This window comes from Python bivittatus, unplaced genomic scaffold (genome assembly GCF_059951505.1).
Source record: "Python bivittatus isolate LINGU-HERP-01145 unplaced genomic scaffold, Pbiv_v1 ctg000070_np1212, whole genome shotgun sequence".
Lineage (NCBI taxonomy): Eukaryota > Metazoa > Chordata > Lepidosauria > Squamata > Pythonidae > Python > Python bivittatus.
Genome location: NW_028277034.1, coordinates 39022300 through 39166478, shown reverse-complemented (window position 1 = coordinate 39166478; position 144179 = coordinate 39022300). Strand labels below are relative to the sequence as shown.

The 144179-nt window shown below is 38.8% G+C and overlaps 1 protein-coding gene across 3 annotated transcripts; it reads right to left on the bottom strand.

Moving 5' to 3' along the window:
* Positions 1 to 56139: 56139 nt before the first annotated feature.
* CXXC4 (CXXC finger protein 4) lies at positions 56140 to 113143 on the bottom strand. 3 transcript variants are annotated; one of them, XM_088133014.1, is made up of 3 exons: positions 112588 to 113143; positions 108418 to 109852; positions 56140 to 61859 (listed from the first exon to the last, which is right to left on the bottom strand). In XM_088133014.1, the coding sequence occupies exons 2-3, from the start codon at positions 109546 to 109548 to the stop codon at positions 61815 to 61817; spliced, it is 1176 nt and encodes a 391-aa protein (XP_087989140.1). In that variant the 5' UTR covers positions 109549 to 109852; positions 112588 to 113143; the 3' UTR covers positions 56140 to 61814. The 3 variants fall into 3 exon arrangements, with proteins under 3 accessions (XP_087989140.1, XP_087989138.1, XP_087989139.1); XM_088133012.1 differs by lacking the exon at positions 56140 to 61859 and having other exon boundaries at positions 106666 to 109852; XM_088133013.1 differs by lacking the exon at positions 56140 to 61859 and having other exon boundaries at positions 106666 to 109852; positions 112869 to 113143.
* Positions 113144 to 144179: the final 31036 nt, after the last annotated feature.

Genomic DNA, 144179 nt, shown 5'->3' with positions numbered 1-144179 from the left:
AAATTTCAGTCCAGAGTTCTTCAGAAATTATTAATCTAATCCATTAAGTCTATTCTTTACTATTGCTGCATAATCATGTGGGATATAGTTCAGGTCATATCAGTTAGTTCTGATGATTTTTTTTTCTGTTTGTTTTCTTTAAATTGTAATTTTACAAAAAGGAATTAATAAGCCTGGAAAAAATTGCTGCTGCTTTAAGAATTTTTTTAATGATTCTTCAGAGCAGAGGCATGTTTCTTCAAGCTTGTGTGGAATCTGGAAAAATGATGTGGCTGCTTTAATGAGTAGCAGAGAGAGGAGTGCTTGATTGAGGTCCAAAACACTTCTGAATCATTTTTAAATGTGCTCAGCCCTAATGATTCCTTTTATCAGTTTTGAGTGGGCTACTCTTTGGGAATCTATTTCAGAAGAGCTTTAATTAAAATGTGGTGAACTTTGATACCAGTAACAGCACTAGGTTAGATATGCCCACGGGCACCTGCATAGACGGGCAAGGGATGTCACATGCATCACGATATCATTGCACAACTGGTGTGGAATATGAAAAATGATATAAATTACTTTTGTAACTTTGGTAAAATTAAGTAAAATTATATAGCATAGCATAGAGTTTATTATAGTCACAGGCCAGAGTTAAAAATAAAACATAAATACAATATATTTGTGTCCTAATTTGTCTTATTTGCATAGTGTGTTTTATGTTGTACTGGACATCCATGGATATGCCTCTACATTGCATTATATAAAGCAGTGTTTCTCAACCTTGTCAACTTTAAGATGCGTGGACTTCTACTCCCAAAATTCTGGGAGCTGAAGTCCACACATCTTAAAGTTGACAAGGTTGAAAAACACTGGTATAAAATATCTTCTAAGACTGGATTAGGAATGCTACTAATAGTGCAGTTTTATAAATATCTGGTCAGATTGAAGGTCTGTTAATTTTAGTCTTAGTCTTTCTCACTATGATGAGACAAATTGTGTTTCTGTTAACCTGTAATCATTATTTCCAGTGTTATCTTTTCTCCTCCTTTTAAGTGCAACACTTCCTTTTTTTGTTTTTTGTTTTGTTTTTGATGATGTACAAGTGGCCCCTAAGAATGTCAGAGAAATCTGTCATGGATTTCCTTTCAAATGAAATGGGGTAATCTGCCAAAACAGCATCTGCTATGGCACAAATAGGCATGTCATTCATCAGAGTTCTGTAATGTTCATCTCAAAATATTTTCAGCTCACATAACACATTGAAAAATATGTATATCTGGAGAAAATGCATACACAAATGGATATATTTTTTAAAAAGGTTAACATAAAAATGCATATATTAAGGAAAATGTACACAAGATATAAAATGCACATGTTTAGGGAATACTATATATAAAAACAAACCCAGATTGCCTTTTTTCTTTTCTTTCTACTTTGTTATCAGAATGGTGAAGAACTTTCACAGAACATATTAATGGCTGAATACAAAAGTATATACCTTAAGCATAATGATGTGAAATAATATGATGCAACAGAGACTCCCCATTTAGAATAGTGAGCTCCATATTAAGATCTTTAACCATCTTTCTTATTGCATAATCTTTGAAAAAAATGTTCATTATCTAACCTAGTTATAGGGTTGTTACAAGGTGAAAATAAGAAATGTACATATGTGTGCCTCTTGTCTGGGAGAAACAAAAAGTTGCTACATTAGTTCTATTTCCATGCCACTGTCATCTTAACAGAAGAGGTAATTCCATTATTTGCAAGCCTTCTTGAAAACCATCACCACTTACATCTGTGCAGCTGGATGATAAATCCAGAAAATAAACAACTGTCTTACAGGCCAAAAAAGCCAAATTCTGTAAGGAAGGAAAAAAAGGCAGACCAGGGGCAGGCTTAGCAGGAGCGATCTGCAAAATACAGATGCTGTTTATCACATCATCATAACCACCAGCAAGTTAATGTTTAGCTCGGATCATCCATCCATCTCAGGAGCTGCACAAATATCTTTCCCAACAATGTTCCCATTTCTTGTCAACCCAGTATTCCACATTCAGCTTGGCTGGAGCCAGCAACGTTAGTATGAAATTGAACAGAATATAATAGAGAGCTGTGGCCTTAATAAAAGGCTGCATTCATGTGGAAGAAATTGAATACCCTGTCATCCTGTACCGAGAGCAAAGGTGGTTTGTGGAAGGCTGCTAATGTGAAAGCCAGGGGAGTAACAAAACAGGTGTGAAAGCCAGGGGAAGAAGGGGGTACAAGCAGCTGTGGGAAAAGATGAAAGAAGTGTATTTAAATTAAGTCCAGAAGCAAGAGACAGAGAGAGACATCTACTGGTCTATTTATTGCTTCTTCTAGTAGCCTCTTCCCAGTAATTAACGCCAACATTTTCTCTCTTTTTTTTCCCCCACTGACAGCTAAGAGCATAATTAGAGCTTAATAAAACATTGAGAAGCCAGCAGTGTGAAAAAGGGAGAACGGAATAAACAATAAACAATGTGGCACCGGGGAAGGGCAGCGAGGGAAGAGGACGCAGAAGCATGATGGCTGAGTAATGCCTTCGATAAACTGTGGGCACGCCGGCGCTGTCACGCTCTCAGCAGCCCCAAGTGTGCCAGTAGCGTGGCGCAGACAGACAGCTCGAATTAATCCCAAGAGGAGCGCATGACAGGCGAGTGAAGCAGACAATTAGAACGAGGGAGGAAATTGGAAATGGCAAAGGTGTGAACATATGTCAAATTACAACTAAATGATAAATTACAATTCTGTCATTGAAAGAAGAAGTAATTAAGAAAGATTCTAGCTATCTTTTCCTCCTTTTTTGCAGGAAAGGGGATAAAAAGGAAGAGAAGGAAGGTTCTTCTTCTCTTCCTCCACCCCCACCCCCACCCCCAACTTACTCATTCAGTTATTCTTTCCCCAGGAGAGTTTGGCTTTGAATTTATTTGGTGAATTGTTTCTGTCTGTCTCACGTGTCACGTCCAGTTCATCCACCTCGCTCCTTGAGGGCTGCATTATTTGTGTGCATTAGAGATAATACCTTCCTTTCCTCTTCCCCTCTCTTCAAGCCTTGCTCCTGGTCCCCTAGCCTGGCAGAATGATGGTGTCAGAAATGAACAGGAAACCGATGGTGCCTGATAAAGAATCTGTACTGTGGAAGTTATTTTATTTTATTTTTTAGAGCTTGCTGAAGCTGCTGCACTCTAATTATTTTCAGCAGGCATAGTGCAGTCCAGCTGACAATTAGGAAGTCGTTCCTCCATTGCTTGCGGGATTCAGACACTACCTTATAATCATAATCACGTCTTTTTCATTTAGGGAAAAACACAGGTAGGTGGGGTTCCATGGCAGCCAGCTGGAAGCCTCTTAACTACCATTTGAAAAAAAAAAAGGGGGGGGGGTAATTACAGCAACTTGTTGAATGACACCAGCCAATCATAGCTTGGCATCCCAAAAGCCTGTATTGTTAACAGGCTGCAATTTTGGTGACTGCTTGAACGCCTCAGTTGTGGTTTGGTCATCAGGTTTTATACTGGTTGCAGACCTACAGCACCTTCAGGGGGAGTTTCCTGCTTGTTTGGGGGAAATCCCTTTGGGATGCTTCACACTGTGAGAATCTGTTTCCTACTATAGCATGGGAAAGGCAGGATTGCATTTAATATTTTAGGAGGCATATCAGACTACGGTGAATGAAGGCAATGATGAAAAATGACTTTCATTGCACAGATGTAATGTAAGTCCCAAATCCCCCCTGAAATTCTTGCCCAGTTCATGCCCTTTTCCAAGCAAATTTATCTTTACAAGTAGGGCAGCAACAGGAGATGCTTCATTAACTCCTGAGCACATTTTGCCTACAGCTATCTTGGCAAGGAAGAAGGCAACCAGATCTGTTTTTAGAGATTTGGTTTTATGGATTCTGTGTGGTTTTACGGAGTATGATTGGGGAAATTGTTGGTTGTCTGGGAAATGCTAGATGCTCAAATGTCTTTTTCATTATTTGCACGAAAGCCATCATCTCCCCCTCTCCCCACTCCTATTACTTGTTCCGACCTGCTAAATTATGATTTGCTTAACAATGCTCCATGGAATAACCACAGTTGGTTGGGTTCATACAACAAGCTTAGTCCTAAATGGAGGGTGCAAAAAAGGATGGCCCAGAGGCCATGTGGCATACATTTTATGCTCCTCAGAGGGCATAGAAGCAGAACTGTGGGCAAACGTTCATATGCTGGGCTGCTTTAGGGAGGTCCAATAAACAAAATGGGAGCCATTAAGCCTTGCAGATGGTTTGTAGTATAACATTTAACATGCCATGGAAAGTCTGGTGCAGTCTTTGAGCTGATGGAGGTTGTACATCCTGCCATAAACAATGCCTGGATCCAGAGAACACCCTAAGGTCTGCTTTTATTTGACTCAGGTTTCATCCTTGAACAGGAAGCCAGTATTTCTGTAAATTTTATACATTCTGACCAAAAAAAAAAAGAGAGAGAAATATGTTGTTTCCAGTGATGAGAAGCACAAATATTTGGATTGGAGAGCCTCTGAATTGGCTTCAAGCAATTATGGCTATTTTCTGAATCACCAAATCTGAATCATATAGTTGGTACCCATCTTCAGAATATCATACTCAGATTTTGGGTATAACTCAACTAAATTGGGTTCTGTTGATTTCTGTTGGCAGAGTTAACATTCTGGCTCAACACATTGTTAGCCTTGGTGTGGTTTTTAAAAAAACATAAAGAGGAAATAGATTGCTCGAAACTTTAATCTGTTGACCCACCATTATGATACTTTTCTTTATATTTACAACAAGGAAGTACATTGGTACAATGTTTGTAAGCAGTAGAAATATCCTATTAGTACCAGTAAGATCTTGCCTTCTGTTGTGAACTTCAAACATGAAGGTTAAAGTCTGCCCCCAACCCATGTCATGGTCTGGATCTGACTTCCCCTCTAAAGCTACAACCTCACTGATTTATGTTCTAAAAAATTATGATCAAGCATGGTGCACAGAGAGCTAATTAAGTCCCTAATATCAGATCCCCTTGGGCCTTTTCACATTTTGAACTGATATTGGATATTATTCTAAAATTTAAGATCTAGAGAAATGTTGAGCAGCAAGAGACTCCTTCAAGTTCTCATAAATTTGGTAATTATCTAATAGGAAAAGGAAGAGATGTGATTCTTCCAAGTGCAAGAAGCATGTTTCTTTCCTCTCTGAGTAAGATACATGACTTTATATGCCAGGTAACAGAATGGATGAGGGAGACACCACTGGTATCACTATGAAATAAATCATTTTGGAGCTGTTCTGGTCAGATGCTAAAGTTAAGAGTCTGAACAGCTTAATTAGGAGGCATGTTAAAAGCAAAGGGTGAAAGTTGCATTAATTACAGGAGACATCTCTCTCAGCCAGCCAGGTAGCAACTGTACCGTGCTGCTAAGGTAACATTATGCCACCCTCTTCATTAATCAAGGGCATTCTTCTGTCGTTGAGCTTGCTGGTTTGATATACTTCTGCATCTGGTATCATAGCCTAGTTTGACTGTATGTTTCAGGTTGATCATTTTGATTTAATTGGAGTTAATTATTGCCATATAACTAAATTAGCAGAGAAGAACATCAGCACACAATGTTTAGTGCGCATTCCTCTAGGCCTTCTCATGCTGAGGCAGATGGATCTTAGCCCGAGAGTGTGATGTAATGTGTGATGAACAAGTCTGTGGTGTCATCATCACTTTTTTCTTCATGGGAGATCAGAGGCAATTTCTCCTTTCCAGATGTTTTATATAGGAAAGTTTGAGAAGGGGTGGGTTAATAAACACACAATTAAGTGAAATCTTAAACAGTGATTTTCCCCTTGGCTCAGTTGTGGCACTTCCATGTGCGGGCTTTGTATCAGCTCAGAATCAGCTCCAGAACTGTCTGATCAGAAGATGTTCATTCACTTGAGAGTTGGTTTTTTTTTTTCTTTTCTGACTCTGCCTTAGTTTATCTGAAATCAAACACAGGAATTAGTGGGCAGTCCATTTTCTAACTGATAAACATGTTTGCCTTTTCCCACCTCCTTAGCTCAAGCGAGTCATTCCAAGGCAGTTCCTCAATCCCCAAGCAACAACCTGATACCTTGAAGGCAGGTGGGTTCCTTGCCAAAGAAAAGAGGAACAAAAAGCATTGGTCTGCTCCACCCTGCTCATTCCACCCATGCTGTTGGGTGCACTGAAAGTCTTGCAAGAAGTGGTCTCAGTCTGAAGCTGCATTTTAAAGTAGAACTCCTGGAGCTTGTTTGCATCTGAGAGACATCTTTTCGCTCAAACATTCAAACCACTATGGAAGCATGCAACCATGGTTAGATATACTGGAAATTGCACTGGGCTGGTTCCAAAACTGCCAATATGGCATTAATACACCTTCAGATGCCTTTACATGCAAGGTACTGATAGTGCAAACCATTACAGCAACATTGGGTGCATATGTGGGGGAGGGGAAGGTAAGAATTAATTGTATAATTCTTTCTCATGGAGTGCAGGGAGAAGAGATTTTTGTTTCATCAGGACCTGTAAGAGCTCAATGGGAGGGGCACCAATTAATGCTGGGTTTTGCACTCTCTTACTGGAGTAGCCAGAGGGGTTACTGACTAGCTCTTGGTGAAGTCAACATGTTTCTGCATTTCAAGGCCAACTGCAGGGAAGACAATTGCAGGTCAGTTTGTGAGGAAATGTGCTTACTTTCACTTCCATAATCCCACCTGAATAAAATTCCATTCAAATGCAACTTATTGATTTGAGCTCCCCAGATCCTACCTACTCCTGAAGATGTGAACTATGTTTCTATTTATTATTCAGCTGCTTATCCTTCTTCTCTACTTTCTGGAGACTATCATGACAGTTTATAGAGTTTAAACCACACAAGATAATACAGTTTTAAAGAGTAAATGAACATCCAACATCTCCTCCCAGCAGAAACTTACATCAAAGCAGACCTCAAAGTTTCCAGCCTTCACTGTCCATTCAAAGGTGATGGCCTGAAATCAGATCAAATGTACCTTCTTTGAATGTGCATTCCCAGTGTTGTTTGGCCACAATGAAGCATACTCTATATTATGCCTACCAGTCCTGTATTTGAGGATGAGGGACTTGAAACAAAACTTGAGTTGACATGTAAACATATGAGGAATAGGGCTGAACTTCAAGTCCCCAGATTGCTCCTTAACTACTTAAGGGTTCAAATCTGGTGCATTTCATATATATTGGACTTCAGTATCCCCATAGTGGCTGAAAATTTGGAATTTGAAGTCTTACACTTATAGTGTAAAAATTTGAAGTCTAACACTTCAATAAAGGCTGGTTTAGGCAAGTGCTACCAACTTCATTAGGTATTAGGAAGTCCAATTCATTATTTATCTAGATAGTTAAGGCCAAGGACATACCACATTTGCAAACATTATGAATTGGATGTACTTTGGGGTTTGAAAAGGTGCTTTCTGAGCCCTGGAATATATGCATTTTTTTTTCCCTCCTCAAATATATATGCCCTTTTTGTCCAGGGTAGAGATTTAGCTTTTTGGAGTTTTCACACAACCTCTGTCATTTAGGTTAAGCTTTACTGGCAAGAGATGCCAATAACTGATAGATGACTGCAGCCGCCAAGAATGCATCAAGCCCCTAACAGTCAGCTACGATGACAAAATGTCACTGAGAAATGCCTGTAGTAATTTAAAATGTCTTTAGGGTGAATCTCTGCCTGATTTGTATCCTTCCCACCTTTTAATGGAAAAAAAACAAGGAAGATTATTTTCCCTGTCCTTTCTTTTGCTTATTTTCTTTCCCCATATCCTTTTTTAAAGCTTATAATGTAGTTGCAGTGCTGCAAACAATAGCAAATTATTCTGAAAGCAGCTTTAAGATCTCAAGGACAGAGTCCTTTGATCAGAACCTCTCTTCTTCAGAATCAATATAAGTGAAAATTTACAGAAGTGTAAAATAGGATGGGCTGGATTCAAATTAGGTGCACACAAATGTGTTGGTAGAAGTAGATTTATCCACCTTACCTGTGGCTCCAGATGTCCTTCCCAGATCTGAGCAGAGCAGAGCAGTAATGGTATCATTTCAAGTGCACAACATGTACCCAATAAATGATGTTCTTGTCCGTGGTGAATAATGATGCATTCTTCTTAAGAAAGCAGCAACAATGGAAAACTGGGTCCCAGGCTGTCTACTTTCTGATGGCAACTTAAGACCTGGCACTTTCTCTTGCACTTATGCAGGATAACCATGACCCTAGGACTGAACTGTCTTTAAGAATAATGTCGGTTACTATAGTTTAATTTTGAGAAATGTTTTTAAGGGATAATCCAGATAAATGTTTGCTTTACCATGTTCTACTATTTTATTGTAGATTTTTCAAAACTATGGAGCTCACTGGGCTTCTTTGAAAGGCAGAGTAGCATACAAAAAAGTATTGTATTCATCATCATCATCATGTTGTCTTTGTTATTGTGCCATAAGCTTCTGTCATTTTGCCGTGGCATCTGGTAGGATACTGGGACTGCTAAGGCCTTTCGCTCAGCATGCTTCCAAAGTCGCCCTCCCCTCTCACATGTATTAGGCCACACACATAGCTAACTCAATCTCTCTTTCCCACAGCAACAGAATGTCAGGGAAGGTTATGGAATGAGGAAAATGGAGGTGCAGGAAGAAAGGAGAGTGCCTGAAGATTGACAAGAGATGCCTTCTCAGCACATAATGAAGAGTTAAGCAAGTATGAGCAAATGCCCTCATTTTATCTGATTGCTCTGTGGTTTCACTTTTCATAAAGGGGTAAAATAGTCTCTCTCCAGTCTGCCTCATTTTTACATGAGTTTACAGTTAAAAGTAGTGTATTTTCTTTCAATGTGTACATTTCAAATATATTTATTTCAAAATTAAATTAAAACTCTGAATTAATTTTTATGATGATGATGGTCATCATAAAATTGTGCTGCAACTTTTGGAGAAGAAAGAACAAAAATCCAAGTGGTAACTGTGTTCTGGATCACACTTAATCCACAAGATACAGGCTTAATTCATATCAGAATTCATAAAGATGACATAATTTATGTAGGGTTATTATTTTTTGGTATTTCTCATTCAACAATTTCTAAATTTAATTACAATCAATATATCCCTGGACTGCTATATTTTTTGCTTTGCATCATTTTGTTTCTTACAGATAGCATTGGCACACACTGGCACGCATGGATATTGATTCAACCACAGCATACAAGGAATCTTGATTTGGTTGCATGATTTCTTTGTATGCAATTTTTTGATCTCCATGTACATGCACAGTGTACATCAATTGCCTGCAAGAAAGAAAAATAAGATTCAAACTAAAATTTAAACTAATTCTGTGTGCTCAGTGACTTGAACAAAACCCTGAAATCAATACATGGGGGAAAAAAAGGCTAGCATGTTGATGATACTCCAAAATCACAATCTAGTAATTCAGAGCCCTAACTTTCAGAGGAAAAATAAATGAAAGAGAATATTATGATCACCAGTATGATCTTCAGACCTTACATGGACCTTGATATTATTTCTGTCCATTTCCCCAGAACTTTGGAATTCTACAGAATTGAGACAAAATGTCTCCCCCAACAAACCTTTTTTTTTTTTTTTGACATCCTTCCTAAAAATGCAGCCATGCTTATGGAATAATCAAGAAAAATTGGTTTGTTCTTCTATAATGTCTGTAATGTCCACCTGAACTTCAGTATAAGAGCCGAAATTTATTGTTACATGGAAATAAATTTAAGATCTGGTAAAGCTGCAAAAGTTAAAAAATATTTACACAATAAAAAACAACTACTGAAGATATCTTACAACCATGAAAGCAAGAAATAAAAATATCAGGGGTCAGTAATATCAGTTCAATTTTATAACTGAATACAAATTAAAAATTAATATCTTGCATGTATAGACCCTCAGAAACATGCAGTCACTTTAAAGAGTTGCAGAGAGGTGCTATGCTTGCATTTACATACAGTCTGAAACTGAAGTCAAATCTAATTTTGCCCAGCCCTTTCTAGTGTGTGCGCTTGTGTGCATGCTTGTGTGTGTGCACGTGCATGTGCACAGGAGATTTTCTACTACATCCCAATATTTACCAGCTCACGCTAGCAAGGACAGAAAGTGTGTGCTATGTTATTTCACTGGATTTTTCAGCTCAGCAACTCATTGTCTACTTTAGCCACTTCCACCAATAGAAAATATTAGAAGAATTATCTACATCAGAGTCCCCAGTTGGTTAGTGGCCCCACTTGGAATTTTGAGAAGATCTTGAACACTCTAACAAATATACCAGAAGGCAAACTGAAAAGATGCCCCCCTCACCACCCTGTAGCCTCTCAGAATGCAGCCCTGGCCCATTTTATTTTCTAAGAAGTCCTCTGGTATTTTTGCAGAGCTCAGAAATACCACTGGAAATATAAATAACACATGAGAATTGGACCTACAGCAGCCAGAGTGGCGGAGCTGATGGCCTAGATTGGTTGGGCCTTAAGGAAATGAAACAACTCTGCATCCAGAGATGCCCAAGACAGCTTGTTCTCATTCCTGCCCTTCCCATGGAACAATTTGTTTCAGGACCTAACCTGAAACACCACTGGGTGGGAACACTCCCAGGAATAGTTTTCAGTTCAGTATATAACTAAGCAGGCAAAGTGAAGGCTTCTGCAGATATTCCAACTAACCACTTCACCAAGCAACATCAGGTAGGTGGAATTGCACCGTAAATCATTGTGCAACTTTCAAAATCTCCTGCCTTGCTGTTACTATCACTTAGTAGAGTCCTCAAGTTTAATCAGTGGTTTCCAGCATTTTAAAAGCTTCTTCCCAACAGATCAAGCTAAGCTAAAGAGGCAGGTTAAAAACATGATGATTATACAGTACTGCTATAAGGTACGCGAAACTGATGCTTCATTTTTCTAAAGAAAGATGCCTTTTGAAGAGCACACTGGTGCTGTGAGAAGTACGGTGTGATGGGTTTCATGCCACTGTACTAATGTGGTTTTTCTTCTGGAATTAATATCTGGGGAAAATGAGACAGCTGATCAGTCAATACAGAAAGAGTATCTATGAGCTCTTGCATAAGCTCTTAATTAATTCAGTACCATTTACTGTTTGCACTTCAATTTCAGACTCAAATTTATATTTAAACCAAAGTGAAAGTTATTTTACGGCATGAAACAGAAATAGAGCAGCCATTTCCCTAATTCACAAACTGACGAATTCTAACATGTTATTTGGCAATCTTAATTCTGTTATCTCCCTAAATTTGTACTCTAGCTTCTGAACATATCAGTGGACAGAAAAGATAAATCTAGATATGCACAACATACCCACCCATCTAAAAGAATGTATGCTTGTATGTGCATATGTATATGTATATGCATGTGTGTGTGTGTGTACAGTATGTTCCTTTTCCTGGGCTCATGTTGATAATGTGGAATACATATAGATTTCAGACTTAGGTACAAATAATTGATTGTATGCCAGTATATTCTAGTTTGTCCAAACTCTCAATCCTCAAAATAGTCCCAGTTAAGAAGAAAAGAGCTAAGTGCCCTGCACCACCAAAAATTTGAATTCTGTGATCCCACATTTATTCTGTAATGTTCAGCTCCTCTCACCCACACCCAACATGGCCAATGGTTGGTTGGAATTGTAAACAACAATTGAGGTGAATCCTAAGGTCTCTGACCCCTTCTATTACCTTATATAGATTACCTTCTAAGGTAATCTATGAGAAAGAGGTGATTCGCTTTCAATTACTTTGTATAATGGAGTTACAGCACTTTAATGTTAAAATGGCTGAAGAATGTATATTTCACTGTCTGTCTCTTTTTTTTTTTAATATATTTTTTTTATTTTTTACAACAAACACATACAAACAATAACATAAAAAACATTAAAAAAAACCATCTTCCATTTTAAACCGTGTGTCAGCCAGTTACCAATCATTTGTGCCATCCTTTCATAGTCTTCACTCATCATTTATATAAAATCTCATGTCATCTATCTAACATATATTTATATATTTATCAATTATCAATTATTATTCATTGTCTGTCTCTTGAGTGACCTGCAGTCTCCTTAGTTTACCTCTCTTCTACTATATTCCAGGGTAGGACATCCTCTTATGAGGTTCTTTTCAAACTGGGAGATACGGGTAGGAAGGCTGCAGGGTAACTGAGGGATGAGTAACAGAAGAATATTCTCCACCACTAAGCAAAAGAAAATAGGTTAAATGATATTGGAAAGAAATATTAAAGCACCTTTTTTTGGGAGATTCTTAAAACAAAATAATTTCAGTTTCAAATATGGAGAACGCTCAGTGGAGGGAGGAGGTTGAAAATGTTCTCTGATATTGATATCAGCAATCAGCCAAGGAAATACATCACCTTTTTTAACTGTATGCCTACCAGAGACTTTCTGGGTGACAATTTTTCAAGTTCTCAGCTTCTTTAACGTGGGCAGCTGTAAACCCTAATTTTGCTCTCTCTTGTGCCCATGGAATGTTGCCCTTCCATGCTGATCCTGCCAGTAAAAGTGGGAGTTCAACTCAGCTTTGGAATATGGACTCGAAGCTGATCTTAGATTGACATTCTGCACAAGGCTTTTGATAATAAGTGAACTAGATCCTGGATTAACTCTTACTGTAGAGGTACTGGCCCAAACGTTTACTACTTTAAAAATAGGGTTGGGATAGCCAAGTTACAATGCCACTTTCTCCTTGCCAACTTCTTTCCCTGTGGCATCGTATCTCATTATACTATCCTGCTTCTGTTATTATTCTGTTGTGTTATCCTAGCTAATACAGAGTATTGCTAGCATGTCACTATCCTTATACAACTAATTCCTGCCAATGATGAGGGACTAGAAGCAACCAAAGGGATTTTCTCAGAGGAATCAACTCTCACCTGCCACCTATTCCAACCCTTCTTGCACTCCAGAAAACTCAGTAATCAAACACAACAAAACTATACCACTTCAAAAGGACAAATCAGTTCCCCTTCTTCTGAATCCTGTTTAGAAAAGATTAAGTTTTCCCAGTATGTCCTACATATCTCGGTACATTTCTGAGATTAGTAATAAGGGGATCCTCTCCAGAAGGGTCAACTTGTCCATCAGTCCTGCTGGCACCCAGAAAACCAGTGATCAGAGACAACAAAGCATAAACCTATGGTACCCTAGAAAAACAAATGGAAAGATTGTTTAATACAGCTTTTGAAAGCTTGTATTTTAAAATAAGAATGGAACACTTTCTTCATCATTTCAGCCCATTTTTCAATGGGTTGTTGCTAGAGGGTTTGGAGGCTGTTGTGCTGCTTGTTCCTCATCTCTGCCCTAAGAGAGTTACAAGGCAAATATTTTTAAAATGTATTATAATTAATATCTTGAACATATCCAACTGAAACTTGGAAGGGCTGAAGTTCTCCATAGGTTCTACCATCTCTGCTATTTCATCCCTCTGTTTCAAAAATGAAGCAACTTCAGTGTGTTGAACTTACTTCATTTGGCCTGTGGTTGAATATATTTTCAAATTGAATCTTGAATCAGCTTGAATAAACTGGGTTGTCACTGAATCCTGCATCACAAATTTGAATTGAATCAGGCCTTCTTTGAATCTTGAATTTCCAATTTGACTTAGATCAGGGCTGATTTGTACAGTTCTAGAAATTCTGTTTAGGTGTCATAATGAATAGCCATAAATGGGACCAGTCATGAATTTGTTTTCCTCTTTCCAAGTCATCTAAGCTACTAGTTATCATCACATTTTATGGCTGGAATTCCCTTATGCTTAGTTTTAATTTTGTGTGAAGTATTGTCTGCACGTTTGTTAAGTCTTAGAGGTATAGAAATCAGTATATACCCTGCTTATCAATTTCATATGGACAATTCACTCACAGATTCATTTCTTCCCATTTTAGCATTATTCTGAAATTTTAAAATATGCATGAAAAATCACTCTTAATTTTGTTCTTTCCACAACATAAACAATTTGTATTTGTATTTCTCTTACCTACAGATATTCTGCATGCAACCTTCCCAATATATGCATTCTTATAAAAGTCTTTGAACAGAGAACTGCTTCATAAAATACTAAGAAATGAGCCGTATTCCATTCTAGATACCAACCTGGGAAGTGTAATTAAAGCTGGTCTGGTTAAAAATGAAGACCAAAATTTTTTTTACAAACTCAAATTGGGATAAGTCTACTTTTCCCACACCACTAGAATTCATGAAAAATCACCCTTAGTTTTGTTCTTTCCACAACATACACAGTTTATAGTCCATGTATACAAACTGCTGAGCACATCTATTTAGTTACAGGTCCCATTAAAGTCTGTGGGATTAATTCCTTTTGGACCTTGTTCCCTCCCCACTCTTTTTGTAGGCCACTTTTTTGAAGAAAGGAACACAGCCACAATGAGACTAAAATCTATGTGATCCACATCCTGTACTTAATTCCTTGATGACTCAATTGTTGAATAAATGCAGAAAGAATCACCTGGAAGACACCTGATCAGTTCATTCAAGGTCAGTTTGTATTTCCCTCCTTGGAAGCTATACTGCCCTTCCCCATAAATCCCCATAAATTTGGGGAAATTTAGGAAGATTAAAGAACATCTCTGGTAAAGTGGTCTGTCTTTCTGTAAACATGCAACCTAGGCCTTGATTCTCATGTGTTTAGGTTAGGGTTTATTAACTGTCATAAATCATATGAGTGTTGGAAGCATAGTCAGTTTTGAAATATACATCAAAAGGGGGTCGGTTCTCCTCATAAGATTGCAGGTTCAGATTTCTTTCACACTCCCAGACAAATATATATAGGTTAATCTTACATGATAATTGGGCAGAATCTGGTTCTGGTTCAACCAGCAAAGCTAATTGAGTCACATCTTACATTGAGCTGTTTTCTCAACCTCTGGGAAAGCAAGGCTACAGAAAAATGAAATAAGTTACCAAAGAGATACAACCTCTAACTTAATACAATTTTATGGTGGCATTGTACACAAATATATTCTATGCATAGGTGTACAGGTAGAAGTCTGCAGTCCTTTCATTAAGTACAAATCAAAAAATCATATCCACTGATCAGTTTAATTGACCTAATCCATCCTTCTATTGTCAAGTGTTTCCTGGGAGATGCAGTCCTCAATCTTAACCTACAGCTATCATGACAAATTCAGATTTGAATCTTTTTTGGAAAATGGAGCCAGTTTTCCTAGTACAAGGGGAAGACTTCCAGTGCTATGCTGGTCTCAGACAAGTGTTATAACATGCTGCTGTTATAGGAACATTATTCATCATTGATGAATGCCTACCTTTTTTAGTGAAATGCATGCATTCCAGAAATAATGCATAGATCATTTGCAGGAGCACATTCATTATGGCAAAATGTGTACCTCATCTAATGAAACCAATACATCATCTTGTAAAATAATTATTTATATACTGTAGATACACTCCACTAGGTGGTTCTTGGGTTTTTTAAAATAAGCAGCAAACCCAGCTACACTAGATACTGCAATATGTTCGAAAGGAGGCAGAACCAGGCACTCTTTTTTGCTAAAGATGAGGCAACATCTTTTGGCTGCAACTGGAGGGCATAAACAAATGACATTGCCCTCTATTAATCCCCTATTCACTGTCAAAGTGATCTGAGCCGAGGCTGAAACCTTCAGTCACACAGGTGAATGAAAGAATAATGAAACAGTGAACCAAGGAACTTAAAAAAAAAAAAAGCACAGGATAAAGTAAGAAGCTAAGGAAAAGAGAAATAGTAATGTAAAATTAAAATGTTTCTGCCATGTTTTGGACTAGCAGCCTTCTATTTACAAGGCAAAAGTTATAGCCATTGTATTACAGTACTTATTGTTAAGGGTAGCTCTAAAAGGCATTAGAAAGATGCAGAGCGGAAAGGATTTTAAGATAAAAGCCTGCATATATGGACATTTGGATGCTTTAACATTGCATATATAAATACGATTGGACTTTGTGCGTGTATGTGTATACATGTGGCCTATCTATCTAATTGATTAATTATGGCCATCAAGTCATTTTCTACTTCTAGTGATACATGGATAGATTTCCTCCGTGACGATCTATCCCTAACCTGGTCTTTCAGGTCTTTCAGTGGTGACCCATTGCTACCGTAACTGAGTCCATCCATCTGGCTGCTAATCATCCTCTTCTCTTTCCTTCCACCTTTCCTAGCATTAGAGACTTTTCCAGAGAACTGGATCTTTGAATAATGTGTCTGAAGTAGGATCATTTGAGCCTGGTCATTTGTGCCTCAAGTCAGAGCTCTGGACTGATTTGTTTGATGATCCATTTGTTTGTTTTCTTGGCTTTCCATGGTATTCTAAGTGGAAAGCTGACTGTCTGTCTGTCTATCATCCATCCATCCATCCATCCATCCATCCAACTATCATCTACAAATATAATATGCATATACATATACATGTCCAGAAAGACGCACCCATAGGAAGGAAATTGAGTGGCAACTGCTTTCCTGGACAGACAGCAGCTGGGGAATTGTCCAATGAGCAAATATGGTAGCTTGCAGTCTATCCTGAATATCTGGCAAACTGTTGCTAGGAGCAGCTTAAACAGCAAGTGCAGCTATACCCTAAGTATGCAGTTTATAGATATGGGTTTGTTTGCAGTGTGTAACTGCAATGTAAGAGCCAGTTTGGTGTAATGGTTAAGGCACCGGGCTAGGAACCGGGGGACTGTGAATTCTAGTCCTGCCTTAGGCATGAAGCCAGCTGGGTGACCTTGGGCCAGTCCCTCTCTCTCAGCCCTAGGAAGCAGGCAAGGGCAAACCACTTCTGAAATCATACCAAGAAAGCTGCAGGGACTTGTCCAGTCAGTCGCTTCATTTTGAAGGCACCAAAATGAAAAAGAATGTGCATCATTACCCTTTGGGGACTTTTTCCTTTTTCCTTTTGTTTTAGGGATACTCTTTAACATTTAACTACTGCTCCTCAAGAATGAGAAACTTATGTGACAGGATCAGGCAAAGGGCAGAGTAGACATTCTTCTAATTTGCACAGTATACAAACTGAGGTTGGTATGTCTTGTTGGATAAAGGAAAGAAAGGGATTGTATACTTTGTTTATAACTAAAGACTTCCTGATTCACCAAGCAAAATCCATGATATTACCAAGCATGTATGTGCATTTAAAGTGTGAATTTTAACATCAACATAATTCATGCCTACAGGCATCCAGGAAGAAATAAATTTATAGTGCACGTCATTTGACTTTGACCGATTATACTGAGAACTCAGGTCAGTTTTAGATTATTGAAAGTTTGGGTATTGCTGTATATAGATTTTCACAATGGCCCCAAAGATTTACAAGATTTATTATTTACAATAATATTTTCTTTTATTCATATTGTAGTAGTGAATTTGTTAGTAAACCAGTCACTATTGATAAGTATAAAATATAGGGTAGAGTTTCTTCTGTATTTTTTTTCCTTTCTTAGTTTGCATTTTAGTTTGTTTTTAATTTTTTAAAAAATATTTAAGATTAAAGATGTTTTGTCAGTTGGGTATGCATAAAATAAATAAATAATTTTATTTTTAAAAAGATGCAGGTCCAACAATGTGCTGCCCACACACAAGAGACCATTGAGATCAGGAAGCATCAACACCATCTTTCACTGCGCTAAGTGTAATCCAATCCAACTTCACCGATCAGGGAAAAGGAAATTGAGCGAAGTTTATGAAATGACCAGGAATGCTTCTGAAATTCTTGGTTCAACTTTTGGGCTTTGATTTATAATTCTTTAATACTAGAGGGAGAGATCTAGTCTTAAGAATTATGCAGCAGTCATTAATACCGTTTTCAGTACAAAATGATATGGACATGCTTCCATGCTTTCTCACATTCTATCTAGCTATGCCTCCTCCTCCTATTCCTTCTTAAATTTCTATTCTGCCAAATCCTCCCAGATTCATGACTTTTTCATTCTGGCTCTCGTCTCTAATCTCTCCTCGTCACTGATATTTTAAAATACCAATTCAACCTTACTTTGAATCCCTGAATTATCTGTCACTTGTCTTCAGGATCTTATAACTTCCAGTATCTTTTTAACTTCTCCAGATACAGAGTCATATCCTAAGAAATAACTGCAGTGAATAATGGGGGATGAGAAAGGAGTTTGTACAAACCATAGCACTGCATCAGTATGTCTTCCTAGATCTTCAGCAGCTCCCAGATATTATATGAGGACAACCTCAAGGATTCAAAGCCCTCCATTGGTGCCACCACTGCACAGAAAAGGGGTCCTTAACTTTTTTCAGCAAGTGGGCTCATTTGGAATGTGGAGACCATATAGTGGATCCTCTCACAAAGTGGATGCTGAGGAGAAATTGCCCATTCACAAAATGGCTCCCTTGGGGAGAATTAACTGTAATAAAGTATTGATTTATGAGAGTGCCATTTGTCATCTCTTCTAGCCTCCTGTTCTTCCACAAAATTCTCCATATTACACCAATTAATTATGTTATTTGGGTAAGTGGATACATTTCCAGACTTAACACTGCACTGCAGTACTTATTTGTATATTATACAGTAGTATCCCTTTGCTGCCCATAGGAATTCTTGGAAATAAAAATTATACTGGAGGTGGCTTTTGTTTTTATTTCCAAATTAAAAGCATATGTTTTAAATATAAAAAGAGAGAAGGGGCAGGGAACCTGGTGCTCATTGAAGTGGGTGTTGAATGACTCATACATAGTCTCATATGCCACACTGGGAATCCCAGTTATATGTTAACAAACGATGGTAAATTGTAAAAGGAAGAAAAACCTGAAGAGAATTCTGAGCATCTTCTCAGCTGTGATAGGAAAACAAGAAAAACACACACTTCTCAGCCTAATCTTGATGGGAAAGTAAAATGGTAAATCAAAGGTGTTGCTCTTTAGACGAAGAAAGTTCTGATGGAAAAAAGTAACTACAATTAGAAATTAACCACTATAATTAATATTTCTCTTTAATGCTGCTGCTGCTGCTCCCCCTCCTCCTCCTTCTCCCCCTCAGAGATTTAAATTCTTATTGTTAAAAAAAATTAATGTACTTAAATATAATTTAATGTTCTTGTGGCTAATTTCTAATCAAGAATATACAGAGTACTAACTCTGCAATCTTAGTAATTCCTTTACCCACTTATAGATATTATATTTCTGTACCAATTAATTGCTACAATTGCTTGCTTCACTCTTCTTTTTAAAAAATGATTAATAAATACGTTTCTTAAAAAGAAATTAATCATTGTGTTAGGAAATAGAAATTTTTGTGACTCAGATAGCAAGCTTCCCAGACGTAGACCTTCAGAGCAACTGAAATCCTATGAATCAACTACACGTGTTACCTAATCTACTACAGAGATGGATTAATAAATCTAGATAAAGATAAATCTACCCACTTTATTTTTACTCAGTTTTCAATTTTTCCAGCCTTAAATTCATTTCATCCCATTTCTGTATCAGTGCACTAGTTTTCTTTAAAGAAGCCAATTGAAAATGTATAAGCAATTTTCTGCACCTCTTTTAATGTACATTATTGTATCAGTGTTTCCTAATCCCCATATTTAGTGCAAATATTTTCCCTGATTTAGCACATTTTTGTATATTATTTTCACAAATATTCTTTCTTCTAACATATGCCTAGTTGCTGAATCTGTTCTTGTTTTTAACTGAGAGAATTGCATCACAAACCTCTACCAGTGTGAATACTGAATTACATTTCAGTTTGCCTGCTGGTTTGAAAAGCGAGCATTTGGTGATGTGAACCTAACAAACTATCTCCTATCCCTAATCCCAGCTGCCTAACTAGAAGCCATTGTACCATCTCTTGTGTGCAGTATTAGTGATGCTTGAGTACGCCTGAAAACAGGCCAGCAATTCCTTTTTCTAATAAGCTGCCCCAATGATGCAGAGAGTAAAGCATCTGGGCCTGGTAGCTGGAAAACATAAGGACTTTTGAGAATAGCATGTACTTCCCTATAGCAGTTTCCCCCCAAACTGTCCTGAGGAGGACAGTTCCTCATCAGGCAGTTGAGGAAACTTCAACTCCCTCTGCAAAATTTCTCAAACCATGTCCATACTCCAAGTTGAAGACCAAACATCTGGAAAGTATTCAGATTGAGGAAGGTTGCCTCACAGCATGGGAAGATGTACAAGTCTTGTCCACATCCTCTTCCTCACCTGCAAAGGACTTTTCAGTTAGTAAGGGGAATAGCTCTTTATCTCAGTCCACACACACTGACTGGATCCTTAATAAATTTTGAGAGAATGTATGTAATTACCTCCAGCCTCATCCTTTCTTTCTGAAGGTTGTGTTGCAATACCTTTGGATTTCACAGAAATGTAGCCCTTTCCTTTTACGGAAGCTCATTTCATTATTCAGTGAACCTTTTGTTGACCCTTGGATCCCACTATATAATTTATGTTTCCTGAGATAATTCAACAACATCAGCTTCTGATTTATGTGCTTCATTTCTAAATTTGAGCATTTGGTTATAAATGCATGTTTTTCCCCCATGTGATTTATGTACTTTCACCCAAAATGTACATTCTCTGCTGCAATATGTGCATTCATATTATGCCTCTGATGACACCTTTCCTGGGAAGAAGGTGAGAGAACCCAGCCTGGGGCCAAGTCCTGAGGTTAATTGCAATCAATTCACCTTCCATGCAATTACACTTTCATCTGCACTGCCTGTGAAGTGAGCATGCTTAACATGCTATCAGCAGGGAAGCAAATGTGCCTCTTTCTTCTCCCCTCCCTTTGAGCCAATAAAGCCAGCTGAGGTATACGATTACATGGGGAGGGAGAGGGAGGTTTTGACTCCCTCCTTTTTAACACGTTCATTAAAAAGGCACTGAGAATAATTAATTACATCCCCATCAGGCCATTTAGCACCAGGCTGATTACTGCACAATTTTGGAACAATATCGAAAATAACTGGTAAATAAATACAAAAGGAGAGGGGACGGAACCATATGACTAAAATGAACAGCTTGTAGTGAAATAGCAGACATGGGAAAGATCTGCTGGGGTTTTATATGGGAGAACTTGGGGGAAATGCTCCAGTATCTTTTTCCCCACACCACTGATCTATTGTGCTTTTTCCTACTCATCTTTTCTTTCTTCCTTATAGTTAATAGCATCCATATTTTTAAAAAATGTTCAGGTTCTATTGATCTTGTGTTTTCTGTGCAGCTGGAAGTAGAAATTTGAAATTGCTGGTTGAGCAAATCCTTATTTTCCCCAAACCTGGGCAAGAAATCAGATGTAGTGCAGTGAGCAAACAGCCCACCAAAATTCTCCATCAAGCTTGCAGACAAAGAATTTCACCACATTTCACCACAGAGTTGCTTGGGGGTTGGACTTATTATTATTAGCTCAAATATGATTAGTGCAACATCTGTCAAGCACTGGATGAAATGGATGCTTTGAATGAAATGATTATGAATATCTCATTTTTGCAAAAAATAAAAATAAAAAACCTGTTCTGTTCTGTTTTGGAATTAAAAATCCCATGTAAACGTTCTCAAGAGGAGGAGGAGGAGGACAAATATCTCTAATATAGATGATTGCCCAATTTTTGTTTCTTGCAACTATCATTACAACCTTATTGATGTGATGTAGCCTTATAGAATGGACTGAAATATTTCAACATCCTTTTTGGTCTACTGGAAACTTCCATGAGAAAGCTTTTTCAGTGATATTTCTGAAAAAGAATTTTTTAACATATATTTTGAAATATGCCAGAATAGATCAATAAATATATTTATTAAAACAATAAATATTTTCTCTGTATCTATTTGGGACCCTTAGTCATCCATTTACCTGGACCAAAAAAACCCTTGTCTATGATTTGTTGATGAATGGTTAATGTATAATTAATTCCTGAATCTCAATTAGTTAAGAATTAATCATTTGCATCCAGGAAACATTGCATGGTTCAGTCCACTGGAGCCATTTACTAAAATCCCATGTTGATGAATGTCTTAGCATTTGATAAAATTCAAACCATTAGCACATAAGAGGTAGAGAATCTGTAGCCCTCCAGATGTTGTTGACCTACAACTCTAAGCAGCCTCAAACACAAATATGTTTTCTTTAATTTGTTTACAATGAAAAGAAATTAAAATTAAATTCATTCAATGTAGTTAATATCATTGTTTCACATACATTTTTCCTTTTAAATAAAAAATTGGAATATAGTGATAGCTTCTGTAGGGACTACAGGGGCCAAATCCAAGGCATTCTAGGCTGACCTGATACCTGAGCCTCGGGTTTACAACCCTGCTTCAGTACATGGGCCTAGGCCTGGGCCATCAAGTTTCCACTTTCAAACTTCTTCTTATATTCTTTTAAAGCATTGGACCAATGTGTTTGCCTTAGGAGCTGCAGCCATATGAACAGTCACATAAATATGTTAAAAGATCTCACGCAGATCTGATGGTATACCCCCCCTTTAGAGATTAAAAAATATCAGAACAACATTTCTCAGTAATAATTGAACCATCTGAATTTCACCTTATTTTTTCCTGTCCTTATTTTCATTTTTTCTATCCTATTCATTCCCTCCCTCCCTCCCTCCCTCCCTCCCCATAACTCTACACAAATAATTAAATGAGGACCAAACTTTATGCCATGCTGGGAAATCAGTGACTATCTTCCAAAGCTTGTTTGTTTGTTTGAATGAAAAGCAATTATGGAACTAGACATAGCTACTTCATTCAAGAGTGCAGAAGATCTTTATTCACATTACTTGTTAGTCTAGATTTTGCCCAACACTGCATGACTTGGGCACCTATATTTTGCATCCCAAGAAAAAAATAGCAGATGGAGTGGGTATCAGGGAGTCTAGGAACAGTTCATTTTAAATAGGGAGCAATGGTTTGGGGGAAAGAGTTAAAAGACTTCTACTTTTCAACCTTTCCCCATGCAAATCAGCAGCCTTTAACAATGGCTGCAGTGCATTTAGAGTCTGGAGAATAATCAGAAATAACCTAGAATAACATGCCATTTGAATCTGAGGAGAAGAGGTAGAAAATTGAACTCTAAGAGATATTTATTGATGATATACAAATCCACAAGATCAAAGATAAGAAGTTCCTTAGGGTTCATTTTTTAACTCTACTAAAAACAAGGGAAATACATGGCCTCTATCAGCAGGTTCCTTCATACAATAAAAATTCAAAAGCTGTTTTACTAGTTTGCTGTCTTTACTTGTCAACACCAGGATACACACAGAGGACAATCCCAAGGTATCTCAGTCCCTGATCTTTGTTAGACATTTAGTGCTTTTAATGGGTTGTCTTTTTTCTAAACAACTGCACAATATCCATTAAAGATGATTGGAGACTGTCTGCACAATCAACTTTACTGGAATAATAGAGGCCATAAGCTTACCTTAGATTATTGGCTCTTCCCCAGTTTGTTCTAATCACTGAGATCCTCTGAGATTGTAAAAAACATATAGGAAGTTTCTGTGTTGTTAGGTGGAGTGCCTTTTATCACAGAATGCAACAAGAGAGGAATGTACAGGTGGTTTCTCATTCAGCTTCTGAGCAGCTCAGACCTGCTTAGTTTCAACAAGGTGAATCATATATGCTCAGACCATGCCCAGACTGAAAGGTGAAGCAAACTCCTCCAGAATGTTTACCCATCCCACAGCATCTGATTGTGCCAACAAGCCCAGTTGCAATAACAATGAATAACTTTTACATGAAGCTTTGCGGATGATCATCCTACCAAAAGAAATAATATTAATTATATCAAATTCAGTAGTAAATAAACTAGCTGTAGACGTCAGCAAAAAGGCATATGGATCAGAAATCCTTTTGTGTTCTTCATTCAATGGAAAGTAAATCCTCTTCCTGGCTTCTTCTTCTGAGTATGGGCGTTCAGTCCATTTACCTGACTCTCTTCTATAAAACCTATAATAATTAGCATGCTCTACTCAGGTTCATGAAATAATTCTTAGAATATAGTCCAGAGGCCGAATTCTAAGACAAATGGGAACTCCAACGGACAGAGGTAAGAAATAAAGCAGTTTTCCCATCTCATCACTAGGAATTCTCGGAACTATAATCCTTATATATCTAGAGGGCAAGAGATTGGGGGAGACTAATCTAACACAAACTCCTAATCTTATCTACAAAGTCATCATATATTCTAGTCCATCCACACCTGTAATTTTAATTTCCTTAACTCCACCACACAGCATCATATGGCTGCCCCTTAAACTTTGAATTGTTTCCTGAAATATTTGTATGATATCGCCAGTCTTCTTCAAATTCTTCCTCAAACCCAGCTTTCCCACTTTGCTTCAGTTTCTCAAGGTTTCCAGTGCCCTATTGTAATTCATCTAGAACTTCATCTAAATACATGTGAAAGTCAAACTAAACTAAGGATTCCACTGGCATCAATGAAGGCAGGGGGGAGGCATTAAAATCGTTCACCTGCCTGATTTAAAACGCACGCATGCACAAAAGCAGAGGGAAGTACTCAACTTTGGCCACTTGAAGTTGTGTGGACTTCAACTCCCAGAATTCCCCAGCCAACCAGTGAGAAACACTGGCCTATAGCATTGTGCAGAGTAGCCCAAAATTGGACTGGGCTACCATGTTCTAACAATTAAGTACAGAAACTAACAAAATGTAGCTGTATGACATGCAATTTGTGTATTGTTAATTAAATGATCTCACATTCCTTCCTTGTACCCCCTATCCCTTTTTGTTAGCCCTTTGAGGTAGTACAGACAAGAAGCACAACAATGAATACTAACTCTACCTTTATTGTAAGGTTGCAGTAACAGAATCTTGCAAGACTGAAAGTATTTCTCCCATTTTACTCTCTAAAAAACTAGGGAGGGTCCCTTCTGAAACGCTTTCCACTCCCTCCCTCCTTTTATGGACTGAGATACTTTTTACATGCTGGCTGTCCAGTCTGCGGCTCTTCCTCCTGTCTCCCAAGGTCATTCCCACATACCATTACACTTTTTTGCTTCCCTTCCTTTGTGTTGAATTTCAGATTGTAAGCTCCTTGGACTGGAGTCTGTCTTCTTGCACTTTGCAAAGCACTGTGCGCCCTGAAGCAAGATATAAATAATGAATCCAGATAGAAACAACCAAAGTCTGAGATCTAGTTGGCAGCAATTCTCAAGATAGCTCTTTCTGAGGAACTAGCTGCAGACTCAATGGAGGATCTGTTTGCCATCCCCCGTCCCTCCTCCTCTCACTAGCATATCCTAATTGTCCTTTGTGTCTCCAGAAAATGATTTTCACATCCTGTTGCCTATATGATCATCCACATCACAGCCACTGTAAAGTCCAACTCCTTCTCATCTTCCTTTCCTCCACGATATCCTGAAACAGGTGGGGTTGCCTGGATGTTTGAGCAAAGGCCATACTGCCACAGGGAACCCCAAATCTTGCCAGGCCTGAGATCAGCCTCCTTTTACACTTGTAGATGGATTTGAAGCTCCCTTCACTTCCACATATCAGAAGGATTTAGTGGCATTTATTTTGTCCCCAGTGCCTTCCATCCCCCTTCTTCTGCTACCAACCCTCCCCTTTCTCTTCTGTCTGCCTGGCAAACTTGAATGAATGAATGAATGAATGAATGAATGAATGAATATAGAGCCTTGTCAAGGAAACACCAAGAGGGGAAAGGGAGGGGGCCATTCTCCAAAAGGCCCAAGCAAACAAACTGTTAATGCCATAAGCATCTCTCTGCTCAGCCCTGCTCTCTTTACACGAAGCTTGGGAGGTATTTTTCTGAACTGCCTGCAAAAAGGGCCATGTAAAGCCAAGGGATTGAGGGAGTTGGACTCCAGGAAGGCACAAGATTGTTGTGCTTCCCAGAAAGGTTGAGCTGTACTCCCCCACCTGCTTTAATGAGAACGCATTAAGCCTTTTCTTAACAGCCCTGATGCTTTTTTTCTTCCTGCAAAAAAGCCACTGAGCTGCAACTTGCGATGCAGAGTGGTGATTTGGAGTGTGAGATATATTTATGTATAATAGGAGGGAGAGATGCCTTTTTAGGCTCTCCCTCCTGCTCAGCAGGAACTGAAGTGGGTCTACTTCTACTGAAAGCAAATGCATGTGTGTTGGGCTGTTTCCCCCGCCCCCAGCCTTCCCCACCAGCACAATTTCCCCTTCCTTGCTTTTCTTTACAAAAGCACCTCTATAGTCTTTTGGCAGTAGACACTGGCAGCCTCTGGATCTGCAGACCACACACATAACATGCAAATATAAATGTCGACACAGTTGTTTATGCTCTTGCATTTTATTTGCAGAAACGCTGAACTCTATAGCATCGTAAGAAGAGAAGTAATAGTAGCAATGATAGTATTAGAAATCATAATATGCTATGCAAATTAAACTCTTTATGCAGCTATCTAAAGATGCAATATTAAATGGGCATACTGGATTATCTCTCCTCACCCCACCCCCCATGAGATGGAGATTTTGTGTGACTTCTTATTAAGCAGTCAGGCCTATTCCTTCATTTTATCCATAAAAGATATTCAAGACTGCTGTGAACACAGGAGTCCTCCTTGGTGGCCAAGCTCAAAAAAAAATGTGGGTCTTTTTGTACCATCAGTGCATAATGGTCTTTAGTTTTATTTCTCTACTATCCTGAATTGGAGATTTATCAAAGCTGGTTGGTATTTTGTTTTGTTTACCAAAGGTTAATCTGACCTTACCAGTCACTAAACAAATGGAGGCCATTATAAAGACCTGTGTCTTCTGTTGTCCAGAGGACTACAAGTTCAAATCCTATCCAGACAAGGTTTGCTTATTCTTTAATGTTTGTGTGCTGCTAAAGATGTTCTGGGCCAGAGATAGGCAACTTTCAGGCTTATGGGACTTTTTTTTAACAACAACAATGATAGCTTTATGGAAAAGACAATGAAGTGAAGGCTTGTGAGCCCACTAAATAATTGTGAGACTGGAGCTAAACGATGCTTCCAATTCTTTCCATCACAAAAATCTAATGTAGTTTACCTCAATTTTTCTATCCCTAAGTAAATATTTGTTGCTTTTGTTAAACTTCTGCTAGATGCAAATCCTTGCTATTTACAGCAAACCGACTACAGTATTGTTTTTAGATTTTTCTCCTGACTTTTGATCTAAATAGAGGAAGTATTCTGAGAGCCCATTTTAATTTCTAGAATAGAGTTGACAACTGTCCAGGAAAAGGATAGACAGATTTTCTTTGGACTCCTTCATAAACTTGAGGTGCCAAGGGTGGCATTTTGGCTCTTAATCCCAATAAAACAGAAAAAGGAAACATTCCCCCAAGTCCAGCCACTTTGGCTCAATTGATGTCACATTAAACATCCCGCTCCAGCCCCCAGGCAGGGCTCAAAAAAAAAAAAAAAAGGAAAAGGAAAAAGCACAGGTCTCAGTCTGAAAAATGTTGCCCATTTCTGACATATATATATACTTGACAGAATCAATACAAGATTTTATGCCACTTAAAGTGAGCCTTCCACCACTGCCTCTTCTATCACCTCCTTGTCTTCTTCTCCTCCATCTCAATTATATTTTTATTTTGTTGCCCCCTCCTCCACTTGGCTTGTCTCTGATGTGTTTGTTGGCTCATTTTTTGACTTTTCAACTAGCCTTAGTATCAGCAGGGAGACAGTCTCTAGCTTTCCATGACTATTTTCCCCCTCAAAATGAGCGCCATGGCCTGCACGATGACTATTTTGCTCCAACAATGGCAAAGATTGGTTAAAACATAAGCTACATTTTAAGTTACTTTAAGTCATGTTTCAAACGTTTATTTGCTGCATTGCAGCAAAGTCAGGCACAAGCACACTTGGAGCCCGTGACACCCACCAAGCCTTGATAGTTGCACAGATAGAGAGAGAGAAATGGAGGTAAGCATTTTGGAGATTCAACTAGTAACATCCAAGGACGCTTTCTTACAACAGCAAATACTACTTAACATTAAAGATTTATGGTTGCACCAACAAAAACAGCAGTGGCAGCAGCTGTAGGGATTTAGACACTGTCATGGCAGTATGATATTGGTGAGATGGACTACCAGAGACACAAACTCATCATAGGGGTGGCCTTGTCAAAAGGTAGATGCTGTCAAATTGCAGTTCTTCATTGTATGATTGGCAAAGACATATTTCACATCCACACTGATTTATGTGTACTTTTGGAATAATGTGATAATCAGCCAAAAGCAAGATCAGACTTTGGCAATAATGGTGGGTATGCATCTAAATAGTAGAGAGAGTAAGACAAAGACCAAGAACAATGGAATTAAAAGTTATGAGGAGAAGTAGCTGTATTCATTTATGCAAGCTTTTTAAAGAAGACCTTCATAATCAGATGGCAGCTTGCAAGATGGCCTTGTTAGTTATGGTGACCTTGTTTATTGAAGTTCCTCCCCATAGTAAACTATCTTTTCTACTCCAAAAACATTATTTATTCTCCTAAACTTTAGAATTTTTTTTAGTTCCTTTTCAAAATATAGAAATTATCATAGAATCATCATCATCATCATCATCATCATCATCATCATCATCATCATCATCATCATCTTAATTAACTAAATACAAAGCAAATCACAGAATTATTCTGAGATTTCATGTGAGATCGAAACAGAAAATGGGAACTATTTAAAAAAGGCTGTAGTTATATCAAAATGGGCATCTACATCAAAACAATACAATACAAAACAATCTTATTTCTCCATCCCTAACCTCTAAAAGGATCTTGTGTTTTTTTATAAATCAAAGTACACTTTTGCAATTGAAATACTCTGTGGAATTAAGTAGCGACTCAGTCATTACTATAAAGATTTGCTGCAGATTTTATTGTTATTAATAGTTCCCCCCTAGGAATTTAGTTTTCCCCACCCGCCCTTTTTAACAGAGCAATGGCATCAACTCTCTTCTCTTTTACCTGCCTCCCAACTTTTCATATACAGTATTAATATTTCTTTCTAAGAGGTAGGAACAAGTAATTTTTCCTGATATTCTGTTATTTCTTATTGCAGTTTATGACAGTAGTAACAATGGGATGCAGCTTCCCTCCTTCATATATTTTGAGATAGATGATAGATGATAGATAGATAGATAGATAGATAGATAGATAGATAGATAGATAGATAGATAGATAGATAGATAGAGGTTCCCTACTTTTGTTATTGTTGTTGTTAATTCTTCCTAATTACTTCCTCCTAAGAAGTGATCTTCTCAGATATTCTATCATTTAGGACATGTTGTTGTATCTTTTTGCAGATGAACACACCATGAGAAATAATTTAAAAAATCAATATATCAAAATCCATACCTGTCTCCTTCTTGTCTCCATGTAGCCACTTCATCCATGAATTAAATGTCAGATGTTTGGAATTACTGAAAGCAGATTTTTTTCCTCTCTAACTCTGAAATGCAAAGCTCCTTCTTGCACTTTCCCCAGGAAGAGATATCTCTGAAAATACAATGTCTGACATTCCTAATGCATGGAAAGTGAAGACCTCCAGACTCAAACTGAATATTTTAATTGACAGAAATAAATAGGAACTGGAGGGAGGGGGAGGGAGGGAGTTGTTTATAAGGCTTAAATGGGATTTCTTTTCTTGAAAATCATATAGTTCTTTTTTTATTTTGTTCATTAATTTAGCCTGTTAAATTTAACCTCTCCAAGGACAAGTTCTTAGAATGTGTGTGTGTCCAACTTAAATGCAGAGAGTTTGTGTGAATGTATTCTCTCTCTCTCTCTCTCTCTCTCTGAAAAAAAGCAGAACCTGCACATGAAGGAAAAATGCTAGGAAATTTTTAAAAAGCCCTCTCACCTGTATGGGTGATATGTGTCTTCCTCAACCTCGGGTCCTCTACCAGAGGCCTGGGGGTTTGAAGGTTCTGCACAGTATCTTAGCCGTTCCTAGCACTGCACTCTTCTGGACAGAGAGCTCGGATGTTGTTCCTGGGATCTGTTGGAGGCACTCTCCCAGCTTAGGAGTTGCAGCCCCGAGTGCTCCTACCACCACTGGGACCATGTTGGCCTTTACTTTCCACATCCTCTCTAGTTCCTCCTTCAGGCCCTGGTACTTCTCCAGTTTCAGCAATATGTATATAGTTCTAAGAAGACAGTTTATGTGTGTCTGTTTAGAAAAAGGTTAATTCCCTTTGTTGCCTGACTATATTTCACTCTTACATTAAAATGTGTCCATCCAAACCTTTCCTTTTGCAGTACCAGCATTTCCCAGTCTCTAAAAGTATCTTTGACACTTCTGGCTGATAGAGTCACAACAATTCTTTGTATAATAAGATAGTTATTAGAAAAAAACAAGTCTGAGAGGTAATTAAAAATCATTTGTTTGGTATTTCTCTCGTTTTTCTCTATATTCACTGTGCAATTCTGGCTACATTAAAGCTTTGAGAAATCTGAAAGCCTTGTGGTTTGAGGGTGGGAACAGGGCCAAACAAAGTAAATGGGATTTGAATTTCTAAGCATTAACTAGATTGGTGCATTTTCTCTCTACCCGTCCCTGTCATCTTAATCTCTCCAATGCCAGGAAATCTTTTGGCTAGAATATCTTCATTTCAGATGAACCCCCCCCCCCCCACTCCCCTTCTATTTAAAAAGAAGAAAAAGAGCTCCTCTTGAGGTGACTTTCCTTGCTTTAGAACAAGCTTCCCCATCAGCATTTGCACATTGAGATGAGGAGTTAAAAGCAAAGGGGAGGGAAGATGCGCTGGTAGCTGAGAGAGAACTCTTCCTTCTGCCACCCAGAGAAGGGAGAACTAAAAGGATTATAAAAGTTTAGATTAAAATGATATAAAATCTACCATTTGGCTCCAACACTAGTGCCTTGGTCCTCTGTAGCTAATCTGTATGCACCCTGTGACCTTCTCGCAGCGAACCCTGCTAAATATATTATTCCCATGGGGGCTTTCACTGCTGCTTGGTGTCAGAAATCAATATGTATGAGGCGCGTGGATGGGAATTTCTAATAGATCTGCCTGGCCCTGCGCTGCTTTTCAATATCTGCCTTGCACTATTAGTGCCGGCTCGGTGCCTGTGAAATAACCGAGATAATCTTTTAAGGTGCGCTGTTAAGGTGGAACCTAAATGTAGCTGTTTCAATTATCTCTCCCTCTCTCTCAGGCACCCGTAGACAGGCAGAGCAGCCCCTCAGCAATTATAAAGACGGCTTGCCTGGGATGGGTCATCTTGGGGGCAGCTCGGATTATTAATCTCCAATCAATCAATACATTAATCAATCGATTGATGGTTTTAAAAGCTATTTGGGTTAAAACATATTAAGGGCAGCAGCACTGTAGGATTTGGCTTCCGGAATAGTTTTTTTTTTCTCTCTCTCTCTTTGCCCCACCCCCAACTGAGGGAGCTGTGTTGTGGGGTGCTTGGGGAGGACAAATTCGTGTTTTCATGAAGGAGGAAACGTCATAAAAGGGAATGTTAAACTTTGGTGTCAACGAGTGTGGGAAAAAGATGGGGGAAGGTATCCCAGTCTCTGGGTGTCAGGCCGGCCACATGGAACTGGAGAATCCATCCATCCGACCTGTGGGAGTGTCCTTTTGAGAGACGGTTCCTTTATTACTATTGTTTAAATGTCTCATTCATGCCATTAAAATGATGGCACGGATGATACCTGCCACCCCGTTCCTGGTCTGGAATATGGAGGGGGGGGGCTGGAGAGCCATCCAAATTAATTTATTTTTTGTCATTATGATACGGTTATTTCCGCTCATCACTTATAACCTCTTATCTGCCTGGGTTTGCTGTAACAAAACCAGAATCATCAATAATTCTCCAACTACCCCCCGCCCCAGAACGTATACACACACACAGGAGAATCCAATTCTTGCTCCCCCCCCCCCCCCGCCTTTAAGCCTGGAACTATCTGAGGCCTGAAAGGTTGGAGGGGGAAGAGGGAGCGGTGCTGGGTGCTCTTTTCTTCTCCCGCCGGCTGGCTCCCTTCTCCTCCCTCTTTCTTTTCAGTTCAACACGTAAAGGAAGCTGTTCCGGTTGAATGCACAGAGGTGCGGCATATAAAAGCAATAACTTGGAGGCAGAGAATCTCTCTCCCTACCCCCGTTATGGGGAGGGAAGGAGGGAGGCAATCGCTAATCCATGCATACTTTTATCTGGCTTTTGATAAGCAGCAACTCAGCAGCTGAGTTGAAAATCCTTGCTAGAGATGACAGGGCGAGAGACAGAGAGAGAGAGAGAGAGAGAGAGAGAGATGGCGCCCCGCTTCAGAATGACTTTTCACTCAGTCACGTTTGGCTTGCGTGTCCTTGTGAGGCTCTCACCCGACCAGAGGTTGATTGGCACCCCGCCCTACAGATTTCCTCTTCCCTCCTTCCTTTCCCCTCCCTCCCCATCTCTTCTCTCTACACACTCCACTTAGCACATCACAATCCACCTGACAACTCTCAGAAAATCCCCTGCCTATTTGTCTGGCCTTATTTAGTCTCGGTGTGCACACCCTATTAGCCAGGATGTGACAAGCTAAGGACAAAAGGGCTTGAGGTGAGGAAGAGCTGAACATATATAGAATGAAACAAATTGGAAAGTTTTAGAAACAGAAGGCCTGGCCCTTCAGATTCCAGGCTCATCAAAGTGATGTTTGTTAGCTTTGAGGCACCTTTCGTATTTCACTTCTCAATTCCAGATATCTTCCCTTGGGAAATAAGATCCATCCACTTCCCTAAACTCACTATTCCAGAATAAGTGAGCGTAGATCACTTATTTTCTCATGATTCCAGAGTAGGGTGTTGCTGCTTGGCTACCCACCACCTGATTAAGACCAGGGATGTCCAAGTTTATGCTTCTCTCCCTATTTCCCTTGTTTTGAAGGCCAGTTTTCATTTCATGGCTGCTTTTCATTTAGAATGCTGTCAACATTAGAACTGATTATATATATTTATATATGATATTTAAATTCCTTCTGAACTCCTCCCATTGTGTGGGTAGATATATGAAAAACAGCAATACATGTTAACCAAACGTCTGTGAGAGGAGATAGAGTTAGTCAGCCGTGGTCCATCAAGGGATGTAGACTTAAACTTGCATTTTAGATTACTTTTGTCAACCATGAACTGCTCTGAACCCTATGCTATAATCTGTATATCTTCCTCGGGTGCTCCAGAGAACTGCACACATTTGTACGTAAGTTTTCTATTTTGGTTCCTGCTGATGATTAAACTGTGAACCTGGTTCTAATTCCTAATTTATCTTCTAATACCTTGCTATCTGCACACAGACTTTTCATCTAGTTTACCACCTAGCTTTCAAGAATTCTGGATAAACTGACCAAGTCAGATAAAACCTGTTCTTGTTTCACCAGTATACGTTGCTAATTTTCACTTGAAATTAGCAAGGTTGGAAGAAGAATCTCAAGGTGATGCAGAACTGGGAAAAACTGAGTTTAAGACTGGAAAAATGAGAAATCAAGACAAACTAAAATCCATTCTTACTACTCACTGTGTCTGAAAAATAGGTATCTTAACTCTATAATTATCTGATTTGGAATACAATTTTTTCCAGTTCACAACACCTGGCTGAATTACAAAGCAAGAATAATTAAAGTTCTTTTCTGGTTCAGAATGTAAAATAGATTTCTGCCTATCCAGATAGTTGTAAATGCATCCATGAAAGTTCCTTAGTATAGCCCCTTATTCTCATGAACTCACAACTAAAAAATATAATAAATCCAGCATTCATGGGGAGTCAGATGGTCCAAGTTTGGTTTAAAGATAAAGTTTTTTTAAGTACCAGGGTTTTGAAACTGTCCTTCAAGACCTAATATCTAGACAACAAACTAAGCAGGAATAGGCTCATTTGATCAGAGTATCCCTACTATAAAAAGTGTGTCTACTGAAATTATAGGAGTTTTATCAAATTATTTACTTAAATATATTAGCATACACAAAATTTATGCTAATCTGTGTCCTTTTTTGTCCTTTTCCTGGGTGTTGAATTTCCTCTGGGGAGATGGGGGGGAAAATGTCATCCATAACCAGCCTACGGGGTGATGAGAAATTAGGTTTCCTAGGATCTCAGTATCCTGTATAGAAGCAAACAACTTTGTCTCTAATGCCATACCTCCTTCTAAAAGGTTCCCCTTTTCTTCTCCCTAGGATTAAAAAAGTGGTTTCCTTTTCAGCCACTAGAAGTATTTTTTCTATAAGAGTCCATTGACCAGATTTGTCAATTTTTCCTCCCTCCCTCATGTTTCAACCCAGTTCTTCACTGGTGAAAAAGCTGTGCCTGAGGAGGATTTGGAAGTAGACACTTGCTTGCTAAGTTCCTGAAAAAGAAATCTGAGCCTGGTGAAAGCCGAGACAGATAGACAATAATCTCTTAGCCTAGTAGCAAATAAGCAGAGAAATAGGAGAAGATGAAAGATAGTTGAGCCTGTTGAGGTAATAAACCGGACATAAACCTTCCTCACATCCAGCACAGACCAAGAGGACTTCATCCATCTTATGTTCTTGTGTTTCTATAAAACAGATATTTTCCTTAGTTCTTTTCTCCATTTCTATGGTTGGAACTAAGCAGAAATGCACTCAGTGCCTGGTGATATTGTTACAGCAAATTCTTAAATCATGTGAAGTTCATACAGTTTGCATACAACTGAATAATCATCCATAGATTCATTTAGAACTGGAATTAGAAGTCTCAGGCCAAAGGCAAAGGCAATTAGGCCTTCTGAACATCCATTCCCAAGATTCTTTTCAAATAATTGAGACACAAGTCACTAGTTAGTTCATTTAGAAACTGTCATAGCCTTGACTGTGTGGAACCAACTTGGATTCTGCTTTGAGATAACTAAGGAAAAACAATGTTACTTTATTGCTGTGCTCAAGGGCAATACAATAATGTGAGAGCAATCCATTTCATCATCAAAAGATGCTGAGGTGACAGGAGGCTGGCTTTTGAATCCTCAACTTCTGCACAAATGTTTGGCCATTTTAAATGATTGCAGTGAGGTTTTGCATGGTTGCCATGTTATATCCTAAGCATAAGATGTGCAATGTTAAAGTCAGTTAAGATCTCTCAACACACCAATCTCTTGGTGAAAAGAATCTTGGAAATGAGTGTTCAGATGGCCTTTACCTTTGACCTGGGACTTCTTGAATTCCAGTTCTAAATGAATCTATGAATGATTATTCAGTAGTATGCAAACCATATGATCTTCACATGATTTAAGAAATTGTTTTCTTAGAAATTGAAAATAATGTTAAAAGCAACAAAAAGAGTGTTTAAGAAGCTCCAGTTTTGTAGGGCTGCTGTAGGTTTCTGTCTCTGTATATAGTTAACTGGAGCAGAGCGGTTTTATCCAAAATAAATCTGTGACTATTTTGGAGTAAAACTGGCCTTTTCTTGACTTTACTGGCTGGGATTTCATGCTTCTATGACACATAGCTTCTCCTTTGACGTATTTATGAAAGCCATGTGAACAGAACCTATCCTTTGAATCTTTTGTTAATCCAAAAGGTATTATTTAATCCAAATGGGAGAGATGCAAAATGGCATTATCTCTCTCCTGTATTAAAAGTAAATGAGTTCTTGTCTCACAAGATACCATACTGTAATCACAGCAACTTCATAATGGGGATGGCCTGGTAGCTGCAATATTCTTTGTAGAGTGCCCTTTTCACCAAATATTGTGAAGTATTGGCCTCCACTATTCCCTTTGAGGTTCTGTAAATAAAAGGTCAAATTTTCACTTCCATAACTACAGTCGGGACCAGAAATATTGGAACAAGGATAACTGTTTTGGCATTTGGCTTCTGTACACCACCACATTGAAGTTGAAAGGAAACACACCCAGATGGGAGCTAAGTCAGGACTTTCAGCTGTAATTCAAGGGGTTTGACAAAAGTGGGGCACTAACCAGGAGAGACATCACCTTGCCGACAAAGATCCGCATAGTCAAAGCTATGCTTTTTCCAGTAGTAATGTATGGCTGTGAATGCTGGACCATAAAGATGCTGAGCACCGAAGAATTGATGCCTTTGAAATGTGGTGCTGGAGAAGACTCTTAAGAGTCCCCTGGACTGCTAGGAGGTCAAACCAGTCAATCTTAAAGGAAATCAACCCTGATTGCTCATTGGAAGGATTGATAATGAAGCTCAAGCTCAGATACTTTGGTCATCTAGTGCAAAGAGAGGACTCTTTGGAAAAGACCCTGATGCTGGGAAAGACTGAAGGCAAAAGGAGAACAGGACGGCAGAGGATGAGATGGTTAGATAGCATCACTGAAGCAATAAGCATGAAACTGAGCAAACTCAGGGAGGCAGTGAAGGCAGGAAGGCCTGGCGCAATATGGTTCATGGGGTCACAAAGAGTCAGACACAACTTAATGCCTGAACAACAACAACAAACCATTCAGGAAGTACAGCCAATGGCATACACACACACCCATCGTTGGTAGCTCATAAGTAATGGAACAAACCAACATCATGACAAACATAAGGATTGCCTTTAATACCTGGATGAAAATCCTTTGCAGTCAATGACTGACTGAAGTCTGGAACCCATGGACATCACCAAATGCCGAGTTTCTTCCCTTGAGATCCTTTGCCAGGCCTTTACTGCAGCTGCCTTCAGCTGCTGCTTGTTTGTGGGTCTTTCTGCCTTCAGCCTTGCCTTCAGTAAGTGAATAGCATGCTCTCTTGGGCTGAAATCAGGTGATTGACTTGGCCATTGAAGAACATCCCACTTCTTTGCCTTGAGAAACTCTTGGGTAGCTTTTGCTGTATGTTTTGGGTAATTATCCATCTGCAATATGAAGCGGTGTCCTACCAGTTTGGCAGCATTTGGCTGAATCTGAGCAGAAAGTATAGCCCTATACACTTCAGAATTCATCCTGCTGCTTCTATCAGCAGTCAGGTCATCAATAAACACCAGTGACCCAGTTCCATTGGCAGCCATATATGCCCATGCCATAACACTGCTTCCACCATGTTTGACAGATGATGTGGTATGCTTTGGATCATGAGCTGTTCCTTTCCTTCTCCATACTTTTCTCTTCCCATCATTCTGGTGCAAGCTAATCTTGGTTTCATCAGTCCAAAGAATCTTATTCCAGAACTGGGCAGGCTTTTTTAGGTGTTTGCTGGCAAAGTCTAATCTGGCCTTTCTGTTCTTGAGTGTTACCAGTGGTTTGCACCTTGTTGTGAACCCTCTGTATTTACATTCATAAAGCCGTCTCTTGACTGTAGATGTTGACAATGACATGCCTACCTCCTCAAGAGTGTTCTTGACCTGGCTAGATGTTGTGAAAGGGTTCCTCTTCACCATGAGCAGAATTCTGCAGTCATCCACTTTAGTTGTCTTCTGTGGTCTTCTGGGCCTTTTGCTGTTGCTGAGCTTGCCAGTTAATTCCTTCTTTTTCAGGGTGTTTCAAACTGTTGTATTGGCCACTCTCAATGTTTTTGCTATCTCTTTGATGGGTTTATTTTGTTTTCTCAGCCTAATGATGGCCTCCTTCACTCGCATGGACACCTCTTTGGACCTCATGTTGAGAGTTCCAGTGAACAGCTGCCAAATGCAAATGTAACACTCAGAACCACCTCCAGGCCTCTTATCTGCTTGATTGGTCATGGGGTACCCAGAAACAGGCCACACCTGGCCATGCAGCTGTTTGTCAGCCATTTGTTTCATTACTTATGAGCCACCAATGATGGGTGTGTGTGTATGCCACTGGCTGTACTTCCTGAATGGTTAGTGCCCCACTTTTGTCAAACCCCTTGAATTACAGCTGAAAGTTGTGACTTCGCTCCCATCTAGGTGTGTTTCCTTTCAACTTCAATGTGGTGGTATACAGAGGCCAAATGCCAAAACAGTTATCTTTGTTCCAATATTTCTGGTCCTGACTGTAAATAGTGGTGAGCATCTACGTTATGAAGTTGGATGGGGGGAAACAACTACTGGTATATCATAGGTTGCTGTATGACAACTCCCAGTATCCCTCACCACTGATCATATTTCATAGAATGTAGGAAGTTGTAGTTCAGCACCTCTGACCCGTTTCCTATATCTGTCTTGACTTTCTGGGTGTTGTCATCAACTGTTTGTTCATTTAATGTACAGTATGTTCATTATTGTTTGACCTAAACAATTCTCAACCAAAATTAATAAACCATATGAATCTATAAAAAACAGGGAAGAAAGACACCTAATAGCAATTAATCTAGGGGCTTTCTTGAGTCATTTTGCTGTCTGAAATAAACAGGAAGATGTCTTTCCCTCATTCCTCAGGTAGAAACTAGCTAGACTATCAGTTGAATCCCCTTCTTTCCTTCCCCTTATAGACCGCTTCATTTCCATAGATGTTAAGTGGTTTATAAATAACAACATAACGTTAAAACACAGAAAATCAATAACATGAACATAATAACAAGAATTCCCTCATGTGTCATCATTCAGACAGCAGAATTTTCAAGCATCAGCAGATTCTTATTTTAACAGTGGTGATGAAATGGCATCCTCCATCATCCCTGAGAGCAGAAGCTAGTCTAGATGCAGGGCAAGCTATATGGGCACAACACAGGGAGACCTATGGAGCAGTATACAACTCAGTTGAACATAAATTGGTCAATTTATAAATTGATTTGCAGATGACATTCTTTTGTTCATTTCTAAACCTCATATTACTATTCTAGTGTTGATGCAAACAATAGATGCCTTTAGTAAAATAGCAGGATACTCTATTAACTGGTCCAAATCAGAATTGATGCCAATAGGTGAAAACTTGGTTACCCATTCATTTAAGGAATATCAATTCCGTATTTGTACCAAATCTATTAAATATTTAGGTATGTCTATACCAAAGGATATAACTCAGTTAGCTACATGTAATATAGATAAAATATATAGAGAGGTTTCTTCAGATATCAATAGATGGGAGTCATTAAACCTCACCCTTTGGGGAAAGGTGAACACTCTCAAAATGCATATTATTCCCAGATTCATTTATATTCTGCAAGAAATTCCAGTTTTTATATCTGGAAAATATTTTTAGAAAATAAATTCTTTGTTTAGAAAATTTCTATGGGGTTCTTCAATTCCAAGAATACCTTTACAGAAAATGCAATTGCCAATTAATGAGGGAGGATTTGGTCTTCCAGATCTGGAGCTATATCATCATGTTTATTTATTGTCAAGAGTTAAATACTGGAAGCCAACAAGTGGTGTTGATTTTCTGATTTGGGCAATTTTGGAATATACATATATAACACCTTTGCTCAGATGGACAGTATTAGGATCAAAATACACTAAAACTCTAATATCTCTAGAAACACTTTCGTTAGTTAGAAAGCTATGGAACATAATGTCTAATAAAAAAAGATTTGACCCTTTTCCCCATGCCCAGCTGACTTTATGAGGAAACCCAACTTTAAAAATTGGGAAAAAGATGGTGATATGGAAAAATTGGAGGGAAGTGGGGATACTGACATTGGACAATATCCAATTGTTGAAGAAGATGATGAAGATGCATTTTTAATAGATGATGAAGATGCATTTTTAATGTATGCTGTGTTAACAGATAAATATCATGTATCAGATGTAACCCAATGGCAATATTTACAGTTACAACATAAGTTTGGACCAGCAGCATTTTCAGGTTCTGAGATATTAGAACAACTTGTTAAATCCTTTAAAACTAAAAAACCTATTAGTTTGTATAGATATTTGTTATCAATAAATCAATTTGATATGCAGATGCTAAGGGATGAGTGGAATAAAGAATTAGAGATTTCTATATTGCCTAGACGATGGGAGAGTGTCTTAACTTCTATAGCAAGAGTGTCAATGAATCTTAAACTACGACTTATACAACAAAAAATAATATTTAGAATTTATTGGATTCCACTACATCTGTATAGAAAAAGATTGCCAAAAACAGCATTTTGTTGGAGATGTAGGACAATGCCTCTTTAAAACATGTTCTTACAATGTCCTATACTTACTAAGTTTTGGGAGAAAGTAGTGGACTATATAAATATGATGGTGCAACAAAAGCTAAACTTTTCAGAGGATAATATTCTTTTGAACTATATACCTAGTAAATGGAATTTAACAACCGGACAACATCAGTGGATTCTCCAGACCCTTACTTTGGCCAAAAGACTGATATTGCAACATTGGAAAGATAAATGTATGGCCCCATTTAGTCAATGGATTGAAGACCTGATCACACTTGCCACTTATGAGAGGATTGCCTATAGACATAGACTTTGTATGGACAAGTATAATGAAATATGGGACTCATTTATACAAAATACACTGGGTTAAAACAAAACAAAACAGGATAGTCATATAATTCTATTAGAAATATATATGGACTTGAATAATATTTGTTTAGATAATGTTTGTATTAGATAAGGATATATAGAATTGTAATTGTGTACAATTATAATTATTTACTTTGATGTTATATTCACTTATGTTAAAGCACTTTTTTCCTTTTTTTGTAATTAATAAAAAATTACAAAAATTAATTAAAAAAAGGGCAGGCTATATGGGCTTCATAACTCTGTTCTGCAACAAAGCGAAATAATTGGGGCCTTATGAAGAATGGCCAAAGCATTGCCATTGCAACTCCATAACATTTTGCTTCCTGGTAAGACCTTCCCTTGTAAATGCCATTGGCCTAGGCTCTGCTGTCCTTTCTTTCCCTCTGATGCTGCCAAGTGCAATGGTTGCAATGAACCCTGTTTTTGAAGAAAGACAGCCCCTGGCTCTTGGTCCCAGCAAAGCCAATGGGGAGTGAGCAGAGACTTCATATTATTATTGTACATGACCTGAGCTTTATGATATGGACCCCAGCATAAAGTTCCAGTTCTGAAGCAACTTACTGGAAAATGTGCAATCTCTACTGAGTTCAGCTTTGCAAGTGGATGCCAAGATATATTCTCTTGCGTGCTTTGTTAAAGTGTGCATGGTTTGCATGCATGGCTTATATTCTGGGTCATCATAAACAGCCACGTCATCTGCCTTTCCATGTGGGGAGAAAGATAATGTATCCAGGCTAGATTCCTCCAGTCCTGGAGGTGCTCTTGTTATTACCAGGTTTCAAACCCTATCAGAGAAAAAGAATAATCATTTATCTTCTCGGTCCCCCTATCCAAAAGTTTGCAAAAGGCTTAACATATCTCATATGTGCTCTAGACAGAATGAAATGAATGTAGAAATCAAAGTTTTAAGTTCTGTAAGGTGAACTTTCTGAAAGTACTCCTAGAAGAAACTGCAGATAGTTACAGACTTCTGACCTGATCCAGTTGACATTAGCTCTCATTGCCAATTGAACATTACGTGCATTTAGTCTGAATATATTCCCTTAGCTGCAGAAATCACAAAAATAATGAACAGAATCTTAAAGCTGGAAGTGACCCAAAGATCATTTAATGTAATACCTGGTCTCTGCTTCTAAACATATTTAAAAAGGGTCACCTTCTCAGGAAAAGGAGGGATATGTTATCAATATACATATCCTGTGATTTCATTCTGTAACTTTCTAGATGAATCTAAAGTTTTAAAAATCATCTATTACACTTGCTTTAGGCTAATAGTCTCAGTTATACAAGCTTGATGCAAGTGAAAAAATACTATTCTAGAATTAAGAATCTAAGGGCTTTTGTATTTATATGAAATGGAAATCTAGCACTTGTGTTTCTTAGACTCAGTTGCTGCCTTGAAGAGATTGTTTATATTAGGATATCATATATTAATCATTAGCCACAGACATACAACTAAAATTTGCAACTAAGCGGCATCTTTGATTTGTATCATGTTTACTATGGCAATTGAGACACTCTTAGCTCTCACTAGTTCAATGTTTAATAGGATCTGTCTCACTTACAAGTGGGCACTCTTTTTCAGACTCAGAAACCTTGCACAACAATGGTCCAATTAACCACTCCCCCTAACAGATAATAACAGAATCTTGAGAGTCTGACTGTTTTCTTACCTCCTCCTCCTTTTTATGGTTCAGGAAATTAGAGGGGCATCTGCCTCAGCCATTTCTGAATGTTAACTTTTGTGGACTTAAAGAATGCTTCGGCCTAGGCAACAGATCCTGCATCTCTCTGTCAAGATCATCTTCCTTACTCCCTACAAAGGCCTTCTGGAACACCATCAGAGTGAGAGCCATCTGGATTTCAGGGGGGACGTCATTCCAGAGGGCAAGTGCTGCTACAGAGAAAGTGTGCTTCCTGGGGTCCTGAAAAATAACATGGTTTGATCGAGGGAACCCAGAGTGTGCCCACTCTGTAGGCTCTTACCTACAGGAGACAGGTGGTGCCTCAAGTAACCAGCCCTCAAGCCATGTGCAGCTTTATAGATGATAGCCAGCCTTGAATCACACCTACAAATATACTGGCAACCCGTGCAGCCCACAAAGCAGGGGTGTCACATGGGCATGCTGAGGCATGCCCACCCCTGCTTTGCTGCTACATTCTGGACCAGTTGAAGCTTCTGAGTGGTTTTCAAGAGCAGCGACATGTAGAACACATTGCAATAGTCAAGCCATAGGTGACAAGGACTTGAGTGACTAAGGACCATCCAATCCAGGAAGAGGCACAATTGGAACACCAGATGGAGCTGTGCAAAGGCCCCCTTAGCCATAGCTATCACCTGCTCTTTGAGAAGTAGCTGTGAATCCAAGAGGACCCCCAGATTGTACACTACTCCTGAATGGGGAAGTATAACTCCATCCAGGAGTAAAGATGGAAGATCTCTGAACCTAGGCAGTCCCAATAACAACATTGACTTGGTCTTGGTAGGATTAACTTGGAGATAGTTCCTCCCCATCCAGACCCTAATCACAGAACTCTCAATTGAATTTTTTCAAACAGTCCCCTAATGATATTGATATAGATCAATAATTTTATATGAATCCCTTTTTAGATTAAGCAGTAATCTTAGATGTCCTATAATCAAACAATGGAAAGTAAAAAGAATAAAGCAAAAGAACAAATCCTGCAGATCTAACCTGCTCCATGCATTTTATCATTTTCAGATATATACTTTGTTCAGTGGCTATGGGCATTCTCAGTTCAAATCCATTGCCTGATCACTGGATGACAAAGAACTATCCCCCATGTATGACTGAAGCTGGCATCTTGACATTTTTTTTGACCCTCAAACCCCCTGAACACCACACTTTGTGGTGGGGGCGGGAGTAGGAATTAAACAGGTTTCTGCCTTCCTTTCTGCATAAATGCCCTTTTTAATATTTTTGTTCCAACTTTCATTCAATGAACCCAAAGTCCTATATTCAATACTATCCTATTTTTTTCTCCAATATCCCCATATTTAAGCTCTTTGAAGAGAAATGATCTTGCTAAATGGCAGAGTACATTCCCTACCATTTAATAGTTCTTCTCAATTAAATCCTTGGCATCTCCAGTAGATGGTCAAATTAGCAAATTATAGCATAGACACCAACTTGACAACCTAATTGCCAGGAAGAACAGAACAGGCCTGAGCAGTGTTTTGATGGCTGGGAACCACAACATGTTTTGGGGAAACCAAGGACCTCAGTGTTTGGGGCATTATGTAAATGTGATCGGTTTTGTTCTCTAGTTTGTGTGGGGGAATTTATGTGGATTTCTTTGTTTAAATGAATAGAGACTATTTTAGGGCTTCCTGATCAGTTTTCAGTTTTTGAGGTATGTTACCTCAAAATGTTTTTTTGGGGGGGAGGTCAGTTGTGGATGGAAAGGGCATGGTAGGTCTTTCAAAAGTGATCAAAGGACCATGTGCAGCCCTGAGGTTGTATGTGCTTGGAGTAGACAAGGCTGGATTAGATAGAGAACTGTAGTGATCCATCATCAGGCAACTTCTGTGTTCATTGAATTAGCTTCTCATTGTATGTATGAATTTAGTTAGTAGGAATGTGCAAGTCAGGCAGGATCTGATTCAAATTTGTGATTCAACTCAAGTTTGAAATTCATTTTAAAAGAGCTAAGTCAATTCAAATTGATTCAGGGGTTCAGTTCAATGATATGATTCAATTCAAAGTGTTTATCTGATTCAATAAGCGTATGCCTGTATGTGCAAAAATCCATCCAATCTTTGAAAATACTTGAAAGCTCCAGATCCATTGTGAAGCCTCAAACTGATTCAGTGATATAATTAGAAAATTCATCCTAAAGGAATGATTTGTTTGACACAGTTTCAGATTGAATCTTTGCACAGTCCTAGCAGCTAGAACGCCACAGCAGTTGCAACACCTAGCTAGCCTTGGTTGATTGAAAAAACCAAGCTTGACCTGATTAATGCTGAGATGGGAGACTTGCAGGACATTCCAGACTGTAGGCTAGATTGGGAAGTCCAAAAACATTCCAGAAGGCAATGGCAAACCACTTCTATATTATGCTATGAAAACTTCATGGAAGTGTCCATACAGTTGATTCACCTTCACCTGAGCCTTACTTTTACATATCCATCACATTATTCCCTTTCAAGATAAATAACTTTATGCAAATTGTAGGAAAAGTGAGAATTAGGGGGCAAAATAAATTAAAGGCCAGCAAGAGATTTTTTTTTAAGCTAACTAAATCTAATTTACACAAGTACCATTTGCCATCTCCATAACTTTCTACTTTGCAAATGATCTTTGCTTCTCGTCCTTGAGATGTCAAGTTCACTTGACTTCAAAATGAGGAAAGCCAGCCCTGTTTTGTTTAAGGGTTCTTTCTGCTGTTCATTTCCATTGAGCAGGTCCTTGGTATCTTCCCTAAAGTTGTAACCTGATCGCACTGCTGTGTATGCATAGAAAAACTGACAGATCATCCCTCATAGCAACCTATGTGTGGTTTTTATGTTTTTTCCAATATGGATTTTCTTTTTCAAAGTAGGTTGTTCTGGCTTGCTTTCTAATTTATCATTTTCCAGGACTGTATAGGTGCATCTGGTGGTAAAGGATGATCAACCTAGAACACTCATAAGGATTACTGTTAGCTGGTTTGGTTAAAGAGCAGAGCTCCCAGGCTTGTAAAGAAATTATTTTTGTCTTCATTCATTGTAAAATGTTTCTAATAGCAGAGCAGTTGTGTGTCCTCCTGTTGCCATTTCTGGGAGAGGAGTGTTTAATAAGATGACTAAAACTGGCTTTCAAGGAAAAGGGGTGGAAAAAAGAGTGGGGGGAGAAGAGCATAGAAGCCAAAATTCTCTTCTCCTTTGAATGTTTATATTTCACAAGCTAAACCAAGCAGGCCCAGACTGAATAATTAATCGTAGCTCTGTTTAACCTCACACATCTGCACAGTTTTACAGTGAAATTGTTTGAAATTCCATTCTAGTGAAAGATCCTTGACTTTTGAGAAGCTGAGCAAATTTGAAAATAAAAATAATAAAATAAAATAAAATAAAATAAAATAAAATGTGGGACTGGCTGTTTAGTAGGCGTATGGCCTGCATTTTGAGGAAATGGAGGCAGATTGAAGAAGATGGCTGGTCACTCTTTTAAGTAAAAATGGAAAAGAAAGTTGCTTTTGAATTTATTGTTGTTTGACATATCAGGACAAAGAATACCATATTTCTAAAACTATGAAACTATTTTAGGAATGTTAACTTGATCCTGGAAGCTTTCCACAGGTTTCTTGATGTCCCCAATATCACACATTGAACAGCATTAATATTTTTCACAGAGAGGCTAAAAGAAACATAATATCTGTTCAAAGTACAGTGCTTGATGGTCCAGTATCAAATATATTTACCACATGTGTGCCAGCTGGAGGACAGGAAAATCAAAACACTAGGAAAGTTGTATGATTTTGGTGTGAAGATTCACAGATTACCTTGACAGTCTAGTGTATATTATAGGATTGTGATGAGGCTCATGATGCCTTGTATAGAAATCTAGCTGGCTTGGAGAACATATCCCCATGAAAAAGAGACTAGTGCATGCCATCAGAACTGCCACAGAAATCACATTTTACCTGAAGAATTGGTATAGAATAGTAGCCCCAACAGCAAGGGGAAAGCACCATTGGACTAATTTTCAAGCAAGCATGCAAAGGACTGAGTACTCACATCCTCTGTTATTAAGGCCAGAGTTTCTCACTTCACCCCCATTCTGTCATCTGTTATCCTATTTGTACAATAGTTGTGAGTATAACTAAATTGTGAGTATAATTGAATTCACATCTCAAGAACCAAAATGCATTGTTTTATATGTACCAAACATTGTCATACAGATATAGTTCAGCAACTATGAAAAAAAGCATGTCTACAATGGCATGTGTAAGGACTGTCAACAGTGCAAATATGTACATCATCCTTTCTCGAAGGATTGCTTCATTCTAGTGCCACATCTTTGTAATGTATATTAGGTGGAATGATAATGACTAATCTCAAACTGCCCACTGATTCCATAATACATGGAAATTTGATTTCTCTTATCTAAATCTAGCACTTCAGCCACTCCATTTTTACCACGTCCTTCAGCATCCTTCAATTTATATCCTGTTGTGTTCCATGCATATACATTCAAGATGGATATGCCCCATTAGTTCTCTAAGAGTGCATTCATTTTCATTTTATCCTTTGTAAACACAATGGAAAGTCATATTGATTGACAGCAAATACGTAATGCGTGATATGCAGGAACAGAACCACATATAGAAAGTAGCTCATGAAAATGTGTATAATTATGTTCCTTCCCATTCTTCTCCCCAGCTAGCTATATATAGATGTCAGGCATCACAATGGTACACAGTAAAAATCTTACTGTTTTGATTCCAGTAAGAAATATGTTTTATTATTATAGTCACAGGGACTAAGAATGTGTTGGTAACTTTTCCAAAATATCCCTAAATCTTCATGCACTGCTCCTTTGATTGTGTTAGCATTCATTGGGAAAGGCAAGAAGCACTGCTTACTTCTTATGACATGGGAGTTTGTGCAAAGTTCCCCTGTTTTGACCCTGTGACTTGAATTGGAATAGCCCTGTTGCTTAGAATAAAGCAGCAGCACCAGAAGCATAATCTAAAGCTTGGATTAATATATGAAAGATTAACTCCATGGTGGCAAAGACAATGTTCTATAGCACTATTACCATCTTACAGCACTACTTGTATAGCTAAGAAATGAAACCAGGACTCATACTGTTATTTTTCTTTCTCACAGATGGACAGATTCAGTGAATTTAGTACCCAAGATCCCAAGTTTTTGTGAATATTCATTAATCCAATAGAAGAGAATATCTGTAGCTCAGGGTTGAACTATGGAGTCTTTGGTGCTCTCTGAGCTTGGTTGTTTGCTTGCAGATGTTTATTACTTGACTAGGTAACAACTGATCATGTTACCTAGTCGGGTAATAAAATGTCTGCAAGCAAACAACCAAAGTCAGAGAGCACCAAGGACTCCATATTAATTAATTGTTGATGATTTAGGAGCTCAACATTTTGTAGAATTATATTAACAGTTGCTAATGAGTTCCACATGAGCTCTGAATATTCTGTTATGGATTGAAATCTGCCAATAAGATCTACCATAATATAAACCAGACTCAGTAACCAGTTTTAATAACTGCCACAGAGAGCCATGTTTTTTCAACATCAGTCTGCAATACTAGGATATCAATATTGGTTTATCCTATATGGAGTGTCTTACAGAGTCCTTGTAGCAAAAGGACCTATAAATTTGCATAGCTGTGTTGCTAAGGACATCTTATGAACGCACAATCACCTGCATGTAACATATAATGTTCTGTTTTGCAGGATTATTATGCCTGCAAGTGAAGTCATTATGAAGTAAGTCGGTTCAATCATTGACAAGTATCACTGAAAGAGTTGGATGATCTGGACTGCTTCTCTGGGTGTTTCCAGATGAAACTCCTATTATGCAATTGTTCTGTCCTTGTCTTTTCTTATCACACACATAAACATGCACACTCATACCTGTTTACGTTCAAACAATGGAATGTTCATGAAACATCTTTTAATTGATAGGATTAAAAGACTATCAACTGAAAGTTATCACCTGGTAGCATATCCCTCCTTCCAAATACTGTTTATCTTTCCTTTCCTTTCCTTTCCTTTCCTTTCCTTTCCTTTCCTTTCCTTTCCTTTCCTTTCCTTTCCTTTCCTTTCCTTTCCTTTCCTTTCCTTTCCTTTCCTTTCCTTTCCTTTCCTCTCCTAACAGGATTTTTATCACATGGATGACCTCCATTGGGCCCAATTTTCCTAGGGTTCTTTCCAGCCCTTCCTTCCTCCTTATCCAAATAATTATACTAATAATTGTCTTTTAAGGAAGAGTTATGCATCTAATTAGAACTTGATTAGTTTCCAAGTGAGAATTTAATGATGATCACTATCTCTGAGCAAGCATGTGGAACTGTGCAGGATCATGCCATTAATAATTGCTGAGAAGTTCCTTGGAGAAATGCTTCTTAGAAGAAACTGGCTACTAGTTAAATAACATTGCAGCAGCTCAGGTTTTTTTTAATAGTAAATCTGGCTGGGCAGCCACACTGAGTCTGTGTGAATCCACTGAGTTTTTCCTGATGTGCAGCTCAAGAATGATATTCCCTTTCTGAGAAAACATGAGATTAAGCTGATAGCCAATCTGGTCTGATGAATAGCATGTAGCACTCAGGGGACATTAGTTCAAATCGCAGTGAAGCTACTTGGGTGGCCTTGAGCAATTCACCATCTGGCTATCCCAATTTCCCTTCTGTTGAATGGGAATAAAGCAGATCTACCCATACAGTTATAGAGAAAGCCTCACACAAAGGTTACAGAGGACTCAGCACACCAGAGCTAAGAAAGCCTTCTAAACTATAGATAACAGACAAAACTCTATACAGTTAAAATTGTGCCCCCAAATCAGTGTTTCTCAACCTTGGCAACTTCAAGATGTCTGGACTTCATCTCCTGGAATTCAGACTGGCTGAGGAATTCCGAGAGTTGAAGTCCACACCTTAAAGTTGCCAAGGTTGAGAAGCACTGCCCTAGAGAACATTGGAGCTTTTGGTTCTTGAAAAAGAGCTCTACCGGTCCAAACAGTGAATGACTTTTCAAAGTGAGGAGCCATACTCTCTTATGGATATTATGGCAAATAGGATGGCTCAGGAGGAAATATGAACATGATTGTATCTTCAGGGTGAAAACATTTTCTGATGTTCAATAATGGTATATTTCCAAAGAATCTTTGCTACACAGAGGTCCTATTGTCAATGGCATCATTTTCCCATGTGTAAGTTAGAGCACCTTCTTTTCAGATGTGTTGGGGCTGCAGGTCCCAGAATTTGCAGACAGCATGGGCAACAGTAATATTGGCTAGGAGTAGCAGTCTACACACATTGGGAGGGTTTTGGGAAGCATATTATGTGTAACACTTGTTTGAATTTTGCCAACAGTGCCCAGTTGTTTAGCACATGCTAAAACTGGTTAGCCAAAAAATTGAACAACCATCCCTCATTCCATTCTGTTCTGGTAACCCCTGTCATCTTAAAACTATTTTAGGAGTTGAACCATAGATTCACACTGGTGAATGGATGTATCATTAGGATAGTGAATTGAAGGCAGCCATTTTGGTCCAGACGCCTGGTTATGCTTCACATGTCTTTCTTGTTTCTGTTGGTATTCAGTCATCCTTCCAGTATTAACAGAGGCAATGAAGTTTCCCATTGGTCTACTAGACAGTGCCTAAAGGGCAGATGCCAGGAGTGACAAACCATGAACCTCTGTGGAGTTCAGCCTCCTTGGATTTTTCCGCCTTGTAGGATGCAGTTTCAGTCATGTTGTACACATAGCGCTGCTTTTACATGACATATGGGGAGTGCCTGCCTTGTTACTTCTATAGGTGATGGGTCACAAACTTTGGGAGAGATGGTGCTTTTTGTTGTAGACGTGGTAGGAGAGGAACGCTGTTAGTCTATGGTGGCAATAAATCAGGAGTCTGGTAGCACCTCTTCTGACTAACAAATTTTATTAAAATGCATACGGTTTCATGAACTGTAATTCACTTCATCGGATACACAGAGTGGCTAGATTAATGTAGGATTTAAATTGGGGTGAGCCTAGGGGCAGTGGATTCTCACTCAACCAGAAGCAGATTCTCAGAAACAACAAGAAACATCAGGACAATTATGTTTGTATGGGAACCAGTCCCTACAACCAACCCAGATGTCTCCTTTGCCCTGACATCTATGCCAACAGCACCATCACAGGGCCCATCAAGTACACATGCAAGATTAGAGGCACATTCACATGCTCTTCCTCTAATGTGATGTATGGCATCGTCTGCCAGCAATGTCCCTCTGGATTTATGTAGGACAAAGGAGACAAACTTTGTGCAAAAGAATTAATGAACACAAGTTTGACATAAGGACCCAAAACAAGGACAAAGTAATATCAGAGCATTTCATCCTCCAAAGACACTCTATGGCAGATCTCAAAGTGACTGCTTTGGAAAAAATGGGACTTTAACAGAACCGTTGAATGAGAGATTGATGAACTCACATACATCAAAAGATTTCAGGTAATCCCAGAAGGTCTCAAACACTTAACAGATTACACTTAATTGATCAGGTATCTGTAAACTATTTCACATGTCACCCGCATCTGCATAACCAACCTATCTTCCCTTCCCCCACACCTCACCCCAATTTAAATTCTACATCAGTGTAGCCATTTTATGCATCTGATGAAGTGAGCCGCAGCTCATGAAAGCTTATGCCTTTTAACAACATTTGTTAGTTGAAAAAGATGCTGCCAGAGTCCTTCTGATTACAGTACTCTGACACAGTAATCCACAGTTAGTTCTCCAGCACAAAACCTCAACAGGACTAAAGATATGCAGGACTACAGGAAGCACTCAGACATTTAGACCTTGAAAGGAAGTGGGAGGTCCTGGCATCCCAGTGCCCCTGAGAATGACTCCTCCTTGGTAACCAAACAGCATTGCTGCCATGATGAGGAATCGAGAAGTTGGCATCAAGATCCTCATGAACGGTAGGCATTGGTAATTCAAACAAAAATAATTGGGGGACATACAGCTCGATAGGAGGAAGAGAAATGGAGAGTATAAAGGAAAGGTATCAAAATGAAGTCAAGGGATTATCCGAATACTGTAGAGGTCAGAGCATTATGTATCTAAATGAAGTCATTAGCTCAGGAACTACTTCTAAGTGGTTGTGTCCTTGCGTAACAGCTGGAAAGATGGCCAAGGATGAAAAATTGGAAGCTTTTGTGTAATGACCAAGCCTGAGCTATTTCTCTGGGCATAGCTACAGTGGGGCAAAAAAGTATTTAGTCAGCCACCAATTGTGCAAGTACTCCCACTTAAAAAGATGAGAGAGGCCTGTAATTTTCATCATAGGTATACCTCAACTATGAGAGACAAAATGGGGGGGGGAAATCCAGAAAATCACATTGTCTGATTTTTAAAGAATTTATTTGCAAATCATGGTGGAAAATAAGTATTTGGTCAATATCAAAAGTTCATCTCAATACTTTGTTATATATCCTTTGTTGGCAATGACAGAGGTCAAACGTTTTCTGTAAGTCTTCACAAGGTTTTCACACACTGTTGCTGATATTTTGGCCCATTCTGCCATGCAGATCTCCTCTAGAGCAGTGATGTTTTGGGGCTGTCACTGGGCAACACAGACTTTCAACTCCCTCCAAAGGTTTTCCATGGGGTTGAGATCTGGAGACTGGCTAGGCCACTCCAGGACCTTGAAATGCTTCTTACGAAGCCACTCCTTCGTTGCCCGGGCGGTGTGTTTGGAATCATTGTCATGCTGAAAGACCCAGCCATGTTTCATCTTCATTGCCCTTGCTGATGGAAGGAGGTGTTCACTCCAAATCTCACGATACATGGCCCCATTCATTCTTTCCTTTACACAGATCAGTCGTCCTGGTCCCTTTGCAGAAAAACAGCCCCAAAGCATGATGTTTCCACCCCCATGCTTCACAGTAGGGATGGTGTTCTTTGGATGGAACTCAGCATTCTCTCTCCTCCAAACACGACGAGTTGAGTTTAGACCAAAACATTCTACTTTGGTTTCATCTGACCATATGACATTCTCCCTATCCTCTTCTGGATCATCCAAATGCTCTCTAGCAAACTTCAGACGGGCCCAGACATGCACTGGCTTAAGCAGGGGGACACGTCTGGCACTGCAGGATTTGAGTCCCTGGTGGCGTAGTGTGTTACTGATGGTAGCCTTTGTTACTTTGGTCCCAGCTCTCTGCAGGTCATTCACTAGGTCCCCCCGTGTGGTTCTGGGATTTTTGCTCACCGCTCTTGTGATCATTTTGACCCCACGGGGTGAGATCTTGCGTGGAGCCCCAGATCGAGGGAGATTATCAGTGGTCTTGTATGTCTTCCATTTTCTAATTATTGCTCCCACAGTTGATTTCTTCACACCAAGCTGCTTGCCTATTGCAGATTCAGTCTTCCCAGCCTGGTGCAGGTCTACAATTTTGTTTCTGGTGTCCTTCAACAGCTCTTTGGTCTTGGCCATAGCGGAGTTTGGAGTGTGACTGTTTGAGGTTGTGGACAGGTGTCTTTTATACTGATAACAAGGTCAAACAGGGGCCATTACTACAGGTAACGAGTGGAGGACAGAGGAGCCTCTTAAAGAAGTAGTTACAGGTCTGTGAGAGCCAGATATCTTGCTTGTTTGTAGGTGACCAAATACTTATTTTCCACGATTTGCAAATAAATTCTTTAAAAATCAGACAATGTGATTTTCTGGATTTTTTCCCCCATTTTGTCTCTCATAGTTGAGGTATACCTATGATGAAAATTACAGGCCTCTCTCATCTTTTTAAGTGGGAGAACTTGCACAATTGGTGGCTGACTAAATACTTTTTTGCCCCACTGTACATGCAATGGCACTCTCGTAAAGCAGAGTTTCTTTAGTGTCCTGCAGGCAGGAAAGGGAAGCAAAGCTGAAGGAACGTTTCATGGGTTGAATTCCAGGGCGTTTACAACGATCTAGCTGTTTGTTCCCATAAAAGCGTTATTAACATGCAACATAAAGCAGAAGAATTGAGTTTCATTGTTCTGTCCTCCCCACTGTTCAAACATATGCATGCCTACCATTTTAGTAGGTAAATTTTGCCCTTCCTGTGGTAACCTCAGTATCAACAGCCACCTTCTATTTCTCATTGCAGCGTTTTTTCCCCACCAAGTTCCAGGGGACTCCTACAGCCAGTCCCAATAGATTTCTGGGCTTATTTTCTTCTGTTGTTATCCATTAATGCCAGTCATTGGGAACCTCCTGGTAGAGGTCTGTGTGGCAGCTCTGCTTTCCTGGCATGTCTTGAACTTCTTGTGGGTGCTTAATGTATTCTTAGCCTCTTTGGTCTGTGGAGCTGATTTGTTAAGGTCACAGTCCTCCCTTCTTTCTTTGGTTATTTTTTTTAAAAAACTGAAATTAGCTACCAGATTATATGTTGCGTGTTGTAAATCTATGTGGCAACTGAGACAGGCAATGCCTTGTAGACATTTGGCGATCTGTATGTATTATCTATATTTTTCATGCACAAATACAGTGAGAACACCTGCAGAAGACAGGGCTGTTATCATTAGTAAATGTTGCAGACTTGCCAGAGGTTCTGTGGGTAGGTCTTCTGGCATTGCTAGTTACATTGGATGTTATTTCTACTGTTGTGTAGCTGACTACGCAAAAAATCAAACCTACTTCACCCTAAAGTAGCTTGGGTAGGCAACCAGCAGCCCTCTGGCAGTCTCCTGCAGCAACCCCTTTGTGATCTGCACTACACCGTGGGAACAGATGGGGCAAAATTCGTTCCGCCTCTTTTGCGTTTGCAATACAGCTAGGGCAGTGGTTCCCAATGTTTTCTATGCCCCACACCCCCAGGAAATGTTTGATTAATGTTCACACCCCTTACAAGTAATATCACATTTGAAGATGAAGTGTAATTTCTAATGCAGGTGAACACATTGAAGTTAAAAATATAAGCTTTTATCAGTGCATAAAATTGTCGCACCCCCTGAAATTCCATCTCACACTCTGTGGGGGTGCAGGCACCCCAGGTTGGGAACTCCTGAGCTGGGGGAATATTTAAGGTGCAAACAGGAGGATTCTAAGAAGCCTGGCTAATGCTTAAGGTGTCTACTTCACCCTTTACCCCTGCAGATTTGGGATATTTTGAGGGGATTTAAGATGCAAAATGGCTGTTTTAACTCAAACCCCCCACTCCGTCCCCTGCTCCAAGGTCAACTTTGGCTGGTGACATCTTTAACCACACTTCTGCAGTTGCTACAAGGTAAAAAAAAAAAAAAAAAGTGTGATCCCTCACCACAAGAAAGTTGTCCATCCTCCATGTAAGGCATGGCAGAGCAAGTATTTAGCATATTTGGGAACCCAGATTCATTTTAAGGGATATTACTTGTGGTAGCTGCTCCAGAGTAACTTTGGGGTCAGTAGGTTTTAGGTATATTGGTTTAGGTAGATCCTTGCATTTGGCATTGTGTCCCTCTCCCGTAACATGAAATGAAGACTCTTTGTTAGCACTGACATTTTCTGAAACAGGAAGAATGTAAAGCATTGGTGTAAAGCAATGTTCCTGCCTCACATTAACCTCTGCAATCAAAACAAGACTCTTAAAACCATCCATACTTCAAGCATCCCAGAGTTTTCTTAACATAGTCTCAACCAACTTGGTATCTTTTAGACATGTTGGAACTGGACCACATGGCTGGAGAGATTATAGGAGCTGAAAATGAATACATCTAGAAAACAGTAGATTCCAGAAGGCTGTATTAAGGTTTTTAAAATTAATGCCAGACCCCTTCTTAATTACAAAATCCACCAAATCATTGATCCCGAAGACCAAAGAATTAAAATTGGGAGATCCTGTGAGGTGAGCCCAGCATTTGTGTTTTTGAGAGGAAATGTTATGGCATTAGGTGGTATGTAAGGGTTTTTAACCTTGTGTTTTTTATTATTTGTGTTCCTAATTGTTAGCTGCCTATGATTATTTTATACAATATGGGTGGCCATACAACACTTTCAAAAAAATAAATATGCCTTAATCTTTAATGAACATTTTTAAAAACTCTTATGTTCAATTCAAAGTTGTTGTGGATTGAAGAAAAAAAATACAATCATGTCATCTTCTTTTAAAACTTTAACAACAAGCAGTTACTGCTTTTATTCAGTTATTGCTTGATGGGATCCTAATTTAAATTAAAACAAGAGAGCCAGTTTGGTGTAGTGGTTAAGGCACCAGGCTAGAACCTGGGAGACTGTGAGTTCTAGTCCTGCCTTAGGCATAGAGCCAGCTGGGTGACCTTGGGCCAGTCCCTCTCTCTCAGCCCTAGGAAGGAGGCAATGGCAAACCACTTCCGAAAAACTTTGCCAAGAAAACTGCAGGGACTTTGCAGGGAGTCAAAAACTGTCTGAAGGCACATAAAACAAACACTAACAAAAAACAAACCTTGCTGCCATGGGAGGTCAGCAGCCTCAATGATATACCTAGTATGACATCAAGGACTGTGTGGTTGAAAACCTAAGCCATCTGAAGTTGTTCCATGTGTTGGTAATAACCACACTATGGATTTATGAGGGGAAGAACCTGTTTTTTCTACTTCTTGAAGTTTACAAGCCAGCAGGTGAATAGGACTTTGTACTAGGAAGCAGTAAGACAGATGCAAAGTACTACCACTGTTGTTGAAATGGTGTCATCATTAACCAAAAGTATTTAACAGAATAAATGCCTCCTTTTTTGTCTCAATAGCATTAAATAAATAAATAAATAAATAAATAAATAAATAAATAAATCAAAACCAATTCTCTGCATATATATTGTGTGATTAATTATATGCCACTTATTTCTATCCTCATGATTCCGGATCAATAAATTCATTCTAATTCAAAGATTTATTAAAAACTTTATGCAGTCTTTATAAATAAATAAATAAATGAATGAATAAATGAATAAATAAATCTTTTGATGATGCAAACATGCACCCAAGGCCAATAAAGAGCAAAAACATTACACAAATATTGTATCACAGCTTTCTTTCATTTATTAAATATGAACCTTTTTGGTTATTTTATTGCGATGGTCCTCAAAAAATATAAACTTGATTATTTAAAATCCTTGAAACAAAATCTGTCCAGTGAAAAAGAGAGCATTTTAGAGTACTAAATTCCTTTATTTAACAACACAGAAATATCACAAAAACAAGTTTACTGGGCAAATTGAATGTTTTTATACAGTTTTGTACATGCCCCATAAGTGATTTGAAATAAATACACCATTTTTCAAAACTGCTTTTTCATAATTGCACAAGCATACATACACTTTACACAAGATCTATTAGAAAATTTAATAGATTACTGCACAGTTCAGAAATAGGAGAACAGTGTGAAAGGTGAACATTTTTGTAGTCTATGTTTCTGCAAGAGAGAGAGAAAAAAAGTAAATCTATTTCCCTGTAACTGTGAATATGGAATAGTTTCTCACATTTGAGGTATCTCTTATTCACCAGGAATCAACAGATCTCAGTGTGAAACGGCCAAATTTAATAAAAACAAAATCTGAAACATTTAGCTGTTACACATAACCAACCATTTGATTATCACTATGCATCCAGCTATGATCAAAGACCCACTGTTGGTTTTGCTGGATGTATTTCACCCTGGATAGTATGTTCATTTAATTATTTTTCTTATTATTATTATTTCATTAGAGACATAGCCAGTTGAAAGATACCTTTTTTTATAGTTAATTTTATGATGTACCTAAAGGGGTGGAGTGGAGGGAACACAAAAAGAAATATTTTATTTCTCTTATAGAACTGATTATAATTCATTCCTGTAATGTCCATGTATAATTGTACAGGTTTATCTGGGCTATGGTAAAATTACTGCATTCAATTTGGCATAACTGATACTCAGGTATATTCTGCTGACTTCATCCTGAGCATATCAGTATTGTGAGGCAGACACAGAACTCCTGCACAAGGTATGTTATGCTTCTCTTCTCACTTCAGGAGAGCAAAGATCTTGGCAATTCCATCACTGGTTCATGCAGAGCTGTCCCTTTTTCAAAAGTAAAGGAGTACTCTTGCAAAAAATATGAAATTTATTTATTATTTAAAATATTTTACCCTGCTTTTCTACCACAAGGTACTGCAGTTCATATCATATATTTTTTTAAAATTATTTACAGCATAATCCTATCAAGATCTACTTAGAAGTTCCATTGATTTCAATACATTTTACCATCAAGTAATTGTGTTCAGGATTGCAGCCTTAAGGACATTGTGTGGTAAACACAAATAAGATTCAAAACTTTAACCATAATCAACATTGCAAATAATTTGATACTACACAGAGAAGAGGAAAAACCTGAAAACTTATTTCCTTCTTCAAAACACTTGCAACCAAAATACTTTAATGTACAATGTCATACAAATGGTGTTTCAGTGAAATGAAAAAAAATATTAATAACGGTGTAGAATTCTACAATTAAATGAAATTTGTGGGAATCAAAGTAAATATATTCATCTTTTTATGCAATTAGCAGGTTTGATATTTTTAACAATTCAGATTTGACATGTAAAACATCACAATTACAATATACAAATTCATCAGCTTTTTAAAAATCAAACTGAAAAAATCCAGAAAAGAATACACTGACACATGCAACAACATCTGGGTATTAGACAGTAAGTACATTGCTATGAATCATTGTACACTGAAAGGAGCCTAAACTGAATTTTTTTGTCCCTCTCTTTCTTAACAGCTGTCATAAAAGTCATTCCAAACAAGGCAAGTTTAACATCGAGGTGGGCAAATAAGGCTTCCAGCATTTACTATCTTGATATTTAGTTTTGTTATTTACTTATTGGAATGGGGAAAAATGGCCCATATAATTCTATTGCTCAATAATTAGAAACCTCAAATGACTTACAAAAAAGGAAAGGCAAACATCATGTTGATTCAACCTCTCTATAGACTATTTGAAGCCATGAGGTTGCACAGTGAAGGTATTATCCTATGTAAAAAAACTCATTCAGGATGATCTACAGCTAAGAGAATGGAAGGTCCCCAAGGAAGGGAACTCTTTTTTCCCAAAGGGACATCCCCATGAGTATCTTAGAAAGCCTACCTACCGCACAGGATATTCTGTATTGACCTCATGTTAACTACAAACACGGGGAAGCAGATGCTACATGCAGTCCAAGAGCCACTGCTGTGCCAAAAGTAAAAGATGCTGGAGCACACCTCTTGGTTCATGTGCTGCAGCCAATCTGAAGAGCCAAATCTTGTCTCCTGAAATATATGCATGGGTCAAAATAACCCTCAGATGCAAATTCTGGAGATCAAGAGCTTCTAAGCTGTACCTTAAAGCTTTCTGAAGAGTGATGGCCAGAACATATAAAAGAAAATAACATCAGGAATAAAACAATCATATGATTCACTATCTCATAGTAAAAAATGGATTATTTTCTGCAGTTATGGACGTACATACGATTAGAACTATCTATCACCTAAAAGGATTTGCAAACTATCATCCCTTCTATATCACTCAAGCTTGGTTCAGTTTTTATTCTGCTAATAATCCCTGCCTCCTTGTTTAACAGTTCTTGGTCATTCCCCCAATCTTTCACAAATCAGTGTGTACAAATGTATGAGCATGTGTGTGCTTGTAAAAAAAAAAAAAACAAGGTAAAGCCCTTCTGAAAGTTAGATACTTCCACTGAGAACGTTCTCCGAACCAATTTCCTTGCATTATAAATAACCCTTTCTTTTACATAGTTACAGCTCTTCACAGAAATGCCGTATTCCTTCATTCAAACAATAGAAACACACAGCTGTTGTTCCAAAAAGTGTAAAAAGTAGAGAAATGAAAAGAATATGGAACTGCACAGTCTTCGTCTACATAAAGTTAAGACTATGTGTCTCATAAAAATCTGTGCATTTGAAGAGCATATTTTGAATATCTAAATTCTGCAATTTCAGTGGGATTTCAACAGGTGTCACTTTCTCAGAATTATACATCATGTGCTTGCTGTATGGTGGGAAAGAATCAGTTATTCTCTTGGTGTTACATCACAAATATTTCGGTCTGAAGTTAAACAGTTATAAAAAATGATACAAAAGCTTATTTGTTGAAAACAAGTCAGAGAGGGGAAAATGATTCATAGTAATGGCCTTTTCTGCTCCTTTTAAATCATAACACTTTGCTACTGTCCGAAGCACCTAATATTCAAGCTTGTGCGTTTGCTCTATGACAAAATAAAATGAAAAGTAACAAATTGCTGAAAGAGAAATGCTATGTAGATATTTCATCTTATTATGCCTCTGTACATTAGAATTATGCACTGAAAATTTCATATTCTGTGACAAGATATTCCACAATTGGAATATATTATGCAAAACACTAAACTGTGCATACATTTGAATCATGTATTTTTCTAATGGAAAATGTTGGAATATATTTTCTGTTTTAAAGGAAGAGGAGGAGTCAGTCAAATAAGGAAAACTGCACAAAGAGAGAATAGATGTCCAAAATCACACTGCTGTCTAATGAATGTAAAATTATTGGCCAAGAGAAGATTGACCATTCTCTGTTTCTGTACTTACAACTACAAGATTAAAAAGAAATCTTCACCCACAAATTATGTGTTGCAAGGGAGAAAAATCTACATTTGTAAGTATGAGAGGGCAATTATGAGCAAATGGAATAGCCAAAAGTACAGTAGGGAGTTGTTTTTTTATTTCTTAGATGCATCCTTGAAAGTTAATGTCAGTGCCAAAGAATATAAAAATTGTAAATGTGTATTCTCAGCAAGTTCTGTGCTCTAAATCTCTGTTAAACTGCCAGTCTGTTTTCAACCCACCTTCCAGGCAATCAGGAAGGCTACACAGCCTTAAAAAAAAAAAAAAATCTAAACACAAATATTTGCCTGCAAATTGCAGATCCTGAAAAAGCTCTCTCTATCTTCACAAAATCCATTTTAGATCAATTGAAGCCATGCATCTCCCTAAACACTGCTCTCCTCCTGTCCTTTTTTTTCTGCCAATCAACTACTCTACACAGCTTTGCAAGTCTAAATTTTGACAAGATGGCTATAACCATGAAGTGATCCAGATAGAGGAGTTTTTTTTAACTGTCCCACATTCCTGTGTTATTTCTGAATAGTGTAATGATAAATGAAATGTCTGATTAGGGTAAAGGGAAAAAAATCACAATCAGTTTTCAACTTTCAGTTCTATTAAAAGTGCTAACATTTGAGAACACCTTAAAAGACATTCTGGGTTTCATGTCCTGCAGAGTGAAGAAAAGACGTAACCCCATCTACATTTACAAACTAATCTAAGAGCTAAATACTGTAAACTGAGAAAAAAATAATAATTTCAGATATCTTTTTCCCCCCATTAAAAGATCTATAAAGCAATCTCTAGAGGAAAGTAAATACATTAACTGAGAGATTCCCTGTCCCTCTCAACACATGATCCTCTTTTCATTTTGTGTAACAAACCATTTTGCTATAGCTCTGCAACACTGATACTGCATGTCTGCCTATATTTTAAAACCTATTTTATGGACAGCGCAGCTCACTGACTACATGCTTTTGTTAAACTTTTCTGAATCTAGGGAAGAGCATAATTGCTCCTGTAAGATAGTGCTTATGAAGACTGACTTTTACAGTCGATATATCTTTCCTGTCATACAATACTACGTCCTGAAAGTATCTGAAAGAGACCTTGTTATATCTTCTTTTTAACAACTTTGCTCCAGGTACTAATAGCAGGATGCATGGTAAGAACACTACTGTTGCTGATGATGATACTGGACAGCTGGCAAAAAAAAAAAAAAAAAGAAAAGAAAAAAGTGGTGGGATAGAAGAGGAAGATACTGAATGCTTGAATTTATTGCTCCAGATTTAATTTGCAGAACCACACTGTTGTGAACAAATGGTTAATCTCCATAGTTGGTCAGATGTGATTGTCTCCTCGTGTCTAAACACACAGAATACAAGCGGCTATCTGTACAGTTTACAGTACCAAAACACATATTATTGGAAAAATGAAGTAGAGATATGGTACTTTGTCAAGATACATTATTTCATAGCAGGGGTTTACCCAAACTTATATTTTTGTTTTTAACAGCCACTTTAAAAATAGACAACAAGTTCACTAGTTATAGCTAAATTACATCAACAAAAGAATTGGTGTACGGAATGTGAGCAAACTGGCCAATTCTCCAGGGTCCCAGGTATGGTGGTCTCCGGATAAGAGAGTAGCCCTCAAAAGCTGGTTAATGCTCTCTTATATGGAGTGTTGTCTTACTCAGAGGGCCTTTCAAGAGGAAACTGAGTGACATTTAAGACTGGAGGAACTATTGCACAGAATGCAGCTGCTATGAAATGGCAGAAGCGTCGCCTAAACAAGATGAAAACACAAGACGGTGAGCTGTGATGCAGAGAGGGCATGCTGTCAGATGGTGAACATGATGGGACAGAAATTAAAACAGTACTATCTTATGTTCAGGCATTTCAGTGGGGGACGTTCTGCTATATCAGAGACCGCCTCTCCAAATGTACCTTCCTCCCTCTTACCTGGAGACCACTCTGTGTCATGATTTTTTGGATATATATTTTTTTTTTGAGGAAACCCCTATACATAAATGAAAATAATATTCTTCAGTGGTAGACTAAGCGATTTCTTAAAACAAGACTTTAGCTTGCCTTTCACTTCAGGCTGCCTTGAAAATAAGATATGCTACTGCTTAAAAGAACCATCGGAATGCTTCAGCGCTGGGAACAGGTGTTCTCTACAAAAAAAAGCAAGAAAACAAGTTAAGCTTTCTTTCCATTGCATTGTAAAATGTGCTCTTCTGTTTTTATTAATCTGTTTTGTTTTTGGTCTTCCTTTACATGTCAATTGTGCTTCTAATTATCTCAGTTGTATGCAGCACTTAATGGTGATTAATAATTTAAAGAAACAGCCATTTTAGCAATATATGACTTTCTTGTATTTAAAAAAAAGCAATTTGTTGAAGTACTGGCAATTATAGCAAGGTCCACTTATGGAACCAACCTATCATCTGAGTGGTAAATGTGCATGGAGCAGTGTTATATGTTTTAGCTGTAAATCCAAAGTTTACCAACTGGAGGCTGCCAATGACATGATGGCTCAAGTGGTGCACCAATTATTTACAGCAATCCATGAGTGACAGGCTAGGCTGACCTGAATATTCAGGCACAAATCTACATCAGAATGAGGTAAGAGTTTTGAACACAAAAAGAAAATGGCACAAATACCTTGCCAACAGTAAACAATGAATAATATTTTTTTACAGCTGAAGAACATAAAAAGTTACGACAGAAAGCAATTAACACAAGACCACCCTTGAAAGGTGTGTTTTCCCCAAACTTGTAGTTTTAATTATTATTATTAAAGCACTGAAAATTCACTTTTTGCCAGTCCATAGAAAATCATCCAAATATCTACCAATTATCTCCAGTCCATTTTCCTTCTGGCTTGGTTTGAAAGAAAAATGAGGCAAAGCTCAAGCCATGATCTTCCCTCCCAAAAGTTCATTTCTGAGGCACACAAAACTAACTTTTCCCCATTAATCTGCAGCACCCTCTCCAAACAGGTATGTTGGTGTTAAATTCCCAGTCAGTTGAGAGCCATAGTGATAGCATTTTGGGGATATATTACTGTCCCAACACATCTTGAAGGTGCCAGGTGGGGGGGCAGCTGGTTTACAGCAAAAATTCTAACTTATTTATTTGCTGGGTTTACATCTTTCTTAACTTTCTTCCAATCCTTCCCCACAACAACCAATAATGAGAGCCAGTTTGATCTAGTGGTTAAGGCACCAGGCTAGAAAGCAGGAGACTGGGAGTTCTAGGCCCGCCTTAGGCATGAAAGCCGGCTGGGTGACTTTGGGCCAGTCACTCTCTCTCAGCCCACTCATCTCACAGGGTTGTTGTTGTAGGGAAAATAGGAGGAGAAAGGAGTATTAGATATGTTTGCTGCCTTGAGTTATTTATAAAAACAATTAAGATGGGATAAAATATTTAAAGAAAAAAATGTAGGTTGCGCTGAGAAAGAGCACCTGGCTCCAAGTCTGGGGCTGAGGGTGCTCCTGGATGTCCCTAGTCCAGTATTGTCCAAACTTGGCCCCTTTAAGATGAGGAATTCTGGGAGTTGAAGTCCACTCATCTTAAAGGGGCCAAGTTTGCACAACATTGCCCTAGTCCAACACCTTGACCACTATACCATTCTGTCTTTCGTCTAATTTGAACTAAGCTGTGATATGGCTGCCTGAACTTGTATTGAATCCAAAGAAAGATAGGAGGTGGGGGCTTTGGGGTTGTTTTTAAGATTCCATTAAATCCAGCTTGTTGAAAATTGATAGGACTATCCTTAGCCTGGACTAATTTTGTATGGGACTGTAGGTATCTTCCTGATGTGAATGATGGGGTGTAACTTGGCTCCATCTTTGTCCTTTACCTTCTCTATCTGGAAAGGTGGGACATATCCCTCTGTCCTCTCTGACCTCTTTGTTGGCAGCACATGGAATCAGCTAGCAAAATGTGGCTTCAGTTGCCAGAAAGAGAGTTCAGCTGGCAGAAGTGACTTTTGCCTCATGCTAACTCCCTCCAAACAGCATCCCTTTGCTTAGCTCTGTACCCTTTGTTTACCAGATAAACCCTTTCCAAATGCCTTTCTTTTTCTCCTACCAGTTGCCAAGTGTGAGAGGCCATCACTTGCTGATAACTATGTACAGCTTTGTTTCCTCTTGATTGGCTTAACTGTCAATATTGCCTTGTACAACCGGATAACTGCTATGTGAAGAGATAACTGCAAAGTAGTCTGTAGAAGAGTCTTCCTGTTAATCTAAACTATTTTTTCAATACTTACCAGGAAAGAATGCAGAGATGATAATTTCTAGCTAAAATTTATAGTAAAAATATTTCTGCCTTGTTATTGGACATATATTTGCTGGGTCCATACACAATACAGTGCACGAATTGTGAGTGTGCTGGACATAGTAGAGCAATCAACAGCATCAAAGTGGCAGGTGTGAGTGGGCGATGGAAGCCCTGCCCATTTTTAACATGCATCGCATGCACTGCATGATATGAAAGGGGCAGAACTTTGATCATCCTGCATCCTGCTATTTTGACACTGTTGACCACCCCTGTGAATGTTCCTGTAGGGTGAGATTATATAGTTTGTTAGCCCCAGGGCCCATCTTGGCCATGTTCCAGCCCTAAGAATATAGCTATTTTTTCACTATAAACTGTGAAGGTATAAGGATAATAAATAGGACACTCTACATACAGAAGACATGTTCTCTTTCATGTCTGCAAGACTCAGAATAGATTCCTTTCTGAAACCCTGAGCACAGACCAATGTCCCCCAGTATTTTTCAGAAACGTTGGAGTACAGCCTCCAGAATTCCCCCCTAGAAAGGGGGTGGGCAATAGAATGTCAAATCATTACTGAATTAAGTGGGACAAGAACCCAGATGGACATTTCCTATGGAATGGAACTATAACCACAGCACTAGGAAGATTATTACCATCACAAAGACTACAAAAAACATTGCAGGCTGTGTCGGGAATTCTGCATCCAGAAGTGCGTGCCGACATTTGTTCTACTTGAGTCAGAGACCAAACAGCAGATGTACGTCTCATTCTGATCTCTCAAAGTGCAGCATTGGTAATTCCAATAATGTAATTCCAATAATGTTGCTAAATTGGATGGGGAACCTGGAGTCTTCCAAATGTTGGCAAAATACAGTTTCCAGTTGATCAAGCCAACATGGTCAGCAACATTTGGAAGATCACAGGTTTCTTGCTCTATATAAATTATCATCGGAGAACCTTAAAATCATTAGCTAGATCTCTTTTATGGTTAGGATGGGAAGAAAAATTCCAACCTTAGCTTCTTGTCTCTCTCATAACTGCAACATTAAGTCACCTTGCCAAGAAAATACCTTGGAGGAGTACAGATCCCTTGTTCCTCCAGGGGAGGAAGAACTTCTTGTGATGAATATACAGAAATTTGCAATGGATTACTTAAACAAGCAAACAGAGTAACAATCTTACATTATACTATTTCAAAAACCTTTGATGGTGTTTATATCAACTGACAACTGAAGACAGTTAGGATGCAACCTTAGCAAAATAATTCCTACTGAATTAAATAGAGCTTGTCTCAGAATAAATACATATAGGATTGCACTGTTAGTTAAACTGCTTATTAAAGTTCATCTGGATGATATTTCTGGCTGCCTAAGTAGAACACAAACATCCCACAAGAAAATACTTTAATAGGTCTCTTACTAATATCTACAGTACCTCTAACATAAAGTTTTAACAGAGGTTTCAAAAATGAATAGCCGTTATAGCATATGTGGTGTTTCACTGATTCACCAGAGAACTAGATGACTTCAGAGGAAGTTGCCTTAATAAAGCAGATACCCATGCTCATTTTTACTTCATAAGTCATTATTTTATGTAATATTTTCTTCCTTAAAATCAGCTGTACTCAAATGTATTAGAAAACTGTGGAGGAGCTCTGGATTTCTGGGCCCCTTCTTCTCATGTATCAGTTCCCTGCTGCTTTCTTCAAAGTACAATTTTCATCAACTGATGAACCAAAATTAGGCAGCAGGAAATCACAAAGGAGCATGAAGAACAAGAGGATGGAGAAGTGCTTGGGCCGAAAGTTCTTTAGGCTGGCTTTCTGCAACACAGATATCCATCAAATATAAAAATATCCATTCCAAGGATTCCAAGTTGCAATGTCTATTATTAAGAATCCTAGGAGTTAAAGTCCACATTTCTGGAGGGTATGCTGGTTGGGGAAGTTTGCAGTAGGCTCAGGGATATTACATCACCAAAGTATATGTATTATGTCTGAATAAAACCAGGAAGTTAAGAGAAATATGAGTGTCTACTCCCTTCTGAAATATGTAGTACACCAATGACAGTTTTTTTAAAGTTCTTGAAGGATTTATTCTTGTTTTTGTACTTCCAAAATAGAAACAGTTAAGTTAGCCTGCTTAGTAAAAAATTAAGAAATGTAGCAATTCAATCATAAATTTATGTTGTAAGAAACCTGCCAAAGAAACAACAGATAAATTAAAGCTTACTGAATAGAGCATAATCTTCTGCCAACAACAGAACACTGGCAGAAGAATATAAATATCTCTTATGGTAAGAAGTTCCATATTCTGCCATAACAGAAGTTCCACTTTCTGCTATTATTACCTTGCATATCACAAGAGTAAATTACAGAAAATGGGAGACATTTCCTTTACTCAGTGTGAACTTAAAGGCAAGACAGTTGGTCCAACAATGGGACACTATGATACAAAACTCTGGAATCAGTGAAGAATCTCAAATAGGCATTTTATACTAACTTGTTTCTCTTTTAGACAGCCCTGTGCAGAGCATGCTATAGTAAAGGTAAACCTCCCTACAGTCAAACTCCACTCTTGATGATTTTATAAACATATCCATAGTTTTCAGGGCAGTACAGAAGAAGTTTTCCATTGCCATTTTTTACTTTAGTTTTAAAAGACCTGAAGCATATGTGACTATGGCTGTTCTAGTCTTCTCAGAAATGGACCTAGTCAGTCTAAATTGAATCACAGAACTTCTGGAATCAACATACAACATTCTGCCAGACATACTCCCAAGCTGAGAATTTGATCTTTCAAGGATAGCCTCAAAATAGGCTGGTATCCTACCACTGGGTTTGCCACCTTCCGAACAAATTCTATCTTGCTTAGATTAATTTCCCAAGAGTTGATAATAATTTAGAACACTGACAATTTTTCCAGAGCAAGATGAAAACATGATATATAGCATGTGCATACTGAAACTGGCCAACTCCAGGTCTGAGCTCCAAAGACCAAAACTCACATGCTCTGTTCTCCCATCCAGCATTCTACACAGATGTCAGACTTCAAAGGATCCTGTCCACATTCTCAGGCTGTGCAAATTGAAAAAAAAAAAAACTCAGCTCAAGAGAATATGCAGTTGCTGAAAGCACAATATTAGAATCCACTCTACAGACTGTGGGCCACTCGGAATCTTCCACCCATTCTCTGGATCTTGATGTAAAAGATTTCAGAATAATTGGGAATGTGCTATTTAGTTTATGATACCAGCAAGTCAATAGAATGGGTTGTTTTCACCCTGCATTCATGGGGACAGCAATAATTATAGGGTAATAATATGGGGCACAATCTAATAAGAAGCTCTAATGCCCAAGCTCTGCTACAATGAATGAATGTTGTGTAAGAACCTCGCAACGCTCTTCTTCAGCAGCCACAGAGAGATATACAGGATCGTTATAGTATTACTTGTTCTTCAGCCATTCAAACTGATCCTACAGAATCATCTGTGATGCTGTTCATGACTAGTCCACGTAAATGTGGATTTATTGTTCTGGTTAAATATAAAGGGGGAAATATCTTAATGATTTACTTTCCAAAGACACTGCTTTTTTCCCCCTTTCTTCAATTATATTCTAAACCTCAGAGGATTTTTTGGCACTAGAGCAATCCAGGCAAGTTCCCGATGCATTTTCTCTATTTCTGTTTTTTGCTGATACAAATGGATATTACAAGGTGGCAAAATAAAGATGCCTTTCAAAGCTACCTGGAACATGGTATGTACTGCTGCCAGACCATTCATGCAGCACTGCACACACTGTAAGATGACTGCTGATAATAAACAAGATATATGGGTATATAATTTATCAGGATGTTGAGTATAAAAGGAGATCACATTCCAAACAATGCAAAGCAACTCTAATGTGTCCAAATAGGAGTCTAAAAGGGCTCATGGACATAATTACCACTGTTGGAGTAAGTTATTGAAAATGATTAAAAAATCCATTTTTCCTCTGAAACAACAGGATTTAGGATACCCTTTTCCCTCCCTTTTTACAATTTGTCTAGCTAAAACATATGTACCAATTCATCAGTAAAAGTCAAACAGACTGGATCCAAATATGAAAAATGAAAATACCCCACTGAACAATAATGTTGCTCACATTTTGCTTTCTTAAAAAAAAAAAAAAAGACAAGTTTCCTCCATTTGATTCTCCCAGGAACAGCAAAACCAAAGGACCACTATGCCAAGTCCTTTACCATGCATAGTATACCACTATGCATGGTAAGATCTTAGTTTTCGCCCCTTTTTTCCTTTCTTCTTCAACAATAGAACCAGTGAGCAGCAGGAACGCAGCAAGACCTTATATTCTAGCTCTTGGTAATTCATTCCCAGCTTCAATCATGCCTAGCAGGGGCTTGGAGATCACAAGTAACAGCTGGAAACTTCTCAGCTATGTTGTCTGCTTAAGCTCTGAGGTGTTCTGCTGGCTGGGGAATTCTGGGACTTGAAGTCCACCCATCTTAAAGTTGCTGAGGTTGAAGAACCCTGATCTAGATGACAAAATGTTCCATCTGTGCCTTCCCACTGCTTCTTCCATCATTTTTCTTACCAAAAGAACAATGTGTTAGGAAAAGATAGTCAAAATAGTTGAGAAATGCAAAGTGCTAGGATTTCTGGACACACCCATTAACTCCTTGACTAAGTTTGGTAAACAGGAACAGTCTAGATACATGGGACACACAGAGGATGGGACTTCAAATTGTCTAAAGTTAGGGAATTGTGGCTGAAACTCCATACAGCCCAGACACAGGTGTTCCACATAACAGCTGCAACAGAGCACAGTTTAAAATGGCTGCTGTAGCGCATACTGTGACTGTCCTAATTTATTATTTCTTGGTTACCATTCCTTATTTTCACCTAGAAACTAGAATGAGTAAGTTAAGAAGTTGAATTCCCCAAGGGTCTTTACAAAGTTGTGAGATTTATTGGAGTAAATGGGGACTTGCTTCTAAATGGGGGGGGAAGGTTAGTATCAGAGTGTTTATTTTGCAGACTGAAGTCCTGCACCCAATTAAGTACACAAAGGCTCTTTTTATTTTAGCAGCATGCGCGCACACATACACTGACACATACATGCTGCAGAACAGACTTGCAGCATCTCCAAAACTCTACAGAGATTATTAAAAATAATAATAAAACTCTTGGTCTTGAAATTGGACATAGCTTTCTTTTCTGGTTCTTGGTTTAAAAGTAGCAAAAGTCCAGAATCAGAGGGGTGGGGGGGAACCCAATAAAGTCATTTAAACTCAATTCATGCCATCAAATACTTTGATTTTCCCGGTGAAATGGTCAGACTCTAGAAGTTGAAAAGAGAAGAAAATCTATTCATTTTGGTGACTGAGCAAACCAACATGGCATGTGAAGCTGCTCCAGCCTCCTAGTTGTATAAATTCACCAGTCCCTGCTGGGGAATCAAAGTATTGATGAGATTACAGTTTCTGGATTCTCGGCTATGCTTGCAGGGGGATCATTATCCTGAGTGACAGGAAAGACAGATTCCTCTGGAAGTGAGGGGGAGGGAAGCCAGGAATAAAATTGGAATTGATCAACATTGTTTAAGGCAGCCTTCGGTGTTCTGCAGGTGCAAAGACTGACAAACAGTAGTCTTGTTCCCCAGAGGAAACTGAAAAATCCTGCTGTTCAGGCTTCTGTTACAGGTTACGCTGCAAAGTGTGGGCATTCTAGAAAATTTAGCACAACATAAGCTTGATAACCTTTAAGCCTTTGATTCTCTCTGTCAGCCTTCCCTAGCCTGCAATCCTCCAGATGTGCTGGGACTATAATTTGCAGTCCCATGGCATCCAGAAGGCGCCAAGTTGAAGAAGATTGCTCTATTTTTTTCTTTCTCTTTCAATTTTAATGGAAAAGGGCATCTTCCCTGAAGCTAAAAATCAAAGGAAGCCGTATAGGAACTACATTCTAACGTAGGCTCTAATATTGGCAAAGTGATTTGGGGTTCATTTCTTTCCTAATCTAGTCCACATTTCAGAGTCTCAGAAAAAGATGCAGTAGCAATACAATGTCATAATTACCATATATTCTTGTGAATAAGCCCATCTGCAGATAAGCAGACCCTTGAATTTTTAACCCAAATACTCTGAAAAAGGTGCCATGAGCAGATAAGCCAACCCGCATTTTTCATAGTACAGTATTTGGGTTAAAAATTCAAGGGTCTGCTTATCTGCAGATGGGCTTATCTGCGAGTATATACACAAAATATGGGTACTTTAAAAAAGTATTACCGTATACACTCGTAGATAAACCCATCCGTGAATAAGCTGAACCTGATTCTTTGGGTGCATTTTGGCACCTAAAATTTTCAGCTTATCCACAAGTATATATTGTACTGCTGTACCTCCCCTCCCCATCTTGTCACTTCCACTGAAGCTGATGAGGGGAAAAAAAAAATACTTCCAAAAGTTATTTCAAAGAAGAAGAAAACGTTGGTGAACTCTTAAGGGTGCAGCCTACGATTTCTATACAAACCTGATTTACATGAGGGTTGAATGGTTTATGTGAATGACCTGTCTTTCAGTGTACAATCCAGGGGCATCTGCAGGGGAGGTTAAAAAAAATGAAGATGGCAGCCACAACGACATAGGGTACATATAAAAAGGGGGCAGAGCTTTGACAATGGCCTCCCTCTTGACTTTTTTGACACAAACCCTGCCCCTGGTACATTCAACACTCCAGCGATCTGCAGCCTCTCTGGTTTCCCATCATTTAGTTAATTCTTCTCATTTGGCTTTTTAGATGAGGAACCAGGAGCAACCAGGTAAGCCAAACAGATGGAAACAAAGGAAAAACACCGTACCATCCCCACAAAGATATTCTAAAGAAATGAGAAAGAGGTAGAAAACCAAAAGGAGAAGAAAATTTGGGGAACCATTGGAAAGCAAGAATCAGTACAGTAACAGCCATAGTAAATATAATAACAATATAATATATTCTTGTTTCTATAATCAATGTCATATAACTCAAATTCCTTGAGAACTATGGGAATTACATTTGCTGTCAACATTTTCAAGTCCTAAACTTCATAATAAAATACAATTCACTAATTATTACTTTTATTAATAGTGATGTTTTTCTTTTTAAAAAGGACAGCCTCAAAGGAAGGTAGCAACTTAATGTGCCCAGGAATAATTTTGGACTAGATTTGTTTTTTGTGAGATAATGAGGCCCTGCATATATACCAAAAAGATCACATTATCAAAAGAAAGGGGAGCCAATTTTGAATAAAATATCCACATTCTAATGTATATCTCTAAAGGCTGTATTATAAATAATTGCTATAACTTACATTGAAATACAATACATCCCACCATCTTGAGGAAGATTCTAATCAGACCATAGTACTATCTTCTTAATCTGCTGTTCAGGTATTCACTCCCCAACCTGCTGCCCTCCAGATGTGCTAAAGCCACAACTCCCAGAATTCCCAGCCAGCAATTGGCTAGAAATTCTTTAAGTTATGATCTCATCACATCTGTATAGCACTAAGGACTTGGGGAAAGAGCTCAACCATTATGCTTTGTCTCTAAGTTCTAAGAGCAACCTGATATTGATAACACCTATCACTGATTAATGCATTCAGTCTTCATCTTGAGCATGCCTTCAACAGCAGACCTCATGAATGAAAAGCTTGATCAATTATTGGGACTGTCTTGTTCTTCCCCATGCCCTTCTTTTTGGGAACATATTGAAGAACTCAATTGTTTTTTAAAGTGCCATTTCAGTTAATCATAAGGAAACGATTGTCCTACTAAGAAAGTTGAAGATTTTTGTTTTTAATCTCAGAAGCCAAACATAGGTCATCACAGCTTTTTATGCAACAGTTGATGGGCAACCTCAAAGCATCTGATATCCCTTTTTTATCCTTTAGCTGGCTTAGCACAGCTGAAAACTGTGCACCCTGAAAAATAACTAATGTCAGTAAACTAAAACTCTGCATTTTAAAAATCAGTTTCCTTATCTGACAGGGAGAAGGTGGATTTTAATTTCACCCTCAAAAGAAGTTCTATGTTATTTCTGAAGAGACAGAAAAACAGTATGGGATAGGAAAACCTAATCTTCACTTGCAGCTGAAGAAAACTTTCTGGAAATGGGAAGACAGATCACAACACGGTATTAAGTAAATCTTAGTAAAGTAAGCTTACGAAACGTAGAGCAGTGTTTTTCAACCTTGGCAACTTGAAGATGTGTGGACTTTAAGTCCCAGAATTCTGGGAGTTGAAGTCCACACATCTTCAAGTTGTCACGTTATGAAACACTGATGTAGAGTAAGCTTACAAAATCTTTTTTGTTGCATTTTGATCAGCCTGACTACATGGCTCTAGTGGGACAACACATCTGGAACCTAGTGCCCTTTACACTGGTAGACTTTCACAGCCTATAGGCAGCCACACCACAACATGATACAAAGAAATTGCCTTGGGCAACACATTCCAGAGGGGTGTGATTTTCCTGCATTCAACCTTATGTCGTTATAAATATGTACAAAATGAGACTGTCAGAGAACCTCAAAGGGAATAGTGGAGGCCAAATACTTCACAATATTGTGTGAAAAGGGCACTCTACAAAGAAGATTACAGCCACCACGCCATCCCCATTACAAAGTTGCTGTGATTACAGTGTGGCATCTTGTGAGACAGAACTCATTTACTTTTAACAGAGATAATGCCATTTTGCATCTCTCCCATTTGGATTAAATAATGCTTTTTGGGTTAACCAAAGATTCACAGGATAGGTTCTGTTCACATGACCTTCATAACTAGGTCAAAGGAGAAGCTACGTGTCATGCAAACATGAAATCCCAGCCAGTAAACACAAGAAGAGGTCAGTTTTACTCCAAAACAGTCACAGATTCATTTTGAATAAAACTACTCTCTCCAGTTAACCAGATACAGAGAAAGAAACGTACAGCAGCCCTGCAAAACTGGAGCTTCTGAAACACTTTTTGTTGCTTTTAACATTATTTTCAATGTGTGTGCATGCACACACATACACACACACACCTGCCACCAAGTGAAACAAGGAGAAGGGTGGGCAAATAAATCTTCCTCTATATCACTGTAGAGACCTCAATATGATTGTGCCACTGTGGATTTTTTTTTTTTTAATTATTGACAAAGCGAAAAGAAAACAGGATCCTTTGTGGAGACTGAGATAGGGGTTAAAGGTGGACTGCTTTATGTTTTGCTGATCATCTGCCACTGTTCTGTTGAGTACGTTCTGGTTGGGAATAGTGATAAATTGAGTAGTGGTGTGATCTGGCTCCAGCCACAAGGTTGGAAAAGGCTAGTTAGGCCACTGTGTCTAATCCTTTTTCAACGCGGAAATCCAAAATGAAGCATCCATGATAACATGGTTATCCAGACTCTAAAACACATCCACTGAAGAAAAGTTCACCAATCTATTTACTATTGTTAATAGGACAATTGCTAACATTAGTTTGATGGTCAGGATAAATCGCATCTAAAGGGTAAACTGTAAGGATGTACTAAAAGATTAATACATTTAATCTTTCTAACACACTTCACCCCATACATTAGAAAATGCAACGATGCTGGAAAACAAGTGATAGCCTTCTGTAGAGAAAATGAATTGCTAACACATGATTTCAACAACACAAAAGATGTCTCTACACCTAGATGTCTTCAAATGGACATTATCATAATCAAATAGATTATCATTTATATAGATGGATGGAAGAATTGTAATTGCAAAACATTGCCAGGTGCTGATTGTGGATCAGACCACTGGTTACTAATCACCGAAATAGATATCAGACTGAAAAGATTAGAAGATATCCAATCCTAATAAGTTATAACCTAGAACCCATTCCAGAATATGATTGAGGTTACAAATAAACTTGAAGACCTGAACCTAATAGACTGAGACCCTGAGGAATTGTGGGAAAAATATAATTATAAAAGAGGAATCTGGAAAGGATATAACAAAGTCAGAACTAAATGAAGAATACACTGGGTATGAAGACCACAGAAACAGCTATGGAAGAAGATTGGTACAGACCAGAGCAGATTTAAGGAAAAGTAAAGAATGTAATGAAAACTTCTAAGGAGAGGCAAGAAGAGAAAGAGATACTGTAACTCAGAGCATAGACAAAATAGAAGCAAATAATGGGAATAGGTAGAACAAAGAATCTATTTAACAAAATCAGAGAAATCACAGGAACATTTCAACCTCATGTCAACACCATAAGAAACAAGCATGGAAATGAGTTAATAATAGAACATATGGAAGGAATACCTGGAAAACTTGTACAAAAAGACCAAAAGGTCATCAGGTCTGGGGGTCTTTGGGAACCAGAGACATTCTTAAGATGGCTCCACTGTAACTGATATTTTGCTGTCTCCGTGGGGTTTGTCTATTTTAAAATTTAAAATTTTAAAATGTGTGATGTTTTTATTTTAATAATAACTTTTTATCTTTTTACATGCCTGTTTTTATTCACTTGTTATTTTAATTGTTGCACATACCCCAGAGTTGCTTTGGGTGAGATGGGCAGCTATATAAATGCGATATATAAATAAACAAACTCAGATGGCATGGTATTTAAGAGAGAGTATGAGGAGGAATCAATGGTGCTTGAGGAGGAAGTCTGATGGGCTATAAAACAACTGGCAAATAGGAAAGCTCCAAGGATACATGAGATCCCCACAGAACTCTTAAAGGAGGCTGGCATGAAAACAATAAAGATCATGACAACCCTGTGCCAACAAATATGGAAAATATAGCCCAAAGACTGGAAAAGGTCTATGTATATCTCAAACCTAAAAAGGGAAATTTAAAAGAATGTTCTAATTTCAGGACAATAGTTCTAATATTGTATGCCAGCAAGATACAGATAGCCCCCAGTTTAAGAACAAGTTCCATTCCCAAGGTCTGTCCTTAAGTCAAATTTGTATGTAAGCCAGAACAGTATTATCGTATAATACTGTATAAGTAGTATTGTGTAATGAACTTGAACCATTGGGTATTTAACTTGAATCATTGTGTATTTAACTCAAATTTTGCTATAATAGGCTCCATTCTTAACTATGGTTTGTCTGTAACCTGGGTGTTCTTAACCCGGAGACTACTGTACTGTTAAAGTTAGAGAAGTAGCAATTGAACAAGCAGTTTTCAGAAACAACAGGGAACATGATATTGTATAGATAATATTAGCTGCATGGTGGAAACAGCAAGAGAATATCAAAAAGAGCTCTACCTCTACTTCTGTTTTATAGACTACTCCAACACTTTTGATAGTGTTGATCATTCAAGACTCTGGAAGTCTCTCAAAGTAATGGGTATACCTTAGCTATTGATCATTCTGATGAGAAATTTCTACAATAATCAGTAAGCCACAGTGAGAATAAAAACTGGTAACAATGAACGATTTACCATCAGAAAAGGAGTCCTGCAGCTGAACTTCATCAGCATATCTGTTCAGTCTATACAATGAATACATCATAGGGGCCCCAGGTGTGGAAGAACTAAAAGGAATCAAAATCAGTGGAAGGAATGTCAATAATATGAGATATGCAGACAATGCTACCTTAGTTGCAGAAATAAGACCTAAGGACAATCATTCTAAAAGTAAAACTTGGGAGCAAAAACACAGAGCTTTACTTGAGTATCAAGAAATTAATATTATGTCAACTGGAAAACTAAAATAAGATAAACAATAAGATAATGAAAGTAATTGACAGTTACAATTTTCTAGGCTCCAGAATGGACAAAATGGTGGACGTGCAGAAGAGATTCATAAAAGAAGAATGTGCAAAAATTAAAAAAAAGCACTAAAGGGTTTAGACAACCTCATGAAAGACTGAGATATTTCAATCAAAACAAAAATAAGAAAGGTCAACTCAAATGGTATTCCCTATTATGATGTATGAATGAAATGGATGGACAGTACAAGGATGAGAGGAAGAAGACTGACTTTTCTGAGCTATGGTGCTGGAGAAGACCACTTTGCTTTCCTTGGATAGCCAAGATAACCAGCTGTTCCTACTAGAGGAAATCAAGCCAGAATGCTCACCAAAGTATTATGAAACAAAACAATCATACTTTGGACACATCATGAGGCTGATACATCTATGGAAAAGATGTTCGTGCTAGACAAGCTGGATAGAAGGAGAAAAGTCAACAGTGCTTAAAGTGGATAGATGGAGTACCAGAAACCATAAAAATATAACTGTCCATCTTGTACCAAACTCTGGAAGGCTCACAACCTAAAAATAAACATCTATTTATAATAAAAATATTAAAACCAAAAATATTAAAACCAAAAGACCTGGCACCATAGCTAAACTTTCCTATGCAGCCCAGAACAAATTCATGTCACCAATCTCACCCTATCCCAGTGCTTGGGGAAAAACCAGAACTTAAGTGCTTTCCAAAACGTTGAAAGGGTGGGGGCCTGCTGAACATCAGGGAGAAGGGTGTCCCATAGGGCAGGGACTGCACAAAAAAGGCACGCTTCCTAGGTCCCATAAGGGAGGGGACTAGGAGTATACCTACCCTATCTGATCTGGTAGGATGGGCAGATGTCCTTAGGGAGAGGCAGTCCTGCAAATAACCTGGTCCTGTGCCATATAGGACTTTAAAAATAATAACCAGCAACTTGAATTGAACCCAGAAGAAAATTGGGAGCTAGTGCAGCAGGGGTGTAACATGGGTGAACCTAGAGGCACCAATCATTGTGCGTGTCGCTGCCTTCTGGACCAGTTGTAACTTCCGGGTGGTCTTCAAAGGCAGCCCCATGCAGAGCACATTGCAGAAATCCAGACAGGAAGTGACCAAAACATGAGGGACCATGAGCAAGGCCTCCCAGTCCAGGAAAGGGCGCAATTGGTATACAAGATGAATCTGTGCAAAGGCCCCCCTAACCACGGCAGCCACCTGCTCGAGCATGAGTCGTGAGTCTAGGAGGATGCCCAAATTGTGCACCAGCTCAGCCTGGGGGAGTGCCACTCTGTCCAGAGTCAAAGATGACATATCACCTAGGCCTGGGAGGCCAAACACCCAGAGCCACCACTCCGTCTTACCAGGATTGAGTCGAAGCCAGTTTCTCCCCATACCAACCCTTAGAGCCTCCAGCATTCAGCCAGCACTACAACAGCATCACCTGCCTGGCTAGGGGTGGAGATGTATACCTGGGTATCATCAGCATACTGATGATACCGCACCCTATGCTGGTTGATGACCTCCCCAAGCAGTTTCATGTAGATGTTAAAGAGAAGAGGTGAAAGGCCCAAGCCCTGAGGCACCTCACACTGCAGGGGCCTAGGGCCTGACCTCTCCTCCCTCACCAACACCGAATGGAATTGGCCACAGAGGAGGGAGGAAAACCACTGCAAGACAGTGCCTTCCACTTCCAACCCCTGAAGCAAGTCCAGAAGGTACCATGGTCAATGGTATCAAAAGCCACTGAGAGGCCCAGAAGGGCCAGAATGATTGCACCACCCCCATCCTGAGCTCTCCAAAGGTCATCTATAAGCACAACCAGTGCCATTCAGTGCTGTACCCTGGCCTGAACCAAGACTGAAAACAGTCTAGATAATCCACTTCATCCAGGGCCCTTCATAATTGAGTGCCAACCACCCCCTCAACCACCTTCCCTAAAAAGGGCAGGTTGGAGACTAGATGAAAGTTGTCTAACACTATTGGGTCCAAGGTTAGCCACTTCAAGGCAGGCAGTACCACCTCCTCCCGCAAAGAGGCATTAACCTCACTTGGACCCAATCACATGCCACCTCCCAGGAGGCTTTAACAAACCAGGAGGGGCATGGGTCCAGAACACAGGTATCCGAGCTCACAGCCACGAGGACCCTGTCCACTTCCTCAGGATCAACTGGCTCAAACTCCTCCCAGATAACAGGACTCTCTCAGTCACTTCCAAAGGATCTGCCTTCCCAGGGTCTAACTCCAAGTGAAGTTGAGTGACTTCCTCTGACAGTTGCTGAGAATTTTCTTCACAGCGATCCTTCAAGAGTTCCTCTGGCTCTTCCATACTCAGGAGGGATCTTGTCACCCAAAAGAGGGCCCCTGAGTGGCTATCTCCAGACGCAGTAAGGGCAGAGAAGTAAGTATGCTTCGCCACCCTTATTGCCACAAGGTAAGTCCTAATATAGGTGCTTATCTGTGCTCAGTCAGCCTCACTCTTTGTGTTCTTCCAATGGCACTCTAGGCATCTCTTGTATTGCTTCATCTCTTGGAGCTGCTCGGTGAACTATGGCTTCCAATGAGTTCCACATACACAGGAAGTCCACATAGGTGCAATTTGGTCCAGGGCCCCTGTAATCTGCTGATTCCAACAGTGACAAGGGCATCTGCTGAACCATGTGCCACAGCTTCAGCAAAAACCCCAAGCTCCCTCTGTAATTGCACTGGGTCCATCAGAAGCCTGGGGTGGACCAATCAAATAGGCTCCACCTCCCTGCAATGAGGGCCAGCTGTGGAGAACTCTAGGGCCAAGAGAGAGTGATCTGTCCACAGCAAGGAACCGATGTTAACATCCCCCAAATCCAGATCATGACACTACTGCCCTGAGGCAAACATCAGATCTTATGTATGACCCCCTGTGTGAGTAGGGCCATGAATAAGTTGGACCGAGTCCATGGCTGCCATGGTGGCCATGAACTCCTGTTCTACCTCAGGAGAAGGCAGGTTGAACATCTGCAAGAATGTTGTGAGACAGGAGGGCCTGGAGACCTTTTATCTTAAGAGTGACCGGGAGTCAGCTATAACAACACAAATCAGCCAGCAACATCCTTTCATTCATTCAATGTACAGAAGATATACAGGAATAACTAGAACCCAAACTGAAAACAGTATATTGCCTTGTATGGTGGTGGCCTTCTACACCATCAATGAACAGATGGTCAGTGTGTTGATCGCAGGTCGGTATGAAGTGTATATAGGACTCTCAGAGTTGGGAATAAGAGAAGCTTTGAAGTGATCACCACCATCAAAAATGTTGTTAACTTGTGTAGCAGTGAATGTGTCATGGAGGAGCATTACACACATAATTCCAAATCTGGATGGATGGAAGAAATTCCATCCAGCCACACATAGCAACTTTTGTTGTGTCATTTGGAGATCTGCACAAACTAGTCCCACCTATTTTTAAAATATTTAGAATTCCTGGATGATGAGAGCAGAAGGATAGTTAATCTGTGTTAAGGGATAATTAATCTTTAATACGTTATGTGAAAATACAGTCTAATTAAGAGTTTTAACCAATAATGAGCAGTCTATTCTAAACTCCACCAGTAACTGTGAATATAAACCTCTATTTCTATTTTATATTTTTTATATTATATCTATTTTTTTGGTTAATTAATCTACTACTATAACTTCTGAAGGCCTGTAAGTCATAAAAAGCTGCATTATATATTTGTGTAATATAGAATCCAAAGATTATTAGCCCACCTGCCTTCACTGAATTATAGGATTGGAAAATATATTAGAGATCATATAGTCAAACCCCCTTCTCAGTGCAGGCTACATTAAGCATTTCTGACAAATGTCCATCCAGACTCTGATGATCTCCAGCAAAGGAGAACTCAACACTTCATATGGCAGCATATTCCAAGAGCTGACCACTGGTACAGTTGTGAAGCTTCTTCCTTATAGCTTTAATTCACTGTTTCTGGTCCTGCCCTCAAGATCAATAGAAATTATGCTCTTCTACTGAAAATCCTTCAGATATTTAAAAACTGCCTTATTCTCTCTCAGTAGTCTCTTCTGTAGGCTAGACTTACTGAATTCCTTTAATTGCTCATCAAAGGGTTTATTTCTAGACTCCCCACTGTAATGCTACCATCTAAACTTGCTCCATCTCGCTATTATCCCTTTTGAATTGGGATGCCTAGAAATGGACACTATTCCAAGTAGAATCTGACCAAGTCAGAATCTGTGCTCCTGTTCAAACACCTCAATACCTGCCATTTTAGCAGCTGCATCATAATGTTGGCTCATTTAACTTGTGGTCTACAAGAACACCCAGATCCTTTTTTACATGTACTAATGATAGGTCTCCCCACTCTATTCTTGTGCCTCTTGTTTTTCCTCCCTGATACAGAACTTTATATTTGTTAAATTCTATCCTCTGTATTTCACCCATTGCTCATTGATGTTTTTGAACCTTCTCTTTCTCCTTTAAAGTATTAGCCATGCCTCCCAGCTTTTAAAAGGAAACAAGCAAGCTTTCCTTCCTGAAACAAGTTTCTACCCTTGCAATTACCAAAACAGGATTCTGCCTGGAAAATACTAAGTGAAATCAACTTTTCAACAGCACTTTGCCCTACATAATGTCCAGAAGAATACACTATACAAAACAACCAAGTGTGTATGAACTAATTTTGATGTGCATACTTCTGTTCTTTTGTAAATCATAACGTTCAGCTTTTTGTGATATAAAATCTGAATACTTTGCTATAAAAGTAACAGAAGATACACAGTCCACTTCTCATAAATGCTTTCATGAGGGTTGTTTGCTGTTAGTTTTCTAATAGGATTTCTTTAATTGGCCTGTAATATCCTGTGGGCTTATACTGCTCTACTCTCTAGCATCATAGTCTTCAGCGCACATTTGCATTATTCCTTCTATTCGGTGCAGTACTGGTACAATGCTTGATAAGAATGTGGGTTATTTGCAGATCTGCATGAAATTAAGATGTCTGGAGAAAACAATGAACCACTTCCAAGGTACACCTAGCTCCATTTACTTAAACCTTTTTTATTTTTAAGATTTTCAGGGAGAACTGAACTTAGGTGTGCCAATCCTAGTGCAGAACTTTAATTGCTATATGATATTGACACTGTGATGTTGATGATGATTTTTAATATCAGAATCTTGGGATTTCCAATCCAAACAATAGTATTTATTTAGTTAGTTAGTTAGTTGAGATACATGAAAATCTGTGGGGGGAATGACAAAATATGGGACGTCATTGTGCAAACACTGCAAGTTGCCTATTTCTGTTGGACACTGGGGAAAGTCACAAAAAGATGTTGCCATGCATAATGTCATTTTGGAATCACTACCATTTGCTATGGATGTTGCTGTTGAGATACATATAACCTCCTTTCTCCTTTCATAAAAGGAATAGTTTGCAGAGATTCACATGATATTAACGATGTAAAATGGGTATGATCAACTTCATTCTTCAAGTCAGTTCTAGCAGTAGTGAAAAGTAACTCCCTTATCAAATCTTCTATACTAGCCCTCCTCCAAACTGTTACTCCTCAGAGGTGATCAGCTACAACTTCCAAAAGCCATGATGTACAAGAATTCTGGGAGGCCTCACACTGGGGAAAGCTGTGAACGATATATGACAGAAGCAGGATATGTTTAAGGCTATCATACAAACCCATCAGAACACAGGAGTAACAACAGATAGCTTAAATTGGCTGTGACATCCAGGAGAGATTTCTGGGGACCAGGCAATGCAGCAGCTGTTCGTCTATTTGCAAAATGGTTTTCATAGTCAAGAACCTGAGAATTATCTATCCTAGGATAAGGCATGAAGTTGTCATACAGGTGTGTTAGGTCATAGTAACAGGCACTGACAATCTTTGGCAACCATACTTCCCAAATTCCCAAATGATATAATGGAAGGAGGCTCCAAGAGCTGAAAAAAATGATCTGGGAACTACATGTTGCCTTAGTTTCCCAGACTGTCTGTGGCTGGTCTTAGAGAACAACAACAACAAAAAAGCATCATCCAGAAACCAAAGAGAGGAGACACACAAAAGGCAACAGCCTGGATCACACACTGTACTAGGATAGAATTCCCTCAACCATAGTTTACTGAGAAAAAACACAATTGCTAGCCCAAACAACATGACAAGTCAACACCAAGCAAACAACATTATTACTTAGCATAATGCATAAAGTCTATCACCAAATACCCCACTTAGTTAAAAAAATAATCTAGTGTCATCTGGCATCAGAAACAAGAACTTATTTGAACATTTTCTTCTCACTGAAATCCAGAAGATATTAGATCACAGATCTGAGTTGAGAGTTCTCTGTATTTTTTATTTATTTATTTATTTATTGCCTTTATATAGCTGCCCATCTTGTACCAAACTCTTACAACCAAAGCTGTACCAAGCTTACAACCAAAAGATAAAATAACATCTATTTACAATAAAAAAAAATTAAAACCACAAATATTAAAACAAAAAAAAACTGGCACCCTAGCTAAACTTTCACATGCAGCCCATAACAAGTTCATCTCATCAACCCGACCCTATCCTACCTAGCGCTTGGGGGAAAAGCCAGATCTTAAATATCTCTTTGCTGCTACGAAGTGGTTGAATGGATTTTTGCAGCACAGATATAACAACCTTAATTATGAAGAATTATAATTTTAGCAATATGTAAGAGGATTACTTTTGCTAGTAGATTTTTTTCTTATGTGTTACCACCTTCATTCAATTCACTTTAGCAATCCATATTAACACTGCATGGAAAGACCACCTGAAACTCCCACTTGCACCTTCACTACAGACAAGAATACCGTTCATAGCAAAAGATAACACCAACAATGCCACATCCATAGAAAGGCAGAAAGTAGTTCACCTGTTATCAGAGCAACATTTCAAAAACGAAGCACCTTGCAAAACTGCAACTAATGTCCTACATAATTCCCAATGGAGCTGTGACATTCCAAAATTCAGGGTACCCATTACATTTTGTGAAATCAGTTTATTTTAGTTTCTCTTCAACAATGCTGAATAGAATTCCACCTGCTTTATGAACAAACCAATGTCTATCAATGCAATAATGGGACATACTTTTCTCTATTTCTGCAAGTATACAGAAACTGTAAAAAAGAAAAAAAATCCTCTCCATATCTTCCTATTTTATTTTGAAAATCAGTACAATGTGTGCATAGCTTTTGCACAGAAGTACAGTAATTTGATTTGTCTTGCTTTTCTCCCTTTATATAGCAGCTATTGTGTGTGTGTGTCAGAGGTGTGTGTGTGTAATTAAATTAGGAACCACCCCAATTTAGGACAGTACCTAACTCTCTTTCTTGCACTAAAATAAATTCCTTGGAGTTGCTGTTTATCATACTGGGGAAAGCTTATAGGAAACATATATCCCTAGAAGTTACAGGACAAATAGCAGTTTGGGGAGGAGGTACTTTAATTGGATAAGCAGCATAAGAAAATCAATATTTTTTTCCTGTGCTGTGGTCCCAAAGTAGGCACTGTTTTCTTTAGAGAGTTCCCTTCTCTGTCCCCAAGAAAGCTGGATTGCAGCAAAGTTTCTGTCTGTCCTTTCCTTCCTGCTTCTCTCACTTTTTCCCCAAATACAAGTAGCTCTAGAAACAAATCACCTTAGTAGAGGAATATACAGCTTTTCCAAAGAGAGCCTCCAAATGTGTTGAGACTGCAATTCCCAGATTTGCTAGATAGATGGCTAAACTGCTGTCCAGCTGAGAATTTTAGGAGGTATAGTTTTATTACACGGGAGGGAGAGGGGGACTAAAAGTGGCATTGTGACATTGTGATGTGAACTCTCCCCTTACATACTTGTATGTCACAATAAGGTGAAATTTGCATTGTGACATATATTTTGTCATCAGGATGGACTTCAAGCTGGAGAAAACTGGACTAACCCACAACACATTCGTTACCAGCATAAATAGCAATTCCATCTTAAGAAGCACAAATTCAGGGAGAGTTGGTGAAAATCAGGTGACTGTTTTTCTGCAGCACCTAATAATCAGGTATAGTGTTAACTGAAGTGAAAGACTATCAACATCTACCTTTTCAAAAGCTATCAGATTCTGGGATCAGGGTTGGCTCCACTCCCCCCAATACATTTCATTTACTGTGAAAGTGTGCCATGTAGAGTTATTAAATATTCCATTCAAAGCAAAGGTACTCATGCTCAAAATGAATACATAGTTGTGTAACCAGCACAAACCTCACTGAACTTAGGTTTAACTTTTCTCAAGACTGATGTCTAAAGGTCTAACTGTTTCTGTTAACAAAGTCCTAAGGCAGGTTGGTTCTACTGTTTTATTACCATAAGTATAAAGACAGATATATGTAAAATCTTCTCTTCTCTGTATCATTAATTCTTTTTATTGTTTTACAGTTTTTAATGTTCAAGGTTTTAAATAATTTTGTCATCTGTGCATAAAACTGTGATAATGGGAGGATTAGAAATACTCCTACTACTACAAATAACCACACTATCAGGGAACTTGCTATGGAAACAAACTTGATGTTGTTTGACATACACAGTCTTCTTGCACCAATACTGTATTCAGGAGGAGCCTGCTCTTGGCTTCTTGACACAAGCTGGATTTGTACAGCCCTGACTGGCCCAACACATTAATCAGTCACAAAGCCAAGTTCCCAGAACAGTTTTCAGCATATACAGAAACAATGTAAAAACTATTTGCAAAGTCAAAAAAATACCTGATAAATATTTGATCTGGTGAGAATGACAGGCAAAACACAGTAACAATGACCTGAAGGATGTGGAAAGGTATGGACTGGAAAAATCTATAGATGATCATAAAGTGATTGATCTATAAGCATCTCGTTGTTTTTTTATTACAGCAATGCAGTGATTACTAGAAATTACTAGAAATCAGCATAAATTTGTCTGAAACAAATCTTGTTTTTTGAACAAGTAATGTCTTTAGTAGATTTGGGGAATGCTTTGGGCATAACATACTGTGCTCTCAACAAAGTATTTTGATTAGCAAGCTAATTAAGGGTCGGTAGAAAGTGTGACAATAATGCAGAGCATACATTCCAAAGCAAATTGTGTATGTTGTACATACACATACATTTATACCCATCCATACAGACACAGACATACACCAGGTTTTCAGGAAAACTTACACTGGAAAACCTGTATGCTCACACGAATCTTTTGCCATTCTGTATTGCAAATAAAAGGAAAAACCAGACAATATATAGTATGAGGATGAAGTGGTTCTAGCACACCTAAACACCCAGCCAAATTATAGCATTTCTTCCCTAAGATTGCTTCTTATAGTCAAACTAGAAGCCAGAACAATTGTTCCCATTGAGTTCTATCTATTTAAAACACATGGGGGGGGGGGGAGTTGAAGAGAGAGAAAAAACAAAAAGAAAACAGAAGCTTTACAAGCTGCATAAAACTGAATAAAAAAATCAAAGTAACATTAGATTAGTACCTCATATCAAAGAATTTTGCATCAGTTCACCGTCCCTAATCCACTGACTTCAATGGGCTTTGGTTCAAATTTCCATGGAAATACCAGTAGCAAAGGAGAGTCAACATTCATTTCAGACAATCTCATTAAAGTCATTGGGAGCGAATAGCTTATTTAAAGAATGGTTCATGACACGTAATCACACCTGAACCCTGCTCACACACAAATGTTCACTTCTTGATGAGTGCATGTGTGATGAGCCATTAGAGGTCAAGTGCAAGAGGCTTATGTTGACATCATTTCACTTCAACTCAAACACAGAGCTGTAACTCATCAACTTTTTTGTAAGCAAGCAGTGACAGATCAAGGAACGTCCTGGCAAGCATGAACCAGGCCCAAGCAGCTCCAAAAATAACAAAGGGGAAAAGTGTAAAAGAGAAATGGGCAACAAATCTAGATGGTTGGCAAAAGCCCTATTATGTTACTGTGTTGCCCAGGCAATTTTCCAGCCTGAACACAGGATGTTTATATTCTTTCTTGGCCAAGACAAGCAGATAAATAGCACAGGTGGGTGGGTAGGTGGAATAATTCAACAGCCCAAGAACCTTTATTCTCCAAGGAATACTCTATCCTGTAAAACTGGCACATTTCAGAAATAAATGAAACTATGGATTGGTGGTTCAAACTATCAGCTCCTGGAAATAGGATAATTTTCACTATATGAACTTCCCATGAACTTCACATTCAGATTTTTTACTTATCTGTCTTCTACACCAAATTTCTGCTCCACCAAGTACTTGAAATGGCTAACATAATTTGAAAACAAAAATAGAACATAAAGTTAAAAATGCACATTAATATTAACAATAAAATAGATATAACCTCAAGCCCAGTGAAAGAAATGAGTCTTAACAGATTTCTATTTCAAATATAGCTCTTCTGAAAGATGAATCAGACAGCAGGAGCATCTTCAAAAGAGCCTTTCCTACAGATATTAACTGGACTGTTTCATAATTGCAATTCTGATCCTCAGGACTCAAGCCCTAAACTACTTAAGGCTTCAAAGTTAATACCAATTCCTTAAATTGACCCTAAATAACTAGTAACCAGTACAGGTATTTCAATATAATCCTGTAGCCTGAACTGTTACAAGACTAGATGCTGCATTTTGAAACAACTGAAAACTTTCAGACATTTTCAAGAGTAGCCCCTGTAGAGGGTATTGCAGCAATCAGGATGAAACACAGCCAAAACATGGATAACCACTGCTCAGTGAGTCCTGCTGAGGAAAAGAAATAGCTGGTACGTTAGGTTATCACTCCACATAGGTGCTCCTCACCATAGCCACCACTCTTGAATCCACTGATTCACAAGGAACACTACCAGACTGTGAGTGTCCTCTTCCAGGAGGACAATATCCCACCCAAAACAGACTGGACCTCAATCTCTTAGTCAAACTTATTTATTAAAAGTGCTTCTATCTTGTCTGGATTTAATTTCAGCCTGTCCTGCCTCATCATATATTCAGGCAACATTCAAGGGTACCAACTGTGTCTTTGGAAATGGATAGTGAAGAACAATAGAACTGTCATCAGTAATGTTGCATACTGATGACACCCCATTCCAAAACTCAGGATGTCTTCCCTCAGTGAGTTCATGTAGATGTAGGACAGCTTAGAGAACTAGATGGAACCCTGTCAGACACCATAAATCAACAGATTAGGTATTAAATGCTAGTCCCATCAGGCACCACCTTCTGAACATGGCCCAACAGGAAGGACTGTGAAACAGTGGCCAAACCAGCAATTAAGCTTTGAACCTGCCTTGATCCTATTGCCTAAACAAAGCATAGCTCTTTAAGTTGAGGCATTACAGGGATTTAAAACATTGATTTAAAGAGCCCTAACCTCTTTATTCACTTTAAAAAAGACTTTTAAATATACATCTTCACAGAAGCTTTTAATTAATTAAAAAGAATCCATTTTTACTTGAGAATAGAAAGGTGGGTTCCAAGCCAAATAAATAAATAAATAAATAAATAAATAAATAAATAAATAAATAAATAAATAAATGATATTCTTGCTTTTGTGTATTGTACTTTGGTCATTGTTGATATATAAAGTACAGTAAACAAGAAATAATAATAAATAAAAGCAGAATTTTCCAATCTATTGTATCTCAAAGAAGGAGAAGAAGAGAGAACACAGACCACTTAGGCTGTCCATGGTTGGTTCATGTACCAGGAAAACCACTGAACCAGGCCTGTATCTTTTTTCCCCATTTCCTTATCAGAAAGCACTGTTGTTGGCATCTTAAAAACAAAGCCAGCCTCCTTTCTTTTGCTAGACCATTTCTCTAAACAAAGGGCTTAGCCAGACATAGCCAGCCCCACATCTACACGAGTCCATCTGTCCTGACTGATCCTCTAGGGCAGCCTTACGTTAAACAGTTATTGTAGAAATCATCTAGAAAGTGTCTGAGCAGGACATCAAAGATGACTGCTCATTCTGAATTTCCCCCCTAGAAACAATTCCCACCTCCTTAGGAAACTGGTTGGTGAAACCTGCTTTGTCTTGAGCAAAGGTCCAGCCCAACAGAGACTATCCTCTAAAAATTAATGTTCCTGAAAAAGATAGATAGCTGTGTCTAGATTTTAAAAGCAACTGGTCATTTATAAGCAACCTCCTCTGTTTGATTCTTTAATAAACATACTGACCTGGAAATCTGAACTGATTTAAATCTCTTTGTGTAGCCTGGGGAGGAGGGCTTTGCTCATGTGCAGTGGTGTCTGGGGTGGGGAAGGGGATGAGGGTAAAAACCTGTAAGATGGCAAGCACCGCATCAAGATCCAAGCCCTGCCTCCTTTGTATGTGCACTGTCACGTGCACATACAAAAGATGATGGCCTTGGATTACAGTACTACACTTTCCATTTTGTAGATATTGAACATCACACACACACACCCCAAAATAAACCCAGAGATTTGGAGAGATACAACTTAGAGGTCTGGAATCCCATTTATGTTAAACTACATTAATCCATGCAAATGACATGAGAGCTGGCAGCATATCTGCCTCTAAAATGCCAACACAGTCTGGTGGTCTGTCTACCTCAGAGAGCTGCAGTGTGGACACATTAGCTTTCCTCTCTAGATATATTGGATTACAACTCTAATAATCCTAGCTAGTCCTAACTATGCTGCCTGAAGATGCTGGGAGTTGTAGTTTGGTGACCCTGGCAGGTATTGGGTTGAGAGAGGCTGAACCAAACCATTTAGCATGGCAAAAGTTTTTCACAAGCTATAGAGGTAAACTCTGTAAACTCTTTGAATTTGCACCCAAAAGAAACATCCAATGGAAGACTACACTGGATATAGGAGGCACTATGATGCTCTTTCTTCCAGTTACAGCCATCCCTAAAAGGTAGTATAGCAATAATGTTTTTACACAAAGAAATGTATAACCAAAACTTAGAATTAAAAAAAATGTTATTGCTCCATAAAGGCTGGATTTAGTTTTCTTCCATTGTATATTGAGTCTTAAGTGTTCGTATAAATAGAAGGGTGGGGTAGAAACTCAATAATAAATATTTGCATTTTTTAATTCCAACTGCTTTTATGCCTTGCACCACTAAAAGCAAACCTATCACATGCTCAGAGCGTGTATCCTCCTCCTCTTCCAGCATGATCAGGTTATCTTGAAGCTTTTCTTCACAAGGGTTAGGGCCAGGATGGGATTTTTAACACTAATTATTCTGCCTCTCAGTGGCATTTTTAAAGCGCTATAATCAGACAAGAGAACATTCTCGTCATTAAATAATCTTTCACTCACTGCAAAAACCCAGGTACATGGAATTTACAGCTGTCTAAATTTTCTAAATCAGATGTATTGGTTATAAGAGCATCCAATCTCTTAAATTAAGAAGACTGGATATATTTTAAACACTATTTCCTGATTAAAGAGAGTTCCTATGAAATATGATACTCCAGCATGAATATCCAGGAGTACTGAATACACAAATAGTAAAAACAAGCTAACACACCTTTATGCATTTTACGTTCTTTCACCTTAAAAGACACACATGCAGCAACTGGGCCATCATACACATGCTGTCCACACCTGAGGGGCCACCTGTTTACTTGGTACTCAGGTATACAGCAGGTGGCCACATACACATAGACATGTTCATATTGCCCCCAGGAGTACCAGTTAGCAACAAAAAAAAATTTAATTTCAGTAGAAGAGATATGAATCAGCACTTTCAGATGATCCTGATCAAACTAGATAACAGCATAACTAGATTCAGCAGCTAGCAATGGCTCCTTGAAGTTAATGGAGCTAAAGACAATTTTTAGATGGAAATAGTAAACAGTTTTAACAGTAAGGTTTGGGATAGGATTTCCCTAAAGTTCCTGGCTGGGTAAGGAAAAATTAAACTTCTGTTTCTTACATGGAGTGGTTCCATTCAAAATATCTTCTCCCTGCATCTGGATTAATGTTAAAGGAGCACACTTCTGTTTTTTACTAATACTTCAATATCATATTTAGTTTGACTCAAAGTTGAACAACCTTCCTGAACAGTTCAGTGCTTTCCAGTTCTGCTGCCAATTACAACTCAGTAATTACCCCATCACAGTACAGGTGGTCCTTGTTTAGCGACCACATTTGGGACCGGAAACTTGGTCGTTAAGCAAAGTGGTCGCTAAGTGAAACAGCGACTGCTTACAAACTTACTTCAACTTTCCTTTGTTTTACAGAGCTGCAAAGGTCATAAATCTGAGGACTGGTTGTAAAGTTACTTTGTCATCACCATTGTAACTGCAAATGGTCACTAAACAAGGCAGTCACTAAGCAAGGACTACTATATAGTAATAAATCTACCATCTCTATGATTTTTCTGCTGTACAGCTGATGATAATCCTGGAGAAAGGCTTCTACTCTCCCACTCCATGTCCCTGAAAGGAGGTGTATTTTTAACTCTGCAGTTTTTGCCACCTTTTACTTCTTCTTTTGAAACAGGTATCACCTTATTCTGACTAGGACCAGAGCTTCTTACCTTTGCTTCTCACTCATACATCATACAATAGCTTCAAATATCACCAGCAAACAACGGGGAGGAGAGGGCAAGGAATGCTACTGTCAAATGTTTGGGCCTGATTTCAGTTTTCTGGAAAAATGGTCTGCTAAGAGCCTAAGGCAACTTGATTTTTTTCCCCCTCAAACAACAGCCATGACTCTTGAAACCACACTTAAGTTTCAAAAGCAGCTTGTGAAAAGTCACTGGGATTTATTGTTTGGAGAAGCATGCTCAAAATCCTTGTGTAAGTCTAAACTTTTTGATCTTGCTCGTATTTGTAATTCAGTACTAAATTCACTTGCTTGCCTATTTATTTAAATGTATGTATGCCACATAGTATTTTTTAAACTTTAATATTCCCCATCATAAAACAGGGTGCCTGAATTTATTTAAAAGCCACACAAAACAGATCCTGTCATTTAAGATCACTCCTAAACCAAATACTTTTAGGTTTGTTTTTTTTAAATCTTCTAACAAGACCCTCTCCAAGTGGTATATAACAGTTTATAATAGCAGCATTCTGGGTTATGAGCAAGTGATTTCTTTTCTGTTTGTTCTCAGTATCTTTTTCCCTACCTTTCCGGAAACAACAGATTGCATTCTTGTACCAGGCTGCCCCCTCTCCTTGCTGTTGTACCTTTTGGTGTACCATAACTTGCCTCTATGGAAATCTATCTGTGGCAGAAGTCTATTTCCCGGTTAAATCCCACAGGCTCACGTTTTGATTCCACAGTTATCCTCAGCAGCTCAAGCCTCAATTTTGCTGCAAAGATCAAAGTCTTTGGCAATAAAGTTGTGCTCCAAGCATTTTGCCCCTGGATTTTTGATTACCCTTCAGTTCTCCTGCATGCTTTCCAAAATTCACGAGACAGCATCTGCTGAAGGCTTTACAACTACTATCACTACTCCCCTCTACAATCCAGCCCTCTTTTTAATTTATTTAACATTTTTATGTATGTTTCCTTCCTTTTGTTGTCCCTACAATAGTGTGTGTGTAGGGGGGTATGTACACATTTTTTTATCATCATCATCATCCCAAATCAATCCATTGCAGGATGAAGTTCTCTTCATAATCTACCACTTGACCAGTATGGATTGATAGATAGATGTTTTTCAACTTCAATGTTTTCAACTTCCCAGTCTAAGACAGACCGACTAGCTCAAAGTCACCCACCCCAAAGTCATCCATGCCCAAGGAAGAACTAGAACCTGTGTTTTTACTCCTAGTTCAGCACCTTAACCATCACATTATCTATACACATACACACAAATCTTAGAACAAGCATTAGTCAGACCATATTACAGACTACTGTACGCATAAAAACCTAATCCAGAGGTTATTTTCACTGCCCTTCAAAAAGTAACATGGGATGAAATTCCATATCCCCTTCTTCCCTCACACCTCCTTTCAGTTTTGAATAGAAGTAATTTTGGTTCAGATCGTGGTGGCAACATCATCAGCTTCTCCCATATAAATCTAGTGCTATTTTCCCCCCCGAGCAGTATGAACATGCCCAAAATACATAGAAAGAAAGGCAGAAACATTGGGCCATAAGAAGAATTCCAGAATCCAAATTATAGTACAACCTTGAGTAGAATAATCCAAATGACACAAAATGGTGAGTAAGCTTTCAGGTTCACCAGAGCCGTATGTTCTTCAGCTCATATGGAATATACTAACTGATGAAACATTTCACTGCCTCAGCTTCATTCTTTCTAAAGCAAGTTGCCAGCTATCATGGTTCAAAATGCAAAAGGAAGTTTTGCAAAACTGATCTAAGGGGTAAATGTTGTATCCTGCACAGCAATGGCCCTTAAGTGTGACCCTATTCAATTCTTTTATCACTTACTTGCACAGTTGGATCTAGTTCACAAATGCATGTTCATCACTTGATGATTTGAGCATGTTTAGGAATGACTTGCATGTGTAGAATGATGCATCATGAATATGACCACTATTATAATATCCTGAATAAAATGTTCACATCATTTCTAATGCAATTTTTAAAATATATATAATAGATGGATTCATTGACTGACTGCAGTGAAGTTGACTGACATTCATGAACCCATCAAGTACTGAAAATGATACATTCATGTGTGAACCAGGCTCCCAAAATCTATTAAAAAGTAAAATACTGAGTTGATAATAAGGCTGGCTAATTGAGCAGCATGTGCAAAACAAACGGCCTGACATACATTTAAATAACCCTTAGAATTTATTCTATAGATGATTTTCATTTGCGATGAATTTTTAGTATATCGTAATGGCTTGATATGGCTTGATATAATGTATCAACAGTTTCTCCTGTTTCCCATTACTTCTAACCCACAGCAGTGATTTATGATCAGAAATGCTGAATCTACACACATCTCCTTCAGCTTTTTCTCAAAAAAAAAAAAAAAGATTATTATTGAACAGCTTCTTTTTATTTGAACCTTCTTTCCCCTTAAAACTTGACTAAGTTTATTTTTCTATCTGTTGCATCTGGAATGGGATTCATATCCCATTTGGAATAACTTCTTTTAGCTGAATCCTCGTTATTCTTTCTATCTAAACAAAGACAACAAAGTTAGCAAAGTTATATATTTATAAAAAAATCTCCAGATTGTAATTTTCTCCTGAGACAAGAATTATATCTAAAACTTTTGCAAAACACAATTAAATATCTGTTGTGGACTTTTCAGTGAGAGATTTGTGAGATGCAATCACACTGGTCAATGTTTCTTTTATAACACGGCAAGCAGTTAACTAGCTAGGTAAAAGCCAAGGGTGGGGGAAGAGAACTTAAAAAAAACTGGGTGGGAAGAGCCATTCAATATGCTTCCCACATACCTGGTTATGGATTTTTACAGCCTTAAAATAAATTAATCAGAAGCCCATGGCTTTCAAGGACAAGAAAATATTTCCCATAATGTTTCAGAGCAGAAGTTAACAAGCCTGCTGGGATCTTTTTAGCCCCTGCAGAGCTACAGCTTCAAGATTATTAAATGGCTGTCATATCTGAAGTATGGCGAACATAACTCAATAAACAAGAGAAAACATATGATACAGAAGGGGGAGCATCAGATTATCCTGCACGATAGTCTACTTCCAGGACAGGTGTTTGCAGGAAACAGAACACAAAATAGCAATATGAGGAAAATATAAAATAAAAGCAACCAAATGCTATCACATATCACATAAACAGGCATACACTATGCTTCAAAACAACATACGGATCATTAGTTTTTTTAAAAAGGTAACACCTACATTTACAAATACTGTAAATGTTAAAGGGATAAACGCTTTCTCTAAAATGAGGATATTTCCAAAAGTCCTATATTCTGCACTAGTAAAGAGAGAATATAATGGGCTGGAAATATGACCAGATTGGCCCTATTACTAAGTCAATCGGCTGCTTGGCCATATGCTTGCAAGTCCTTCTGAATATCATCAAAGGACTCGATGAAGGCCCTTATGCGTCACTGTCCCTCTGAATATCATTGGTTCAACTGCCCTAATGTCAAAGAATGGAGACATAGTTTCTTGAGCAGGGTAAAATCAAAAACACCATCAAAAATTTAGAACATGATCCTCTGTCAAATTTAACATCAGTTAAAATGCTTTTATTTCTTCCAAAAACTTCCATACACTTACTTCCATATGTCACCTAACTTCTACAGATCAGTTGAATAATCTTAGGGCCTTTTACTGAAAACAGAGTACACAAAGGCTCTCTCCAAGTTCTTTAAAACTGATTGCTAAATGAATGACCTGCATTTTAATAAATGCCAAAAATTGTTTCCACATTTATGTTGAAATTTCCTTGTCAGTGCAGATTTTTAAATGATTTAATGTCCTGAAGAACCTCTCTGAATGATATTCTCGGAACAAGCAATCTTGATTATTTAAAAGGGACAGGGAAAGAAAATGTTATTATTTAAAATCAGAAGGACTGAGATATCTAAAAAAATCCAAAGTATGTTTATAGGACTAGGGGCTCAACTTTATTATTACTGTTTGATACTATAGACCAAATTGCCCTACTTGTTGCTCTCTAAATCAGCTGAGGATGATTTGAGATAATACGTACAGTGCTATTTGTCTATAGAACAGGTTGTAGAAAACTGATGTATAACACTGTCAACACATACAGCATTTTAAAATGTATATGTATTTTCACAACCACATTAAATACTGAAAAATAAGTATGTCTTCTAAGCAGTACACAACTTTAATGGGATATTGGCAAGTAATCACTGTAGCTAAACACAATATTCTGTGTTAGCAGTCCTGAACTTATACCTTCTAATATTGGACATCTTCTCCCATAATTCTTAGCTAGCATTCCCAGCTCTCCAACATAACTCAAGGGTGCAAGTTTGGGGAATGCACATCTGAAGAAACTCAAATCACATGCTCTTGCAAACTTACATTCAGATGTTAATGCACATATTTGTGCATGTGCTTATTTGCACTAATATAAGAATAAAGTATAAGTATATACTTATAAAGTAAATAAAGAATAAACAAATAAGATGTCACAGATCACAATAACTTGCGTTGCTATGTCCAACCGAAATGAAATCTGGTTCAGCTGCATGGTACAAATGAAAGCATCCTCCTAGGATATTCTAAGAATCCCTAGGAGACAAATAATAAATTAACTCTCACCAACAACTAGACTTTTAAATACTTCTATATAGCTTCATTAGCACATTAGCTCTATTGTACAGCCAAAACATACACTTTAACCCAATGGAGGACAGTGGTCACTGCCGAATCACGAGCAAGAGGAAACTGACTACATCTGTACTGCAACATTTTTATTCTATCTACTCTGACTGCTTCCCTAATAAATCCTGGAAACAATAATAGCTGTGGTTCATAAAGGAGTTAGAGTGTCCAGAATTCCAAGGAGAAAACTATGGTACTTACAACTAGCTTACATTTGTAATGTTGCTCGTAAGACACATGATTCTAAATGAGTATTTTAGCTACTCTGAGCTGTTTATGTGAATAAGTGTCAAGTGATGTGGGCATCAGAAGCATCCATGAGGGGAACAAGGATGACATGTGATGAACGAGTGTCATGACATAACAACGCAAACCCTGCAACTTACATACTTGCACCTGGCATATAAGGGTGCAAATATGAAAGATCAGGGGCTGCACTGTGACATTACCTGTGCTTCTTGTCATTTTTCTGTCACTGTGGCTAGCCTCAGATGACTTGATTCAAATCTCCCTGTTGAATCAAAGTTCTTTCCAGCACTCAAGCCCAAGAAGATGAGATGGATCTAATTATATGGATTTCTCATATACATAGTATATACACATAATTGAGTGGGAATCAGATCAAGAAAATAAGGTCTTGAAAGGATCCCTATCCAGTAAGCTTTATTCTATTACAATAGCCATCCTAAAGTTGCTTTTGCCTTGTTGGCAAATATTTAACCAGATTCTTACAGCTCAGTGGTGGAGCATCAAGTTCAGGGTTTAATATTGCAGACAAACATGGAAAGGTCTCTGTATGAAATCCTGGAGAATCACTACCAGTCAGTACAGGCCAACCTAGTCTTAACCAGCCTAGCTCAGAATTCTGGATGTTGTTTTGGAAAAACGGTGCAGAAAATATTGACTTAGATCAACTAATGCTCTAATGCACAGTATTCAATGTTCCCTAGCTGTAACATACTCTCCATGAAGCAAATAATTTCTGACAATGTAGGAAAACTGCAGAAAAAAGTTTAGAATTATTTTGTACTGAGGGACATCACAGATTTTATACATTAAATCTAGTTGCATCCTTTGCCTAATCTATTACATAATATTCTTCTATCAGCACGTTAAGAGAATATCCTACATTGGCATTACAACCCAATGTAAGAAGGGTATACAGTTGCACAACTGACACTATAAAATAAATATTTTTCATCTGAATGTACATTCTAGCTAATGTAAGTCATTAGCATGGCACAACTTTAAAAAATAATGAAATCTGTCTTGGGTGGAAACTGTGACTTCAGTTCTACTGCCTCAAAAAAGAGGTTACTCTTTTCATGAAATACATGTTTATAAAGTGAAACTGCTTATCTAGACAAAATATGATATGCCATATATATTGTGGCAATAGCTGTGAGTAGAGTTTATAGGGAATAAGATGCATGCATTTGCTCTACCTGCCTGCTATTAAAAAAGCCTCCCATAAATGGAAATAATTTGTCTGATTCTGACAATGTCCATTTCATAAAAATAAAGAGAGCAAGATTTCTTAAATGAAATTGTTATCATTACTAGTGTAAAGAAGGGAACTGCTGGAAGTCCTCTTCAGTTACCGAAGTTTTTGCATTTAATAACTGTTTATTAGAGGACATTTTCTACCTGATTAAAGTATTATCACAGTAGCATTCTATCTTTCTCCCCGTCCACTTCTCTAATTGAAGACCTCATCATTGCTGAAATTGCTTGTTGTCTGTACCACTTTAAATGACAAATGAATTGGTCACTGCTCCTTCATAAGGAAAATTCTGCAGATGGAAAAGCATCATGCCGGGAGACCTAGGCCAGAACTGTTCACCTAGCTTTCTAATTATCCTGATCCGTGGCAAGTGGGCAAGGGATTATAGCCTGAGGCAGCTGCCTTGCTAAAGCTGCACACAAACTAGTGATTTTCATTCTGAAACAAAATTTAACATTCCTAATGTAAGATAAACTGTTCTGGAAAAAAAACCCTGCTAAATTGAATGAAGAGAGATAACCCAACATGGAGATGCAGAGACAAATTGTCTCTATTTTACTCTAGAACAAGAGGAAATAGTTTCAAAGCAAAGAGAAATTAAGAAATTGCAAGAAGACTTTGTACTAATAAATGCAATGCAATATATGAAATCTGTCTGTTATTTCCTGAAATATAGGCCTAGCAAATCATTAAACTCATTGAGCTAGCAGCCAATGATCATAATGTTAAAACCGGTCATTAACGGACTTTTTATTTACCTTCAAACATATATGCAAAGGATATATGAACCAACCTCCCCACTCACCAACCTCATTCTGAGCTGGAATCTACAGGGAATTGTAAGCACTTCTCTCCAAAATTATGGACCCTGCATTATCACAGTCCTCAACTACAGAAGAGACCATATCCTCATTCAAACATCAGTGCTTATAATCCTTTTGGAGATGCTTCTGCTGACATACGAAGTTGAAAGCTGAGGGCTACCAGATTATCTTCGTTACAAATTCAATCCAGATTCAAGCAGCTGAGTACAGATTAGGGGCTTCCAGAATCTTAAAATGATCCAATAAGTAATCTGCACCAAAAGAAAAGTTGTTGGGTCTGTGATAACTTCCAAATCAGTCCAGGTATATATACAAAAAAAATCTTCTGTGCAGTTGTTCTGGTAATGAATTATACAGTGATGCATCTTCAGTGTCTAAACACACTGTCAAGATAAACTATTTACTTATTTCATTTTGTTGCTGTGGTTGTTATCTTTTCCTTTACTTTAGAAAAGAAAGTCAAATTACTTGTGTAAAATCTTGATTCATATCTGGATTGGTACAAATAGAAATTGAGTGCAAGCAAATATAAGAGGCCTCAATTCTACATACAAGCTGGGGAACTATTCACAAAATTCTTAATAGTTTCACAACTATTTAAAATCTACTCTTCCACAACCTGGTGGCTTCCATACATATTTGACTACCAGAATTCCCCACTGGCATTGCCATTAGTCAGTCTGAATTGGAATTCTTAAGAGCTGAAAACCACATACATTTGCAAGACTGGATTAATTATTTTTACATTAATTTATATCCATGGAGGAATACCATCTCTGCCTTACTCCTCTGTAATTTGAGGAAGTATTTATTCTTATGGGTCAGAGAGAGAGAGAGAAACAAGTATGAAAGGGGAGAATAGAGAACTCCTTATGGCTGTTCTTATGCCAAGAAGACAATGGAGTAGAAACAGATCTTGAGTGAATACCATGTTGAGGGCCTCATACTTTATAATACTCTTTCCAGTATAATGTGTGAAGCATCTATGGTTATATCCGTTAGGCATCTGTTGAAGTCTGAATAGTTTTTTATGCTGCCTTTCAAATGAATGTTTTACATTGTTTAATTATTGTTTTAATTATTTTATTCTAATAATTTGTACTGTAAATCACTTTGCATTGCAATTGTACTGGAACCAATCTAGAAATATATTAAATTTTAAAAAATAGACAACTATCTTTCCTTACCATCAACCAACTACTATGAATTATTGCTTACTATAAGACCTCCCAAGATGTCACAAGATCAGATTGGATGTGATATTAATTGTATGAATGCAATTAACATGCATAATTTTTGTTAGGTAAACAGCAGCCATGGGAAAACCTAAGACCAATGAATGTTGGCAAATTAACATTAACCTCTTCTCTCCCTACCACTCTCCCTACAACCTTTGTCTTTCTGAAAAGCCTACTCTATTTGCATAATATTAGATTTATATAACTTATTAACTTCAGCCTATAATTAACCTTTTGAATTTCAAGGCTAATTTTAGGATGCATAGAATATACACTTAGGTTGCCACCTAATGAATAATTAACTGAAAGAAGTTCCACAGTCTTCCTTGGTCCTTATTTCTGATTGATATGACTGATATCAAATCTGGGCTGCAAACATGTAAATGACCACTAGATGGGAGGAAAGAGAGAAAACTCCAACTCACTACAGTATTTAGTGGTCATCAGGATTTTTTGCAGCACAGATATGTTAGTCACATGTGCAACTCTGAATTAGACCTCTGTTATGAACCAAATATATTAATTAAGTCTATGAAAGGCTTCTCATCTCATTATATGACAGGTAGGACATAGCTCTTTTTTTTTTTTTTTTTGGTCCATTGATTTTTGGGCAGCTCAGTAAACTCTGAATACTGGTAAATCAAGTTCTTCTCTTATGGATGTCTATTTTAATAAAAGGGAAATCAAATTTCATCATGCTTGTACCCCTTGAACTATCAGCTTCAACCTAGCCTAATATCCCATAAACGTATCAGTAGGACTGGTACCTATAAAGTAGTGTGCAGTTTAAGGCTCTTAGTGAATAAAAACAGAGTCAGGGAGTTCTGCCATACTTAAATAAAATTCGGAAACTGTACTTTAAAGTAATAGAAGACTCATAAGAAATAGTCATGTCCAACTGAAGAAAATAGGATTGACTCAAAGAAATTAATTGGCTTAAGTCACTCATGGAGGCATAACAAACAGGTTTTAGTTCAACAGGCATGTCTTGGTTTCACTAGTCAAAGTACACTTAAGGGTACCATTGGCCAGATCCAAAGAAGTATGAGTGAAAAAAGAAACTCTGTACAATTCTTATACAACCTAGAAGGAAACTTCTCAACATGCACATCATGATATTTTGGGAGTTGTATTACAACTATGAAACTTTATGTACAGTATAAAGAAGATACAGGCTATAGAAAATACATTCTAATGATTCAAATGATCTCAACAACAGCTTGTGTATCTGTATCTCAGGTTATTTTCTCACACTATACTATTTCAGCACTCTGGAAACAACACTTCTGTGAATGGAAAGGACTTATCCGCTAGTGGAATACCAACTTTACATCTGCAGTATCATATTTACTTCTTACATACTAAAGGCAAAGGGCTGTTTGCTAATATTAACCCACTTCCTGCAGCATACTACAAAAATCACATGAAGCTAAGAAATTTACTGCTAGCATTCAAATCAAGCTCATCTTCCCCCCTCTAAGGCTGCAATTTTATGCATATTTACTTGACAGCAAGCATCACTGAATTCAATAAAATTTATTTTAACATAAACCTACATAAAAGCAGGCTGCATAACATATAAGCAATGGGTGTACAAAATCAGCTAGATAAAAACTACACTTTCTACATTCAGTTCCATATAGCTATATATAATTTCCTGGGATTATGCCAACAGTCACTGTCACCTGTGGCAAAATGCGTTAGCAAATTTTATTGGAATTCTGAAGGCATTCCTAATATATCCACCATTGGCATGGAAAACTAAACTTGAATTTTGAAAGGTACAATGCATTTCAGAGCTGATTTTACAATAAACTGGAATGAAACATTAAAACTATATGAAATTTTAACAAAAAAAATCACTGGTAGTCAATGAAAATGATTCACAAAGTTGCTATAAAACTAGCAGATTCATCTGAAGCTAATCTTAATATTGGTTATATAGGGAGATATCTAAACTGTGGGCGTTAACACGGTCTTAAGACACGTCACTGTATCATTTGGAAACTGCAAGAACAGATTGTGCCTAAGATTTATAATAATATTTATCTGCATGCTGATTAAGATGTCCTTTTTTAAACATCCAGTTTTGTTGCTATTTTATACAAAATTTTATATAGCGTGACATGCTACATACATCACTGAAGTTGCCTCCTGTTGGTTTTGGACAGGATGACCTGATGCTGTTCTCTTTCAAAGTACTCTTAAGATTTTCTTCTCTACATCTCTCCTTTCTGCTTTCCTTTTTAACTACTGTTGACCTGCTCAGATATCTAAGTGGACTTGTGTTCACAGGTTGCCATGACCACTCAGGCAATCATTGGTTTAACTGTCTAAATATCAAAAGATGGCTGACAAAGAAGCAGACTATGTGAGACATTTTAAATTTAGAAATCTAAATTCCAAGGTTCACCATCATCCTTTGTGAAATGAAACCATCTCATCTATGGCAGCATATCATGCATTTTCAAGTAAATCATGAAAATTTGGAGCAGTTTCAGCTATCTACATTTACTGCAAAAAGACATGGCCCTTCATAGGATACTAAAGAAATTATTTCATTTCAACATATTCAGTATATAAATTGGGAGTTCTTTTTTCCAGCCATTTATACGTTACAAATTACTATCAGAGATTTGCCAATAGACAAACTAGTAAAAATTGTTACACACTATTAACTTTTCTGGGACTTATCTATTGAATTGATCTGTTAATTTTGATTATTTCTTAAAAAGGAAAGACTTCCCTTATTAAATTCCATTAGATTTAATAGTGATTTGCACATTTATTCCTATGGATTAAAAAAAAAAAGCCTGGCATTTTTTTTTTAGCATAATCCTCACTGTCCTCCTTTAAAAGAAACTGAACAATGGAAGAAAACAACAGTGTGGTGCAATTTTTCATATTCCAGTGACGTTTACTGGGGATAACTTTCTGGTACGTTGTCTCTTGTATGGCTGCACTCTTACTTATATTATTAACATATATGTAGCACATGCATCAGTATTGTACATGCAGTCTATCCTTTATTTGCTTTTGTTTGAGGGTGTCATGCATAAACTGAGATATTATAATGTGCTCTCCACAGGACTGCTTTTGAAGATGATTTGGGAACTTCAGCTGGCACCAAATGCAGCTTCTCAGGTGTTGTTTGGGGCAGTCAGGTCACCTGACATTATTTACCACTGCATCAGTTACTATTGCATTTCTATGCCCAATTGTGCCAGTGCTAACTTAACAAATTTGGGGGCCAGGTTATTTAATGGACTGCCCTATTTCTGAGTTGCAGAAATCTGATGTGAGGGCCATAACTCCCATTTTGAAAAATCCTTTTTAAGAAACTTGAATATGTGGCTCTTAGCTGCAAGCATTTTGGGTAGCCTTTTCTTTCTCTAATTGTACCAGTTTCAAACTATGGCATTTACCGAAATGGCTTTAAGGGATTTAGCTAGGGAGAGTTGAGGCATGGTTTTAACTATTTCACTCTTTTATCAGCTTTCCTGAACTTGATGCTCTGTAGATGTGTTAGAAAAGGCTGATTATAGAATGGTTTTGAAACTACATTACTTATTTTAAACTATTTTAGTGTATTTTACCTGTATTGCATGACTTTCATAGAGGCCTACAATAATTCATGTAAATAAATAAACAATAAACACTGCATTGTTTAGATTAAAAATTGTCTGGAGATCAAATTTCAACTCTCTTTAAATGGATATCAAGTTCTCTAAATATGTTGAAGTTCAAGGGGCCATTGCAACAGCTGATCAGCAGAAAGCCTATAGATCTGTTCCTGTCACTTAATCCATTTGGTCTGACATTACCAGCTGCCTAGTGACTCACTCAGCAACCTTCAATTCTCCCCACACTCCAGAACATTCAAACTCATAAATGAAAATCTCATGCTTCCATGAGAAACATTTGAATAATGATTAGGATGAATCTGCCAATGAAGTCAAAGTTTAGGGTGAATCAATTGCTTCATTTTTTGGGTAGAATATATACTGAAGTAGAAGATGTGCATAGCTCTGGTAAGATCTGAAATGATACCATCTACTTCTTAAGCAGTCACATATATATGTATATATAGAATGCATATTGGTGAAAAAATGAACACGTATTGTTAAAAAACCATCTCTAACTCATAATAAAATTTGCAGCTACAAATGCACAAGAGAAAACAGTTTTGCTTTGTGACTGATAAATAACAACAGTAACAATAAAAACTAAGTTTATGACAGTCATTAATCTCTAGTAATGAAACCTTGAACTCCTTCTGAACAAATCAGAACCCAGAAATAATAGTACACTTTCCCCTAATGAGCCTTCATTAAATGGGTTAAACTATACCCATAACCTTATGATTAGAATCATATTCCATTTTTTTAAAGAAATAAAGAATAAAGAAACCTTATTCTAATAATAAGGTTATGGGTATAGGTTAATAACTTAACAATTACATGATTGTATGTACAGATAATCCAGAGTTTGAGAACGAGTTTCATTTCCAAGGTCTGTCCTTAAGTCGAATTTGTATGTAAGCCGGAATGGTATTATTGTATAATACTGTATAAGTAGTATTGTATAGTGAACTCGAACCGTTGCATATGTAACTCAAATTTTGCTACAACAGGCTCCGTTCTTAACTATGGGTTGTCTGTAACTCGGGCGTTCTCAACCCGGGAACTACCTGTAGTGCAATACAAGAAAAAAAAACCCTAACAAATTTGGGTATGATCGTTGGTTATTTTTCTCAGAATGCAACAGTGTAGAAGCCAGAGAGCAGACCGTTTTGTTCTGCTGACTTTCCTGTAGTTATTTTAATCATATTAACTGCCTGTTCAATTTTATTATTTATAAAACATTCTCCCTATATAGCTGAGTATCATGGAAGAATATAATTCACAACTACAGAAAACCGAGAGAGGAAAATGGCTGTTCATAACTGATCACTATCCACACAACTCAGCAGCCTTCCATTACCAACATTCCTTTTCCCAGGAAAATAAAGATCAAACAGTTCACTGCAAACCACATTACCTCTTCTGATGCTATATTTTAAGGATCAGGGCCTGCTGCTGCTGCTGCTTCCATTTCTCTTAGTAAACTGAATTTTAGTTCAAGCAAGTTGAAAGTTTTAAGCCTGACAACTTTAACACTATTGCAACCCCCCCCCCAAGTTTCTACTCAGACTTGAAAGTACCAGTGAATTCACTGGAAGATATCTGAAGCATAACATGAAACTATTTCTCAGTATGATTAGAACAAATAATACATAGTTTTATATAACTATTTGGTCACGGTTAAGGCATTAATAACAGTAATGAGGTCCAATGAAAGGGAAACTGAAGGGTAGGGCAGTTAAACTATCTTTAATATAGAGGCTCAATATGAAGACCGTATTAAGGATTTAGTTCCAGAGATCAGTTTTGAAATATTAAAAACCGAGCCTAGATTGCTTGACTCTGTTCTGGTTTGGGAAGCAAAAAGCATGAAGATTGATGTCGTGTCCCTTAAGTTCACGTCATACAAAATTCCCTTTGGTTTTTCACTGCATGAAAGAGGCAATAGTGAGCCATGCCCCTCAGTCTATAATTTACAGAAGGAATTATATTAATGTACACTAATGGGAGGCAAATAAGTACTCTCCCTGGATAAATAATGATTATGCCTTTTTAAACATACCATAAATCTAAATGAATGCTGTGGATGGGTGTGAATACATAGAACTCTGTATGACATCAGTCTTAGTTTGTATATTTACTACTACTGCTTGCATGCACAGACTTCTTATATTGTTATAGGATACCTTTTTTTAGGAAAAAACTCAGTCATCAAAGTGATCTTTGGGTGAGATTCACATAAGAAAAATGGAACATTCTCTTTTTTTAAAAAAAAAAAAAGCTAGGATGCAGACAACATTCCATTCAAAAGTAGTTCAGGCATGAAATAGCTGATTTTTAGGCAGCAACATTTCTGTTTGCTCGTGACTAGTAAGAACTGCTTTTACATGTTAGGAAAATGTTCATATTTGTGAATAGAAAGAGAGCTGGTTCTGGTTCTGAATTTGTTCGATTCAGGAGCCCCTCTAGACTGTGATGACTTGCCAACAGGCTACCTATGGACAGAGACACCAAGACAGTCCCATTCTGAGCAGCCATCCAATGGGGAAAACTTTCTTCTCCTGCCTGCAACAACATGGGAAGCATCAGTTCAGTCACACGTGCCCTGTCAATTTTTGACGCACTTCCAACTGATTGCCTCAAAACTGGAGGTGTAGCTCTATGTGTGCTTTGGGCAATTGTGCTCTCATCTTTACTGTTCAACTAAAAGGGTAGTGGGAGAAAAAATGAAGCATTAAATGGAAAATTCTAGTTTCAACAGACAATGGCTAAATTTGAACTTCTAACTTGAAAGTGATGTGTTGGGAAGGATATTAGCCCCACCATTATTTAGACTGAGATGGGCTGCAACCTAGAGAGATATGCTTCTTTTTAACAGTGGGAAATTGCAGCTCAAGGTTGTGTTTATGCAACATGGTTCCCCACGGTTAAATAAACCATGGTTGACTTAATAGATCCAGTTTTCAAGGTTCACACAACATACTGAGCTAGCTTTACAGCCTGTCTCTGCACAGCACACTACTGTATGCTAAAATGGGATTTGCTATTTTGTGGTGCTACGTGTCATGTGAATAACCTATCTGTATACCAGCACATCTGCCTGTATACAGTGAAGAAACAAGTAATTAAAAAGTGAGGATGCTTCCAAATGTAGTGCTATGCATTTTGCTAGCCACAACTGTGATGCAAAGTTAGTATGCAATTATCTCATATGGCATGCCCAGGCAATTTTTAAAGATACTAGACTTCTTTGTCAGGGAAAGTGGTGGTTAAGGAACACCTACCAACTGTTCATTCATTAATCATATTTCCTCTTCCAGTCCATTTCTTTCCCACTCCTCCACCTTATTGCATCGACAGGGCAGCACCTATATGTTCATTCTCAAAAACTGTTTAATTATCGCACATTGCAGCTATGATTCTAACTTTCTTTTCTAGCAACAAAGTTGAAGTCAGCAGGATTTTAAAAGTATTTGCTTAAGATGGGGCTGTAAACTTCAGGATGCTTTGCAGAAGACTGCCACGCTGATGAAAATGAGCTTTGACCTCAATCCAGACAAAGTTCTTAAGGACGTATGAGCCCTTCTGGGTCAGACAAAAGCTTATCTATTCCATTAATCTATGGGCAGCAGTGAAGGATGGAAAGAGATGTTTATAAGGGTAACATGGCATCTCAGCCACGTGTTTCCTTTGTGATACCTTGCACAGAAATCAAAGGAGCACATGCAGAGAACTATGGGAATTAACTTTTTCTTCTTATTTTGCCTGCTAATGCTAGTTTTCCCTTAAATGGAGAGGAGCACGGCATTTGCAAGATGTTGATACAGGAAGTTTTCTTTGGTATATTAAATATTTTTTTCTCTCCTGCATTTTCAGATTCTCAGCAAATACAAGCTTAGAAACACGCCATTTGCTAAGAAATTATCCAGTTAACTGCTAAGGTTGCAATCTGACACCAACTCACTAGAAAGTAGGCACCTCTGCATAAGACAGTAACCCACAGTAAACTGAGTTGCGGCTTAATGACTTAATCTCATTGTCTGGATTTACATAATAAATTGAACTATAAACTAACCGCATAGCCTGGCTTCACACAAGCAGCTAACCTAAAATATGCTTGGCTAGTTGGCAGTGCAGTCATGAAAACAGTCCTAGTGTAATTTACTTCTGTGCAAATATGCATAGGATTAGGTGGCATGTCCATTTAAAGCAACACGAGATCCTGCTTTGTCAGACTGAACAGGGCATTCAGCCTTACCCTACCAATTAATTTTCAAGTATATCTCAGTATTTTTAGGGGACATATTCCTAATAAATATGCTGAGAAACTGCAGTCTTACCTTGCTCATAACTAGTTAGCAAAATTAAGATCATGGTGTTTAAGGAGGAGTATTGGAAAACTGTACAGGAGAGTACACTTAATGCACCCAGGAACAGAAAAAAGGTATCATTTTTAGTTATGGTTTAGTGTTCAAATTCAGCATTTACTGTTTATTGTAAAAATCACAATATACATTCTCTGAAATGTTCTATGAAATAAACAGGAGTGTGTTTGCAACCAAAAATAACAGGTACATTTATATACAACTGATTTTTACCAGCTGAAATGTAGTCCAAAGAGGCTGTTGCATCAAAGTGATATTGGATTATCATATATGCACAATAAACAGCTATGGGAAATATAGAAAGAACAAGTTATTAAACTTTCCAAAAGGATAGTTCAATCTTGCAAGGGCAGAAGAAATTAGTATCACCCAAGTGCTGTTTTCCTTTTTCCCCCTATTTTTTTAAGTGAAATGTTAAACTTAGTGGTAACATTAATACTAATAAAAATATCAACTTATAAGTTAACTCCTGTTAATCGCAGTTGCAATTCTGAGTTGCTAATTTCAGTCACTTTACATCTTAAAAGTCCCATAAAGAACATGCTCTCTCCAACCAAACGCACTCATCTGATAGGTTCATCTACCTGGCAATACTATAGTTTTAATAATGACAGGGCTTTAAATGATTACAAGTCTTTCCTCTTTTTTCTTCCATCTAAAAATAATGCTATTAGTCATTTTACATTTTTTTTCTTTTCTCTGTCCACTAAACTAAATACATGAACTGAAAACCACAATATCCCTTTTACTTTGTTTTTTAAAAGTCTACTAAACTTGAGGACCTCTCTTTTCAGTTCTGTGATAATACATTGTCAATTCTGAGTTTTTAAAAAATAAATGCATATACATTTCAATCACACATAATCATAGATATTCTTTATCCAATTGTAAAATATACTACAAAGGGCTATTTTTGGTAAGGATGTATTATAAATCCAAAGTATTACTTTTGGTATGCTTCACTAACTTCTTCACCACCAATTGTTGTCTTGCAATAAATTATCAAAATAACCCCCAAATTACCTAGATGTTCATTTTAGCTGAAGGTAGGACAATTGTAAGATCTGGGATCAACTTTAGAAAGTTAAGTTCCCTGACTTAATTTTCAAACAAAGCAAAATCTAGGCAGCAGGTAAGGAAGGAAAGAATCCCTTAAAACGGCCAAAATTATTTTAGAAATTATAAGTTTCATGGGTATTAAAGAGTTTGGATTTTTTGTTTAAAAAAAAATGCCCTTCACCATTAGTTTCACATTAAGTAAAAAGTAGTTTACATATCACCAAACAACACACCTTGCAATAACAGATAAAAATATAGAGAATTGGTTCCGATCATTTTATGTGTAATAAACTCAACTTGGGTATATTTAAAAAAAAAAAAAAAAGCAGCAGCAGAAATCTTCGTGTAATTATTTTAAAAGGTGAAAAAAAATCCCCTCGGGCGTTGAGTGATTTCGTGGGCCTTTTCCTTTCCAAATCCCACGAACGCAAACTTTCCACGCTTTCTTCCCTATCGAAAAGACCCCACCGAGCAACAGAACGCCCAACGCCCGGCCGGGTTTTTATTCGAGGGCCGACCTCCCCGCTCCCCCTCCTCCAAAGCGGCTCCGGGGCAGTCCAGACCCCCCGAGGCTGCGGACGTGTGGCTATGTTTTGTGCACAGTACTACGGAGAGGCAAAAAGTGGGGAGGGGAAGGAGGGGGCTCCCCCCTCACAACCTGAAGGAGGCTTCGGAAAAGGGATGCTGCATCTTGAAACTAGACAAGAAGCACTGGAGAGGTGGGGGAAGGGGGTTCACGAGGGACGGCGGGAGGCTGGGAAGAAAGAAATCATCTCCTCTGACCTCTAGCGAAGTGCCAGGTTTTTTCTTTAGCTCTTCACATTTCCTAAATTTGCAGATCTGGTGTCCCGTTTTGCGGTTCCTGCAACTGCTGCAGACTCCACAGTTGATGAGCCTCTTGCAGGGAACGCAGACCCCACACCTTTTCCTCTTCTTCTTGGCCGGGTTGCCGCCTCCCCCGCCTCCTCCTCCTCCTCCCGCGCCGCCGCCGCCGCCCCCTCCTCCTCCTGCTCCCCCGCCTCCTCCTCCCCCTCCTCCGGCGGCTCCCAGGGAGGAGGACGACGAAGAGGCGGAGGAATGGCTCTGCGGGCAGTCTGCCAGATTGGCAATTTGAAACGCGCTGTCTGTGACGGCTGCCGAGGCTGCTGCGGGGGAGTGCAGGGCTGTCATGACGATGACCCCGGGAGGTAATGAGATGCCCCCTAAAGCCGGGATGGCGGAAAAAGTCCCCACGCGCTCGGGGAGATTCATTATCTCTGCTTCGGCAGCGCCGCATTTGAGCTTGTTCATGCAGTCCCCAGCCAAAGGTCTGCAGTGTTCCGGGGCTAAGGTGGAGAGGAAATTATTATTGGCCATTTGCAACGAGGGCTGCTCGGCTGGCGCGCAGCCAGGCTTGCCGAGCCGCTGGGACTCGTTCCGATGGTGCAAACTCCCGCCGCTCCTGCCGGCGGCGTGCAGCGACGAGGCGGGCGAAGAAGCCGACGGCGGCGGCGGCGCGGCCACGGACGAGGCGGCGGCGGCGGCGGACGCCTTCCGCGCCACGCCGCCGGCTGCGGCGGCCGCGGGGTTGGGGCCGCCGACGCCCGCGCCCCCGCCCCCCGCGCCGCTGCCCCACAGCATGGCGGTGGCGGCGGCCGCCGTGGCCGTGTCGCAGTTCCACGGGGACATGCCGATGCGCGCGGCGGCGGCGGCGGCGGCGCTGGGGAAGATGGGGGTGGTGATGCGCGCGATCTTGGCCGCCTGCGGGAAGGCCCCGCCGTTGGTCTTGTAGAAGGTGGCGAAGGAGCGGTAGCGCTCCATCTCCGAGTTGTAATCCACAAGGCTGTTGAGGGCGCCGTCGGGCAGGTGGTTCTCCTTGGGCAGCCCCGGCGCCTCGGGGTTGGGCCCCGTCTCCACACACACGTTGGTGTTCATGGTGCCCAAGGGGTGCGGGTGGGCCTGGGGCAGCAGGGCGGGGGGGAAGGACGAGGACGAGGAGGAAGAGAGGAAGGGAGGTCCGGGGAGGGCCAGGGGAGGGAAGGGCAGGGCCGGGAGGAGGGCCACTGGAGCCGTCGGGGGGGCAGAGACGGGGGCTGGGTGGCCGGAGGGGTCGAAGGGAGGGGAAGGGAAGGGGGGGAAGCGATATCCTCTAATCCTCTTGGGGGGGCATCTCTCCAGACGGCGAAGTCTCAGGCAGCCGGCTCTTCCTTGGCATTCTCAAGCCCGGGCACCGTCGCCACTGAAATAAAGAGAGTCATTTCGGAAAAGGTCTACGCCAAAGGGGGAGGGGGAGGGCTGGGGAGGGGGCGGGGAGCCCGCTGCGTTTGTGTGCTTTTGTTTTGGTTCGGTTAAAAAAAGATTCACAAGACACGCAGAGAAGAGGCGTACATCAGTCATTGCAACTCATTTGCATAACAATCAATAAAGACATGATCCGGCCACCGCAGCCTCCTCCTCTTCCCCCTCCTCCGCCTCCTCCTCCCCCCGCGGGCTACCCTCTCTTGCCTCCCCCCGTAAACGCTTTAATAGCTGCGAATGGCGGGGGAGGGGAGGGGAGGGGAGGGGAAGGGCCGACAAATGCCAAGGGAGAAAGGGCAATTGGAGGGCTAAACACATGCAAATGATGGGTGGCAAGAGGCTCCAGATCCTCTACCCAGAGGGCATCTGAACGTTAGGGAAGGTGGGAACAAGCCGGATTGCCAGGGAAGAAAAGGAGGAAACTATCAAAGGGAGTACAGGAGGGGAAAAGAGTATTCCCAAGATGTTAAAAATAACAAAAGTGTAATTGTAAGGCTCCACGGTGTCCCTAACCCTACCCTCCTCCTCAGTAGGGTACAGCTGCACAAAATAACTGCAAATCTTAATTTATTGGGAGCTAGAGAGACTTGTAGCTGCCACTATGTCCTTTGGGGTCTCTGGGTCTGAGTCTCAACAGAATTGATGTTGTTAAGGGTCTCAAGGCCAGGGCTCTTGGTGAAGGTTCTTAGCCCGAAATTAAGTGCCCTAGAAAATGGGGCCAGGTGAATAGATAGGAAAGCAATTTCCCAGGGACCAAGCTCACATCTTGCAACTAAACCCTTATGGGTTCGAAAGAGGTTTAATCTCCAGCCTGGAAGGCTGCAGACAAACAGGCTCTCTCTTCTCTACACAGGTCCATACCTGTGGATATATGTGAGAAATCAATTTGTATGTTCATGGAACACTTAACTAGGTCAGCAAAGCATGTTAAGTTTTGTTACTTTTAACCTTGGTTAGTTTTTTGTGGCACTGTGTGCTGTGTGAACCCAATCCATTTGAATAATTTATGGGATAATTTACCAAGTTAAGCACATCATCTGAAAATATGCATATATCACCTCATAGAGATTGGAAGTGCTGATTTTGAAGGTAAATTATTACCTGTTCAGTATAATACAACAGTCTATAGGCTTATCATCACCTTGATGGCTGGAGGATTTTATGGGGCTTATTGCTCCCAGGTCATACTTAAAATAATTGCTGGGGGGATTTTAGTTTGCAAATCAGAGACTTGCAATATTTAGAAAGTAAAACAAAGCATTAACCTAGTTGAATATATGTAACAAATCCAGCCTATAATCAAACAGTATGATGGTTGCTTTAAGTGTTGTTTTGTGTGTGGGTGTTTGTGTGTGTATACACACACAATATATATATTTAGCAGGATGTTTTTATTGTAAATTAAATGCAGTCTTCTCCAGAGACAGTCTGGAGGGCCTAAGAACAGTTTTCACATCATTCCTACAGGTGAAAAGTACTTATCAATTATACTAATTACAATCATAATTAGACCAATGAACTATTTCTAGCCCAACCTACCAGCTACAAAAGCACACAGATCTCTAACTTGAAGGGGTATACTAAAAAGTATGGTTGGGGAAACTAATCAGGAGGAAAGGAAAGCAAATCTAAGAACACACACCTCAGTCTTGCTAGAGTAGGAGTCACCCTGCATCCTTCAATCACTGAAAGCTTTTAATCAGAACAGAACCACCTTTGCTTTTTCACATCAGGAAAAGAAAAGAATGAGAGAGAGAGAGAGAGAGAGAGAGAGAGAGAGAGAGAGAAAGAAAGAAAGAAAGAAAGAAAGAAAGAAAGAAAGAAAGAAAGAAAGAAAGAAAGAAAGAATCAATCCATTGCTCCCTGGAAGGATTTGGTGATCCCACTTTTCCCACACACAAACTCGATTTCTGGTCACCATGCATAAAAGGATACTTTAAAAAAACTGTTTTAAAGGAAACTATAGCAACTACTTAATATAAGTCATTTTTCTGGTAATGGGTAGGTAAAGCGCTCGTACGGGAGAGGAGAGTGCTAATGTTGAGTGTAAAAAGGAGGCAGGCTCTAGAGACTGCACGTTCATGCCCTATTTTTCGCAGCCTTAAAGTGGCTTTGCTGCACAAACGCTCTTTCCTACCATTTCAACCTCTTCCCTCCCCCGCCCCCCACATCTCCGTCACCGCCAAATCCCCTTGCAAGGTTTATGGCTACCAGAAACGAGGAAAAAAATAATGGTGCCACCAACCATGTCATTATTGTTTAATCGATGTTATCTCTGGAGCGCGAGAGAAGTCTAAAGCGCCGCTATTGATTTTTTTTCTTCAATATTAAAACTATAGACCGATTAAAAAAAATTAAAAGCAGCTCAGAATGCACGATTTTCTCACTGTTGAAGCCAATGTGACTGTTCATGTTCAATACTGCATTTCTGCTCTGCTAGAGACAGGGAGATCAAAGGTCATATTTAACATTCAGGAGGAGGGGCTGGTGCAGATTAATTAATAAATTAATAGAGCAGCGTCGTTTATTGCTGAAGCTTAGCATTCATCTACTTTAACAATCCCAGCGGTCCAAGAGGCGGAAAAGAGGGAGCGAAAGAGCGCGCATAGGGGGAAGGGGGAAGAGAGAAAGGAAGGAAGGAAGGAAGAAAAAAAAGATTCAAAAACAATCACTTACCAGTCTCTGTATTTGGGGGGGGCTGGGGGCTTGGATTTGCAGACGTTTAACCCGCCTGTTTGTCTTTATTTAGTTGCACATCACTCCCTAACACAAAGGAGAGGGTGGAAAAAAAAAAAACCAAAACCAGAAAAGAAAAATATCCCGAGGTGTCTTTCTTTGGCCGCTCCTCAATTACAACTTTGATACTTGTAAACAAACTGTACAGGGCGGTGATGCGGGTTGGGGGTGGGGAGGCTTGGTGGGGAAGAAATAAAGACTCCGATCCACTAAGCAAATACCTGTAAGTGCCTCTTTTTTTCTGGTTGCAGAGAAAGGGGAAGGGAGGGGGGAGAGGAAAGAGCAGGCAGCGAGTGTGTGTGCGTGTGTGTGTGCGCATGAATGTGTGAGAGCGCGCGGCGGCGGCGGGGCTCGGTGGTCTCTCCCTGCGCGTTGCGCTCCGTCCGTCTCTCCTGTCGCTGTGTGCGATGGAGGGAGGGAGGCAGTCGGGGGACTCGCTCGCTCACTCTCCCCCTCGCTGTTTGTGCGTGCCTGCGTGTGTGTGGTTACAGGAGGAGGGGAAGGAAGCGAGGAGGCGGAGGGGAAGGGGCGAGGAGCGAGAAGGCTGCGCAGCGCCGAGGAGGATGCGGGGATGTGGACACCTACTGATGATTGGCTGCGAATTACACCAGGAACAAGAGACGCGCACGGGCCGCTGCTCCTCTTTCCCCCTGAAGTCCCCTCCCCTCCTCGCTTGCGCCTCTCCTCCTCCGACGCAGCGAGCGGCCACATTTCGCTGCCCCTCCTCTTTCGGCCGGGGAGGGTGGGGAGATAAAGCTGCCTGGAGGCTCATTTGTAAGGAGCAGCCACTTGCCGCGCACTCCAGCCTCTCCATTCCCCATTCACTTGCCTCTGTGCGTGCGTGCGGAGAGCGCAAGGGAAGCCGGGGAGGGGAGGAGGAAGGGTGTGCTCCTGTCGGCGGCTGGGTGGCTGCCGAGGGAAGACTTGGGCGGGGGAGGCGAGAGCCCCGACCCCAGGGAGCGGGGAGGTCCTTGCTTCCCCGCGAAGGATGCTCTCTGCGAGCGCCCTCTTCGCCTCGCTCCGAACCTCCCCGCGCAACTATGTGCAGGGCGCCTCCCGGAAGGAGAAGCGGTGGCTCTCGACAGCCTTCTTCAGAAGGCGAGGAGAGGTCGGCCCGAGGGGGGTTCTCCCGCGCCTTCTTCCGAAAAGCTCTCGACCATCCCCGAATCCCAGGCGTGGAAAGGAGGGGAACGGGAAGCCGGCAGGAAGATCCCCGGCAGGCGCTTTGCGCCAAAGGCGTCTTCTGAGGCTCCTGACTCTCCCCGCGGTGCGTCTCCCCCGGAGAGAATGCAAATGCAAAGCGCTACCTAAATGCGAAAGAGTTGCTGCTGCCTTTGTCGCTACCGTTCCTCTTGCAGTTGGGAAAAAAGGCCAAATATTTCACCCGGTCTGAAATGCAGTCGTCTCGTGGCGAGTTGTTATTCAGAGACGTCTTCGAAAGTTGCGGAGGTGATAGTAACCCTTCTTGCTAACACCAAAATAGCCAAGCTTACTGGCCAAGACATGGTCCGTGCTTATGTTGGCAGTTCAAATGTGCCTGCTCCTCTCCTCAAAAGAGGTTGGATGTTTCAGTGTTTCACTGGACCTAACTAAAGTTCTTTATTTTAATTTTGAGTAGGATTAGGAAGAGGATAACTACAAAGATTAATATCTTGATTTTAGTTGTACTCTTTTTTTTAAAGCCGCCTGGCAACATCTAGCTGACCTTGACTGATGCCAAAAAGCTAATCAGAGTCAGACCTGCTTAGAATATGGATGGAGAGCTCCAGGAAATATTAAAGACTAGGCTAGAAAAGAAGCTGAAAAGTAAAAATCCATTTTTGTATTAGGAAGTCGCCAGCAGTCAAACGGAATGCAAAGGAGGCTTTACCTGGACCTAAATCCAAATTAAGTTAAAATTGTGCTAGCCAGTTACTTCTCTTTAAAAAATTAATGGAGAAGACAATTAAAAACAAGATGATTTCAGAATTCTATAGAATGTTATTCTAATTTCACTTAAACGTGCAAAGTATTGTGCAATAATAACCAAAATGACGGTTACAGGCCTCTAGCCATGTCTATACACCCATAGACAGTAACATTCATGGAATCAGTAGGCTGTAGTTTGGGGTGAGAGCAATTCTTTCCCCAGGTTCCCATGGACTTTGTGGTCTGTTGTCACTTTGTCTCTCAGTTGATTTTAATTCCTGACCTTCAACCCTGCTCCCTTTGCTACAGATACTATTCTTGAGTTTCTAAACCAAAATTAGGCTCATAATCTTACCCCCTCTCATGTCAGATCTTGTTCCTACTCAAGATCCAGGCCTCGATTCTTTCCTATTCTCTCCTATTATCCTGGACCTATAACTCAGCTATATTTTCTTTCCCCATAATAGTTTTCCTTTCATCCCTAGATGGATTTCAGTTTCCCATGTTTCTGACATAATTCTCTGCTTTCCTGCTTCCTTCCTCAGATCCCATTTCTCCTTCGTGTTCTAGCCCCACCTCCACTCTTCCACCTTCCTCCTGGAAACCTTCCCCACAACTTCTCTTAAACCTGCTGTCCCATGGTTGTCATCTCTTTCCATCATAGTCTCCTTATCTTCCTTTCACCAGACATCTGCCTTTCACTTGGTCAGGTTTCATCATCAGAAATGCAATTCTGCAGAACTTACCTGCTACTTTTAAAGTCTACCATGATTACTCAGTCTTCAGGTATTTAATATACTCAAGTTATTTTATTTGCCTTTTGAGATGTTAATCAACAAACAATCACAAGGTTGTCCATTCTTGCATTGCAAAATACAGTAGCCAGGCAGCAAGGTAGGGAGATAAGTTACATGCTCTCAACTTGTGCTTCTTTCTCCCTCAGCTGGCTGACTGGTCTTTAAGATCTTACCTTTAGTGGGAAAAGAATTTCATCATGTTCTGTTCTTTGTCTCATTTTACATTTGCTGTATGTTCCAAGTGACTTATTTATTCATACAAGTTATAACCCACCTTCCTGCAATTCTAATGGGCTTGGGCTTTGTTTGCTTTTAATCAGGAGTCGGCAGACCATCATCACCCTGCTGGCAGCCCTCCAGCCTCCTGAAATCATACTACTGAAATTGTGATTTTCAGCTGTGCTGTTATCTTCTTCCAAAAATAGGGATAGGGATAGAGGTAGGAGGTCTCTGGGAAACAATCCTCAAATGCCAAAGCCCAAATCATGCCACCAAAGTTCAGCCTCAGAGGAGGCAACACCTAGGTGGCCAAGCAGAGTCAGCCCTAGTGAGCCTTTGTATGGGATTCCCACAGGTCTTGGAAAGTCAGGTAAAAAGAAAGAAGAAGTTAATGGCAAACTACTTCAGTTGGATGCAGGCAGTTGAGTTCAACTAGGGGGCATCTTTACCTTTGGAGTTAAGCATTTTGCATCAGAATCAACCTTATGTTGTTCATTATGGCAGATGAGCTAAGAGAAGGACCAGAAGCTGCAGCGCTCAAGCCCATTGAAGTAACAGTCAGGCACCACCTAACCAAGATTAAATTTCCCTGTCTGGTAAAAACATCTTGAGAAGGCCTGCTATAAGTTCCCTCTCCTCCTGGGTGGTTAGCAGGATATAGACAAGAAGGCAGGCCTCTTTGCTTGTGGTCCCTTTATGGAACTTTACAGCTGTTTTGTGCTGTCCCTTCCTAGCACTAAGAAGACATTAAAAACAATTCTATTTTGCATTGCTTTAAATCCGAGGTGACTTTTTGATGCACATCTCAAGGATGGTTCTTTTGAGTATTATGATTTTAATTTATTGCTTATGTTTCTGTATTTCTATGGTTATCACTCAGTTGTATGCCACCCACAGTCTGTAGATTGGGGCAGGCTACAATGGGTAGGCATCAAATTAGAAAGCACCTTTTAAGCTTTTGAGTCCCAACAGCTGTTTAGTGCAGGGATGTTAGAACTGGATTCATCTTCAAAAATCTTTTATCCGTGACAGCAAATTAAATTTTTTCTTGAGTATTCTCAGGAGTGTGTGCCTGAAGTTTTCCAGTGCTTCAGTAGGAGTCCCCCCAAATACAATTCTCATAAAGTTTATATAATTTTTCCCCCTGAAGAATTTTGGCTCTATTAATCCAATTCCAAATCTACATGGATAACCTGTTACAATACTTTGAACACTGTTGATCAGCTATTTAGAAGTTATAGGAATGCTGGGGACCAATCATGTTCTCTACCCCCCCCCCATCCCCATAGCTAGTTATACAATTTATCCTGTAATGTAATCATTTGTACATTTTCTGGGAATAAGTCCCTTTAAACAATGAGACATCTGTATAAATACACGTAAGACTGTTCTGGTGGTCATTCTCTATGGAACCGTGCAATTCTGGTTGTTCACATGTGCAGCAGACATTTATATTCAAATAAAAATGAGGATAAAAAAAAAAAAAAACCCTGCTTCAGCACATACATAATGTTTGGGATAGCCAGCTTTAAATCCCCATTCTGCAATAAAGCACACTAACTGAATTTGTACTGGGGAGAAGGGAAGAACCGCATGCTGTCCTGATCTGTTTGGAAGAAATAGTTTTGAATGTTAGATTTGTCAAAGGGAAATAGATAGCAGTAGTATGTGGAAATGAAATATTCTCTGTAAGAAGTAGTATTAATTGTGCATTGACCTGAAATACATTTTGTCATCAGCACAAGTGGTTAATAGAGGACATTTAAAGAAGCATCCAGAGCCTTGAAGAGGATGACAAGCTTATTAAGCCTTTTGTTGCTCTTCCACTAAAAAAGCAAGAAGAAATATACACCAACAGGAAACACTGAAAAATTCACTATTCGCAGCCACTTCCACCACCAGCATTCTCACATCATTAATTTCACTGAGCTCAAGCCTGAAGAAGCCAGACCTGGCACTAACTGTGGCCCTCTTCTGATCACAATGATAGCAAAAAGACCAACTACTGTTGCTAAAGTTGCTGGAAAACTTGATAGGTCTAGAACATTGGTTCTCAATGGGGGCGGTACCGCCCCCCGGGGGGCGGTGGGAGGATGCTGAGGGGCGGTGAACTTGTTTTGGGCGGTAGGGGGGCGGTGGGCATGTTTTGAGCGGTAGAGGGGCGATGAGCATGTTTTGGCATTTGAATTTATTTTTAAAACTCCCCAAAAAATTTTATTAAATCGATTATCCGGTTTACACCATTTGTACCAGCAATAAAACGAACTTACGCGATGGCTGCCCTCACGCACTTCTAAGAATGGTGAGACGAATTTGTATTCTAGGTAGGATGACCTTGAAGAACTCGACACTACGATTCTTCTCCGATCCCAACCAGCACAGCGCGTGCGTCAGCTGTCTTCCCGCACGATTAATCGCAGTGCGTGTGTTGAGCGTCCTTTCAATATGAATGTTTGATTTGACCCGTGTTTTTTGAGTTGCTTTTCGTTCGCTTCATTTCTGTTTTTTCCCCTCAGTTTCGATTTACTTTCATTGTTTATTTGGCCAGTTGGCTAGGTAAGTGCGCTTATTAGTTCTTTATCTTTATTTTTTTTTGCATTAGTCATTTTAATTTTAATAAAAGGAATGCAATTACCTTCCAGGGCAAAAGTATCGAGTTAAATCGAACAAATTTGGTGTGTAAGTCTACTGAAAAAAATTACTTAAAATTTTTGCCTTTTATAATTCAGTAACTTCCCCCCACTCCCCATACCCTAAATTACAGGATTTTCACAAAGGGTGGCGTTGAAAATTTTTCCGCTCCTTAGGGGGGCAGCAGCTTCAAAAAGGTTGAGAATCACTGGTCTAGAATCATTCTGAAGAGCAAGCATTACAAGAAAGGAGACACTCATTAACAACTTCCCTTTGTAAGCATTTGTTAGTGAATTGCTTCATACCACCAGATTCAATTTTGAAGCTTGCTGGGAAGAACAAATTAGAACAGGAACTACAACCAAAAGAACCCCTTCCTCTTTGAAGGTAACAGAAGTGGAAGGAAATGCAAAGATTAATTCTACATCTTGTCAACCCCATGCAAATACTGAAGCTATCCAGAACTGGCGGCTCTACAGCAGTGTTCCTCAACTTTGGCTACTTTAAGTTGTGTGGACTTCAACTCCCAGAATGCTGGCTGGGGAATTCTGGGAGTTGAAGTCCATACAGCTTAAAGCAGCCAAGGTTGAGGAACACTGCTCTATAGGACTTCAAAGACTGAAATAGATCCAGCAAGGAATAATGTACAGAATGTCAAGAAGAGAAAATGGCTGGAAGCAAGAAAGAAAGTCATCAGAGGAAAATGACAATGGAGCAAAAAAGCATGTGGTTCCTAAACACATGCTGTGCAGTTAGAAAGTCCCCCTTTGCAGGCAACTCATTGGATATAGCTGTCATAAAATCAAGCTACTCCACAAGAACATAGCAGCTGAAGAAAGGCCAGTTGGCACCAAGAAGGAAAAAACATTCTCAGAAAAAGAGGTGGTAGATCTCCAGATTTTAGGAGATTTACTTTCACCTCACTAGCTTTCCTTGTTATCCTGGGACACTTCAGGATGGAGAGCTAAGTCAAAAGATCCAGAATTATCAGTTCTATAATTTTAATGTCATGTTTTTATAGGAAACATGGATGAAAGAAGAACAAATACTCAATGGATACTGTGCAGTTTCACTAAATGCAGTAGGGTCTTTGTTGGGAGGACAGCCAAATAATTATCTTTTTTGCTACTTTCAGTGATTCATCCAATTTAAATAATAAGTTAGAAGAACTCGCATGCAGGTTTTTCAGGAGATGGGTTCATGCGCATTCATCTGATGGATAAAATGTATGTTAATCATTAAACCATTTATTTGGGAGGAAAAAAAGCTTTATAGTTCACTTCTTTCCCCAAAGATAATGAAAACTGGTATATTCTGTAAAATATCAATTTCAAAAAAAATCTATTAAGTGTATAACTTAAAAAGTTTGAGTTCCTTTCTTGCTTTGTCAGTTTTAAAATGTATTTATTATTGATACTTCTATGCCACTGTACTCCAGACGGCTGTGAGCAACATACGGCAAGTAAACAACAGGAGAACAGTAAAAAATGTACATTAACATGGCACTTACCAGCAGGGGTGATTCTAAAAAACCTAACATTTCCGCAAACGCACATGTTTTTATTTCTTTATAGAAACTCATTAGGGAGGAAGTAGTTCTTATATATGAGGACAAATTGTTCCACAGGAGGGGGTCACAACTGAGAAGACTGTTATGGAAGTCACTATAGATGAAGCACCTTCAGAGACCAGGCCTTCAGCCAGGCCTCTTCCCCAACTGGGCCTCTTATTGGACAGGCAATTTCACTTCTAAGCAGGTATTTTGGAGACAGCCACTCCCTGAGTAATGTTGGGTTTTAAAGGTGATAACCAGCACCTTGAATTGCACCCAGAACTTGACTGGCAGCCAGTGGAGTTCTTCAGGTTGAGAGACCATATGTTCTATGGTCATATCTCGAAGCACCAACCTTGCCTGGGCCACTACAAACTGAACCAGTTTAAGCTATGTGGTCTTCAGGGACAGCACTGTGTAAAGCAAATTGCAGCAGTCCAATCATGAGGTGATGAGGGCATGCATAAATATGCTCAATGTCCCTGATTCAGGAAGGGTTACAATTGGCATGTGAGATGTAATTGTGCAAAGGCTCCCCTGGACATGGTCTAATTCTGCTGCTTAAGTAGGAGCAGTGAGTCTAGCAGAACCCCCAAGTTGCAAATCAGTTCTGTCATGGGGAGCATGACTGTATCCAACATTAAAGATGTTATATCTCTGGAGTCCAAAAGCTGCACCCACAGCCAGTCTGTCTGTCTAGGATTCAGTCCTATCTGTTCTTCTCCATCCAGACCTTACTAGATTCCAGGTCAGAGTCTCCACCACATCACCTGTCCCACTAGGGGTAGAAATGTATAACTTGGTACCATCCACTTACTGATGATACCTCACCCATGAGATATATAAGAACATATACATAAGAATATAAGAACTCATATAGCAACTTCATGTAGAGCCAGTTCAGAAAATATTGGATGCCACTGACAAATGAAGCAAGATAGGAGGGTCGCAGTCCCTCTATCCCAGTCTCACCAGAGAGATACTGCAAAATATCATTTCAGATTAGTGGCCACAATTCAGTAGAAGATTTAAACTGCTTAAAACATATATATATATTTTTTAAAAAATCAGTGGACTTAATTGTGTTGCACCTTGACATCTACATTTTATGTTATGTAGCCTGTCCAATGATAGTTTCCTTAGGTGAGAATACATAAAACAGTTAATCAAATGAATATTATCTGACAGTAAAAATAGATCAAAACTAACAAATGTCCTTATTCCCATACAGTGCTTAATCTATGATAGGAGAGTTTTTGCCATCTAATAGACCTCACTGAATAAAGTAGGACTTCCAAATATATGTAATCATAGCAGGTCTATAGAAAGTCATGGGATTTGAGTCCAGTCTTATTTAGTTCATAAAATAAATGTGTGGACTTCTCTTCATCCCAACAGATTTTAGTAGGTTGGTTGGTTACCATATTTGTCACTCACCCCACTCAAACAACTCTAGCTAGCATACATAGGCATTGAAAAGGGGGTTGTTCAAACATTGGGCTACTGTCACAGAAAAGAACTTTTTCTTTTGAATAAGCTAACATTTCATCAGTTGGGATGTAGATAGAAAGGAATCCAGCCAATCTTAATGGATAGTGTGTTATTGGAAGGTGACATTTCTTCAGTGTTTGGATCCCAATATATTTAGAACTGTAGAGATAAATAGAAAATTAAGCTCAGAAATGAGTAAGCGCTCTGTTATTCATTCAATTTATACCTTCCCTTCCTACTTTGGCAAATATTCAAGACGGAATTGACCTATCAATCTTGAAGAATTGGTGTGTTTTCATATAGTTAAACCTGTCAGAATTACAATAGCAACATTTTGAACCAATCGAAGCTTCAGAGTCATTCTCAAGGGAAGCCCAAAATATAAAACTTTACAGGTTTGCAAGCAAGGATGGTATACAGCAGCAATGATAGAACCTCATCACCACAACAGCTGCCATCTTCAGTTTCTGTTTATTGTTCTTATCCATGGTACATCCAGACTAAAATTCAGCACTGAAAACAATCTCATTTGATTGAGATAGAGCAGAAGGTGATCAGTAGTGATGACATTTACCTCCAGCTCCTCAGATGACCTCATCCAACAACATGTATACTTTTTAAAAAATGGGAAAATAACATTCAAGAACCTCATAGGCTACATACCCTGAGTTGAAGATGAAATCCAATATTACTTTTCAGAACTGACTTTGCAAATATCTTTATATCTCCTAACCACAGCTCACAAAGATGATTCAATGGCTGAAATCAGCTTAGTGACTGTGATGGAATGGAATTATGAAGGTCAGGCTCTGGGAGATAAACATTTTCTTAGCTCGCCGGAGGAGCGTGGGAGCTACAAGAGGATGAGACTGGCACCTCCCTGAGGAATTCACGCTGTTGTGGCTGGCTGATTTAGGAGCTGGAGTTTGAGTCTGGGAAGATTGATGTCAGGCCTAGCCCAAGGAACTCCAAGAGACAATGCAAATTCAGTTCAGCTATGTTTATTAGCTACAACCTCTAGCAAGAATCTTCCCAGACTGAAACCCCAGCTCCCAAGTCAGCCAGCCACAACAGTGTGAATTCCTCAGGGAGGTGCCAGTCTCATCCTCTTGTAGCTCCCACGCTCCTCCGGCGAGCTAAGAAAATGTTTTTCTCCCTGAGCCTGGCCTTCATAATTCCATTCCATCACAGTGACTTAGTTCACATACACACTGCATTGTGGTTTATTGATTTAACCACAACTGAGTTCACACAATATGCTAAACCATAGATGATTATAGCTGGATTCACACAAGACAGCAAACCAAAATCAAACAAGTTAGTGCCTTCCACTGTATGTAAACCCAGCCTATCTCTAGATGAAACATACAGAAAGAAGCTATATTAAAATACATCTAAGCATAATATTCCCATTACAAACTACAAATTTTGTCTCATAGTAAGAGGCCTTAATGTACAAATATATAACATTAATCATCTGACCAATGTAAGGATGTGAATGTGACATCTACTAATGCATAGACTCAATACTACTTGCCCCCAGTTAACTATTCCATGTGAATCACTAATCTCTAGAAAAAATTGTTCTGAATGAAGACTGGGACAATGAAACAATTCTGCTCCCAGCCAGCATTGCCTGTTAGAACAATAAGAGTTCTGGAAGTGCTGTTGCATTCATAATTTTCCAGATCAGAGCCACTGTGTTCTCATTTTTTATTTATGTGCTCACTCAGGTCTAGCTACTCATTTGTATTGCAGGTGCTGGGATTGCTGTGTGCATGCAACAGTTTCTCCTTGCATAAAGCCCTACATGACTACATTTTGGGACAAGGGCAATCTTGCTTGCTATTCTGATCACACAAACTGGTATAAAATAACTGTTGCATGCAGAAAAACAGAGCATTTGCCCAGATGCAGAAGGTAGGTCAACTACTTGCAAAATATACCTGGCCTTGAGGATGTACAGTTACACCAAACTCAAACTTTATCTCTGATATCAGCAATGTGGACATTCTTTTTCACACTGTGGAAAAATGGCTAACTGCTTGAAACTGAACACTGAACTGTCTTTGCAACATTTCCATACAGAGCTTCATGCATGACAGCAACTGCAAAAACATCTCTGAGCTGTGCTCTCTTGAATAAATTCTATGATATGCCTTTTCGGTCATTCTCTACAAAATTGAAACCATGTGGAAGAGTGGGGCTGGGCTTGCTGACCTGTATTCCCAGCTGGGAGAACTTGTTTGCTTAACATCTGTAGCTTCTGCCTGCAATTTGGAAGCCTGATGATCAAGTTTCAGTTCATAGAGACTATGTAGATTCAGCAGGCTTCTTCATGGCTGACTTAGGTAGCCATGATAGGTAGATTCAAGTTTCTGTTATTATACCCTATAACAATAAAGTAGCATTCTTGAATCCCTGTAGTGCCTTTTTTTTGACCTGGCCTACCTCAAAGAGCTGACAACAATCTTGAAAGCCTGTCCAAGTTTTTCTGTCTCATATGAAAGAAAATCAAGGCAGGGTTATTTTGGGTTTCTTTCTCACACCTGCTTCAGTCTTTGGGCTGTGTAAACTCTTCTCCAAGACCCCTTTTAATGGCTCATTCCTGCCTTCCCTCTTTAACAGTTCTTCCATATGTTCTTTGGGGTATCATTACACCAATTCCTTTTAAACTGAGTATCTGGAAACATTACTTATTTCCAAAATATCGCTGCAAGAGACAGTTGGCTGCTTGTCCATTTCTAACCAGACTGAATGCTTCTGGGTTTTGTTTTTGCATTCAGAAAAGATCTGAATGAGATAAAACTGTTTGTTACCCTTTGGCCATCCATAAAAACCACACTGGAAGTGACCAGAGCTGTGTGTTTTATTGTGAGGGTTGCCACATTCCATTGATTAATTGGTTAGATTAAGCAAGTGACCTCCTTTTTAACTGTGGAAAAAGTTGCTCCCAATTAATCAGGTAGAAGAGGTGTTTACCTATTATTTCATGAAAGATGTGGAGGGCAAGCAGCATCTTAGAAGAAGCACACCAATTTTCTGACATATTGAAAGAAATGTTCTTTTGGAGACGTGGCCAACCACATCATTAAGTATGGTTGCCAAAGAAAACCATGTATTTTCCTTTAGATCTATTGGAAACAAGTGTATCATGAAGGTGTCTTCTCTGACAGAATGTCATCTACTGGGACCCCATAGCTGAGCCTTCTCAGTGATGGGTCCCTTTATGTGGAAAAGCTTAACCCTAATATCCAGATGACTCCTCCTTGCCTGGTTTCTGAAGACCTTTGAAGACATGGCTGTCAGACAGCATTGGGGTCAATGAGAATTAATTTACACTCATTGAGCAGTACAGCTTCTTTTTTCTTTTAGATGTTTTAATCCCACCTTTATTATTTTTATAAATAACTCAAGGCAGCGAATACACCTAATACTCCTTCCTCCTCCTATTTTCCCCACAACAGCAACCCTGTGAGGTGAGTTGGGCTGAGAGAGAGTGACTGGCCCAAGGTCACCCAGCTGGCTTTGTGCCTAAGGCAGGACTAGAACTCATAGTTTCCTGCTTTCTAGCCTAGTGCCTTAACCACTAGACCAAACTGACTCTACAGTTTGGAAATATTTGTTGTTTAGATTATTATAATTATGTTTTTTATGGCTTTGATGATTAGACAGATAATTATAGAAAGAAGACAGTCATAATGTAACTTTAGAGAGAGAGGTTAAAATATAATTGCACTTATAACTGCTGTGAAGAAGATCCGAAGCCACTTCTTTATGTCTTTATATTTTTCTTCATAACTTACTCTGTTTTTCTATTTTCCTTTTCTATTGCACTTTTAGCTGTTTCTGTTATTTATCTTTTTTCAATTTTTCTGTTCTAATTTAGTTTGTTTTTTATTCTTTTTTTAAAAAATTAATGCAATTATATTTTAAAATAGATTATTATAATTATGTTTTAATGTTGTTGCTTGATACAAACCTCTCAGAGCCCTTGGAAACTGAATGGTATTTATTTATAATAAATAAATAAAGCAGTGAGGAAAGCCACTTACAATTAATCAAATACGATTTCTTTGATCAACTGATAGCTTTGCTGATAAAATCTAAGTTGTAATCAGTCTCTGCTTTGGCCCTCCATTCCTCATTCCAACTCATTCTTAATTGTGATTATCTGAGTGAAATATTCTTAACAACCTAAATCTTCCAGCTTTGTCCAATATTCTTTGCATCCTTAAGTGTCTGTTGCTTTTTTGTACATTATCTCCAGCCTCCTTGTGGAAAGCAAAACTAGATACGTGGGTTCCTTGAAAAGGTAACTAATGCTGAATACAGTGGAACCTGTTTTAAGTGTTTTGTTTAATGCAACCCATATGACAAGTTATTTTCATTATCTGCACAGTGAGCTGTTACTTAGGAGCAAATTACTAATCAACGTTTCTCTGTTCTTAGCAGTAGTTGTATCGTCTGTTCAAATTCACAACTGTGCAATAGCCATTTTGCACTAGAGAGCACACCAAATAAGTTTAATTCTCTAGCTGTGTTGTTTTTTAAGAAAATTACACTGAATTTAATAATATTTATTTACTTGAAAACTAGAGACATACTCGATCTTATTCAATTGATGCCCCTTTTCCTAATTCATGGTCACATGTCCACTTTCAATAAAGTGAGTTTGATTTTGATTGCTTCTCTCACTCATGATTAATATTCAAGTAAGAACATTGGAAAAATAGTACCCTTAAGGTTTTATGCCAGGGTAGCTTTGTGCTGGCTGAAAGCACTTTTGTTTGTATCGGTAGAACACCAGTTGTTGTTTTTTTTCCAATTAACCCCCTTCCTATCCCCACCCCTCATTTCTGGCTTTGAAAAGCTGTTCTTGTAAGTTGTGGCATCCTTTGGAACAGTTGTGGGCAATGGTGCAGAGAATGAAGTAGGTAATGGGAATCACACACATACAGTACATACAAATATGGTTTGTCTTGCATAAATGCAAACAGTTTTCACTATGCAAAGCCACCCTGCTTACAGCTCATTTAGCGGTTTGCTGAGTATGTAATGTCTTGGAAGGTATAGGTGAAAGTTGTAAACTAATGTGTACTTACTTGGAATTTAATTCTAATTTTAAAAGTGTGAGATTTAAGGACCAGGGTGTTTTATTTGTTCATTCAAAAAAAAAAATGCCATCAACTAGCCACAAGTAGCTAAAGACAGAATACTAATTATGAAAAACATTAAAAGTAATGCTGAGAACTTCCAGTATTAAGATCAACAGCAAGGCAGCTAACAGCAACTGTGAAACACTAAGCAACTAGTCAAGTTAAAGCTCCCTTTAACACGTTATTATTGCTATTCTAAAACCTGGTGCCAGAGAAAGAAATTATGCATTTTTCCTGCTAGTTTTCATTCAATTTGATGAAAAGCATTTGCTTTCAAAATTCTTCCAAAGGAGAAGAACATTTCAGATAAATTCTTCAGAATGGAGCATGGTCATGCACACTTTCAAGGTGTGTTCGGGGTGAGAATGAAGATCCTGTTGCACATTGTCTAATCATGTTTCCAGTGGTCTGAATTCTCTTTGGCTTCCCATGCTTCACTTCAATCCAAGAGAAGACCTCAGGCAGGAACTTTCCCATGGCACATTTTCAGTACCAGACTACTATCACTGCTAAAGGGGAGCCCTACCCTTAATGGATACATTCTTCTGAAGAAATTCAGAGAAAGCATTCATCCAGGTTTTCTATCCACAAATTCAGAGGAGAATTTCAAAAGACCACTTGTGCCCAGCTCAGCTAAACACTTCTTGTAGGGCACTTAGAAGATCTTTCCATTAAAAAGTTCAAGGTGGAAGAACACACAGCAGCCCCAACTTCCATCTTCATTACCATGTGTCTTGCTCAGATGATTATGGAACCCCCAGCAGAACAACCCCTGAGGGACATGGACTCAGTAGTGAGAGGAGGTATCTTGGATCAAGAAAGTTTAGGCCAACTTTCCCCAACCTGAATGGACCATCCTATAGACAAAATATGGAATTCAGAAGAATGTGAGTCTTCCTATTCATTTAAGACAAATATACTTTTCACTGCATATGTCACCCAAATTGTTAACATTTACATTGGAGCCAAAATCAGAGGCTTCCAAATGAACCTGAATGTCTTTTCACCTCAGCATTAACAGCAAGTGTTATAGCCTGCTGTGAACGTGCCCTTCTATTCCCTCAAATGATTATTCATGACAATACTGTTTTTAAGGCATTCATTACTGCACTGCTGAGAGGCACCCTAAGGCAGAGATGTTCAAACCAACTTTTTGGTGGTCTCAGTTTGCAGCCATCGGCAATCATTAACTGTATTGTTTGTTCCAACAGTTGACCAGAAGCACAAGGCAGGTGCTTTATAAAATTTCTCTGGCAACAGTTAGCTAGAGTAATTTGGTGTCTGGATTCATGTTTTGTATATAGGGTTAAATAATCATTCCATTTTCCTAAAAGCAGACCTTGGTAACCAGCTGCATATTGGAGCTGATTAAAGTGAGACCTAATTCAGAGAGATGACGGATGTGGGCAGTAAAGTTCTGCCATAACTTTGGATGCCTTTATCGTATCTTCACACTTGGCTGTTGCTGATTGTATGCTAGATCTACCTTGCTGCATGGGTATTCCTGAACTTCAACCTTTCATTGTACATAATTTTAGCAGCCTGCTGCAAAAGAGCACAAGCCTCACACCATGAAGGTGCCCAAACATTACAAAGTAAAAGAAATCACAGTACAGCAATGCTTTTCAACCCTTTCCATGCTGAGAACATGAACAAGTACTTGTTTGGAATCTGACTCCAGGCCAAGCTCCAAGCTGATGCATACTCTAGATAGCACTAGAGGTATCTGGTTCTTTGCTGCATTAAATGCTTAAAACAGCCTTCCCTAATCTGACCCTGTCCAGTTGTGTTGGATTACAGCTCCCATCATCCCCACACAACACACTCTCTGGGTGTTATGCTGGCTGGGAAAATAAAAGTTGTAGTGTAATAGAGCTGAAGGAGATCAGGTTAGAGAAAAGGTGATAGTCACATTAAGATATTGCATTGAAAACAACAAAGAAGTTAACCAATTATTACTTAAGCTTTCATGGGATACATGGACCTGTTTTGGACATCATAATAAACCACTGTTTAGTGTTATGGGCCTGGTCAAAGATCAGGCAGAAGAAATTCACTTTTTCTCTCCTGGCTGCCAAACTATTTCAAGCGTATGCTTCTTGATTAAGCCAACCACATTTTGTGTGTGTGTTTGTGTGTGAGTGTGTGTGTGTGTATATATGAACTGCACCAAGGTCCAGTTAGCTTAAAGTGAAACAATCCAAGAGTCAAGCTTCTCAATAAACTGTAGTTTAAAAAAAAAAAAAGTAAAATTTTCAGCTCAGATACAATGAGAAACTGCAGTTAGATTAAATTTTAAAAAATTCTTCTACATACACTGGAAGAAGAAAGAGAATTCAGTCTTAAGGCTTGAGCATGCCCATTCCTGCAGTGTCAAAGTATTCTGATATGATTATGAATATGCATTGGGTCCTTGGGGGATACAACTCTGGAGATTCACCGTCCTTATCATTGCTTATTTGTTTCATCTGTCATGACCCCAGGATCAGACTTCTCTGTTCAGGGGATGAAGCTGTACAGAGGACTTCTCAAAACAGAAGAGGAAATGGATGAACTTTTTCTTTTCTTTTTTTAATTTTCTCTGCAACAAGAGCATAAATTTGCTACAATCTCCCAGGACTAAGAGGGCACATTACTATCTACTGAATCCAAAGGTTCTGTACCAGAAGTCCCCAAAGAGTTAAGTTCCACCCCCAGTTCTTTTCAAATTGGAAAACCCATTTACCAACTGTTCTAGCAACCCATATTTAGCTGAGTCTAGGGTAACCTGTTGTTGAAACTGTCTCTGAATATACTTGGATAATTCTCCAGCCAGGTTGTCAGAAGTGGCAAGTTGAATTTTGTCTTGACTTGCTCTGCTGGAAAATGAATTTGGCTTGACCTTTATTTGGTTCTTGCTCAGAACTCAAAGGGCACAAAAGGTTTTTAAAAGATTCAATAGGGGGAGGGACTAGATCCTGCACTCAATATGTTTCTTGTTTTTCCATAATCTCCGAACCATACATTAATACACCACACTTAAAGAGATCCATACCAATTCAGTGATATTGCATTAAGGAGAGACCTCTCTGGTCATATTCACCTCTGCTCCATATCTTGTACTGTTCTTAAAAAAAAGTCCACAGGACAAATGTCTTTGGGTTCAGGACCAAGTAGGACCACAAGTACTGTGGATTTCATTTCAGATAAGACTTTTATCCTGGTCTTGTGTTAAAAAAAAAAAAGCCCAAAACCTATATTCTGAGCTACGAGCAATTTGAGAAGAATATAGGAGATAGAATGTTTTTACATTCCACACTGGGAAATGTCGTGCCACATAATGCATCAGGATAGCAGTTATATTTGCAGACAAATTTGAATTGAATGATACAAATGAAACAGGTAATTGTTTGAAGTCTCTGACTTCTACATAGGCAGTAAGAAGCAACATGGTCCTATGTTCACACTATATTTCAAAACATCTCAAACCTGGCATCACAGTAGCTGACCTGTTCTCTACTATACTTCAGCACCAACATTACAGGTAACTAGCTGGAAATATGGCAGCTACCACCTTAGCAGGACTTAGATGATTTACAGGGTTAATAGGGTTGCATCTAATGCTATAAACTTTTTGACTGTACCGTAATTCCTCTGTCAGCTGTTCCTCCAGGCACCCACTCGCTTGTCTTCTATATATTTATGTGAGCATTATTTATATGTCACATATCAAATTAATTTCCCAAAGCATACCCCATTAGAAGAAACATATGGCATAGATTCACAAAAATACTAAGAATAATTATCAGACAAATAAGCCACATTTGTCTGGTGCCAAAAAGATAGCAAAGAATCCTGCGGCACCAAAAAGAGTAACAAATCTGGCATAAGATTTGGTTTAAAACACTAAAAATAGTAATATTCAACCCAAGATACATTTTGAAGATATGAGTATTTGTGTAAATTGAATTAAATACATAGAGATACACAAACACACAGTATCATGAGACAAAGAGTAGTTACATTAATAATATCACATTTTGGTTTTGTCCTGGTCTAAACCATTATTTTTTGGAGCAGAACCTCCAGCACACCATTAAAAAGCCAAATGTGGTCTTCAGGCTGGAGAAGTTGGGTAGCCATTCTCACAGGCTGCCACTATTTTTTTATTTTTTAGATCTACTAATATTCTATTTCACTGAAAATATCACTTTACAACTCTCAAGTGTCCATTGTTTACCATCTATGTAGGCTAAGAATTAGCATTATGAACTTGTTTCAATTTTGCACAAAAGAAAAATGGCGTTCCTAAGAACATGTGAATAATTGGTTATTTATATATGCCTTTGTAGTAGTTTGCTAGAAATGAGATTTGAAACCATTGTCTGTATTGTGGGATTTGCCAGTAGATGGTTGGAGTTAATAGTTTTCTGTGTATTTTTAAAGAATGGAAACTTGATTCAAAAACAAAACAAAAAAACCCCCAATCCTAACTAATAATTGAAATTCTTTGGACAAATTACAATATTATTAAAACATGAACGTGAAAACCCTGAAACATGAAAATATTCTAAAATAAGAAAACAGATAAAACAATTGAATTCAATAAAAGATATAGCTTTGCCTGATGAGTCTGTTTGTGAGTGACCTATATAATTGTGATCTTGGACTGTTTGATTAAATGTTCAGCTCTTTGGAATGGGAGGAGACCCTTGACCCCTGGAAATATACTGGCAAAACAAGCAACCATTAACAAAGACAAAAAGTCGGGTTTTTATATCACATAATATTATTTCCCAACAACTTTATACAAAGTTTTACAAAGCAGAACAATAATCCCTACATATACTCTGAAAATGTAATACTTTATGCAATTTATAGCATAACCCTATGCACTTACTAAGAAGTAAATCCCACCTTATTTAATAGGATTACTCCCTAGTGGGTATACTTAGATTTAGATATCATTCTTTTATCAAAATATAATAATTCTTGTTTTAATTTCTCTTTCTTTTCCCAGATCTGTCAATATATGTTAACATTAACTATGAATGTCAAAATCACCCTACTATAATTTGATACTTCCTTTTAAATTAATAGAAGACTCACCCAAAAGACTTCCAAGTATTTTTACAAAATGTTGTGTATGTATGTGTATATATAAATATATTTACAGTCATCAAGAGGACGACAAATTTTCATAGAAAAGAGAAGAAATATTTGTTAAGCTACAATATGCAGTTGATAACAGTCTCCATTATTCCATGTCTTAATATATGATCACTATTAGATCCATAGAAGAGCCCTTACTGGGTACGCTCCTAGCATTTATATTAAAAATTATTGACTTTTTAAAACTACTGTTATAGAAGTCTCAGATAGCTCTTCCTTGGTTAATAGTTACTTACAAGCAATCTGATTTTATTGTAATTTTATTGTTTGATTGTTGTGAGCCGCCCAGAGTCATTGAGAGTCAGGCAGCAAACAAGTTAAAATTATATTATCATCATCATCATCATCTGATCAACTGCAGATGGTACTTGAATATTTCTCTTTAAGGGTCCAAATATATTAAACTAGGATTTTCATAAAGCTGCTAGACATACTTGATTATTAACGAGGTGAGTGATTATGTTTTGGTTGAAAGTGGAAGTGACCCTGTGATATAACCGAAAATAGGAGGAAAGACATTTTATTGTAATGCAGTGTTAAACATTGGATTAATGCCTTAAATCAATTGGTTTTTAATGGTTGCTTTAAAGATTTTCAGATATCACATGCTGAGTTTGATTTACTTCTAATATATGTTTGGCAATATATACAATTCAAACATGTATTAATTATATAATATGTTCGGGATGCTTCACCAGCCTACCTGGTACCTGCAATTCTGTCTTCTTTAATTGCTGCTGCACTTGAATGGAAACCAACAATTCCATTCTATATGGTGTTAAAATGTGAAATCAAAGTTAATTCCAGCTATCTATCTGATCTGTGGAAGGATCATTGGAGATATCCAATTTTTTAAAAAATCAACAAATCCAAGCATTTAAAAAGTGAAATACACTTCCTATGATTTAAAAATGAAATTAATTCATCAGAAAATATTATGTCTGGTCTATTGGACCCCTCAAAGTTTATTTGAAAAACAGTGGGCAGTAGATCTCTTATGTTGGTGATGTAAGAAATGTTAAGATTCCTTAAGTGACATGATTTGGTCCTGTTCTAACTTTGTTTTGGTTTCAGATCAATGCATATGTTAATTTAACTTTGGGGAGAAATATTATAGTTAATATCTCAGTGTGACGTTGAATTATATTCATGAAACATATATTTTGTCATTTTATGAAGCACTTTAGTTCTATCAAACCTGGGGTATAGCAAAGAGGATAATTTTATCTAATAGGAAAGAAAGGCACTGTTTTGATTTTAAGGAATGGATCCAGGATATGAGTTTGTCATCTATTTTTGAAAAGCTTTTCTGTTCTGAAAATGAGAAAACGACATAGTGTGTTGCTACATGGTCTAGACCAGTGTTTTTCAAACTTGGCAACTTGAAGATGTGTGGACTTCTGGGAGTTTAAGTCCACACGTCTTCAAGTTGCCAAGTTTGAAAAACACTGGTCTAGACGTAATGATAAACTGAATGATTGAATTAATTGTATATAGGTACATACATGGATTTTTCTGGGGGGGAGGATTGTTGTTATATTTAGTTCATTTTAATCATTATACTGTATTTATTTTCCCCTCTTTTCCCTTCACTGTATAATCACTATTTCATGCAGACTCCTTTCCATTTCACTAATTTACCAGATAGAATTAAAAAACAAACAGACAAGAAGTAGAAAAGACTTATATTCAGTGAGTGAATTTCACAACAGTGAAATAACCTAAGCAGTTCAGGAAGAGAAAATGCAACCGATAAATATTAGTATCTATAAATATTAACTTGAAAGGTATTTTTCCTAAAAAGGAAATGGTATGCAAATACAACGTTCTAAGCCATTAGTTAAGCAATATTAAAAAGTCAAGCCACATTTCACGTGAGGAAAGTAATCATAGCTTATTTTGCTAATTCTGGTTTATTTCCTGTCTTTTTAACTACTCTTGATTACAGGCTTGCACAAAACCAAACCAATCATATGTTCAAATGACATGCCTCCATTCTCTCAATACCAGAGCCCAGTTGCCATCAGCAAACCAGTAAAAACCATAGTTTCAAAATTTGGCCTATTCCTTTAAAATAAACCATGGTTTATTCACTGACATCCACACACACTCCTTTGCACATGACATTAACTCAAAACCAAGCCAGCATGATTGTGAATTAGCATGTAGTGCAAACCTGGCCATATCTGACCTGAGAGAATACCTTACCTACCACAAACTGCGTTTCAGGCAGTGTTTAATTTGCAGGTCCTCAAATAAGTGTCTAAACAAAAAGACCAAATTGTAAAGGATAAGTAGCCATTAATATAAAAGAAAATTATGGAATAACTTTAAAATAAATCCAACATCGTGTCTTTATAAATCAATGTATTCATTTGGCAGCCTGTTGTTTTCATTTCTGTCAGCATTTCTCTGTGAAAATGTATCCAGCTGATCAGGGGAAAATAATCCTTATGAAAAATGCTGTTGTATTCTAATAACATTATAACTTTTGTATTCCAATAGTTATATTGTAAGCTGAAATTTAGAATATACGCCAACTAAGCCTACGGCATTACGGAAAAAAATCCTTCATCCAAAAAAAAAAAAAGTCATGGAACGTTCACACTGAGTAAATTAACAAAGTTGGTGTGTTCATAACTATTTCAATCTCCTGATTACTAAGAAAGCCAGAAAACTGATGTTTTAAATTCTGTCTTGAACAACTTATTATATCAGTGAAGTCTGAACTCTAGCTACCGAAAAAGCCACACATGAGCATAATGGTGGAAAATTAGGGTTACTTTCTCCTTTGTAAACTTGAATTAGTCTCAGACATGGTGTTCAAGATTCTAGCTAGTCCAATCCATTCTTCCATCCACTTGATTATTTATGTTGCACATAGAAAGAATATATGCATGTGTCACACTTGTTTGGGGGTGAAGGCGCAAGGAAGGAAGGAAGGAAGGAAGGAAGGAAGGAAGGAAGGAAGGAAGGAAGGAAGGAAATTGGCAAAACAAAAGTGGATGGAGATGAGGGAGATGAAAGAGGCACCTGGTTAGGAAGAGGAAGGAAAGAGGGAGGGAGCCTTGGGTAAACCCAAAGAGCAAATCTCTTCAAAGTCATCCACACATTTTAGCAGTGCTATCTGCAGCCATTTACACTTCCTGCCCATGCCTCTGTTCTCAGCAGCATCTCCTAATCTTATCAAAGAATGTTAGTAGCAGATTGAATTTCCTCATTCACAGAGTTTGTTAAACTTTTGGGTAGTCCATTATTCTCTTTGTGTGCTTCATTTTTAACACAAAACTGTCCCCAAAAGACAATCGAGAGGTCCAGGATTTTAGCATAGCAAAGCAGTATGTAACTAGAGAAAAGGTGTGCTCTCACCCAACAGATAGAAGGAAGCCGCAAAGATAGGAGGCCCTATCTTATGCAGAGCACTCAGCGTAACCCCCAATGCTTCCTCTCTAGATAATGAAGTGGATTGTTCTGCTTTTATTACACCTCACACTCCAGTCCTGAAAGTTTATGAGTCTTTATCAAATGGTTGGGAGTCCCAGTCACATCTGCCCCATTTTCAAACTATATCTTTCTTTTCCTGCTTTCTGTCACCCTGCCCCCAAATTTAGTCCTGTCCATTTGGTTTTTGGAGAGTTATCCTGGTGACAGACAGAAAGACAGACAGATAGTATAATCAATGGCTTTGTTTTCACTGTCATAGGGAGCCCCCAAATATAAGGAAGCTATGTTCTTGGTTTGGCTTCTTCTCATTTACAAACTAATGACACTTAACCCCCTTGGTTTGCTGATAGAGGGAAGTAAAGAAGATTCCTAGTAGGAAAGAGCCTTTTACCAGTAGTAGTTACTGCTTTTCCATTTTATCCTTTCCAACCCAAGTGAATGTTGGAAATACATTATGCAAAGAGCATGGAACTCTGTCTGTCTGTCTTTCTGTCTGTCTGTCACCAGGATAACTCTCCAAAAACCAAATGGACAGGACTAAATTTGGGGGGCAGGGTGACAGAAAGCAGCAAAAGAAAGATATAGTTTGAAAATGGGGCAGATGTGACCGGGGTTTAGAGAGAAACAAAAATTAAAAACCCCGGTGTATCCTTATGGGAGAAACAGTTGGCTGCTCCATTCTAAGATCCCTTCACTCCTGGTCACGTGATCCAGAGCGGAGCGTATGCATCCCACCCTGTGCTTCTCAGTGTGCATATCAGTGTAGACACAACAAGAGGAGAGAGCAGAAATGTTCACACAGAAGCAACACATATGCACTATTCTGAACAGACCGTTACAGATACACGCATAAACACATATAAACGCTAATCAGATGCACACATCCTGATTTGTCCCTGGAGTGAAAGTGTAGACGACAAGTTGTTTCATTATACGAAAGAAAATATTAAACCTTCTGTGGCTGCTGTTGGTAAAAAAGGTTGGAAAGAATCCCAGAAGCCATGCTCTGCCTGTTTCCCCACCTTTTTTTAAAAAAGAAAGAATAAAGTTGACATCTTCATTGGGCTGCCTGAGTGATACAGCATCATCAGTGTTCTTCCACAAAGCTGGAAAGCTAATAAATATATCATCCAAGGCAACCACGTTGTTTGAGAAGTGTGAAAACTACACATATACAGTATATCCCAAGATATTATTAATATAAGAGATTGCAAAACATTCCCTCAGAGGATATTCTGATCCTGGAATGGGCTATTCTAACTTCAGAATTGGCTATTCTGACTGTTCAAGTTGTCCAAACAGAACTTTTTTTGAAGGTGAACCACTTCTGGACAGTTGAAATTGAAGTTTTGTGGTTGGATCCTTCCATTATGGAATGTTTTTTACACTTCTATTTAATCATACAAACAATGAAACTTAAAGGCATTTTCATTCTTAAGCAAACCTTGTAGCTTGAAGTTTCTCTCTTAGGGCCTCTTCCCATTTATCCCTGCCTATAATACAAACATGCAGCATCTTTTTCTATGAAAAAGATTCATATTGCCTTCATTTCATGCATTGCCTTCATTTCATCCCGTAAGAGAGATAACTTTTGGTCCTGAGCTACACCAGTGTTGGTGATTTCCCTCTTAAGACAGCAACATCCAAGTGGATCCACAAGGTGTGTAAAATCTATTATGCTCCACCACCCACTAAAATTGAGGCAAAATCAGCTGAACAGTAGTGAATGGGATCATAGTATTTTTAGTGAATGGGATCAGGGTGGCTGTTTCAGGCTGATGCAGGCACTTCCTCTCCCCTCAGTCCCTGGTGAGCCTCATCTGAGGCCATTCTGCTGTTGTGTCTCTAAAGAGCTGAATACAAAACTACTATATCAGCTGTCTATCAGGACTGTACAGCAGTGCTGGGCTGCTTAGCTGCGTACTGAGTAAGGGTTTAGACTTCATGGCTTAAATGGCCCCTTCCAAGAGTATGATTCTATGTTTCTAAGTGTTTTAACTCAATGGCACAAGGTTAAAATAGTAAAGCAGTAGGATAATGGGTAAGTCCTCACTTTGTTTCCAGAGCAAAGCATAACCAAATCTGGAACTCATTATTTCTTGCTTGTATAAAGACAGGAAAGGACACAAAGAGAAATCTCTAAAAGTGCTGCTTGTGATTAAGTTCTGACCATGATTCCAATCCATTTTTGTTTTGTATTTGTTTTACTTGAATAAATTAGTTAAAAATAAAGTAAAATTCAGGTTATGCAGAACAGAGTATAGGAGTAGGGGAACAGGAAGGAAGCTAGAGGTGATGAATGGAATCCTACAGCCATACTCGTCCCATTCCTGCTGCAGTAACCTAATTTTCTGCCAGCTCAGGGAAAAGTAGATAGCACTTCAACCCAGCAACCAGTCTCTATTACTTCCCACAAATATGGAAATTGTGATTCTTAGGGAATATATTTGACTAACTTCCAAAGCAAAATCATCTGGACCACATCTTCATTAAGGTAAGGATTCAAGTGGAATTTCTCTCTTTTACAATCCATATTGCAACAAACCTTCTGAGGTGTTCCTAGCATTACCCTTTTTCCCCAAACAGGCACTAGCCACTTACAGTGACTTACAGTGACTAGAAAGTGAGGTTACCACAAGCGTTGAAACTGGAGTCATCAACACACACAATGCAAAGGGAAGTAATGAAGTATTACCCCTCCCAAGATATACTAGGGGAAAAATAATAACTGAGCCAGGTAGGAATGCCATGGGGACAATCTTCTCAGTTGTATCGCCTTGTCTATGGAATGTCACCCTGGGAAGGATTGCCTAGTGCCTGTTCATTGAAATTTGGTAGCTGACAAAGAGTTTTGATTGCCTTTGGCTTTTATGTGCTGTTCAGATTATTTTATGTTGCAAATTTATATGCTGTGTTTATTGTTTTGAATATACTTAAAAAGAAAAAAAGTGAGGTGCCCTATAATATTTATATTGAAGCATGGGCTATAGACGTATAACAGATATCATGAATCGTATTGATTTAGGATTAATACTTTTGATTTTATAAATTATTTCCTCTGGTTTATCCAATTTCTATTAACTGGGTGCAGAATTAATTTCTGTAGTCTCAACCACAGTAAATTATGGGAAATATGTCCCAGTCCCAACTAGCTAAGGTTGCTTCTACAAGTGAGTGGACAACTCACCCGTTGTTATCTTTTTAAGATGTACTTTCCTCTCCAAACGATACTTTCCTCCCTTGGCAATTCAGTATCCCCAGACTAAAAGCAACCAATGAAAGTATGGCAGCTATGATGACAACAATGACAATTATGATGAATGTATTTGAGGCCAATTGCATATGCAGCTCCTGATCCATGCAGTAGTTTGTACTGAGATGGCCCGACAGTGATGAGTTCATATGCTGCACTAGGCTATGATTTACTTTAAAATGGCATGTTAAATAAATGATAATTGTTTGGATTCACACCACAATAAATCATGATTTACAAACCACAGTGGTTAAATAACACATTACACCCAGCGAAAGCCAACTTACCACATTATAGTTTAATTAGTGTATGAACCAGTCAATGGTAGCTCTATGTGGGGCTACCTTTGAAGAGTATCCGGAAGCTGCAGCTGGTCCAAAATGTGGCTGTACGGATAATTTTGAGTGCCCCAAGAACGGTGCATATAACACCTTTACTACGCGAGCTGCATTGGGTCCCAGTCTGCTTCCAGGTCCAATTCAAAGTGCTGGTTATCACCTTTAAAGCCTTATATGGCATGGGTCCAGGTTACCTGAGGGACCGTCTTACCCTCATCACATCATCCCGTCCCACCCGGTCAGGCAGAGAGGGCATGTTGTGGGTCCCATGAGCAAGAGAATGTCAGCTGGCAGGGCCCAGGAGGAGACCCTTCTCTGTCATTGCTCCCGCCCTTTGGAACATTCTCCCCCCAGAGGTGCAGCAGGCCCCCACCCTACTGGCCTTCCAGAAAAAATTGAAGATCTGGCTCTGCCAGCTTGCATGGAGGGATAACAACTCTACCCAATCCTGGGGGTGGCTATCGCCTCGATGACACTCCCTGAGGGATCGCCAGTTATTTTGGATCTTTTTATTTTGTATTTATTATTGTAATATTGTAATTGTAATTGATTTTAATTGTTTTGTAAACTGCCCAGAGTTGTTTAATGAGATGGGCAGTGACAAATTCGATAAATAAATTTTAAAAAATGGTAGGCCTACATATGTGGGATGCAAACCTCTGCAACTCCACTAGATGGCAAGAAAGAGATATAGGAAAAGTTTAATTCTGCCACTTAATGGTTATTATGTTTTCTGCAGCCCAGGAATAGTAGCTTTAGATGGCTTTCCAAATTATTTGTTCCATTACAAAGAACTAAACTATATCACCATAATAGTCTATGGATTCTCTTTTTTATTGTTTTGAATAAATGTATCCATCTCACAAATTACTCTTTGCCAGATTTCTTTTTTTTGTTTTTCCTTTCATATAGGCAAAAGGTTAAATATCTTATGTAAGTTAGGATACACAGGGTGGGTTCACACATCTTGCTAAGCTAAAATGTGGTCTTTCTTGTCTTAGTGTGCTGTTGAAACATCAGTCAGTGAGGTTTATGTTTGCTATCCTATGTGAACACAGCCATCTGTGATCATTCTGTATTTTGTGACTAAACAACCAGGACTTAACACAATATAAAAATTAGGTTGCAGAGTTCATGATTTCCTGAAACTCTTTTTCTTATAAATAAGTGAAAGGAAGAACCAAAGTACACATTCTTCTTCTTTTTTAAGCATTAAAAGAAAGGCTGACTCTGTCTGGTCTGCCATGCTCACACCCATCATGAACTGTCTGGGATAGAGGCTCCATTGTTCTCTTGTCATATATCACTTAGTATTTATTCTTTCATAAATATATAGGATTGTCTGATAGAAAGGTTTGGCATTTTAAAATTTACCGAAATACACTTCAGCAATAATTGTCAACTAAGGGTCCTTCTCTTGCCTAGGCTGAATGTCCTAAAATTTAAAGAAATATATTTTCTTCTGGATATTCTTATTTTTTGCTGACTGGACCAACTAAGATCAATGCATGAAATGAATCAACAACCTCAAGTACGGGTAGTCCTCACTTAATGACCACAATAGGAATTGGAAAATTGCTTGTTAAGCAGGGCAGTTATTAAGTGAGTCACCACGTAACCAAACTCGATTTTACTACCATTTTTACAGTGTTCATTAACTGAATCATGTGGTCATTATGTTAAATGAATCCAGCTTCTCCAATGGATGTTTTTTTGCCAGAATTCACTTAATGGCCATGTGATTCACTTAACGACTGCGGTGATTCATTTAACAACCATTGTAAAAGTGACAAATCACAACCATGTGACTGCAGGGGGTGGTGCGATCGTTTGTGATGGTTGTAAGTGCGAGTGCAGGTTGTAAAGCATTTTTTTCAAGGCTGTCATAACTTCAAACTGTTGTTAAATGAATGGTCATTAAGCAAGGACTACCTTTAAAACTATATAGCTAGAGTAGCCTATTTAAATATTTAGATTAGCTAGATCAATGACTTGGTGTAGAGTTTATTTATTGGTATAATTGGGTACCTTACCACTTCCTTTATCTTGTTTGTATTCTTCCTTTAATATGTTTATTAAAATGATATCACATGCAACATGCTATAATTCTGCAAATGACACAATTAACATAGAATCATAGAGTTGGAGGGGAACCTTGAAGGTCTTCTAGTCCAATTCCCTGCTCAGGACAGGAGGACTCAGACCATCCAGAGAAATGGCTGTCCCATCTTTGCTTAAAACTCCCAGTGACAGAGCACCCGTGACTCCAGGAGTCAGGCTGTTCCACTGCTGAACAGCTCTAACAGTCAGGAAATTCCTCCTTATTTTTAATTTGGATCTGTCTGTCTAAAGCTTCCACCCATTAGTTGCTGACCTTCCCTTGACAATATGGAGAATAAATCCATACCCTTTTCACTGTGATAGCCTTTCAAGTATTTGGAGACTGCAATTATGTCTCCTTTAGCTTTCTCTTCTTCAGGCTTAACATACCCAGTTCTGTTAACCATTCACAGGATTTCACCTTCAAGCCCCTGGCCATCTGTGTTGCTGTTCTTTGAACTCTTTCCAGTTCCTCACCAGTTCCACTTCTTGTACTGAAGCAACCACAACCAAACACAGTATTCCAAGAGCAATCTGACAAATACAGCATAGAGCAGAACTATTACTTCTCATGATCTCAACATTATCTCTCTGTTGATGCAGCCCATGATTTCATTTGTGTGTTTTGGCAACTGCAGCACACTCTGGTTCATGCTTTATCTGTGGTGTGGTCAAGGTATCTCCTTTGCCATTTCTTGCCATTGGACAGCATTTTGTTGGAAAAGGAGGCCCAAGGTTCTGTTTTAACCTTGAGCCTGTCTTCTGAGGTGTAGAAATCACCCCATCACTACTGCAAGCTTTGTGCCATTGGCAAATTTGATGAACATATCTTCTATCCTGCCATCTAAGACAGTTATAAAAATGTTGAAGAGCACTGAGATCAGCACAGAACTCTGAGATATCCCACTGCATGTTTCCTTGCCTGTGATATCATAATGACTTGTACAGGACGTTTAAGTTTCAGTGTTGTTTTTGCTGTCAATGTGGGTTTACGCTGCCTTTCAGATGTTCTTTGATCATAGTGGCCTCAGGCCTGGACACCATGGTCTCTTGTTGAGAATCATGGGAGGTGGAGCCCAACAACATCTGAAGTTCCTCCTCCCTGATAATGTTAAAAAATAAGGACTCATGACTGTCCTAAAGATCTTCAAATCTTATTTTTCATTAATGCAGTAGATCACAAAGGGAAAGGGATGACACAGGCAAAGTAGATGAATAGGCATAATGCCAGTTGCACCTTACTAAAGCTTTGATTGAGTTTGGGTTGAACCAAAGGCTTCATGTACAAGCAACTGGAGTTTGATGAGCAACATTTCAGGTCAATAAGGTCATTATTAACAAGCCATTTACACATCGGAAAGTTGTGACAGGTCTAGAAGATAGAACACCTGGGGGCAGCAGCCTGCCGCAACAGCTCATGCTAGGCAGATCCATTTTTAAAACCCATCATAGCAGGAATCCAGCAGAGTTGAATCATTTGAGTTCTCAGACTTCTCTCTGAAAAATGTATTAGACAAATTCCCTTTCAATACTGGGGCTGAATGAGTAGATACAGTATGGGCCATTGAAAGAGAGTGGGGTTGTCACTTGTCCATTTTCATTTCATTTATGATCTTATTATCTGCTTCTACTCCAAAGAATGTTGTTGTCTCATTAGTTCAGGACAGTGGCATAGTAATTATCTATAAGCCATTGCAATCCCCCCCCCCCCATACATGATTCCTCTATAAAATGTGTTACTAATTAGGAAAGGGTACATGGAGATTATCTCTTTTCTAGAACCTCAAAACAGCCCTGTGAGATGGGTTAGTATGGAAATGGTCCAAAATAACTAGTCCAAAATCCTGTGCAAAAAATAAATCTTCCTGCATTTTTTTTCCTGCCAGTTCTCACTCACTTTGATGAAAGAGAATTTGCTTGGAAGATCTGTGACAAAAAACACCACCAAGAATAGCATCCCTGAGCACCAACAATAAAGTAAGTTCAGGAACACCACCAAGAAAAATTCAAAAGAAATTGTCCATCACCTGGAGAACAAGGTAAGATAAAAGGAAGCTCTTTACCAGAGAAAGAAAAGGTTTTAAAAATGGCGAGGCAGATTCTGACACAGCATCAAGTCCAAGGTCTTGCAAGCTGTTTCATCACTGGGGACCGATTACCTTATCTCCTGCCCCACTGTGATATGGGCCACAAAATCTTGCATCTATAGGTCGAAATTGCCTTGCGACTCTTTTAAAAAAACAAAACCAGAGGAATATGTACCTTAAATACATTTAATTCTTTAGTCAGGATATTGGTATTGATTGCCCGAGAAACGTTCTTGCAATTTTTTTCATCTAATCTTCTCTCAGGGTCTTTTTGTTATTGATTATAATATCACCTAGGAAACAAGAGTCACATATCAGGCAATCATCACATTAAGCATTCTATGGATCAGACTTTTTCTCTCCATATTTCAGGAGTGATATCAGTGCCAGCACACCAGCATCTCTGACCCTGATGCAGGGAACGTTGGGCAATCCAGTACATTAGCTTTCTCCCACCTGGGGGGGGGGGGCACTGCAACTCACAGCATTTCCAGACATCTTGCAACCCAATGTTTTCTTCTGCTATAGCTATATCAGCAGTAGGCAGCTTTTTTTTTCTTGCTAGAAACCACATTTAATGAATGTGGCTAGGTAACATTCCCAGACTTGGGGGTCACGACTCAGGATCCCATCCAGTAAAAGGAAAAGGTGGAGGCATTTTTCAGGGTGTTTCTGGGAGGCAAACTGCTCCTATTTACACCATTAAAACACCAACTACACCTTCAAATAGCCCCCAACTCTAGCACTAAAATTCAATGCAAATTTGGACTGGTTTGAAAAAGATGGAAATGGGATAGGTTTGCTTTTCAGAGGTCTCTTACTTCCATTTCCACACTTTTCTTCCAAAACGAACTAAAGCCATGCTGTTGAAAACTGGCCATTTTGCCATCAGATTTAGATGGTGTGGTCTTGGGGTGCTAGCAGTTGCCTGAAAAACAATCTGGTGGACTGCATTCGAATGTTGGTTGGGGATGAAGCAAGCGGTAGGCAGTGCTGGGGCAAAATTGAATGGGGTTAACCCCTCTCCCCATTTCAGGTAGTGTTTTCTCTCTCTCTCTCTTTCTTTTACTCTATACTCTCTCTCCCAAGTCACAAACTGGCAGAGAAGGAGCAGCTATGTTTTACCACAGATCTGACTCAATCAGTTGCAAGGGAGTGTTTGAAATAGGCTAAGCACTGCATGAAATTAAGTTCTCATACGCTCCTAGTGTTCCAGGTTCCTATTTCTGAGTCATTTTTGCTAGGTGACAGATGGAAGGAAGTGCTCAGTTGGGAGACTAGTGATGGAACATCCCTGTAGCTAGAAGGCCTTACACAGAGCAGTCTTTTTGTCAGCATAGCTTGGTGTTATTTCTGTTGACTTGAAATACTTCTTCAATGTCCTCATTAGAGATCATCCTCT

What these genes read in the sequence shown, in the direction of transcription:
- CXXC4 (XM_088133012.1), bottom strand. Translation starts at nt 109,548, where the DNA reads ATGAACACCAACGTGTGTGTGGAGACGGGGCCCAACCCCGAGGCGCCG.